The sequence below is a fragment of the Astatotilapia calliptera genome, chromosome 8, assembly GCF_964374335.1.
Source record: "Astatotilapia calliptera chromosome 8, fAstCal68.1, whole genome shotgun sequence".
NCBI lineage: Eukaryota > Metazoa > Chordata > Actinopteri > Cichliformes > Cichlidae > Astatotilapia > Astatotilapia calliptera.
The window spans coordinates 10,907,852-11,021,893 of NC_137429.1; the positions used below are offsets into that span (position 1 = coordinate 10,907,852).

The 114,042-nt window shown below is 38.3% G+C and overlaps 9 protein-coding genes and 1 long non-coding RNA gene across 14 annotated transcripts; 4 read left to right on the top strand and 6 right to left on the bottom strand.

The window, feature by feature from the left end:
* Positions 1 to 1,997: 1,997 nt before the first annotated feature.
* On the top strand, positions 1,998 to 2,784 carry LOC145430387 (uncharacterized). Its single transcript, XR_013910952.1, has 3 exons — positions 1,998 to 2,089; positions 2,380 to 2,418; positions 2,686 to 2,784. It is a non-coding gene; the product is annotated as an uncharacterized LOC145430387 (long non-coding RNA).
* Positions 2,785 to 6,579: 3,795 nt separating this feature from the next.
* LOC113028297 (uncharacterized) lies at positions 6,580 to 24,610 on the top strand. Of its 2 annotated transcripts, none has more exons than XM_080305438.1 (7): positions 6,580 to 6,791; positions 7,204 to 7,323; positions 8,311 to 8,411; positions 8,662 to 8,810; positions 9,675 to 9,903; positions 11,635 to 11,855; positions 23,173 to 24,610. In XM_080305438.1, exons 2-7 carry the CDS (start codon positions 7,205 to 7,207, stop codon positions 23,338 to 23,340), a joined length of 987 nt encoding a protein of 328 aa, XP_080161564.1. In that variant the 5' UTR covers positions 6,580 to 6,791; position 7,204; the 3' UTR covers positions 23,341 to 24,610. The 2 variants fall into 2 exon arrangements, with proteins under 2 accessions (XP_080161564.1, XP_080161563.1); XM_080305437.1 differs by having other exon boundaries at positions 6,581 to 6,791; positions 7,199 to 7,323.
* A 14,530-nt stretch (positions 24,611 to 39,140) lies between these two features.
* bub3 (BUB3 mitotic checkpoint protein) lies at positions 39,141 to 44,551 on the bottom strand. The gene is made up of 8 exons (XM_026178460.2): positions 44,379 to 44,551; positions 42,333 to 42,527; positions 42,173 to 42,242; positions 41,919 to 42,070; positions 41,250 to 41,408; positions 40,962 to 41,139; positions 40,505 to 40,721; positions 39,141 to 39,526 (listed from the first exon to the last, which is right to left on the bottom strand). Exons 2-8 carry the CDS (start codon positions 42,525 to 42,527, stop codon positions 39,517 to 39,519), a joined length of 981 nt encoding a protein of 326 aa, XP_026034245.1. The 5' UTR covers positions 44,379 to 44,551; the 3' UTR covers positions 39,141 to 39,516.
* Positions 44,552 to 45,623: 1,072 nt separating this feature from the next.
* On the bottom strand, positions 45,624 to 47,928 carry hmx3b (H6 family homeobox 3b). Its single transcript, XM_026178466.2, has 2 exons — positions 47,234 to 47,928; positions 45,624 to 46,953 (listed from the first exon to the last, which is right to left on the bottom strand). The coding sequence occupies exons 1-2, from the start codon at positions 47,511 to 47,513 to the stop codon at positions 46,361 to 46,363; spliced, it is 873 nt and encodes a 290-aa protein (XP_026034251.1). The 5' UTR covers positions 47,514 to 47,928; the 3' UTR covers positions 45,624 to 46,360.
* Positions 47,929 to 49,892: 1,964 nt separating this feature from the next.
* On the bottom strand, positions 49,893 to 56,654 carry acadsb (acyl-CoA dehydrogenase short/branched chain). 2 transcript variants are annotated; one of them, XM_026178461.2, is made up of 12 exons: positions 56,428 to 56,654; positions 55,377 to 55,483; positions 54,888 to 55,053; positions 54,699 to 54,799; positions 54,394 to 54,600; positions 52,442 to 52,612; positions 52,004 to 52,129; positions 51,824 to 51,916; positions 51,656 to 51,745; positions 51,415 to 51,552; positions 51,021 to 51,120; positions 49,893 to 50,498 (listed from the first exon to the last, which is right to left on the bottom strand). In XM_026178461.2, the coding sequence occupies exons 2-12, from the start codon at positions 55,407 to 55,409 to the stop codon at positions 50,422 to 50,424; spliced, it is 1,302 nt and encodes a 433-aa protein (XP_026034246.1). In that variant the 5' UTR covers positions 55,410 to 55,483; positions 56,428 to 56,654; the 3' UTR covers positions 49,893 to 50,421. The 2 variants fall into 2 exon arrangements, with proteins under 2 accessions (XP_026034246.1, XP_026034247.1); XM_026178462.2 differs by lacking the exon at positions 56,428 to 56,654 and having other exon boundaries at positions 55,303 to 55,440.
* Positions 55,966 to 59,232, top strand: LOC113028300 (zinc finger protein Pegasus-like). Of its 2 annotated transcripts, none has more exons than XM_026178465.2 (4): positions 55,966 to 56,072; positions 56,353 to 56,509; positions 56,601 to 56,789; positions 56,966 to 59,232. In XM_026178465.2, the coding sequence occupies exons 2-4, from the start codon at positions 56,374 to 56,376 to the stop codon at positions 57,892 to 57,894; spliced, it is 1,254 nt and encodes a 417-aa protein (XP_026034250.1). In that variant the 5' UTR covers positions 55,966 to 56,072; positions 56,353 to 56,373; the 3' UTR covers positions 57,895 to 59,232. The 2 variants fall into 2 exon arrangements, with proteins under 2 accessions (XP_026034250.1, XP_026034249.1); XM_026178464.2 differs by having other exon boundaries at positions 56,036 to 56,221.
* A 538-nt stretch (positions 59,233 to 59,770) lies between these two features.
* pstk (phosphoseryl-tRNA kinase) lies at positions 59,771 to 62,884 on the bottom strand. The gene is made up of 6 exons (XM_026177606.2): positions 62,538 to 62,884; positions 61,601 to 61,838; positions 61,316 to 61,517; positions 61,135 to 61,210; positions 60,259 to 60,352; positions 59,771 to 60,162 (listed from the first exon to the last, which is right to left on the bottom strand). The coding sequence occupies exons 1-6, from the start codon at positions 62,754 to 62,756 to the stop codon at positions 59,948 to 59,950; spliced, it is 1,044 nt and encodes a 347-aa protein (XP_026033391.2). The 5' UTR covers positions 62,757 to 62,884; the 3' UTR covers positions 59,771 to 59,947.
* Positions 62,885 to 64,311: 1,427 nt separating this feature from the next.
* Positions 64,312 to 73,673, bottom strand: adam9b (ADAM metallopeptidase domain 9b). The gene is made up of 22 exons (XM_026178467.2): positions 73,532 to 73,673; positions 73,127 to 73,233; positions 72,965 to 73,041; positions 72,807 to 72,885; positions 72,647 to 72,723; positions 72,236 to 72,428; positions 72,082 to 72,144; positions 71,756 to 71,827; positions 71,494 to 71,663; positions 71,274 to 71,364; positions 70,624 to 70,754; positions 69,951 to 70,122; positions 68,979 to 69,068; positions 68,672 to 68,867; positions 68,432 to 68,543; positions 67,449 to 67,629; positions 67,207 to 67,293; positions 67,009 to 67,114; positions 66,538 to 66,658; positions 66,350 to 66,449; positions 65,713 to 65,750; positions 64,312 to 65,585 (listed from the first exon to the last, which is right to left on the bottom strand). The coding sequence occupies exons 1-22, from the start codon at positions 73,599 to 73,601 to the stop codon at positions 65,462 to 65,464; spliced, it is 2,457 nt and encodes an 818-aa protein (XP_026034252.2). The 5' UTR covers positions 73,602 to 73,673; the 3' UTR covers positions 64,312 to 65,461.
* Positions 73,674 to 73,930: 257 nt separating this feature from the next.
* Positions 73,931 to 105,052, top strand: LOC113028304 (poly(ADP-ribose) glycohydrolase). Of its 2 annotated transcripts, none has more exons than XM_080305440.1 (17): positions 73,931 to 74,676; positions 81,417 to 81,505; positions 81,602 to 82,350; positions 82,625 to 82,747; positions 84,187 to 84,273; positions 84,517 to 84,591; positions 88,204 to 88,296; positions 88,876 to 89,030; positions 91,902 to 91,981; positions 92,067 to 92,127; positions 92,247 to 92,322; positions 93,448 to 93,595; positions 97,918 to 97,996; positions 98,774 to 98,882; positions 101,518 to 101,623; positions 102,801 to 102,929; positions 104,234 to 105,052. In XM_080305440.1, exons 2-17 carry the CDS (start codon positions 81,418 to 81,420, stop codon positions 104,407 to 104,409), a joined length of 2,334 nt encoding a protein of 777 aa, XP_080161566.1. In that variant the 5' UTR covers positions 73,931 to 74,676; position 81,417; the 3' UTR covers positions 104,410 to 105,052. The 2 variants fall into 2 exon arrangements, with proteins under 2 accessions (XP_080161566.1, XP_026034254.2); XM_026178469.2 differs by lacking the exon at positions 73,931 to 74,676 and adding an exon at positions 80,775 to 81,327.
* Positions 76,934 to 79,906, bottom strand: LOC113028384 (disintegrin and metalloproteinase domain-containing protein 9-like). The gene is made up of 6 exons (XM_080305441.1): positions 79,432 to 79,906; positions 78,567 to 78,697; positions 78,223 to 78,385; positions 77,946 to 78,035; positions 77,630 to 77,825; positions 76,934 to 77,499 (listed from the first exon to the last, which is right to left on the bottom strand). Exons 1-6 carry the CDS (start codon positions 79,444 to 79,446, stop codon positions 77,384 to 77,386), a joined length of 711 nt encoding a protein of 236 aa, XP_080161567.1. The 5' UTR covers positions 79,447 to 79,906; the 3' UTR covers positions 76,934 to 77,383.
* Positions 105,053 to 114,042: the final 8,990 nt, after the last annotated feature.

Genomic DNA, 114,042 nt, shown 5'->3' on the forward strand with positions numbered 1-114,042 from the left:
AGAGAGTCACTTGCAATCAGAAAGCCCCCATTTAATTACAACACACAGGAAATTACTGAGTGAATGGGTCAGGCGCTGATAAGAGGCTGAGCTCTGGGGATGATAGCTCCTGAAACCCGAGGAGCCCCAATCTCAAAGCCAAATTATCACAAAGGCCAAGTCTGGAAGCCTGACAATCTGATTGTACTGTCATCCAGATTCATAATTAATACATTTATCAAATTAATCGCTGAAAAGAGCCCCGGCCTTGTGAACAGTAAGCAGATTCATTGGCCACTGGCTCAGCTTACCACTAATAACAGTGTTGTCAGTGGAAATAGGCCCAGAGTGGGCCGATGACCCGGACTTCATGACAGACAAATTGCGCATCAGTGTAGAGATGATATGGGGAATTTAGGGAGTAAAAGAAAGAAAAAAATGTCATTGTTTGGTGACAACCACAATTGTACCCTTGTTTCATATTGTGAATGCCATGTTGGAGGAACATGAAAGGGATATTTACTGTTTGGATAGAGCTGAAAATATCTGCTGTTGTACCTGGTCTAACAAATCACTCATTAAAGGGACTTTCAATGTTACTACCACAGGCTGTAGTAGTGAAAAAGAATGATCTTTATTTTTAGAAATACAACTACCATAGAATTCGTACATGTTTAACAAGTGATTTGTGTGTTAAATAAGTAATTAAATAAGTGCACAAAATCACTTCAGAAAATGAAAAAGGTAAAACAGATTTATTATTTTTAAAAACAACTTTTTTTTAGGCTTTACAACAAAAGAAACTATAAGTAAAAAAACTAGTATTTTGTACTTATAAAACCAACTAAAACAAAATAAAATGTACAGAAATTGCCTTAATTTTTGGTTTTTGCCAACATGATTGTCAATATTTTAAACATTAGAATTTATAATGGCATTCAGATATGCATGTTGTATAAATTGCTATGTTTCTTCTAGTCTAATTTAAAAAAATTCCCTGACACATTCCAAAGTATTGTAAGAATTCATAATAATAATAATAATAATAATAATAATGATCCTAAAAGATAATAACAAATTGATTACATTTACTTTTCCCCCCTTATATAGTAATTTTCTACTCTGTGTACATAACACAGTTTATACAACTTGCCTCATTCATACAATCACTTAAAAAAAATACAAAAAAACCCCACAAGTGCTTTCTGTCTAACATTCTTGCCCATCTTCCCCAAGAATATTTGGCACACAGACTGCAGCGGACAAGTATCGAACCACCAACCTTCTGATTAGGAGGTTCCCTGGTCCTTCTGCAGATCCAGAGTGGGGTTGCTGTGGCTCTGTGGGTAATATTAAAAAATATTAAATTATAACTCCTGTAAACAGGCAATAAACACATACAACAGTGTTTCTTCAGAACAAAAACTAATGTTGTATCAGACATTAATAGAGTCTGATGCAATAATGAGTAAAAAGCATTTTTCAAACAAAGAACAAATTTATGTCTTCCCTGTGGTCGTTGTTTTGGTAAAAAAAAATTTGCTTTAGCTTTCCTTTTTTTTTTACTCACCTTGTTAGTTAACAGATGAAAGCATCCAACTACCTTCCTAAATGGTAGTGACAGCCTGACAGAAAACTAAATGTATTCCCCCCTTAGCAGAGTTCCAGTGATAATGCAAAGTGATTATTTGCATTGGCAAATGTGGACAGAAAAATAGTTCCTAATTTTTCTGAGTCACAGGGTCAAGTATGAAACCAAACACGCGTCATTTAGTTTATGTATACGTTAGAGAGGGCAAACATTTCTGCTGCTGACATCCTTATAGAAAAATAGCTTTACTGTGTTAACATTTTGGACGTTAGTGGTTCCCTGACTACAAATAGGATTAGTCACAACCCCAAAAACTGATCACAGACATCTTGTGTTGTCACCTTTAATAGAGTAGACCTTTTCTCTGCCGTGTCATCCCTGGTGCTATAGGGACTAATCACACATTGGTAACACATGGTAATTTAAAGCACTAATGAGAATACTGAAAAGCTGCTGGGTGAGCTCCTGGATTTCCATCTGGGCCCCTGAAAAGACCATAATCACTGGTCAACAACCCAGGTCATTTGAAACTGACGATATTGCTGTAATTACATGATAAATGTCTTTGTTAACGATACCTAAAAACACACAGATTTAGTATTTTTGTTGTTTTCTTCAGACTGTATACTATGGATACTGTGGATTTCTTAAATAGGGATTGCCTCCTAATTTACTTAGTCTTTTTTAGTTTTTATGAAATGTTTTCTTATAGAACATAATGAATCTGACAATAAGGGCATTGAGGAAAAATTTGTTTGAAATAGAATAATAATGCATTTGTACATTTTCTTATATTGCTGTTTCTCCAGAGAAATCGAGAAAACAACTGGAAAGTACTTCATCAGCAGGTGAGTTGCGCTCAACAACAAACGCATTCAGAAGTTTCAGTGTTTCAGTGCCGTGTTTCACAGGTTGAAACGTGACGTTGAGGACGAGGCAGTTTATTTCAGCTCATACTGATTTCGCCCTCTTTTCAAAACGAAAAGGAACAAGCGTTTCTTTTATGAAAAGACTGAAAGCTCAATTTGTCCTCTCTTGTTTACTCTGCGATAATGTTGTTTTGACATGTAGTCCTCAGCAGTGCTTATATAGTTGGTATTTATGCTGTCTATCAGGAGCTGGTTGAGGTCCTTTTCTGCACTGAGAGCCTGTCTGGTTCAGCTCTGGAGCCTGAATGGACCCACTCTTCACTGCCAACAACTGCAGCAGGCAGGTAGCAAAGGCTTTTCAGCAGGGCCAGCATGCATCACTCAACTTAGGTAGAGGGCTCTCTTCGTAATTGCCAACTATTACAATACGTGGCATGAGGGGTTCAACACTATTTTCAAACCTGATGAAATGGCATCAAGGCATCCTCTCACATCCAGTGATAATTGAACAATTAAACTTTAGCAGACAAATTACCTCTTCATAAAGCACAACTAATTATAACAGCAGGCCAGTCACAAAGAAGCTTATCCAGGGTCAGTCCTGGGGCTGATGTTCAGATTTTCATTATTAGATCAGGCTTAACTGTATTTATTGTATCAAATACATTTTTATTTGTCCATTTTGAGTTTCCTTTTTATGCAGTGCACCCCCAAAACAACTTTTTTTCAAGCATCCAGTCTGTTTCAGGGACCTAGGATATTTTCAGACCATTTATTTGAGACATCCAGCTGCAACCCCCCCTATTAAACATCTTGATTAGACAGGATTTAAATCACCCTATTTGATTGGGGCAGTTAAGCTCTTTATACTCTTCACTGTAAAATGCTAATTCTCTGTGAAACGAATGGACATGAATCCTCAGAGAGCATATGGAGAATCTCTCATATAAATAATTCACAGGAAATGAGTAAAAATTAGTGAGCAGAGCATCAGTGATGTTGCGCAGTCATTACTTCTGCAAATGAGGTATTTAATATGAAGGATTTAAAATGGAAATGTCATCAGTGTGAAAAATGACCTCCTTTTGCAGAGCAAGACACCTCATGTACACTGCAGCACAATACTAGCAATGTAAATGCATGAAATCCATACTACTAGCATTTTTTAGATTATGGTGTTTCCTTCTACTACTGCCACCAAGCCCTTTACACAATAGTAGCTAAGCCCCCAAGTGTGAACTCTGAGCCTAATTACCCTCACAAGGGGACCCGAAACTCCTCACGTGCACGCTGTGGAGCTCTTCAGGTGCATTAGGTGAAAATTATATTGACGCTAACAATGGTGGCTTCAGGATCCACTTCAAGGATGCAATAGACTTGAAGAGCACTCATATTTTAGTCCAGGACAAAAGGCAGAAGATAACAGTGCAGGTTCTGCAGCAGCAGTATCTGTAAACAGTTTCAAATTTATCTGCAAAATACTTCTTTTTGAAAATTTGATGAGCCTAAAAGAGCATCGAATGAATCAGTGTAAAGTTTGTGCCAGACAAACACACACTCATGTCAATATTTGACACCATAAACTCCTCCCTTGGCCAGTCACCGATGAGACTCAGAGATTATGAATTTGATATTAATGCCGACCGAAAAGGCCAAACTGGGAGCACGGAGCACATTTAATATCTAAACGTGGCTCCTCTCGCACACACAAGTCATTTGCAAGTTCCAATACAAGATGATTATATGTGTTGATACATCAAGGCAAGAGATGAAATTGATTGCAAATGTATCATAAGGTGGTGATTGTAGACAATATTAAACTTCACAAAGGAGCTTTTGTTCTCAAATTCCTGCGGCGGTTCAGCCAGTATCGCCTCTGCTTTAATTTAATATCTATTTATTTTACTCCATTGTACGGGTTTTATTGAGGTTGCGCCTGCTTTATCGCCCCGATCTAAACCAGAAGTGAAGGTCAGGAGAGGCAGAGTGCCTCTGTTTATTGGCTTCCATTGAGCCCATATGAGCTGATTTGGCTATCTGCTCTTTCATAGTATTTTGTGCTATCCGGATATTGTTTATCACCGCATTGAGATATTCACTGTGTATTTACTGCTGAATTAAATATTCTTCATCACTTTTGTAATATCCTCTCTGTAGGCTCATGCAGGATGTGAGAATCCTGTTGGATGTGCCAGCAAATCCTCGCTGACGATCTATGAATTCAGGAAGAAAAAACAGCGTGGAACATATATTTGTCATCTGTGTATGCTTTGAAAATGTTAAGTCACACTATTTTAGGCAGCTTCACTATGTTATTTTGAAGTCTGGACTTGGTAGCGTGAATATTAACCCATTAACCCAAAAGCACATTCATATTCATCAGCATGTCCAAGATGTTCCAGTGACCTCAGATACAGTGTAATGTAAAAAAAAAAAAAGCCCACTACTAACTGGACAAATCAAGGTTATTCGTGTATGCAAAGGTTTTGACACACATTTCATGTTTTGCCTCCAAGGAGCCAGACTTTCTTGTATTTTTTAACATGGTTTTGAGCAATAGTTCTGCAGGGGGGTTGCTGCTTTTTCACACATTTTCAGTCTTTAGTCATTCCCTTCAGTTGCTCCATTTACTGTTCACTGAAGCCTCATCAGAAATGGTCTTAGTGGAAGGATGGCTGTCAAGAAGCCATTCTTAAAGAAGGGAAGTGGATGAGATGTGCCAAATTATACAAAAACTGGACTGAAAATCAGTGGCAGCGGGTGTTATGAAGCGATGAATCTAAATTTAAAATTCATGTCGGTGTAAGCCATTTGTAAAGGTGGCTGTAGGTGGAGGTTCTTTCATGGTTTGGACCTGCATTTCATCATTTGATGGAATTATGAATGCAGAAAAGTAAAAGTATGATTAGATTTTGATCCATCATGCAATGCCATCTACAAAATGCCTGACAGCAGTTTCAGTCATGGATTGGCCTCATCAGAACCCGGACCTCAACAGATACCAGAACAAAGGCAGACAAGAGCCAAAGAAGACCAATGAATGTCCAATTGGTACCAGTTATCGAGCTGTTTTTCATACCATGGGAATGGAGTGATATTTTTCCTCCCAACACTATTTATTTCTATTATCTATTCCTTTTGAAATTTTATGAAAGAAAACAGAATGATCGTGATGTAAAATTTAAAGCTGCACATGAACAGTGAAATAGAAACATGGTTTCTGATTAGAAAGAAAATAATACTACATCAACCTTAATCTACATCTTGCCAGTTGTCTGATATTGCAGAACTGTCACAGGTGGATCTAGAAAGTTTTACATGGGGGGGCAAACGAGTGTGAAGAGGTATACACAGGGTGGCAGATACCTCTTCATTAAAGTATGTCAAAATCCCTTATGTGTAAATGGAATCAACAATATATACACAAAAACACTTTAAAACGATTCATTGTATCATGATCTCTTCTTAGAAAACGAATATTTTAGGTATAAATAAAACAAAAACATTTCCCCCAAATAAATACAAAACAAATACAGCAATAAAGGAATAAAAAAGACAACAAATGCAGGAAAAGAGCTTAAATTACTGTTTTATCTAAATCAAATGTCATCTATTTCTTTTAGGAGAGCTTAAGCTTAAAATAGGGGAAGGAGGGATAAATAAGGCTCTACAGCAGGGTGGGCAGTTGACCCCCTTCCCCCTCTGTAGTTCTGGAATAAGCTGTATGGTCACTGCAGCCTCGAGATTCTTGCATAATGTTACCTCTTGTTGGTTTTGGGGGGGTTATTTGTTCCTCCTTTAGGTCACGTGGAGGGGTGGGGGGCTGTTTTGCCCGTGTGTGTGAAGCAGATGGAGCTTGGTCTAATATTTTTCCTCTCCTAGACTCTGCTAATGTTCATTTTTCACTACGTCAGTCTCCAAATGCACCTACACTTGTTTACATTTACACACACATATCATTGTGTGGCTTTTTCATGTACCGACTTTGTACTTTTGCACAGTGTTATTGCGATTTACACAGCGGATGAAAGCAACAGTAATGGTTCCCTGAATGCATCATCATGCAAACGCTGCAGTGATGGCTGAGTGACGTCACTCCTCCGTGGGAGAAATCTGATGCTGCAGGTCTTGCACGTGGTCTGTTGTTTACTTCTTCCAGGAACAGTGGAAGTGCAGCCAGACAGGGGGAGGAGGGGGAGTCGGTAAAATTTTGAAATAGCTGTCCTGGATAGGGTTACCGTGGAGAGGGGGGAAAAGACGCGCAGGCTGACGTTAACGTCGGGAAAATGTCGAACTGAATTCTCTGATGTTTCCATCTTCAGAGGCTCCGTAAACAGCGCGATACCTGAACTGTACGTATTTGTTTGGCGTCAGCATGCCGCTTTGCTCTCGCTCTTTGTTCTCCTCTCTGAGGTTCGTTAAAGTTCAAGCGTCCAAAGACCGTCAACAATGCGGTTAAACCGAGTGTAGCTGTGAGCACGCCGTTAAACGCAAACAGTGCAAATGCTGGAGTGATAAAAGTTTGATTGGACTGAAAAAAGAGAAAAGAAAGGGGGACAAAAGTGTACACAAACATTCTGTTTTTACGACAACAAGGGTTTCGGTCTCCAGTTTACGAGTTAAGGGAAACATCTCCCGTTACATATAGACAAATCATTTACATTTCCTTACAATGGCGTTGTTTCTGTAAAAATACCCCAACAACTGGAATGCTTATGCTTTTCTTTATTCTCATTTTGTTTATGTGCTTATAATGAAGACTAGAATGTTTCAGCTTGGAAGTCTGCTGAGTCAGCTCCATCTAACCTCCAAAGCGTCAGAAGCTGCCCATGGCCAAATCCCAAAGCAGACACCGACAGTACCTGACTTTTTACAAAGCGTGATGTAAGTATTAGGTCAACTTAAACCTGCACTAACCTTAGTCGTACAGTTAGTGTGTGTCAAGTAAAGTACAGGGATACACTGGCAGTGGTAAACCCCCAGGGGCACAGTTTATTTGGGGGGGGGTCACTGGGCCCTAAATGGGGCTTAGAAATGATTGAAGTCCAGATCTGTCTTTTTCTTGATGCATCATATTAAAGGTGTAGCACCTGTACTCTAAGGAGCAGCGGAAGAGTCTACCCTTAAACTAGATCTTGGTCCCATTAGGTAAGAGTGTGGTGGAGAGGTGCTTTTCTACTTTATTTCAGCACAGAGTGCTTTATTGAGGCAGTAAAGTGAAGTGAGTTGCAATACAGTCCAAATCAGAAATTCTAAAAACTGTAAAGGAATTTTATTTTGTACAGCTTCCCTTTTTTTGTAGCAATATAGAAGATTTGTGTTCATAAAACAATGAAATAAAATAAAATAAGATACTTTAAATTTAAGAGACAGAATAATTCTGTAACATCTGAGAAAAAGTGGCTGTGGTCCTGCCTACCATTACAGGTAATGCATCAACCAAACCCCCAGCTAGCAGTATTGTGGGCAATAAAGCCCATAATCTTTGTTTTGTTTTTTTGGTTAAGTTGGGTAGAGTTGTCCCTTATAACAATCTTTGCCTGTAATTACTGTTCCCCTACCCATCACTGAAATCCATCCTCTGCCCATGCACTTCACTCTGAGCATTGCAGTGTCTTTCACCTCATTGTTCTTGTCCATCGCCTACAACCTGCAACCCTAACACTGGTGTCCACAACCTGTGACAGCACCCAACAGCATAATAGTGGAGATGGAGCAGCTTATGGTGATCTAATATAACCTCTATGGGGGTAGCATTGGTGGAGTTTAAAGGCAAAATGATAATTTATCACTATTCTGCTTGCAGCTTGTACCACTGTGCTCAAGTGGAATAACAAAAATATATATTTTTACCATTTACTTCCTCTGTAGGAAACTCACCGGGCTGAAAAAGGAATATGTTTTCTGTAATCTGCGTATCCCCGACCAGCTTCAGACAACCAAAGATGACATCAACCTTGTTATCCTTTCAGGTGGGTATCTGCTGAAGAAATGCATGGAATAATATGTGAAAATAATATGCATATGACATAGGGATGTAAGATTTAGCATCTCCATCTAAATGTTTAAGATTATTTAAGCGGACAACAGTTTTTGTAATCGTCTATTTTGCTGCATGCTACGAATTAAATGGCTTTAGGAAGGATAAGTTATATTCTAACAATAACACTAATATTATAAGACTAGTGACAAGGATTAATGTTTCTTGATCTCTTTGCTAAGGTCATGGGATCTTCTGCATAGATGTTAAACCCTGGAGAGGCACAGTGTCTGCTCACAACCAAAACTGGCATGTGCAAGTGAAAGAAGAGGACCAGAACTTTACCAATACGTGCATTGAGCAGATTGAAGATCCACTCAAAGCTATCATGGTAAAAATTTTTTTAAAAAAGACAAGTTTTATCTGAAATGTTGCAATGGCTCCATGAAAACCTAAATGTCAAACTGTCTGGCACACTTGAGTCCAAGGTCCAACCAATTGTCCAATACACTGTTTTCATCCAAACTGTGGTCGGGTTAAGAGATTCTGAGTCACTATAACAATTTATATGGAAATTTTAAATACAGAAGTGCTTCCTAAACTTCCTAAGTGGGCACTCTTCATTTGAAAGGCCATAATTGTATTCACGGTTTGAGGAGGGTGGGGGTGGGGGGTGGGAATGAAAGCAGGCAGGTGCCTAAACACAGCTGTCACCTTATGTGGCTGGGTCTGTTAGGAGTCATTCATTTCCATTTCTATAGATGCTCAAATTGGACTTGAAGCTTGACAGAACAGTTCAATGGCAAACACACACTGCAATATTGAAACGTGTTCTGCGTGAATTGGATCTATTAACTTCATTAATCTACACAAAACACGACAAATTTGAGGTTACATAATTTCTCTAAATGGGCCCTCTTTGAAATTTAAAAGTACAGTGTGTGATTCAGGTCATTGCAGGAGGAATGTTGAGACATCCTGTGAATGTGAGCGCATGCTAAACTTGATGAGTCTCAGCATTGTTCACGTAAATACTGGAACATTTAATAAGTTAATCGGCTGGCCTTTAAATTCGATAACTGCTGAACATTTTGCTACTTTTCTCCAGGTGTTTTATGCAAAGTGGATATCAGTGTTGGATGAAACAAATCATCTTTTTAACCAAAACGATCCAGGCGTCTGAAAAGGTTTTTATTACTTAGATACTAATAAAGAAAATGAAATAATAAGTATCTACCTAATGTCTGTCTCTTAGACTAAAACAGCAAACTTATGCAGTCATTTGAAGAGGAGTGGAGTGTCTGTGCGCCAAAGTCTCTTCTTCCCCAGAATCATCTTCCTCTCACCAGATTGTGAACTGGATAAGGAGCTGAGGAAGAAGAGGGAGCTGGTCTCCCACAGCCAAATAGAGGACTTCCTCAAATCTTTCAAGGAGGGCTATATTGCCTGGATATCAGATGCGGTGACGCCTTCCTGGATCTCTGGTGAATATGCATTAACACTTCGCTCAGTGTTCCAACACATTGCAAAAAGAACTGATCTATAATAACACGATATATGTCTGTTATTATGTCCTAAAACTTGTGAAAATATCCACTGCTGCCTAAAGTTCTGGTGGAATCAATCGAAAATTTACAGACACTCATCATGGGCATGAATGTCTTGGTAATTTGTACAGCATACATTTATCAATTTTTAATTTATTTAGGATTTTCTCTAATCCATACATGGCCAAAGTATCAATACAGGCCTAATATAAACATATACCCCCACTAATATTTGGTTAACTGTTCCTTAGTAAGTTCCACACCTTTGATTGCCATCAACAAGTGTCTTGCATAATTCTGCCTGGATATATGTTTAAATTCTATCGTCCCGATAACGATATAAATCACAAAAACATTTTCTGTAAATTCTGTGAATCTCGGGCAGCTCGACTTGCGGGAAGTGTTTCCAGCTGCCCGTCAGGTACCTGGAGTCGAGTGTTTTAACCGATGCATGAAACGATACATTTTTGGACATAAGTTGTAACAGCCGCTGTTTTCTTTGTGAGTATTTATTACACGGCGCACTGCGGGGAAAAGCCTGTTCTTACGTTTGAGTCTAAGGTTTATTTTTTAGCACCTGGCGGCTCTTTTTTGCTTCTCATCCCTAAATAATCTGCTCTTTCACGTGATTCAGTTTATTTTGAAAAGTCTCAACAGGATCTTGAGCTTTATTGTGAAAGGTTTATGTGGAACATAAACAAGCGGACACGCAATCCGTCCTTAGTGTGGTTATATTAAATATAAGAGAAAGAGAGAACTTTAAGAAAGTAATATAGCCACTACAGTGACCATCAAAACGGAGAAAAAATATTGCCGTAAACAGTTTATTTTGAGACACCACGAAACAAATGATAGCGTAAAGTTAAAGATAGACGTTTTTATATCGTCATCCGATATATATCGTTATATCGAACAGCCCTATCATCCACTTTGTGCAATACACGACTACCACTGGCAGCAAAACAGCCCTAGAGAGTGATGCTACCACCAACAGGATAGTGATGCTAGCATTCTAGCAATTTCTAATTCATGGCAGGCTTGGTGGTTCCTGAGTTGGTCCTGAGCATGGTAACCATTTTCTTCTCATTTGGCAAAGATGTCATACATTTGAATAACTTGTACTTTCATACAGTTGTTTGAGCTGATGGTCTTGGAATCTGCAGTTTACCAATCCCTCCAAGAGACCATCTCAACTTCTGTAACTTTATAGTGCTCCTTAGATCTTCACTGAGTTCCTTCTCCATTGTTCTACGTGTTGATCAATCCAACGAGAGCTGTCAAACATATCCTTTTTATGAGAAAGAGAAACTTAGTTGGCCTTGGCCTTGTCAAGTTAAAAGACATCGTATAATTTTTAGCACTACTTATTAAAATGTTGAAGTAAATGTATGTATAGATTTTAGCCTTTATTTATACTTTTGACCGTGTGTGGATTAGAGGCAATCCAAAATCAATTCACAATTGTGAACCCCTTGTTTTATGAAGATCTATGCTGTGCAATTATTCCAACCTGTAAACAGAACAGTTCAAAGAAATCATTTACGACCCAAATTACCATGACATTCATGGGGTTTTGTAAACTTCTGACTTAAATTTAGCAATAATTATGACTAAATTGGCAAAGGCTCATAAAAAGCCAGTTAAACTTGTGTTTTTCTTGACCTGCAGGTCATCTGTCGTACAGGCAGATGGAATCAGTGCGAGACGTCCTGAGGAGGGTGGGAACGTGGGATTTGGTGCGGCTGCACTGTGGCGAGCAGCTAAAAGGAGACTTCCAGAGCTGCCCGTATATCGCTCTCAACCGCCAGGAGACGGACACCCTCGAGTTTTCCAGTGTCAAGACCCTTTCTGCTGACTCGCTTTGGGCCCTGCTGGGACACGTTCCTCAGGTCAGTCCACTACTGTGGTTCTGATGAACCAGTCACAAACATAAACGCCATTTGTAACTTGGGATCGAATGCTTTGTCCAAATGATAATGTGAAGCATCACGCTCATCATGAACCAGCAGGTGGCAGTAGCACTTTATGACTGCCTCCATCAATTATCCTCTGTTGTTCTGGTAACTGGAAAAACACAGGTTTGATTTGTGCTGAAGACCCCCAAAACATGACACCAATTTCACAGTTATTTGAATGCAATTAGGATCATTTCTGTTTAGAAGTATGAGAAAATTACTGTATAAACACAGATGAAGTGATACAGTTTAGCAATTAAGATAAGAAAGTGAACCGTTTTTTTTTTTTGTTTTTTTTCACCACACCACAGAGAGCGGTCTAACTGAGTACAGTGTTCAGCATTTAGATATAAATTAATTTAAATTGTACTGGCCAATTTTCCAAACAAATGCTTTTTTCACAAAATGTAAATTTGGTTCTTTTTTTTTTTTTTTAAAACCAGTTCGACCACCTACACTCTTTCTCTCTCAGATCATTTTAATGGACACCCTGGGTGTTATTGAAGCGTTAGGGCAGGTATTTTGTTTGCATCACAGTAATTTGAGCTGATTAAAATTGATTTTATGTTTTGGGTTAATAAGCAGATTTCATTCAGACTCGGTAAATGTTGCCTCTCGGGATGCGATTGGCAAATCTTAGCAGTCACTAGAGCAATGACCGAAAAAGGTGGTTTATATAGAAGTTAAATTGCAATGATGATAGAACGTTAGATTCACACACAAAAAATGTCATTTCGTTACATTTTCTTTTCTTCCAAAAAGCAGGATCGAACCTTTAATTATTTTCACTTGGCAGTGGTGCCTCTTTTCTGCTTGTCAGTTAACTAAATGTTACCTCTTTAAAGACCAGCGAGTGCGACCCAGCTCAGCATCCATTACAGATTCACACCCACCCTCGAACACCCAGACACTCAGCCTGCGATGTCCATGCAAGCCTGCTCAGGCATTAGTTTGCCCCCACCACCACCCAGCACCCCAGACTGTATGTACTCTCCCCCCTCGCCTCCAGCTGCTGTGTATTTGATACATGACCCAGCAGTCATTAGACAGTCTCCAGTGGGCTCTTTTCTTGCCCAGGGGGACACAAAACATGACAAGAAAATATATTATTTTCAAAGAGATATTTGCAAATGGAGGCACAGTGATGCAAACCTCATCCTCATATTAAAAACAAAAAAAAAGGAAATTGGAGAATAGATGGTTAATATGCTTTTGTGAAATTGGTTTTATTTCTCTGATCGGTTTCTAGGTGTGTTGATGCAGTCCGCACCAGGGGAAATCGACTTTAATATTTGGAGGTTTTGCCCTTTTTAATTCACTGTGTCACCTACTTTGTCTTTAGGAGAGAAAAAAATGCTCTCTGCTCATGTGCAGCAGCTGCCAGGGGAAGTTTGGGGGGGCAGCAAAGAAACCTGATAGCTACCCCCATTTTCAGAGCCTACAAATAATGCATGCTTTTGATTTTTTTTTTTTTTTTAACTTGTAAACACAGGCTAGAAGATCTCCAACATGACCTACGATTTCTCTCGGGCATCTGTTAGGTTGCATGAAGTGGCACCAGATGCATTCAGAAAGCTGCCATGGAGGCAGTAGGTGTGTATTCTGTGAGCGCAGGCAATTACTCTGCAGAGAATGGGATGTCTACATGCACCAAAGTGGAGAATGATTGAGTGGAGTGGCTGTAATTTATTAATTATGGTCTATATTCTTAGACCACGGTTCTGGCTTCATTCAATTTGTATGGATTGAGGGGTAATTACGGTGTGTGTGTGTGTGTGTGTCTGTGTGTGTTAAGGAGAAAGAAAGAGCTGAAGATCTATTCATGTCATAATTTAAAGTGCAGGTTACTTGTGATATTCATCTTCATATTGTCCCCTCTTCTAATAAGGCCAGTTCATATAATGCAGTTTATTCAAGAGAAGACCCTGATTTAAAAAAAAAAAAAAAAGTTTCTGACTTGCAGTCAGCCTATACAGAGCATCTATTAATTGCAGAGCTGTGAAGCAACAATTAAGTTCTTTTGAGCGTAACTTGACTACACAGCCCCTCCTAGCTGATTAATAGAGGCAAAGCCGGTAGGTGAAAATCTGCAAATTCACAGACAACATCTTGGCTAACGGAGAATGGTACAAATAATCAGATCTCGGTTGCCGGAGATACATCTCGTCTCCCTGACGAGCTACAGATTCCACACAAATGTAGCTTGTTAATTTAACTCCACCATGACATTCCTCTCCATTTGGCCATCTCCCAGGCTGCACGCGTCACGGGCCTGTAATGGACAGCTGGTGCACTTGGTGCTTAGCACAGAAAAGGCAGAGAGGGTAGACATCAACTGCTTTGTGTGATAATGAATGGAGGCACACAAAAGGCCAGGAGCAGGCCATTTACAAAGCCTGCAAATTCTGCTGTCTAAATAGATAATATTGTCAGCCACTGTGTCTTTTGGGGTTTCTTTTACTGTAGTGAAAAAAACAGCATTCACCCCTTTGAGGTAAATATATGCCTTCCCCATTACTCTTACTTTCAAATATTTATGATAATCATTAGAAACCATATTCTATGTGTTCTGTGTGAGCATGGCTATAACTCCACTTATCAAAGGATCTGTTTCACTAAAAGAAAAAAAAAGAAAGAAGACAACTGTAGTTTTTTTTTCAGTTATGCAAAATTAAACAAAGCACACTTTAAAGTTGTGTCACTGAGACTACAATTTAGGCGCTAATTTCAGATTCATAGCTCACTTATTTCATTGCGTACCCAACAAGCCTGTAGGGACGCAGTGCGTAGGATGATATCTCCATTGTGGAAAAGTTTTCAAAGAAAAGTTTTTAGATAGATTTTTTTTCTAGAAAGAAAGATCTATTGGTTGCATTGCATTTCCCCAGCAGAGATGAAAATTATGTGGACACTACCATGATGTTCAGATTTCTGTAATTGGAGGATCGCTCTCGAAAGGAAACTGGAATTGGAAATAATTCGCGCCAAAGAGCGTGTAGGAAGCTACGGAGGAAAAATAACCATGCAATTACGCATGAGAAGAGTGCTGCAGAATCACAAGTGTCTGTAATGAACTAGTGAAGACACCGGCACTTATACAGTGGAAGGCAATGATAAAAGCTGCCTTGTAATAGCATGTGATTAAACTTAGTAAAAAAAAAGAAAAAAAAATCTATTTTTTCACTCGAGCACTGAACCGCAGTGAAGAGTCCCGTGGAGAGATTCTGCATCTGTCAATTTGAAGATGACTCAATGTGTTTCCTCCAAATTCATCACCCAGCATGCAGTTCCAGTCATTTTAGAGGGCTCTTCAAGTGCTCTTTTGTTAATTTAGTTAAACATGAAACGTTAGAGTTCATGTTTTACACATTCCTACTTAACACAGGTGGAGTTTGAGTTTCACTAAATTTGAATACATGTTTAAGATTAAGCTCCAAGCCATTATTATTCATTAGCAAATAATTTCCGTGAATGTGGAATGAGCCCGGGTTTGCAGGGCACTGTGGGTAATAATATCTGCTCTACTGCATGCATATATATAGAATATTGTTAATTTGTATACTTTGTCTAGAAAATACAGCGCGTGCATTAATAGGGTTTTGTAATATGGTTGCAGTAACAGGATTTTCTTTTTAAATATGTTAGCACCATTAATATGAAGTTCCATGCAGTGAACTGTATTTCAGGGCGATTCTTCACTCAGTTCAAATATCCGAATGTTCAGCTATGTAAAATGTTCACTTGAACATTTTCAACATTCAAATGTTGAATTGAAAGCATAATAAATATTGCATAGGTACATTTTAAAAAATTAGAAGATCGAAACTCTGTCTTTGATTCTTTTGCAAGATAAATAAAGAATTAGAACGAATTTTTTTCCCTTTTTTGTGCAGTTTTACAATTAAACAACAACAAAAATAAAGTATTTTGAAATGAAAATCATTAGCTATGTCCCTTACTATATGATTCTGTGATCACCTGTGAAACCATTATTGAATTGTTGCACAATCCTTTGTCATAGCACATTTAATAAGACCATGTAAGCTTCATAGATATCTTTTTTTTCCCCAGTTCTGTGACATTATCTAATTTGGCATTAAATGCTGGTTTTAGTATTTAAAATAAACTTTTCTGCGGTCATTGGCCAACATGTTCATTTTTATCTCTGTAGGCTCAGTTATTTGTTTTATGGATTCAGGATATTAGAGTGATCCCCGCAGCATAGGTGCTAAGATATGATCAATAGGGATTCATGAATAATGAAGAGGCCGAGTGGAGCAGAGGCACTTAATTACAGCTTCGAAAGCCATTCTCGTTAATTGAGGAGAATAAAGGTGCTGAAGTGGCTTAAACGGCAAAAACTGTAATTTTTTTAAATTATTAAAAAAAATTTTTTTGTCACTTTTCTTTTTTTAAATTACAGCAAGCCTCTACCTGAAAGCCAGATGGATCCAAGTTCTCACCTTTGTTTTCAAATAGATACATTTGTATTTTATATTTAGTTTATTTTTGTTCTCAGGCTTTCTTTGACCATTTGTGAGCAGACTCTCATTCTTTTAATGTAAATGCTAATATGCTGCATATCCAGACAGTGTGTGACTGCTGTGCACTGCAGATACAGTATATAATTGACAGCCCTGCCATCTGTTACAGTTATGTGAAATTATGGATAAACTAGTTAACAGACACTTTGGCCCATTGTCTGTTGTTTTGATAATCACCCTTAATAACGGACGGCATCAATATGGTCTTTAAACCTGATTTGGGAGTTAATGGAGTCAGATGGGGGCAGTCAGTGTATGCTCTGGGGGTAATGCTGTTAGAGATGTTCGTAAAGAGCAAATTAAATCAGTCATAGATTGTGCCCTCTCAAGTCAGCCAGACAACCAGACCTATTGAGGAGAAAAAGGAGGGGGATTCATATTTTAACCTCTCGCAGAAAATGCACTTATGTGGATGGAAATACAGTCAGAGCTGGGTGACTGCATGCAAATGGTTATTGCCCAGCCTAATGGCTTCCTGTTAGCTGAGGCAGGTTGGAAGGGGAGTCATATCTAATCGGAACTTAACCGGGCATTTTTTTAAAATATATATAATTTATTTATTTCTTTTTGTGGCCTCAGACGAGCACAGTGATTAACATGGACAGTAATGTCACCACCTCTATCTTAATGGATAGGGTTGGGAGTCAAATAGAAACTCGTGATATGATTCAGTACGTTACCCAAGATAACATTGGTATCACAGTACAGCCATTCCAAGATTCATATAAATGAAAGGAAAAAAAACAACAAAATACAGAATTTAAATGTTTAAATTAATTGATATTCACTTTATGTCTCTAGCTCTCTGATTTGCTCTGATACGTTTCATGGTATAGATTCAACAAGGTGCTGGAAACATTCCTCAGATGTTTTGATCCATATTGAAATGATAGCAGCACACAGTAGCTGCAGATTTTTCTGCTTGCACAACTATGATGCAAATCTTCTGTTCCACCATATCCCAAAGGTGCTCTATTGGACAAAGGTCTGGTGACTGTGCAGGCCCTTCAGTGAACTCACTGTAATGTTCAAGAAACTAGTTTGGGAGAGGTTTGTGACATGGTGCATCATCATTATGGAAGAAGTAACCATCAGAAGATGGGTCAGCAACAGTACTCGAGTAAGATGTGCCATTTAAATGATGCTCAGTTGATACTATGGGCTCAAAAAGGTATTCTCAAAAGAATATCCCCCAACCCATTATACTGCCACTGTCAGCCTGAATTGTAGATGGACTAATGCTTTCATTTTGCCAAATTCTAGCCCTCTATTCAAAGCTCTCTTTCCTAGCGGTTCATGTCCCGCTCATGAAGGATCTGGTGTTTTGCACGCCTTCCTCCACTTCTTCCTATCCAGAGCGTCTTCTGGTGTGACATTCGCAGCCTTCATATCATTTTTGATTCGGTCCATCCAGAGCTTTTTTTTTGGTCTTCCTCTTGGCCTGTTACCGGTCTAATCGTTGGGCTGTTTTAGCGATGGAGTTCTCATCGCTAGGGACTACGTGGCCGTACCATCGGAGCCTCGACTCTCGCATCTTGTCCGTGATTGCCACTTCCCATCGTTTCTTGACGTCTTCGTTCACTCATTCATCACTAACATTTTTCCAATCTTCTACTGCCCAGTTTTGGTGAGCCTGTGCAAACGGTAGCCTCAGTTTCCTGTCCTTAACTGATAGGAGTGACACCAGGTTGTGGTCTTCTGCTACTCTTACCCATTAGCTTTGAGGTTTTAAATGTTGTGTCATCAGAGATGTTCTTCTATGTGCTTTGATTGTAACAAGTGGTTATATGGCAGTCTGGCCATTCTCCCCTGATGTCTGGTATCAACACAGCCATTCCTGATGCCCGTTTTGACCATTTGCAGGTCATCTTGACCATGTCTACACGCTTAAATGCATTGCTGTAGTGTGACTGGCTGATTAGCTGTTTGCATTAATAAGCAGTTTAACAGGTGAATTTAACTCAGTGGGTGAATGTATTGTAGAGATAGAGATTGGACTCAGAATATGGGATGCTGTTTACATTTCTTTTCTTTTTTTTAATATCTTGTAACCTCAAAAAATTAGCAGGTAAAAACAAAATCTATTATGTATTAAATTAGAATAAAGCTGGCTTATTTAATTTAGCCGCTTCTATGGGGGGGGGGGGGGACGACACTTTTGGCTGATTGTTAATCAGATTCTGTTTTGTGTCTTAATGGAAAATCATTGAGTCAGATCATCAAGATCATGACTTGAGTTGAATCAAATTACCGCTGGTAGTCACTCACTCAACAGATTGTTAATATATTCACCTTCTGAGCCAAACCACACAGTGCTTACCTAATTGCCTTGCAAACCATTTTTGGTCCATTTCCATGACATTTGGCCCATCGACAAAGAGGTTTGGTGCACCAAAGGTGTGTTACTCAGTGTCCTCCCCCCCCCCTCTATCCGTGTCTAGTGAGACACGAAGTGGAACAAAGAGCCCGTCGTCTGAAGCTGGTGTGGCTTTACGCTCACTCAGAGTTCACCTGAAACACTGCACCATGGCTCCAGGTAACAGCCTCTGCTGACTGATACACCGCTGGGATTCTTTGACTTTATCAGGGGAAGAATCTGAACTTTGTGAATGGCAATACATGCAGGTGGTGACATGTCCCTACCCAATTACACAGTTCCTCGGATTTGTCATACCTGTCAGACCTTAATGACCAGTAAATACATTTATACAGAAATAATTCTGTAGTCACAATTAAACATCATTGATTCATGTTGGTTTTATTAGCAGAAGTGATTTAGGATGCCTGAACGGTCTTTAAAAGAACTAGCTCTGAATCTGTACCGTGGAGATCCCTGCAGATGGGAGATAAGGAAACCACTGGAGATGTCTATCAGCAATTTGCATGGAGAAGTTTTCAGAGAATGAGTTGTCTTGTTGAGTATAAGAGGTTAAAAGGTGAACAGTGAACCAGACATAGGATTTATGACTAGTAGCAGACGGTAAATAAGAAGAATGAGTTTGTCTTGTTGAAATGTGAGGAGTGATGTCATTCACATGGCTTCTGCGACACTGAAAGTGAGAGGGAGATCAGGGTAGACACCGTTAGGTGAGCTCTCAGCCCTTTGTGTGACACCCAGCCTTAGCCCCAAGGGTCTTGTTCTTTCCATGAAATGCACTATTTTGGCCTGCTGGTGCTTGAAGTAGCGATGGTTCCCTTACAATTGTGAACAAATCACAGAAAAACCTAATACCTAATTTTAGTGACTTTAAAGTGTTCGTTTTGGCTTATTGGAGAGTGTGTCGCCGTGACACGTTGCAATACATCTTAAGTGTCGGATAGAGATTGCACTTTAAATGACATTTTGGTTTCTATCAGCAGCTACTTTACTTTTTTTTCCTTCTGCTGCAAGTCAGATACAGCATGATCTTTTACTCTTTAACACACCCTCTCATTCACTTGAGGGATAACATGCAGTGACAGTTCCTGTACCTGGCACGTGGTCCGTGCTGAGCAACATCTGGCAGGCAGCTTGTCTAGACCACACAGAAACTTGTTTTGCTCTTTTGTATTTGAAATCTGTAGCTTACCTACTTGGTAACTATTGTTTGGCGGATGATGCCGCAGAAATGGACGATGATGAATTTAAATGGCTGTAAATTAAATTTGACACAATTCATCTCTACGCTAACATTCTCAGACAGGATTTATGTATACTCCAAAGCAACCACGGGCAGCAAATTAGCATGGTTGTTACTGTAAATATGTTTCTTAATATAATTTGCAGGATTGTTCTGCGGCGGGTTTTATAGCTTCCCTGCTTCAGTGTGGGTTTTATACTGTCTGCCTCTTGTGCACTACAAGTATGGAAGTACTCAACTTTGGCTCCATTAAATCAGCTAATTGCTGATTATGAACTATTGCGCTGCGCTGTGATTTGTTAGAATAATTCCTTTCTGATGTCTTTGTCTCGGTTTGTGTGCCTCTCTGCCACCAGCTGTCATTAAGCTATTTTTTCATGTATCCCAAATTAATAGACACTCACTCACTCTGAAGTGTCTGATGCTATTGTAGCAGAAGCCACATGGCATTTGGCCAAGGCTGCAATATAAGATGCAATTGTTTAGCTTTTTTTCATCTTTATCCCTGTTTTAATGCACAGTAATAAGTAAGTAAATGCTGGAAAGATGTGTGTCTGAAATCGCAGTGGCCTTTGTTGTAGATAATTAGGTTAGCAGCAAGAGTGTGCAGGTGTTGAGGGTGTACTGTGTGCTCATGTTGTGTTATCGACTTGCTCATATTCGTAGGCTGTCAGGGGTGTCGCACTTTCCATCAGCCCCAAAGCTCACCAACCTCTTCACTATTAAAATGATCACTTTCAATAGCAGACAAAGGAAAGAGGGAACATATCTAGTGCAGGGTATTTTCCCCACCTCTAATGCTTATCTGCCTTTTGATGTCGGCGTAATAAAAGGCCTATTGGGCTTTCACAATGACCTGCAAAATGGACAAGGGCCGATATACTGGGCTCTGACTGTCGCTACCATTAACTAAAAGGCCCAGACATTATGGAGAGCCGGGGATGAAAGTACATGGAAAAAAAAATAATAATTGAAAAATTGCCTAATGCTAAAGTGAAAGAAAATGGAACTGTGAAAAGGCACTGTAATATTCTGTTATCCCCGGTAAATGCAGCCAAACAAGAGATGCAGCAAGGCATTCTTTTTGAAATGGATGTGGTTCAATTACCTGCATGTCTAAATCTAGTTAAGGCTTCCATTGTCGGGCTCGAAACATAACAGGCAGTTTTTGTAGTGTTAAAGCGTATTATGCCCTACAACCTACATAGAATCAAGAGAGGTATGACTCCATTCAAGATGCGGAGGGAATTAAAATTCACAGTGAGACCGAGGTTAATTTATTATTTAGTCTGTTTCGGGCTACCGTTTGGATCACTGTTCTAACAGAGTTCGAGCTCAATATTCGAACAAGCTTGAAAAGAACGTTTCTATGTTTTAAGGAGTATTGAAGGATTAGCATCCAATAGAAGCAGAATCTGGTTTGTTTTACTGTGTAAAACAGTTGACCTAATTCAGACTAGACTAGGCCATGCAGACGGGCATTATATTGATGAACAAAACTAGCAGACTGGCAAATATTTTACTAGTTTTACCTTTTCTTATATAATTTATAATTTCTTTGATATTATGTATTATTTATATATTCAGTTATAAGACACACAAAACCCAACCTGTAAACCTTGAGTTTGATGTTTAAGTAAATGCCTTAATGTTGGTGTTGTCTGTGATAATCTAAAAAAAGAAAAACATGTGCCTTTACCCTGTAATTTAAAAAAAGATAGTAATATAGTGCATGTATTATTTTGTTTGGTCAATAATTTAAGATCCCAGTTGTAATACACATTGTACACATCTTACCTGAAATGTACCTGCCCACTGATCAGTTAACCTCAAACTGCTGACTTCATAGTAAATAACTGAACGTCTATATTTAAATCTGTTCTGTATATAATACATGAAAAATTAACAACTACAAAAAATGTCAAATTAAAAATACAGTTTTACAATTTATAACATTTTAAAATTTACATGGGGTCATGCAGTCTTGGTGGTCGTCAGGAACGCCTTCTACTTTACCATAATTAATCATCATCTGTTGAGCTATATGTCTGTGATATCCAAGAACTTTATTTCTAATTCCACATTCCATATTTAGAGGTAAGTCAGATACAGATTTCGGTATTATAATACATCTTTAAAAAAACAAAACATAGATGGTAATAATCGCTATATGCGTGTCAGTGTTGGCGCAAGGTTTCATTCAAGATTGGCCCAGCAGTTAAGGATGGGAGGAGATGGGGTGCATACAGATATATATGCATACGCTACAATTATTTTAGTAAGGTTTACATATTATAAATTGATTCTATAGTGTTGTGGTTTACACATTCAATTGCCAAGTCGCTGGTTTTATTCTAGCGCAAGACATAAATCCCTTTTTGGGTCGTGGCATCTGCCGTTAAAACTCATATGCAGAGACACCCATTGTAACAAGGAGCAGGTGAAAGTACCTTCATTCAACATTGTTATAAACTGATACAGTGATAACAAAAGAAACTGTAGATTTTCCAGCCATGAAAAACATCATTACCTGAAGTACTACTTTAGTACGTTGCAGGTGTGATGCATCTAAATATATACCAGTACCTTCTACTTCAGTTTTATAGAGAGCTTAAAAGACAACAGCTGAAAAACCTCATTCAAAATGCAATTCACTGCATCAGTAACTTAAAATCCAACAGTGGAACAGACTTTCTTTCTGAGTTATATGTTGTAGATGGTATTGGAAATTAAATTAATCTGGAAGTGACTTTATGATTCGGCTCTATACAAATTCATATAGTTATCATGTAGATCATCTTGATGTCTAAAAAAAACCTCCCAAGTATAGTTTATTTTTATCCTATTATTCCTTAGAATACCCACGAAGTATAATAGATTGCCAAATCTAGACTTCTGGGGAAAGTTGACCTCAAGGTAAACAAAGATGTTTACTTTCTACACCAATAAAATAAGTCATTTTTTCCACCGGGCAGAATGACTTTCTCCCCCCCACCCCACCACCACCACGTAGGTTGTATACACGGTCCTAAAACCAAGAAATATCCAACAAAATTTCTAATTATTTCTCTCTTTGGCACTTTGCAGGTAACCGTTAAAATGTATAAGCGTGGATCTAACAGCTGGCTGGGGAAGTCCCTGAATGCCACCACCACCATCCCCTCCAACACCTCTGTGATCTTCAGGATCAGCGGCGAAGAATCAGATGCTAAAATCCCAGCAAACGCCATTCACAGCATCACGCTCAGCATATGACTGTGTGGAGATAATACAAACAGGATTGCCATCGCAACATGGCACTGAAGAAGCAAGGGGAAGAAAAATTGCTTACTTGTGTGTAGCATTTTTTAAAAACTGAGTGCATTTTAACATGCAGTGATTGTACTTTGCAATATTGTAGGACTTCCAGATGTTTTTATGTGCGCATTTATCGGGGAAAAAAGGAAAAAGAAAAAAGGTCCCATTTGCCAATTTCCCTGATTCTCCTTAGTGACAATATTATGTTAATGTAGATGGTTTCAGACAATTAGCACGATTAGCTTTCTCTTGTTTTGAATTTCTAGAGCTGGCCCACACTTTACACTAGCCATTAATTAATCATTATGCAAGCTGATTGTGTCACACCGATTTAGGACTGAAGTGTTTAATGTGTTAATTGTGGCGGTTAAAAACCGGTGGCCTCTGGCACGTCGAGGGCCGAGGATGTAACTGCCTCTGTGGGTTTAATCGGAAGTTATTTACGGTCTGTTTAGACAGTGGAACTGTAAGGTGCTTTATTAATATGCTCCACCGCACGGAGGAGATGATAACTATTCAAGAGCACACAGGCACAGCAACCAGCACCATTCATAACTGTGTCTGAGTCACTTTCCATCAGTTGCCCAGGCTTCCACAGCTGCGCTAACAGCTAGCAATTGCATTTACTGGGCCTGGCAGTGGTCATAATGAAGTTATTCCCAACAGGATATCAGTGCCTTTAGCTAACAGCTCTCTCTGTTGATGGTATCTTTCTGTATGGCATGTCTACCTGAAACATCATTACACTGTACTCAAGCTACTCGCTTTTTCAAATGTCTGTTTACTGGTTTACCTGAGGGGTAGATCATCTGTAGTTTTAAAGCCATCACTCAGTTGTTTACATTGGTTGCTGCACATTTTTGAGACTGGTTGTTTTGTGGTTTGAGTCAACATTGCTTGAAATTATAGGTGTTTTCATGAATTTATTGCCTATACATATTTAAACCTACATAGTCCTCAGGAACTGTTTTCTCCAAAGCACTTGACAAACAATATTTGCAATATCAGATGGTCTGGTATGGGAAGGACTTCAAGGAAATATCTGATAAGTGGTGGGTGCATGCACGTTTTACTGTAATTTCATTATACATTGAACCATGCTTCTCAGTTGATTTATTCAGGCATGCTTGCTTGATTCATTGGTGTGTGGGGTTTTTAGGTCATTGAGTTATCAAGTGTTATCAAATGTTTGTACCACGTGTTGTTGTAATAAAGAGATGTGATTATTGGTTGGTTCAGTTAGTTATTTTTACCATTTTGGACTGAAGTGGCCTCAACCATCTCAGTCCTATTTTTGTTGTTGTTTGTTTGTTTTATTTCTGTAGTGTCGTTATTGAATCATCTTAGGATACAGCAGAATAACAGGAATGGTTTGGAATCAGCTGATGCAGCTCTATCTCTGTAGTTCTTAGATGTTATGCTGCAGCATTTTGGTTTAAATTCTGGTGTTTTAGAGTCCAAACTATCGTAATGTTCTTAATCATCCAAACGTAACAAATGCATATTAGTGTCTCTATTTCATGATTGTTGGTCACCACTGTTGTTACTTTGCTATGACGGAGTCGTGACATAAATAATTTGAAACTGTTTTTCAAATATTTAAGACGTAAAAGTGAGGTTTGCTGAAAGACTTGGAAAAAAAGTAGGGTTTTTAGGTAGATGTTTTTACTTATATTTAATATTGTACCTAATTGCTTCCCTAAAGCTATAAGGTATCTGTAATAGTGAACCCCATATACAAAGTCATTTGTCACTACTGGGCCACAAGGTTTCTTCAAAGCCTTATTAGTGAGATGGAGGGCATCCATCAACAGCTTACCCTGCTCTTTGAAAGCATGCAGCATGTCTCCAGCACAGTAAAAGACTGGAGATTAGGAATGGATGGCTGGCCACAGGGACAAAGAAAAGTCTGTTGGACAGCGCTGTGGTGACTGGGAGGGGAGGCTGAGCGGAAATGGACATGGAGATCAGACCAGAACATAGTGTGACAATGTAACAAGGTAAACTGATCCAGGCTGTAATTCCTCTAAAAAACTGAATCAATGAGGGTTCTGTTAAAATGGAAATTCTCCAGGATATCGAGTTTAGGTGAATCTGGAAGTACATAATCAGCTGTAAATTTACAGCTGTCCCTTGCTGTAGCTGTACGAATATGTCTGGTAACCTGCGGATGGGTGTTCTGAACATCTCATTGAACCAGAACATTCATGAATTGAACCTATCGTTTGAACCTACAGGTGTCCAACTTTGACCTCTCGTCATTCAATATGGTCCCAAGGGTGGCTAGGTCAGGTAGCTGGTTTGACATTTTCTTTGTACAAGACATGGAACTCTTGCAACTTAGAGATGAAGGCCTAATCCCTCTCAAATAACAGCGAACAAGCCGCTGTCTCAGCCACAACCATTGTGTTTCTACACCACAGTAACTGTACTCACATAGGTCAGTCAGTACTTGAGGACTTAACTGTTTTTCCTCTCCAAAATGTTTGCTGCACTCCCTTTCACCTGCAGTTTCCCACTAGAATGTCAGCACTGCGCAAATCCAACAAACAGTTTGACCCCATTATGTGAGCGGCACATCTTCTGTGATGTTGCTGCTTCAGCTCGACTAGCTCAAAGGTTCTGATCAGACCCAGGTCAATGCACTCTTTTTAACTGTAATATTTTCTGAGATGCAAGCCTGTTTCATCTGTAGAGGGCCCTAGAGATGAAATTGTGTTGTACTCAGAGCCTAACCCTACGTGATAACCCTGTGGTTTACTGTAAGTGGGGAAATGGGTAGGAATAACTCCTGGCTCTGGTTGTGCCCTAACATAAACACTCTGAACATCAAAATGCCTGAAATTGCCAGTGAATTTGTATTCAGCAGTTAACAATTCTCGACTTTACTCTGCATCTCTTATCTGCCTGTAATTACAGCGGCAATTTTGGTCCCGGTTTTGACACTTTAATGTATCCTGAACTCAAAAAAACTGGCAAAATCTTACACAATCACCAGAACAGGTCAGGTCACCCAAATTTGAAAATGCTGTTTTTCTTACTTAAATCTGGCATGTGTCCATTTTTGAGTTATCAACCACATGGGATTTGGCTAAATTCAGTGTAATTAGTGTAAAAGCTAATTCAATCTGTTCATGGAAAGGTGTTATGACAATGGGTGGGGTGGGGGAATAAATCCATATATTTTGAGAAATTTCACAAAAACAAAACTGATCAGAAACCCTACAAATATTAATCGAATTATTGCAAAAGCATTACCAATGTGTGAAATGGACAAACATTACAGAGTACTGTGTGCTAGTACTAAGATATCATAGTAGATAAGTAAAACCTTGTACCAGTTTAGTTCAATTAAATTTTATTTGTGTAGCACCAAGTTGTGACAACAGTCGCACATTGAAAGACCCTCCAAAATTAGAAACCATTAGACAGCGCTCTATGATGAAGTACTTAAAAGTGAAAGTGGGAAGGAAAAACGCACTGTTGGTACTTTCGTACCAACAGTTATTCCAGATTTTTTTGGTCATGGATCTTACAGACCAAAAAGCTTACATCCATCCATAAACTCACGCAGCTAAAAATCAATGGATACACATTTTAATCTCCAGTAAACATATTTCAATCTTTATACTAAAGAAATAATGGGGCCAGGATTTGTGAAGATGTAGAAAAATGAATAAGGAACAAAATTCTGCTTCCCAAAACTAAAAAAGAAACAATCGAAAGAGGTAAATCAGTTATGAATCATTGATTGAACTGACAGCTCAGAGATGTGGGTGACAAGAGGGTTGAAAAAGGCTTACAAGCAAACCACTGCTATACTTTAAAGTGTTGTGATGTAATTTTATTGCATGTGTGAATAGTAAATGCTTAAAATACTCACGTATAGCACAGTATCCATGAGGAAATCAAAAAATCATGAGCTGGGAATAATCCTGAAAAATATCAGCAAAAGCAAATAGTAGATATTCCCCCTGAGAACTTTCTTGGCATCTGTATTTTTATAAAACTGATGTATGAGAGGGTTAAGAGTGCTTAAGAGAATAATGTACTGGTGTAACACAGCGAAAAATCTTTGAATGCATTTTACTGCAGCATAAAGTGTAATTTTGGTGAAAATACAACTGCAAGCTACATTTTACAGGCTTTTATACAACTACTACAATGTGATGATAAAAGGAGACGAGCCGCCCCTCTAATGCCCACCAACCCCTATTCTGTCACCACTACTTTGCTGAACAGCAATAAAGCTTTCAGAGTGTGAAAGCAGCAGGACTCGTAAGAGATTAAACATTTTCCCGCCTCTTGCGGATGTTCGAAATTAAGTGTCATCGAAATTCTATTAAATGTTCAATTTAATGTTTAGTTTTTAACACATTTCAGTGTCCGGAAAAAAAAAAGAAAAGAAAAGAGGAAATAATCAAACAGTTGTGTATTTATGAATAAATAAATAACGCAGGCAGGAAGAGACAGGAGGCTGCAGAAATTAGCCAGTTTTGAAACAACTTTCAAAAGCACCACACTTGAACGAACCTACAGGACAACAAAAGACATACAGGAGTGAATAAAATAAAGCTTCCTTGCCAATTACTGTTGCGAATGCGGCCACGGTGGGGCTTTTTGTGCTTCACACAAGCAGTCTTTTCTCCCCTTATCCCCGGCTATTGAGAGGGATACATTAGCCTGGCAGGATGGATGTGGTGGAGAGGAGCAGAGCAGAGAATTCGCAGTCATACAGCTCACTTCACGCCCGGTATTACAGATCTCTTATGATTTCACTCACAGTGCTCGCACACGATGTGATTTTTCCAAGTTTTTTTCTGCTTCCTAAGACTTCCACACAAATCTGCTCACTGTGCTCTTTTATCTTAAACATTTGGGTACAAAAGAGATTTTAGTCTTGGAAGTCAGTCTACTTCATTAAAACACGGACATTTAAACGTTGCTGAAAAACTGTAACCTAAACAAGTAAACCACTTCGACACTGATATGCTTTATTATGCTGAATATGCTTTATTTTATTTATTTATTTTGTCGCAATCATACCTCTGGACCACCTCAGCTCTTTATTATTTATGACAATTCCAGCAGGCTCTTCAGAGTCACAGTTATGTGTGAGTAAATGCTGGGTTAATGCTGCGGATAACAGCATCCATCATGCAGTTTCATTAGCACTGTCCTCTGACCCCTTCCACATAATGTTGTGAAATGTGTCAGGTGCCAGATTATGGGGAGGCATGACGATCAATACAGAAATAAGAGAGACGCGTGCGATGTTTCTGGCCCAGCTGCAGAATAAACCTTCATCCAGCATTCTGCCGCCTGTCACAAATCTGAAAAACAAATGCACTTGCCCACGGCAAGAGCCATCAATAATAATATAATGTGTGGACAATGATGAATTAGAGCCAGACTTCTCAGTGCATTGCTGTTCTACACACAGAAACATTATTGGATGAATGAATTGATCTCTGTGTTCACATTAGTTTGCTTAATCTGTATTTGAGTCGATGGGACAACATACTGTTTCACTTCACCGAATTCAGAAAAGTTTATCATGTCCAATAATCAAAAGCTGTTTATGAAAGCATCTCCTTTTTTGTCTCATTGATTAGGCAGCATAATGCACCGCAATCACTAATCACTCAGACAAAATGCACTTAGAAAATGACAAATGTATTTTATATATAGGTAACAGGTTGGAGCTTAAACAGAGGGGCAATCAAATGTATTTCTCTATAACAATTACCGACGCTAACTTTGGACAAAGAACATGTTTAAAATAGGTCGTTGTGTTTAAACAAAGATGTAGTAACAGTTCAAATTCCCTTCAGTTTTTGTCACTGAACTGCTTGGGATCTGGGATGTTGCAGTATGATCACATCAACAGTTGCTGCAGGTTTGTTGGCTGCACATCTGTGATGCGAATCTTTCGTTCCACCACATCCCGGTGCTCTCTCTTCATGTTTAAGAAATAACTCTGAGATGATTCGACCAGAACTTTTTTCTAATGTTATGTTGTCCAATTTGGTGAACCCGTGTGTATTTTAGCCTCGGTTTCCATTTGGTTGCTGCTTCAAGGTATAACATGCTTTGGGTTCAGAGATGCTCTTCTGCATACTTCTTCATACTTCATACCTCTAACCTATGGCATCAACAAGGCATTCCCTGGAGATGGTTTAGGGGAAAGATCTCAGTAGATCAACTGTTTCTGAAATACTCAGACCAGGCCATCTGGCACCAACAACCATGCCATGTTCAAAGTTTCTTAAATCATAGTTTTTCCCTAATGATGCTTGTTTTCAACTTCAGCAGGTTGTTTGGCCATGTTCACATGCCTAATGCACTGAGTCATTGCCATGGGATTGGCTGATTAGATTTTTGACATAATGAGCAGTTGAACAATTGAACAGGTGTAACTAACAAAGTGGCATTTGAGTGCATATTATTTAGCACACTCCCCCTCTTTGAAGAGCTCACCCACTTAACTCGCATCCCAAGAAAATAGCTAACCCCAGATAAGGCAGCGTGATGTATCCCGAGATAACAGGACTGGGACATCTAAATAAAGGTGTGAAACAATCGCATGGAAAAGGTTATCAATTGACTTCAACCAAAATTAGGAACACTCGGTGCGGCAAGAATTAATAGCTATTAGTCTCAACACCCAAGGATAAGCAGAAGAGCATGATTGATATGATGGAACTGAGAGTTTGTTACACTTAACTTTTGCAAAACACAAATAAAACTAAATTGAAACTAAGGATTTTCAGAAAATAAAAACTAGACTAAACTAGCAAAGAATTGGTAAAAACTAATTACAACTGGCAAAAAATTGAAAATCTGGAGTCGAAACTAAATAAAAAATAAAACCTAATGAAAATGGCGAAACGTTTAAAACCCTGGTGCAGAGATTGGCAAATCTGACCAGGAACGTTATAAAATGGATTGTCAGAACAGTCAACGTTAAAGCCACATTTGACAGTCCATACTAGGATGGCATTGGACATCTTCGGGGCGGAGGAGGGTTGGTGTGACCAAGGTGTGGTTTGGCTTGTTGTATGTATATTTGAGATCATATGGCTCTGGATGGACCAGTTACCAGGGCATGGAAGGAGGACAGACTCATTAAAGGAGGAGAAGGCATTTCCTGGGATTGGAGATCCTCTGGGTGAGTGGTTGATTAAAAGCATGCATAAAATAGAAGTTATCTGTTGTTATTGATTGGTAATAGATTGATAATTGGCCACATTTACAGCTGTATTGACTTGTTGTGGACGTAGTCGACTTCAGGTTTAAACACTCTCATTAACAGGTTGAAAATAGTGACATTAAAGGAAGAGTATGCAGCACCACCCTGTCAGACGCCAGTGATGGTGGAGCTCACTGATGAATCAGGTGAGCTGGATTCATGGCTGATTCAAAACTAAGATCCCCCTGCTGTGGTCAGTAAGGGGAGAAAAGGGGGAAATAAAATCAAGAATAAAAGAGGCATTTATAAACGTTTAGGTGTCAAGTGAAACGGGACAAAAGGGGGTGTTTTACTGTTATTTTAATGTCAGCATTATTATTGTATGAGAATCATGCAACAAGCATTGCATCGATGATCATTTATTGAAGCTTTTGACCTTATACTAACATCTGTGTTCCTGTGATTGTTATAACCTCTGATGAATCTTCTATTTACAGGTGTTAGGATAATGATATAATTTTTCATTGCAGGTGTAACCATGATCATTTTTATACATATCGCGATTTGTTGCTCATTGTAGAGTTGTGCTCAAGTTAATAAGGGTTAAAAGCTACAGTCAGCGCGAATGTCTGACTGATCTATTGAGGGGAAAGGCTTCGAGCATAGAAGGCCGCACGCGCTTACATAACATTGATATCATGTTATTCTTTGTGATCTTTTCTTCAATTATGTCTTTAAGGTTAGTTTAAATAGTGGCAGTTAATTAAACGACATTTATTAAAATATTAAATACCTGAGTCAGAACGTTACACGCGGATCACCTTAAGAGTCTGGGAAACTTTGTAGCTGCCTAACTTTTTTTTTAATGTTCTAGCTCCGTTGATTTGACACATTGGAATGTGTCAAAAAAGGGGGGGAAGGTTGAGCTTTAACATCAAACAAGGATTATTTGAACAATTTATAACTTCATTTGTGTCTTTAATAATTTAGGAATGGTAAAGCTTAAGCTAATAGCGGTCCGAGAAGACGGACCTTTTAGAGAATCAGTGAAAAAGCATAAACTATCACTTTCATGTTTAATCATTACTCATTGAAATGAACTGAATAGCGCTTAGAAGATTTGTTAATTTCTTTGTCTTTTGTTAAAAAGAGGGGTTTCAATAATTTTCAGACACACCTTGCAAATGTGCTTATAACGAGTTGGCACTCGGCCTTTTGAAGGTCAGAAGCTTTGTTCGGCGTGACTGTCCGGACTGATAAAGTGTAGGAAACGCCTTGAGTGCAGAGGGCTAAATGCAAACACGCTTACACACACATAAGATATGATTAGAATAAGTCCCTGGGACATTCTGAATGTTTTAGACCAATTTTGAATCACTAGAAGGTCAGTAGATAACAACATTAGATTATTAGGGTTAGGAAGAGAGGTGTTTTGGTTTTCTGTCTCTTACAGAGAAAGGAACAGACACCAGACGAGGCCACAGAGATACGAGGGTCCTTCGCAGCAGAGACAGATACAGTGACTGCCGAGACACCAACTGGGTCCAAGGGTCATGGCGTTTGGGCTCCAGCTAGTCACTTCAAAAGGATGAATCCCATAAATACAGCAATAACCATGAAGGGGTTGATGGAAATCCGGAAACACCAGACCAACGAGGTTCGAGAGGCTCTTGGGCAAAAGGGGGACGCCTTCCTGTTCTTTTCTGGAGGATACACGGGAGACACAGGACCCGAGGATACACAGATCGTTGTTTGAAATAGGGGCAGAATAATCCCCTGATCTGTGTCACGACTGAAGGGTTGTCTAACCCCTGAGGTTGAAGTAAGAAGAACAGAGGATCACGCAACTGGACGACACTGGTAGCTGCAGCAATAAAATAAAGGTTAAGAGCTCTTCGGACAGAGGTTCTAGTCTACGTCTGAATGGTATAAGGGAACACCAAATAAAGCTGTGGGAGAACAGGGGAGTGTCATCTGGACCTGCTATCCTTGTAGTAATAGTTTGTCTTGCACCTGACTTGCGCAAACACAGAGGTCATCTTACATATGGTTTGCCCGTCAGGGGGACAAAGGACCTCAGGAGTGAGAAGAGATGAACCCGGCCACACTGGGCTACAGGGTGTTTGTGAGGTCATTATTCTAATGACCTCATCAGGGGGAATTGTTAGATTATAATATTATTTTATGCCATGTTATACCCCTAATTAAAGATGGTGAATTATTATGTAGTTTTAGTTTGCATTATTCTCCTGAATCAGAAGAAGCTGATAACTATTGCATTAGTTAAACTGATTTGCATTACATTAAACTGCTGACTTGTTGTGAATGAATGATATTGTTTTATGATGCATTATACTGCTGAGTTATAAGAAATCTAATTTGTCTGAGTAGAAGAGAACAGAGTGTGCTGGAGTTTTCTGCCCTATTTCAGCAGGAGCAGATAAACAGGGAGCCAAGGTCGTAGCTCAGGCGCTGTGTGAGAGAAAGCATGTGAATGTTTAGGCTTTGTATGATAAGGTGGACGCACCAGAGGCTATAAAAGTTTGAGCAATGCTCCACCATTTTGAGATTTTGAGGCTGTCTGCATCAGTGTCCATCTCCCACGCGTGTGTTCATTAAAATCATCGTTTGACTCAACCCGGCCGGACCAGTGTTGTTATTGTGGTTTTTTCTCTTGTCTCCATCCCCAATATTTTGAACCTTAACATTCTCATTGATTAGGCAGCATAATGCACCGCAATCACTAATCACTCAGACAAAATGCACTTAGAAAATGACAAATGTATTTTATATTCAATAACATCGATTTTTCCCCCCTTGCTTAGGTAACAGGTTGGAGCTTAAACAGAGGGGCAATCAAATGTATTTCTCTATAACAATTACCGACGCTAACTTTGGACAAAGAACATGTTTAAAATAGGTCGTTGTGTTTAAACAAAGATGTAGTAACAGTTCAAATTCCCTTCAGTTTTTGTCACTGAACTGCTTGGGATCTGGGATGTTGCAGTATGATCACATCAACAGTTGCTGCAGGTTTGTTGGCTGCACATCTGTGATGCGAATCTTTCGTTCCACCACATCCCGGTGCTCTCTCTTCATGTTTAAGAAATAACTCTGAGATGATTCAACCAGAACTTTTTTCTAATGTTATGTTGTCCAATTTGGTGAACCCGTGTGTATTTTAGCCTCGGTTTCCATTTGGTTGCTGCTTCAAGGTATAACATGCTTTGGGTTCAGAGATGCTCTTCTGCATACTTCTTCATACTTCATACCTCTAACCTATGGCATCAACAAGGCATTCCCTGGAGATGGTTTAGGGGAAAGATCTCAGTAGATCAACTGTTTCTGAAATACTCAGACCAGGCCATCTGGCACCAACAACCATGCCATGTTCAAAGTTTCTTAAATCATAGTTTTTCCCTAATGATGCTTGTTTTCAACTTCAGCAGGTTGTTTGGCCATGTTCACATGCCTAATGCACTGAGTCATTGCCATGGGATTGGCTGATTAGATTTTTGACATAATGAGCAGTTGAACAATTGAACAGGTGTAACTAACAAAGTGGCATTTGAGTGCATATTATTTAGCATCAGTACTGCCAAATATCGTAGTATAACTTGTAGTTTTTAAACAATACTATGGTCAACCTACATAAACGTCCACAGGTCCTTGTATAAACTAGTCAATATTACTGAATACAAAGAAAGCTAATACCAGAAAACAGCTCCAAGCAGCTTCATTTAAGTAGTTATGTTACTCTAGACCCATGAGATCCTCATGGCCCACAATGACAATAGCATTGGTATACATGTTCCTGTGATCAGTGTCTTGACCCAAATGTCACAGGGCATATACAAACACAAAAAGCAATAATAGTCCTAAGGGTTTTCATTTTCTTATAATGCAGGATTTAGACAAATAAATAAGAAGCAAATATAGATTGATAGTGAAAAGGAAATGGACTATATTGATTTGAACTGAAAATGAAGGCCACTGGCTACTGTGGCTTTTCCTTTCACCCATTGTGACCTGAGTGTTAATATAAATGCAAGTATTTAACCTTAAGCTATGCTGTATGATTGCATGGTAAGCCCAAGTTTAGCTGTGCCTTCTTCTATTTGACACTAACACTTAATTGTCTGATAATGGCTGTCTTGAAATTGTATTCTGCAAGGGATTTTGCCAATAACCTCTAATAAAGCAGGTTGAAATGGATACAAGGAGTAAGTTAAATCTTGGCCACACTCACCCAGAGGCACAGAGGAAACTTGAGCCTCAAAGATTTGGTGCATTAGTTCTGCTAAGCTAACCGTGAATGCTAATTGCAGGAAGGACAAACTGTAACCCCTGCCCTGTGGCCATGAACCCATTAAACAGCACAGAGAGTTCATAGGTATGGAGAGTGCACAAAGAGGTTTGCCTGAAAAGACCTGCAATCTGATTTCAGTTTAAATGGGGATACCTACTTACTGTTTTTCAAAGGTTCCCCGGGGATGTGCCCTCCCTGTATTTAAAGTAAGACTGCTTGTCACTCCAGAACTGACCGCAAATCATCTGTACAATGCAAAAGGTTCTGGAGTCTGTTGTGTGAGACAGAGAACTTGGGTGTCTCTCTACAGGACAGATCAGTTATGTCTAAGTGCTTGTGGTTTCACGCCCTGGAGGGTAACAACCCAGTCATGGTAACATATGACACCCTGTACATGGAAAAGGTGTTCTTTATGATCAGGAGCAATAAAGCATTGCCACTGAATCACCAACCTTAATTATTTAGATTGAACTTTCATTTAGGCATAGATTGCTAAAAACACGCCAGACAAAATACAAAACCATGCTAGTGATAAAACATTACCAGGAATGCTATTATGCACAACAGTATCCCAATTTACATTGATTGCATGCTAACGTTTGCTAATTAGCACCAAACGTAAATGTGTTTGCTCAAAACCAGATGCCGGACAAACCAGATTTATATTTGACATTTGATAAAGTATTTGTCCCTTTCATGATTTCTTAGTTTTTTCCATATTTCTCACACTTAAATGTTTTAAATCTTCAAATAAATGTTCATATTTGACAAAGGTAACTATAAAAAAATCTGCATTTTATTACTTTATGAAAAAGTCACAGCTACTTTCTGCCACTGAATGTGCCATCTGCATCTGCTAACCACTCTTCTAAAGAATAAGTGGTCAAATGGTCCATTTATGAGGCCTTGGACAGTTTACATTGATGGAAGATACACACAAGTGTAACTGATAACCTGGTAGCCGAACGTTCCACATATTAATGCTTAAGTTTGTTTACGCTGTTTGTGTAAAACACAGAAATACATTTATTATGCGATGCCCTTTATAGTGAAGTTAGTCTAAATGTAAAACCTAATAAGATGTGGTAGTGTGATTAACACATTAGTGGCTCAGTAATTTAAAACAGCATCAATTGAGTTTTTATACAAGTTTGTTACACTGGTATAATTTCTTTCAGTTTCTACAGTCTCCAAAGTAAAGATCATGGTCTTGTCCTCCCCAGATTTAGCATGCTGTGTCCACTTCATCCAAACTTCGGGGGAACGAAACCCAACCCTTTCACTCGGGCATGGCTGTGGCCTGCCTCGCTCCTATCTGCCCCTGCCCCAGGGAGGCTTTTAAAGGAACTTTGGTGGGCGAGACAACATCTTCTCAAGAGCAATGTAGTTACATTAGAGCGTAATTAGGCGATAAAGCTTAAGGCCATGTAACCCACTGCTAGGTGTCACACTCACAGCTATCCATCTCTTTTACAGGGCTGACAGGGGACAGGGGCACTCCTCTGGGAGCTGGACTATAGTAAATTAAAAATCTCTGGGCATGACAAGGGGGGGTCACAGATATTTGGTTTGACATTCCATTTTGGCTCATAAGCTTTGCGCTGGAGATTAGGTTAAATACAGTGCAGTCCAAATCTTTATTTAAATCATTTAAAAATATTTAGAGACCTTATAAAAATAAGGTCTTTAAAATTATAAAACTGGATTACATTTCTTTATTAAATTAAATGTATGAATGATATTTTAGAAAAATTACAAAATAAAATACTTTTTAACCTCACTGGTGGCATAGTGCTATGAAAAAGTACTTTCCCCATCCATATTTTTTTTTTTGCATGTTTTTCACATGTTTGAGATCATCAAATAAATTGTAATATTAGACAAAGATAACTAGAGTGAATGCAAAATGCTATTTTGAAATGATGGTTTCATTTATTAAGGGGAAAGACCTATCCAAAGCTACCTCACCCATGCCAAAAAGTAATTGCCCCATAAAACTAATAACTGCTTGTGCCTCTCTTGGCAGCAAAAACTGCAATCAAGCATTTGTGATAACTGACAATGAGCCTTTCACATCACTGTGGAAGAATTCTGACCTACTGACAATTTTTTTTTGATTCAGCCCATTGAAGGGTTTTCGAGCGTGAACCTTCTGTTTAAGGTCACACCAAAGCATCTCAGTTTTAGGGCTAGACTTTGACTAGGCCACTCCAAAACCTTCATTTTGGTTTTTTGAGCAGAGGTGAGTTTACCGGTGTGTTTTGGATCTTTGTCCTGCTGCATAAACCCAGGTGTGCTTGCGCTTTAGGGCACAAACTGATGACCAGACATTCTCCTTCAGGATCAAAGCAGCTCCAGACTATCACTCTATTGTAATTTTAAAATTTGTTTGATAATTTGTGTAACAAATATGCAAAAATAACTGAAAAAATGTTTGCCCAGGAAGAGGGCAAACATTTTTCATAGCACTGTAAAGTATTAAAGGAGGCTTTGTTAGGGTGTCAGTAAAACCTCGAACACTGAACCATAGTAGGTGTGCTGATATGGTTATGAAATCTTGTAATCAGTTTTCTTCCAGCATGAAATATAATTTATGCTCATTAAAAATTACCATAGTTTAATTTTTATCATTTAAAATTGTGATTTCACAATTAAAAGCTTGAAGAAACTGCATTATAGCATGGTGTCACTTTGTGTCTTTGTGGTCTACAGTAAGTAACAATGAAACGTAAGACAAACCAGAATGTGGTCAATATTTTCCTGATGCATCATGTGATTTCCCCATTTTCCCCCAGCTCACGAACGACGCAGGGCTATCATCAGCTTGATATAATATTAGAAACCAGTCTTGAGAGATAAGGTGTCTGCTGAAGGTCATCTGCGCCCTCTTGAGTGAACATAAGAGCCCTTTGTGGTTGGGTTAAATGCACCTGACAGGCTGTTGGAGGACAATCACCCATTTTAATTGTCATGTAACGGTTTCATGTAGAGCCAAAGTGTCTGCAACACTTCAGTGGTTGGAAATCAGAGCCCAGCCACACAACCACAGATGTGGTTATCTGAACATTTGCTAGAGGAAATAAATAAAAAAAAGACATTTGGAAGAACATGCTGATAGATAATCCAGCTATCTGCAACAATTTGTTAAATTATAGAGCTTAATACATCTTTTAATAAAAGGGTTGGAAAAATACTAACTGCCTTAATGCACCTTTCAAATAGACTGCTAAATTACTTTTTCCTGTGTAACACCTATCCAATATGGGTTTAATGAACACACTAAATTTCGCAATTTAGTAGAAGCCAAAAATGGCAGGAAACAAGGTAATTCACTACACCCATAATAACAAACCCCTGCCCATTCTCCCTCTATTTCCATGAATGCCATTTCATATTAAGCTGCAGTCCTAATCTAACGTCAAAGACAGACTCATTATCGACAATCACAGGAATTAGTTACATCATTTCACCAAAGTGGACTAATCATTTCCAGGATACTGCAGAAGCAGATAAAACCATTTGGGAAAAAAATAGGATCTCTTAAATAGAATAACTGACATCTATATCTTCTCTCATGCTTAGGCTGAAAGGGTTCAGAAACTGCATTAGATGCCATTGAAAATCTGCGGGAAAAAGACATCGCTTATATTTTTCCAGAGCTGCACTGTGCCAGTCGTATATTACCAAATACTGCATTACAAAAGCCTGTGTTGCATCTAATTCTGTCATCAGTGTAACAACTGGCACAGTCTATAGATAAATTCAGTGATAATAATACACTTTTAAAAAGTTTTAGCCCTCTGAAACATCACTGCTGTCATCTGCTAAAACAGCAGAATTAGCTCATTGTTTATAGGTTGGAAGTTACCATAAATCCACTACTAAGGGATATATCTATATCTGGGGAGAGAGAGAGAGACAGAGAGGGAGAGAGATGTATATACACACACACTTAAAAATGGATGATGAAAAAAAGGATGATTAAATAGGCTGGGTCATCAAGTTTAGTTGTTTTTTTCTCCCAATTTTCCCCAGTAATAAACCTGGATCTTGTTTAGGCCAAAGACCTCTGATGTCTATCAGCAGAGGTCACTGTCTGGGGGCAAGTGGAGCCCACAGCAAGATGAGTGGATCATCACTTTCCCTCAACACATCATCAAGAGAACAATCCTTATTGCCTTGACACATTCCTAGCATTTCTCCAGCTGTTGTTCATGCAGGTAGTATGTGACAAAGTATAAATTAACTTCATGATGGTCATATTTGAACATTTATTAAATTCCAAGTATCAAACTGTGAGCACTGAAAGACTGATCCACGAACAGCTGCAACTGTGCCTTGTTAAAATGTCAAAATACCAAAAAGACCAAGGGGAAAGAAAAGTCAAAAAGGTACAGTATATACAAAAATGATTTTAGTCGAGAAAGAACAAGACAAATACATAAAAGAATGAAATATTTAACACAGACCAGAAACGAGCAGAAAATGTAACAACTGTTACTTAAATTACAAATGCGGTTTGGGAATGGAAAGAAATGACAGGAAACGATATAGTAATGGTACACTGGATGCCAGCAGATAAATCCAATGTGATAAAGGCTTCAAAGGCAGAGGGAAGTCTTCCTCTGTGCACTTAGGTTGACCTGTAAACCAAAAAACACAAGAAGAGATTCAATTAACTTGAGCAATCACTGAATTGATACATGGAGACAAGTCATATCCCATTTGGTAACTACAGTTTTGTATCATTGCTTCTTTTCGAAGTTCTCGACAAAAGCCACTCACCTTTTAATTAAGTCGGTACTTTAAAATTACTTTTAACATCTGCTTATTGAGATTACAATCAGTCTTTCTACATCTAAAAGCTCCAATGAAAAAAAAAGCACATTTAAGGCATCCTGAGGTGAAGGAAAAGATAACCTTAAAGAGATTTGGATTTTTGGCCAGAGTCCCAGTATAGTCATGGCTATGATATACACCACAAAGATAAGCCTCAAAATGCCAGGTCGTGGTTACCAAACACATGACAAGAAACTGTTGAGCTCTGCAACCAGGTTCTAGGGACAAGTATGGCTGACGGTGAAAGAGACAATCTGGTATTTGAAAAGTATGTTGTGATGTTTATAGACTATTATGGATGTTTACCTGCCAGTACCTATTCAGCTTACTCAAATAAAGCTGAAAATGAACTCTAATAAAATCTATGATTTATTTCAAATTAGATATAGAGGGAAATATTAAGAATTCCTTTTAAAATACTTTAGGTCTGGATTGAAAAACAAGTCAAAAGAACACCTCAATTCTTTTGACTTTGACAAAACAGGGGTAGTATTTATAACAGGCCCACTTTAATGGACTGCCTCATGCTATATAGAAGGTTTATGTTTATTTGGTCACTGAGTAGATATTTATAACAGCCACAGATGTACAAAGTGAAAGGAGGACTTCAAGTTCTCATCTATCTTTCACTATCGGATATTGAAAAGTGGATGGACAGAGATAAAGATCAGCATATGCTGCAGCTCGACCTGCACATTGTAAACAGCACTGCTCAGAGATTCAGCGGTATGAAACTGCCATTCTGAGCAGTACTTTGCACAGCAGACAAGAGGAAGACTCACTTGGGCTTTGTCTCGGCATCTGTGACCTGGCGGATAAAGATGGCATCCTCTGGGTGGCTGATGTCTCCTTTCTCAAACATGTAGGAAGCGGCGATTGCAAGCATGGTGCCATCATTATTAAAGGCCAGTGATGCAATACTGGTTGGATACCGATGGAACTGACACAAACGCTTCTTGTTGAATGGATCCCAGATGTTCACAAAGCCATCTGAGCCACCTGGTAAAAGGAGAGGTTCAAGGTCAACCTCAAAAAGTTTTCGGCCTTGTTATTGCTGAGATATGGATCTATATTAACAAGAGTTCTGGATGCAACCTTGGCAGTTAAGAGGTGAAGGACAGAGAAAAATCTAAGATATTTTCTGTAGCTGACTCTTTTTGTATATACATATATAAGCTAAGACAGATCTAAGAATAAACAAATACCTGCTTTTGTCAAGTACTAACTAGCCAATCTTACCTGTGGCAAAGGTGTTATGAACACTGTGAAATGAGATGGCATTGACAGGATAAACATGCTCGATTCCTTCTTCCTTCAGCCTGTGGCACTTGAAAGCGTATTTCTTCTTCTGAACTTCCTGGCTTGGGTCCAGGTACTCTACAGCTACACGTCCCTCAATTGAACTCAAGACATACCCCTGGAGCCAAGACAGAAAATATGAGGTTAAAATTTGACTCTATATTATCAGGTTCTATTAAGAACAAATTATCAGCCAGGTTTTAACAGTCTTCATATTTTATAGTCTACCTGTTTGTTGGGGAAGGCTCTAATGCAGCGCGTCTGATACTTCAGACTGGACTCTCTTCTTTGCTGCACATATCCCATGTTTCTCAAATCCCACACCAGTACTCGTCGTCCTGCTGTGCCAACAATCAGCCTATCTCCAGCCACAGAGAGGGTATACACCTTTGACAAAGACAAGTTATGAGACAAGATGGCGACATCACTAGCAGTGCCAAAAATCATATGAAATGTATATGCATACAACATTACTTAACCACATGCAAACATATTAAACTTAACATCTTTTTCTTTGTTAACCATTATGGGAAAGTAAATGAATACAATTACAATGTCTAATGTAGGGAGCTTTCTAGAAAATATATTAATAGCTACATCACTGTGTACCAGTATTAGGAGTAAAGCCAAAATAAAATGTAAATAAAATCCATCAAAAAAATTTCCTGTTTTCATTAATAGTCTTATCAACTCATTCTCAATAACAACTGCTAAACCTGTAATGCCCTCCTGAGAATCCAAAATACTTTGTTGCTTTGAAAAAGGATGAATCTCCAAAAATGTCATGTTTTCTTTTTTAAACTTTAATAGCAATTCTAGTGATTTAGATCTGAAAACATGTATATAACAATCTTATAAACAATATGGTTAAGCTCAGTGGTGGCTCTACTGCTTTACCTTGTCTGGCTGAGTAAAGGTGCCAGCGTTGCAGGGCGTTCGTGGGTCCCACAGTCGAACTGATCTATCCCAGCTACCTGTTACCATGACATTAACTTCTGGGCAGTACTCTACACAACGAATGGCAGCATCATGTGTTCCAACAATTGTGTCTGTTTAAAGAGAAGAAACCAGCAGAATATAGATGAAAGCATTCCAACAAATATGTTTTACTACTGGAAGTTTTTAATCCACCTACCAGATTAGTAACATACCTTGGTCTGTGTTCAAATCATGCATTTTTAACTGTGCATCTAAACCTCCACTCCAAGAATGTGTTGGATCCTGAAAGTTAAAGGTTTATCATTTGAGCACACCAGACTTCAAGGCTATAACATAACAAGAAGAAACCTAAGCAGAAAATATGTGACCTACATAAAATGCACAATCCAGAACTGGAGCCGTGTGCTGGTACTTCATTCGCATGGTGTTGCCTCCCACGTCATAGAGACGGACAGTGCAGTCCCAAGAGGAAACCAGGAGAAACTGGGCTGTGCTGGGACTGAACTTGACAGCAGAGATGCCATCCTCTGGTCCCTGATTGAGCTTGTACTCGTTTGAGCCTGTCATCTGCAGCAGAGGAAAATGAGCAGGCGATTTCAACTTTAATAGTAATCAACCCTGCAAGGTGTTTTAATGCAACCTAACTGACATTTAGACTGGAATCACAACAGGACACAACAGAGGTCAAACATTATAAACTGGGCTGTTAATTTCGATCTAACTGCCCAGTTTTAAATACTGCTCCACTATGAACATCTATGACACTGTCAAAACACATATTTTATTCATTTCCTCATTCATTTGGAAAAAAATGTCTGTACAGAAATTTTTAACACTTTATTGGGCAAGGAGCTATATTTGGTAACTTAATAGCCAAAATTAGCACCCCAATGCTTCATATTGAAATTGTAGAGCCATGGATTCCTCCCAGTGAGTCAGCAAAGATCAGGTCATATATATATATATAGTTCCAGTTGTATAGTTGTGATAGAAGTTGACATAGGTGTTGTTTGTTTAGGATTTCTAGAAATTTGAGACGTGTGTGGCATAAAAACTGTAGCAACATATTTGATCATATGACCTGTTCACCTGAAACTGGTACAAGGGATGTCAAGTCCATTTTAGACATACACCGGATGTATCTAGCAAGCCATACTTGTGTTATGAAAAACAAACAAAATAAAAAACTATTATAAACGTAGGACAGCAGATGTCAATTGTATATTGAACCTTGCCACAAGTTTGTGTAATAACATAAAGTGATTCAGTGACAAATGTATTCCACTTGACATTTTCAGGCTATAAATAGAACCACAGATGCTATATTTAGTTCATTTTATAAGCATACATCCATGTATTTTTTACCGTGAGTCTTGTTACTGCTAAAATTGACTTAGTATTTCAATATATGCGATTAATTTATTTTGGACTGAATTACATGTAAGAGAAAATAAGTGGTACCACCACTAGTTATACCATTTTTTACAATTTCTGCATCACCGTTTTAGATTCATTTTAGGCTTCACTGTTAATGCGCACCTTCAAAGATGGCTGGATATTTATGTTCTCTCTTTTATTTTGCATTTGTGTAGTTGGAACTTTTTTTTTTAAGTACCATGCCGTATATAAACCCTAGATCCAGGTGGATACACATGCAGCGAAAAAACTTAAATTGTTGCTGAAAATGATAAATATTTAGTTACAATGTCTTATTGGAAATTATGTCACCTTACAGAAGCTTCAAGTATCATAAGGCCTGTGACAGAACAGGACTGCTGTTATCGTTGTGACAAATGCCAGTATTATTCAAGATAAAAATGTTTCCCTAAAATCTCTAAGTTTTTCCAGTACTTTATTTTATAGACACACTTTTTGGAAACATGTTTACCTAAGATGGGGAGAAGTCATTATACTGATTGTGATTTGCAACACAACGTGCTCCAATGACACTTCAGATTTGAAATTTTGAATTTCCACGTCTTTCAGTGATTCCCTTATAAAGGGTTACTATTACTTAGAAGTTATTAGTGGCTTCAGTGAAAACCAAACATGCGTTTTCATACACATTATAAAGCTACATAAATTCCCTGGTCGCAAACACAGCCTAACAGCAGTTGGTTAAAGGCTTTGTTGCTTGTTTTCAATGCAGCCCACCGACAGAATACCCGCCCCAAATAGTAGCTAGCAACCATATAAACTAAAATACATGTTTATATGCCTTTCTGTCAGTTGAATGACTGCGCTACTTGTGACTTTATAACCGCATTACTTTTTGTTCCACACTGACTGGACTCATTGTTCAGTTAAATCCAGGAATTACACCAAGCCCACTACTACTCTTGCCACTGGTGTTAGCTAATGCTAGCTCGAAAGGGCAAAAGCAACGAGCACAAATGTTAGTAGTTTCACTTCACTTACCGCTTCAGTCAGATGTCGTTCGGACGTGATCAGTTGGTTTATTTGCCAAGAGCGATTATTATACCTTTTTAGTTAACTATAAAAATATATGAATATACGAGAACACAATGTGGCTGCGTGAGGATAGCTCGCTACCGACGGTCCACAAGGCGCTGATTGGTTGAAAGAAATGTTCAAGTTCGCGCCTGCGATTTCATTGGCTGAGCTGATTTCTATGGTTATTTCCGTTGTCTCAATACAGAACACGTGACATGGGTCCCTTTTCTGTCTTACGCCGTATTTCTTCCTAGAGCCTACTTTCTAAGATGAATAGGCCTGATACCTATCTATCTATCTATCTATCTATCTATCTATCTATCTATCTATCTATCTATCTATCTATCTATCTATCTATCTATCTATCTATCTATCTATCTATCTATCTATCTATCTATCTATGCAAGCATTTATCTGTGGTTTTACTCTAAAATCATGAAGTTGTATAGCTCATATGTTAAATAAACAGGTAGCAGAAAAGCTGAGAGAAAAGTGAGCACATTTTGAAACAGGCACCTGTACAATGCGCCTTTTTTTGTTGTCCATTTTTTTGTTTTTGGCTTTTTGCTTTTGCTTTTTGAAGTTTGACTAGGAGTTTACCACATAAATTAACCACCATAAATCAACCATATTGAGGCACATGTAATGGTATATTTTAGTTTAAGCTGCTCTCAAGCGCTATTCAATAAGGAAAATAATAAAAAAGAATAATAAAATAAAGCATATAGTAACGTGATGACTTTATGAAAAATTAAGAAGGCCGGCTCTCAATCTTTCTGATTCATTTTGTAATTTAGGCTAGTACATTCTAATTTGTGTGGATATGTGACAGTTTTCTTCTTCTTCTAATTATAGGACATGTTTTCCGCAATACTTTTTCTTAATTATATAAAGCAAAAATTATATGATGAAAAGAGCTGACGCTGAGGCCTAAATGCTTCACAGAAACCCAACATTTGGTTCATCCAACGTTCCTATTATTTAGAATGCAGTTGTTTATTTTTCTAAGTGATCGGTATAAATATTGTTGCCACTCTAATGCTGATCCGTGTTTTATTTTCGATAGGCTCGAAAATAAAACACGGATCAGCATTAGAGGAAGCTTAAGAACCCTTAAGAACATACCCCTCACAAATGTTTGAAACCAAGAACGACATGACTTGAATAAACATTCGTGTTGCACACACCAAGGCTATATAAAAGGAAACATTTCTTGCTTGAATTAATTTTTACTGAGTGCGAGACCATATAATATACAGAATTTCAATAACAACATCAGAAGAAAACCATACACAAAAAACAGAGGCTTTTTTGGCTTTTTCATGGCTTTAAAATTACGCCAACCACTGCGTCAAAAAGACAAATGCCTGTATCATCTGCAGTTGTTTTTTTGGTGGTGGGGTGGGGGGGGGGGGGTCTTTTAAGAATGACATGATTGTCCTGACTATTACCAAGTGAGCTATAGGCCTATGGGAGACAAAGGCTGGCAGCCTAATTTAAAGCCAACAGTATTGCACAATATTGAAAAATATTAAAATATTTAATTCCACATTCAAACACTGACACAAATCTCTGTAAATTACATATAGACAGCCAACCCTGTTCAACTTAATACGTTCAAATATATGCACCCAAAATGGATCATAATAATTAAAAAGAAAAAAGAAAATAACCAGAAAATCCATTACTTTTGTTCCCCACACGCGTGGGAGCTGTAAAAGGGACCCTGTCTTGCTCAAGGACACTTTAGTAGAAGAAAGCATGATTACAAATAATAATAATAATAATAATAATAATAATAATAATAATAATAATAATAATAATAATAATAATAATAATAATAATAATAACTGTGTCCGTTCAATCTACAAAATATACAAAACAATTTTTTTTCAGTTAATCACTCTCATTTAAAAACATATGTACAATGCTTTATGACACAAATGTTAAACGGGTCTCAGCAGTGGGACTGGGTGAGAATAGTACATGTGGTGGGGGAAAGCCAGGAGTGCCTGGCCGCCCGGTGAGTTTGTAGCAGGGCCCCCGCTCGTTTCTGGGGCTCCATTCTCGTGGTAGAGTATGGGAACCCGCACAATCCTCTGTGCCGCCGCATGGCTCAGGTTGGCCGCCTCCAGCTCGGCGGCCAACTGCCTTTTCCACTTATTCCTCCGGTTCTGGAACCAGATTTTCACCTGCGTCTCGGTTAAGTGCAGAGACGCGGCTAGGCCTGCCCTCTCTGAGCTGCTCAGGTAGCGCTTAATGTCGAAAGTGGACTCCAGCTGAAAGACCTGACTTCTGGAAAACACGGTGCGCGTCTTCTTCTTCCGACAGGGCTTCTTCTCGGAGTCCAGCTCGTCGTTTTTTCTCCTCCAGTCGTCCTCCTGGTCTGTTTCTTTCTTTGGCTCCTCCGAGTCACTTTCATCCAGGGCGATGTCATCGTCGGCGCTTTCATCTTTGGCATCTTGATCACTTTTCTGGAGATCCGGAGAGCGCCTGTCCGGTGCCTGTGATGCTTCTCTTAAGCTGACCTTCTCAGACCCTGGAGAAAAACATTTTATTTTGTTAAAACCTATTCTTCAACGACAAACAATTCTGCAGTGAAAGCTATCCTACCTCTATTCTATTTTCCCCTTTATGTAATTGGTTTATTGTTGGGATACATTAAGTTTAATTTAGAGTTTAAAGTATTTAAAACGTTTTTATTAAGATTTACGTATCCATTCACGATGTTGAATACACCACAGCTTTTTCCGATAGAAGAACGTGAATTAATATTAAAACACTATACGTCCCTCGTCTAAAGCAAAACAATAATTTACCTCCAGTCCTAAAATGTGCTCCAAGCGTGTAGGGGTACCACCAGGTAGATGCTCTTTCCAGATATTGCGCGGATAGTCCAATTCTCTGTGCTGGCAGCTCAAATCGAGGAACAGACAAATCACCGAGCCGAGAAAAGAAACTGCCTTCCAAAACCCCCTTGTGCGAGCTGAGGATGCTTTTTGGCTTCGTGGGTTTGTCTTCAATATTCAGCAGGTTCTTTATGGAGAACGGCGAGTCTTTTGCAGGTTGGCGAGCCTCTTGAGTATCAGAGTCTGCCATCACCGTTTACTGTCCGACAGGGATCACCATCAAAAGCTGAAAAAAGATATTAAACAGATCTAAAGGATTCTCTGGCGTTAAAGTCCGAGCTAAAATAGTTCGCATAAGATGGAGGGAAAACTCAGAAAGTCGCGTAAAGCTGTGCCCAGCTTCCCCCCCACGAGAATGATCAGCGTGAGAGCGCAGAGATCACTGAGTCAGACTTGCTCCCGACCGTAGTGATGAAATAAAAATGCCATCCGAGTTAAAGCGTGCTCGGTCGCTGCTATTGGACAGGTACAATAGCAAATGGGATTTGAGATGAAACCGCGTGGGGGTCTGACAAGAATGGACTCCAAAGAAAAAGGCCGCGCGAGAGTTTTGGCTTCGGGCTCAGCAGTACGCACCCACTTGTCAACCAATTAGATAAAAGAGGAAAATGTATCAGGGTTATGAGGGGTGTGCGCGAGCCACAATTACCTGTCAGTAAATTGAATAAATGGTCCATTGATTAAATGGTCCAGCGAAATCAAGCAACTTAGCCTTATTAAACAAATTACGCATAGGATTTACGCACGAATGTAAGCTACGATATACAATAACAAAATGGCGAAGTATTATTCTTAACGCACAAAAAGATTCAGAAAATTGTTAAATATTTAGTCATTTAATGATTTTTGTCATTAAACGCGGACGCTGAACACTATGACGCACGATTTCGGCGTGCCACTATTCTGTTGCGTCCTGACGCGCGTGTGTTCGGCAGGAAAGCTGTTCGTTTCACCTGCACCGGAGCGCATTGACTTCGGTGTAATTTTATTAGCCAGGAAGCGCTACAGGCAGACATCAAATTGAATGTTTAACCATCGTGATAAAGTCTTTTCACATCAGCTTAGTACCAAAGCAGACAAACCCACAGGGGCAGCAGGTGATCTAATGCGCGAGGATGACAATAGGCCTGTTTCTGTCACACATACAACAGTGCTAGTACTTGAATTAAGCAAATTTCAATTGTGTACCTGAAGAGACATGTATAAGAGCTGTTTGGTCACATTTTATTTGTGCGTATGATGAACGAAAGAAAGACCAGGAAAGAAAATGAATTTATAAGTACACTGCTTTTCTGATCTCTATTTAGACTAAGAGCATATATCTCCAAAAACGGAAGAGATATCAACATTTTGCGTGTCTATTTGGTATAGGCATACGCAAAGAAAAAAAGAGACACTAAAAACATTTAAGATGCACCATTTAAACCAAAGTTGAAGCAAATGCAGAGAACTAATCAAACAAATTGAATTTGCTCAACCTGCAAATATGCAGCCTGTCCTTTTAGCTCGTGGAGCGCTCTCCAGCTCTAGAGGACAACACTGTGTTTTGTGAAAAGCTACTTGAATCCTTGCATAATTAGAGGTCTCATAGCTGTGTTAAAGATGGGGGCGGAGAAAGAGGCTAGATGAGCAGCATTTTGCCGATGCAAAGTGAAAAGCAAATAGCTGTGTTTTCATCAGATTATGTTCATTAAAGAGAGGGGGGAGGGTCCACGAGTCAGAGTGGATCAGAGGGGCAAACAAAGTACACTCAATCAGTGATGTAAATGCAGGCTTGATTTTCTGTTCTATCTTTATGTGATTAAAAAAAGACAGAAATTTAGGTTTAAAGAACAGGTGTTTGTATGCAATTACACTGCAGCCTAGCACGTTTGATTCTAACTTCTATCAGCAAAGTCCCAGCAGTAAATAACACTCAATTCATATTTAAATTCAAAGCTTTTGTTACAGATACAGTGGTGGTGTCAAGAATTATACTGATCGTTTAGAAACACACACATAATCCTAAATTTTTTATGAGGGCAAATACATTTCAGTCCCTTTCACTCTTCAAATGTATTATACAAATACATGAAATAAGAAGCAAAAGCAAATTTTAATATAAAATTATCTGCTACAAAAACATTAAGTTTCTGTATTAGGAAACGGTGTGACTAATGAAAATCATCAAATAGTATCCGTGTCTGTTTTAATTTTCCCCTCTCCATTATTTAAAAGTAATAAAAAATATCACCACATAATTATTTGTAAGAAGTCTTGGCTAAAAGTTTAAAAGCTGTTCAAACAATAGACCTTATTTTGCACAGCACATGTAGCCTGTGCAAATTTAATCAGTCACACCCACAAAATTATCAATGAGTCAATTATGCAAGGCGAGCTCTTTTCATCTGAAGCACCGGCATAATTAAATTGATATAAAATATCATTAGAGGTGACAAGCTGTTAAAAGACATGATAATTGACTGCCGCTTCTGTGAGCGGCTGTCACTCGGGAAAATGCTGCCATCTAGTGAGAGAACTTGGTATTAACCTGGACTCCTCAGCAAATACAAACAACCATACACTGCACTACAGCATACTTCACATTTAATAGTACTGACAGATCATTCTTTACAGATGACTTCCTAAAAGGATGTAGAATCATACAGAGAGAACACACACCTTTACATCACTGATCTCAGTAATCGCAAATCTTACGAAGGCACCAAAACATAATCCTAATCATCAGCTTTCAACAACTAACTCCCACATTGCAAATGTATGGATCATTTATGTTACTGTTACATTAATAATAATCCTAGAACAAATGTGGGGTGAAGGTTGTAAAGGTCTTAAAATGATATACAGTTTGTTACTCATTGTATTTGAATCGATGGAAAGCTCACTGAATACAAAAAGCAAAATAAACATCATTAAACCAGAGCAGCTTTATCTCTAAACCTGAAGAAACGTAACCAAAACACCAGTAACTATGAGCTGCTGCACGAGAACTAATCTATAGTAGTATGGTCTGGATCAATCCCATTATAATCACTGGGGGGGGAAATGCGGAGTGTAACATCGCAGAGTACAATCGTTTAGGCTTTGCTCATAGAGTTTCAAACATTGTACTCCTTATCAATGAACTTGGCCATAGTGGACAGCTGGATATTCGTCGTGCCCTCATAAATGGTACCTGCACAAAGAGAGAAAACAAAGCATTAGCACAGATTCCTGCCATACACAACAAAGTCCATTTTGTCAAACTCCTCTGCACACTACATGCATCCGCCGCTTTCACTAGCAGGAGACAAGGAGGCTTAGCGTGGAGCTAGGTCTGCCGGTGCTCCAGCCAGAGAGCTCGGGAGCCAAAGTGGCAGTGATGAAAGGAAAAGTAACATTTTGAAATGGCAGCTTCCTTGGCTGTGTGCTGGTATAATGGCACTCTGAGGGGTCAGACTGGAGAATTCCAGCAGAGTCCGATTACAGCCACTGCTATCGGGCCTTCTCTCTCCGCCCCACTCTGCTCCAATCACGAACATCTACACCTGACCCTCCTGTAGCACTCACAAGTTTCGTTCTTTTCACAGTAGGACTCCAGCCACAGTTACACTAAGTACACCTTATTTAAGCAGCAATCTCACTAACAGCATACAAACACAAGCCAATATTTGCAGAGTGATCCAGAGTCCAAGCACGTTTGTCGAGTTAGGCTCACCAATTTTACAGTCTCTGTAGTATTTTTCAATAGGGTAGTCTTTAGTGAAGCCTACTCCTCCCATCCACTCGATGCACTTTGATGTGGTAAGGGTGGCAACCTGAAGAAAGTAAATTATAAAAAGAGACAGAGAAAATAAAAAGACTTTTTGAGTTGAACTTGTAAAAATAATTACTAGCTGAGACAGCAGCAGAGATATCACAGAAATGATAGGATGTAACAGAACCTAAAAACTGCCATGGCTTCAGGAGAGTCTCAGCAACAACTTTTACTTCTTCTACCATTGGTTGCATGAAATCATGACACAAATAACGTTATGGCAACATACCTAAACAGGTCCAAAAATATCCTTATTCTGTCCTACAGTGTACTACCACAAAAACAGTAAGCTCACCTCTGCGCTGAAGTATTTAGCCATGCAGGCCTCTTTAATGAAAGTTCTTCCGGCTTCTTTCAGACGAGCAGCGTTGTACGTCAACAGCCGAGCGGCTTCAATCTGTGTTGCTACATGGGCAATTTGGTGCTGCATCCCCTGGAATATAAGGAGCACCAAAAGCAGCATCAGAATTTATTGAACCAAGCCTTATCACCACAAGGTGTTGTAAAAAATCCAAAGTCCAAATATGGATCGTGACCTGGAAGTCAAAGATACGTTTTCCAAACTGCACCCTCTGTCTGGTGTAAGGAACAGTGTGATCAAAGCAACCCTGTGCCAATCCAAGCATCTGAAACACACACAGAGTTAGAACACCGCCCTGCTGAATTTGACATTTTAACAGAGCAGATTTTGTGTTTTAATTTACCTGTGCTGCTATTCCAATCCTACCCTCATTCAACATCCCGATGGCATACTTATAGCCATGACCGATCTCTCCTAAAATGTTCTTCTCTGGCACCTAGAACAGAGAGCAGAGTTTAAAAAAAATCTATCTAACGCACTTGCCAGGCATTTCTCTGGTAACGTACATGATGTATGGTCGCACCTTGACATTGTCAAAGTTGAGCGGGCAGGTGGAGGAGGCCCGCAGTCCAAGCTTGTTCTCCTTCTTGCCAATTTCTAGCCCCTCGGTGTCCCGGTCCACGATGAAGCAGGTGATGCCTCTGTATCCCTGCCAAACAAAGATGACTTTGTATTTACCTTTCTGTCACAGGGGAACGCATTTAATCACCACAAAGCATCAATAGAACCTATAGAGGGTGGGTATTATAAAGTATAGTTTCACTTGATGTTTTTGTTAAATGAATTTGATAAAAAAAAATCCAGCATGTCTTGGTAATTTCCAAGATAAAGAAAAAAACGCAATCAATATATTGTTATTAGCTTATAAGCTCAGAAGCGACTGTTGAGAGGGGCCTTAAAAATCTAGGCTCAAAAAGAAATACTGCACACTCTGAGAATAGAAACATCAGCAGTTACTCACAGCAGAGAGATCCACATTGGCCATTACCAGGAAAACACCAGCATGCTCTGCATTACTGATCCACATCTTGGATCCATTGATTACATAATAGTCCTTGTGCTTTTCAGCACGCGTCTTCAGAGCAAAAGCATCGCTTCCCGACTCTGCTTCAGAGAGACAGAAGCTTCCAATCTGGTATAAATAATACAAAAATACTAATATAAAATACAAATAAACAAGGAACAAATATAGAGAAATTACACATACGGTTTCCAAAAAAGAACGGCATATATATATGTATATATATAAATAAAGCTCTTTGACTTAACAGCAGATTAAACCAGTACAAAGAACACAAATCACATGATGAATGATAAAACAAAGAATGTTTCCTTTTTTTTGATGATTTTTGGAATCAAATAGCAAATCTTTGGACTAATGAGGAGAAAGACCAACAGTGTACAAGCTCAAAAGCCAGAATTCGTGACAGTAAAGGGACACATAAATGCATATCGAAGGTGTCTTATTCAGTGGAAGGCCATGCTTATTTCATGATAAAAGGCAATTAATCACTATTGGTTATGGCCAAGTCCTGGAGAAGAGCATCTTTCAGTGCTCTTGAAGCAGATGAGCTGGAGCAGCAGAAGACCACACCAGGTTTCTCTTGTATAAACTAAGAACAGAAAACTGAGACCACAATTTATAAGGGCTCACATAAATTTGGCAATATTAAAATGTAAAATCACTGTCTGAGATATTTTCATATTACCCTTTAGGCCCCTTAGTAGCAATTAAGCATCATTTAAACACTTCAATTAAATAGTCTTGTTGCTGACCATGTCCACTCCTTTACTCAACTGCTGCTGTGAGCACTAAATAAATAAATAAAACTAAACAGAATTGAAAGCATGATCAGAAAACATTAATCAGTTGCACTTGACAACATTAACATTGAATTGATGTACCGTATTTCCCGGACTACAAAGCGCACCTAAATATTAGCCGCACAAGCTAAAATCAGGGGAAAATCCTGTTTTGTACATACATTAGCCGCACCTGACCAAAAGCCGCAGGTGTTTCAATGTTGACTTATCATATGTAAGAGAATATGCACAAAGGGAATTGTCAGGAAAGAGATGGCTGTTTGGAGACATCACTTTTATTAATATTTTGAAAAACAAGTTATGGGTACATATTTGCACATGTAGTACATAACAATAACCTACAGCACACCAGAACAATAGATTCGGCCTACCTTTTAGGCTCAGGTGCAGTGACACAGCTTTAACAAGAAGAAAAGTCAGTCATTCACCACCATCTTTCTCTTCTTCCGCACTAAAACCACCAAAGTCCTCTTCTCCAGTGTCGGATACAAACAGGCTCATGATGGCTTCGTCATCCACTCTTCTTCTCTCCTTCGTTGTCACTTTCAAAACCAAAGAAATCCTCATTGTCAGTGTCAGAGTCGAACACCCTCAGAAGGGCCGTGGCGGTGTCCTCCTCTCCATCATGCAGCAGTCCAGCCCTTCAAAATCCGTTGGTGATCGTGGATGTTTTCACACTTTTCCACGCTGTCAGAATCCACCGGTGGAGTTGGGCATAACTTGCTTTTTGGGCATAACTTGCAAGTTTATCGCCGCTCATCATCCATGACTCCCGCTGAACGCGTAGCGCTACTTTGAAGTTTGTTTTTCGCGCTACTTCGTACGGCACTACGTTGCCTGGCGGACGGACATGTGACTAACATACCACTCTTGAACCCCGATCCTTCCGCCAGGCAACGTAGTGCCGTACAACAGCGGAACACACAAAACAAATCGTCTTACGATATGACAAAAATCACGGACAATCCATAGAAAAGCCGCACCTGACTAAAAGCCGCAGGGTTCAAAGCTTGTGCAAAAAGTAGCGGCTTATAGCCCGACATTTACGGTACACTGTTTTTATTTCTTCCAGATTATCAAGCTGCTTACCATGTCTGTTGACAGTCGATTGAGGTACTTCTCTTTCTGAGCTGGGGTACCGAGTTTGACAAACAGCGTGTTGATCAGAGTGTTCTGGATGTCACATAGTACAGCCACAGAGGGATCCACCTTCGCCAGCTCCTCGATGACCAGAATAGAGGAGAAAAACGAGGAGCCAGTCCCGCCATATTCGGGGTCGATCTCAATGCCCATGAGCTGCAAAAATCAAATGAGTCACTAGAAGGGAAAAAAATGACACACTGGCGTACTTTTAATGACATATACGTTAATTCACGATTAAATTAGTTACGTACACCTTGTTCAAAGAGGGATTTGATCACTTCCTTATCCATCTGCGAATTCTCATCCATTTGTGACACAAGTGGGAAGATGCGCTCCTGTGCATATTTTTTCACTGTCAAGCAGCAATGCAGATATTTAGCGTTTTAAGAAACCCTGTCTCCAGCTGTGCACTACAACATGAAACAAGAGGTCCTGCTTACCTGCTTCCCTCATCATGCCTTCCTCCTCTGTGTATGTCTGAAGTGGAGGGAAAGAGGAGACCACCTCGGCGGGATGGTGTGAAGCCACATCTGGGACAGATCTGGAGGAAGTGCTCCTCCATCCTGCCTGGCATGCCCCCCATGGACGAGAGAGTTGTTTGAAAGACTGAAAAACAAACAGCAGTAGAAATATGTAACATCGCTTAGAAAATAATTAGTAATGAACACACAGTGTGACTGAGCATTACGCAGTAATCTCGGGCACGGTTGACCACTGTTTGAGGATTGAGTGTTGAAACTATTTTGGGATGAAACTAGTTTGAGCTTTAGCAAATATTAGCATCAGTTAGCTAAAAACGTCACGTAGGCAAGAGCCAGAGAGGTTACAAAATTCAATGATAAAAAAGGGTTATACCGTAGAAAAGATATTCAAATGAGCGCAGAAACTCTTCAAATGCAAATAATAATGACCTAAATATTCTGTATAACCTTTGAGAAAATCCTGACCAACGGGATAGCCATGATGTTTGTTATGAAACGTTCAGCAGCGTACGTCCACCAGAGGGCTCATTTCTATTTCTGCCTTCAGTGACCTCCTGTAAGAGTCAGACACGAGAAGTTACACTATGTAGGAGACTTTAATGGCAATACATTAATCATTAACATGTCCTTGTGGGATTATCGTTATGAGCAGGAGTGGAGAAAAAAACATAAATGGCAAGTGCTTCACTGTCTGTCCTGTTAATGTTGTGAATTTTTAACTTTTTGTATGTACTTATTAAATTAAGAAATCAAACGAAATATACAAACTTATGTCAGTGTCATATATGTGTCCTGTGCAAAAATATAGGGCCATTGTTGAAGACTTGTGAGAATGTGCGTGTGTTTCCATCTGTTTGTGCGTACTGAAACCCATGTGCGCGTATTCAGATCTCTGTGTGTGATCCGTGTGGTTCACGCAGTCAGATTTATACATATTAAAAAATATAATAAACATATATATATAAATATATATTAATGACAACCAGTTATATATTATAGATAGAGTGAGAGGGAGAAAGAGAACGACAGCCCCATACGAAAATAAACATAGGCTATGTTTTTCCGATAATAGAGAAGGCAACAGTTGCGTTTGGGTGGCCGCTAACATATCAGAAAAAACGGAAGCGATCGCATGTTCGCCAGGTAACAGCATGAGATGATAAACTGTCCCAACTCTGCTGTTAGCTCGAAGAAAAAGCGTTTGTTAGAGTTGTTACGGCAAAATATGGACCACAGTAACGATTGTGCTTAATTTGGGTGTTAAAATTTAAAATACAAGAGCTTAAATCTAGGTAATGTTAGCGCTGCTGCTAAAAGCAGTAGGCTAGTCATTAAGAACGCTAGCAGCAGTAGGTTAGCTGCTGTCAGAATACCAAAGCAGACTTGTAGTACATCGCCATCACATTTGAATCTTTTTCTTCAGGCTCAGCACACGAGAAGGAACATGGAGGAGATAAAGACCGAGCCCGTGGATTTTGTAAAGGAATTTCAAGAATACCTGACCCAGCAAACCCAGCATGTCAACATGATTTCAGGCTCCGTGTGTGGTGAAAAAGAGACAGCGGAGTCGTTTCAAGCCGGTGAGAAGGAAGCACACTAATATACAAACAACTGATTTACGTGTTTTCTAAGAAAAATCATATGTTGAAGTCATGCTGTGTTTGTTTGTAGTTGCCCCAAGGTGCGAGCAAAATGGTCTGGACCCCCCGTCTGTGGAGGTGAGACTGTCTGTGGAGGATGGGTCAGATGTGCAGATGGATGGCCTGGAGAGGACCTGCGATGGAAAGTATAAATGCAGCTACTGCAGCTATGCAAACAAGGGCATGGCTCGCTTAATAGAGCATATCCGCATCCACACAGGTCAGCGTTCCCACCATGTAAATATTCCCAATATACAGCTGATAAAGTGAAATACTGAAAAGCTTCACCTTGTCTAAACCTTGTCTAATAGACACTTCCCTACCTCTGTGCAAACCATCACAGTAAAATATGCTGGTTAATATCAGAGTTATAACTGCAATTATTTCCTTGCCCAGGAGAAAAGCCTCACCGCTGTCAGCTGTGCCCATTTGCATCTGCGTATGAGCGTCACTTGGAAGCCCACATGCGCTCACACACAGGAGAGAAGCCCTACAAGTGTGACCTCTGCGCCTTCCGATGCAGTGACCGCAGCAACCTGTCACACCATCGGCGACGCCGCCACAAGCTTTTGCCCACCAGGGTGGCACGCTCTCCTTTCTCCAACAAGAGAATGCTGAGCGCTTTGCAGAAGAGGACAGCTTCGCTGGGGTTCGGGCGGCGCCTCCTGATCAATCTCAACCCGGCCTCTGTGATGATGCCAAAATCGGATTTTCTGACTGACTTGTCTCACAAAATCCACCATTTAAACAGCAGCGAGTATAAGAACGCTCCCAGGGTAGATGAGAAGGAAAGTCGCAACAGGAGTGCTAATGGTTTGACTTTTAAAAACCCACTCGACCAGGTGTCTACACTAGCCGGTCAGTTGGCTGAGCTCCACCCTGAGTCTCAGACTCCCGTGTCCCCAGACAGGGAGTCAATAAAAGATGAGAAGCCCATCCTAATACATAATGTCTCCAGTGAACAGGTTGCAATGTGCTCAAATGGAGTGCAGATATCATCACTTAAAAAAGAATCTCCCACCTCACGCCACGAGAACTGTAGTCCTGCTCTGAGCCTTGGCTTTGAGAACAACATGAACGCTCTGACTGCGTGTGTTAGCAACAGCCAGTCGGGCACACCCGCCCCTGCCCTGACTATACCGGACCAGCAGGTCGTGTATAATTGCCAACATTGTGATATTCACTTTTCTGACAATATCCTCTACACTATTCACATGGGCTGCCACGGCTATGAACATCCATTCCAGTGCAACAGCTGTGGGCATAAATGCGCAGACAAATACGATTTTGCCTGCCATTTTGCCCGTGGCCAACATAAAAAGTGATTCCTGACAGCACAGACTTATATGGAGCCCTTGTTTTTATTATATTGGTTATATTTAGCAACTAAACATAGTGAGACTGTTTAACATTTCATGTTTTAAGTTGTTTTTTCATTTTACACTTCTACATCTGCACTATACTGTTGCCTTACTGCTTTTCTACCTTGATCCCTACTTTGGGCTTGTCGTATTAGTTGTGAACGTACAAAACCACAAATGACACTTTACAACACATCATAGTTTGTTGTGAGAGTTAGTTAATGCCTTGTGATATCTGTACTCCTTTGCTCATGCAACTTATTGGGTTTGGCATTAGACTGGGATGGGATTTGCAGTGTTTCATCACTTTGGAGTGAGTCATTAGGATTTCATTCAGCCTGTTGAGTAATCACATTTATAAAGGCAGCTATATACACTGATCAGCCAGAACATTGAAACCACTGACAGGCAAAATGAATAACAGTGATTATCTAGTTACAGTGCAATGAAATGGGCTTCTGTGGCCTGTCTACTAACTGGAAGGTTGGTTGGTTGATCCTCAAAGTATCCTTGGGTAAGCTACTGAACCCTCAAACTGCCCCCAAAGTATCAGTTGGAGTGTACGTGAGAATGTTACAAAGTGCTGTGTGAATGTGTGGTGTGATTGGGTGAATGAAGTCTTGCAGCTATACAAGTACCAGTTCATTTGCCAGTGTTCAGATGGGAAGATTTTGCATGTGGCACAATGTGTAGCACTCACGTGGCACATATTAGCACACCCATAACAAGCCCCACAGTGAATCACCCTGCTGCCAACATCCCAAAGGTGCTGTGTCCACACTGTGAATGCTTAGATCTCTGTTTTCCAGCAGGAAGGTGGGGCCCAATTCAATATTATGAGGGTGGTTTTAATGTTGTGGCTGTTGGGTGTGGGGCTTTTTAAAAAAAAATACAACACCAAAGCAGTATTAAGCACCAAACATTTCAAGCTCAACCAGCTTTGTATTCACAGTGGAGCCGTCGAGGTGCCATTCTCACCACCATTTGTAAATTGCTTGTATGCCTAATAATTATACACCAAAGTCTCAATCATGGTTAAATTAGCCAGACACATTCCTCAGTGGGAGTTGTAGTTCTAATATTTATTTATATGTAACCTCAGAGACTACAATTAGTAGGTTTTTTTTGTTTTGTTTTTTACAGTTGTATTATATCCCTTTTTAAAAAATATTTATATACTGTCTCAAGTAACTTTGTGTACATACAACTTTAAAATTAATTGTAGCCACTTACTGTCTGTATATTAGCCAATGCTGAGCCATATTAAAGATCCCATATAACCTGGGGTGGTTTATGATGCCAGCTGTCTGCCATCTATAATCCAGTTTGAGTTCCCTTCCCAGACGCCGCAACGCCCATTCACATTCTGGGCCATCTGACCTCAGGAAATCACATGATAGGGTTTCACAATGAGCTTACATGAAACCATGGCTGATTGTGACCTACACCCGTTTTCACACCTTGGCTCGTATGATTAGGTAGAGGATCAAAAGGGGGTCCATTGTCCCTCTTGGAGGGACACTCCCACAGGGCTTAAAATCTGGGACTCTCCACCATTTGACCCTAGAACTGAAGAAGCTTCTTGGATGAGAGGTGAAACATCTTCAAGAAACTTAAAGAAGTCCAGACGCTTTTCTTTCTAAGCTCTATAGATCCCATATAACCCCCATTATGTTACATGTAATGTGAACTAATGTTAGTGGCTTTTCGTTTGTGCAAATCTTGGACACATTAACTTGTTTGTACATGATAATGTTAGTATGGGCAGAAAATGTAATAATGATACTCTTAATTACACCACTGTACCATATCAGGAGAGAAGTCACGTAGACATCTGAAATCAGTTGAGGAGAATTTATTTTAAAAAATAAACATTTCATTCACAGTTGTAATAACCAAGTTATTACATTACAACCATTTACGAGTGTTTCACTTAGTAGCAGAAAAATAATTTTAAAAAAGCATTTTTAAATTCTTACATTTAATAAAATACAGTACATTGGCTATTCAGTCAAGCTTATTTGTCATTCATGATTCTAGACAAGATTTCTTTCAAGTCATCATTAAAAATTTCAGCTGCTCTCTTCGCTGCATGCTCTACGTTGATTTCTTCTCCTTGGATAAATGGCACTTCATGGAGGAAATGTTTCCCCAGGTTATGAAGAAACGTTGCTTTGGATTCACTCAGCTGAGCAGCCAAAGACCTCATGCGTTCAGGAGGTACTTTATTCTCTAAAATTAGGGAAAGACGAGTTGATCATTTAGCTAGGCTTCAAGTGGCAGCATGCTCTGGTAAACTTGAAATAATAAATATTATCCAAAGCTGACCTCTGGCAGTCTTCATGGCTTCAGAGATGAGGCGTCGACAGGCCTGGTCAGCCTGGTGGACAACACTATTGGCACATTTCAGACGATCAGCATCCTGCAAAATAGATGATGATATATGTGCAGGTGCATGTCTTAAGCCAATACCAATGTATATATGAAAACAGCAACATAGATTAAAAAAAAAATCAGTTATGCATGATGGTATTTCTCTGGCTTCTTGTATTTCCACTACTAATGATGCATTCTTATCTCAGTGCAAAACCGTCCTTTTAATATATTTCTAATTTTCCACTTATAATATGTAGTATTAAGGGACCTGTTATTACTATGTAATATCAAGACAAGACTACCTGCTAGTACTGTTGTTTATGATCATGAGTGAGTTGTTTTTTTTTTAAACAGTATGTGTTAATAATGAGTCATTGTTATTATTATTGCATGTTGATGATGATGGTAATAATTGTTATATCTTAACCCCTCCCCTTCATTTTTTTCCTTCTCTGTCTCCTTTCCCATCCCTCATCCATCCCCTTAACGGTAGCTTGGTGTAATGATGTTCCAAGATAGCTGACGGTTAAAACTTTCAGAGTTACATGGAAGAGGCTCTGGGTCACTTTCTTTACCACTGAGATAGACAAAAATCTATTTTACTCAACTGACAACCCACTTATAAACAGTCTCACTCCTTAGGGTCTGTGGGCTGTTTTAAAGGGGGGGTCATGCTTGAGGTTGGCCCCCTCTGATTAGGTACTGTTGATTTGAGGACTCTTGACGATGCGTTATTTCATACGTTAAACCTTTAGAAATGATAGAAATGATCTGCTTCTGTAGCTACATCACTAGCATGTGTCTCAAGTTTACTCTACAGTGACGCACCTTTTGTTCTTTGTTGTCTTCTCCCAGGCTTAGTGGGTTATTTAGTGCAGAGGAGATCAACTCCATCACCCTCTGGCTGAGGATAAGCCACATAGGAGAACACAGAGGCAACAAATTAAAGCCTGACTTATGAATTGACTTTGGTAATTAATCTTTATGGCTGCTCTTTCTGCTGCCTTACATGTCAGATTTGGACACAGTTCCTGTGCTGTTAAGTGTAATGCTGTTAATCTCCCATGAGTTCTTCTGAGGATTCGGAGACTCCAACCGCTTCATCATCTCCAGTATCACCTCAGTGGGAACGGGCTGAGACCTGCTCTGGTTTCTGCTGATGCATGATTCTAAATCACACTGTAGGTAGACCTGGCAGAAACCCAGCGAATCTGCAACATCAGAAGACGTTAACCTAATATTTGAAGAGCCGCATACGTTAAGTGGCATATTCAGTTGATAAGAGGGGTCTTACACTTCCTTGCAAGCTGACAAACTTCATATCTCATACTTGGATAGTAGAAGTTGTCGTCCAGTAGGAAGACGAGAGGTGGCTTCAGACCTTTAGGCCCCATCAGACCTTGAGTGCACTGTTCCCAGGCAGCAACACTGATCCCAGAGCTGCTTGGTGCCTCTGGCAGTATTTCTGACTTCTGCAAGAACTGCTCAATACAGTACAACACAGCTTGTCTGTGTGACTTCCATTCAGTGTGCTAGAGAGGAGAATCAGTTCTAAAATTACTAGGACATACTCAAGCTACTTATGATGTATGGAGACAATATGGATTTTAAAAACAATCTGCTGCAGAATAAAAGTACTTTGAATAATTAATACAGTCACATATCGTGTAGCAGAAGGTAACATTACAGGGAAATTAAGAAGCTTGTTGTTTATGTTGGCTCAAGACTTACAGCAGGTTGTTTACTAATGTTGGGTCAATCCCCAGCTCCTGGACTGTATATGATGAAGTGTCCTTGGACAAAATACTTATCCTCAAATATCCTATGATGCAAGTGCTAAAATTTACCATGGCCTAAACTATCTGATGTTTTATCTATGTCAATGTTTTACCCTTTCCTAAACTGGGAAAGGGTAAAACATTTGATGGAAAAGTGTAGTGAGAGTTACCTGAATTAGCCAAAAGACCCCAAAACAAATCTAACCTCTAATCTTCAAGCACTGAACACATGCAATTTACTTACATGGATGGGTACATTGACCTAACTTAGTGCTGTCAAAGAGCTAAATTTTTTATTTTTATTTTTACCTTTTCTGTTAATTAGCACCAAACTATGTTATTTAATGTAAAGCTGTACTATTTTGATTGCGTTCTCTAATAGTCATAATGCCCTACTATAGATAATATTACGCAGGATGGTTGGTTCACATTACATTTGAATCATGTCCTTACCATTTCTTGCAGGTTAACACCATCCTCGACCACTTTGGTTCGAAAAGCTTGCTCTGGGATCAGGTCATCGTATGGCACCACAGTGGCTCTCCATCCATGCTGTGCGGCGGTACTGAGAATCCGGCGGGCCAGGGTGGACTTCCCAGCAGCGGGTAGCCCGCAGAGGACACACAGACAGGCCGAAGCCCTGCTGACACTCACGGCCTCCTCAGTTGCCATGGGCTACGAAAGAGCAGCTTCACAACCTAGCTTCTACTACTTACAATTGTACTCTGTTTGCAGCCATGTTGGATATTAACTTCCTCATATTCTTCCGCGTGCCATTTCCTACCGACGTCCTTCAAAATAAAAGCACATAATATTGTAAACGACGTCTTGACCAACCTTGTGTTGTACAGTACTAAATAATATTGTAAATAAAGGATCTAAAGGATTGGAATATCCAAATAACTTTCAAATACAAAATACAACGACTAGTGACATAAAACGAATCGCAAATTGTTTTAATGACTTTTTTCTTGATGTTGGTCCTAGCTTGGCTAAAGAAATTGTAAAATCTGGGCACCCTCCTAAAACTATCAATGTAGCAAACTCAATGTTTATGAGGGGAGTAGATGAAGAGGAAATTATGGATGTAGTTACATCCTTTAACTCCAAGAAACCAAATGACTGTGATGGCATTGATATGGACTTAATTAAAGATATTATTGGATGTATTGTGAAACCATTTACCTACATTTGTAATCTGTCATTACAAAGTGGATTATTTTCAGATAAGATGAAAATCGCAAAGTTAGATCCAATGTATAAAGCTGGAGATAGCAAACTATCGGCCCATCTCTCTACAACTGCAGTTCTCTAAGATACTGAAAAAATATTTTACAATAGATTATATGACTTTATCACAAAAAAAACAATGTACTATATATAAAGCAAGTATGGATTTAGACCTAAAATGACCACAATGCATGCCTTAATGGAGTTTATAGATACAGTAACAACTGCTATTGAAAACAAAGAATATGCTGTCTGAGTTTTTTTTAGATTTAAAGAAAGCATTTGATACAGTTCATCGCAACCTTTTACATAACAAACTACATATGGGGTCAGAGGGGTGGCATTATCATGGGCTAACAGTTACCTTAAAAACCGTAAACAATTTACCCAAATAAATGCCATAAAGTCAGAATTGAAATCCGTTGTGTTCCAAAACTGATCCTTGGGGATCAGTTTTGGGGCTGCTGCTTTTCATATTGTACATTAATGAGATATGTGCAATTTCAACATCTTTGAAAATAATATTATATAATATAATACAAACTTACTGTGCTGTGGAAGTAACTTGGAACAACTTCTGAATGAACTAGAATATGAATTAAATAATCTGAAGACCTGGTTTGACCATAATAAATTAACATTGAACCTGAGTAAAGCAAAATTCATAATATTTGGGAAATGCACATATTCTACTAATAGTAAACTGACAATAAATAACAGTACCTGAAATAAAATTCCTTGGTGTGATAATACATCACAAACTATCCTGGATTCCAGACATTACTTATATCAAAGGCAAAATATCGAAGTCTCTGGCAAGGTTAAGGATCTCATAAATCAAACATCATTATATACTCTGTATTGTTCTATCATACTGCGGTACATGACATACTGTGTGGTTGTGTGGGGAAACAAGTACAAAACACACACCCATCCAATATACATTCTGCAGAAAAAGAGCAATAAGGATAACAAATGAAGCTACTTCAAGAGAACCTTCAAATCCACTTTTTATCAATGAAATCGATGAAATCAAGAAAAGTAAATCAATGCAAAAATTCACACATTAAGCAAGTGTTAAACACAGGGTGATTAGTTTATGTAAAAATGTAGTTTGTTGTTGTTTTGGTTTATGTGCTGAAAATGGTTTTATTTGTGTATGTTCAATGTGTTAGACTTGTACATAGTTAAACATATATGGATCAAATAATGTTGAATTCTGGAGATGGATTTGTAAGCAATGAAATTTGAAATAAGGGGGTAGGAACAGGAAAAGTGTAAACTTCATCCTACTCCTTTTCAAGCACACACATTATGTAGAAATATATATGAAAACTTGATGATTTTTAAGTTTTGTTTTTTCTCTCTTGTTATTTCAATTATATTTGCATGTTTGAAATAATATTCTATCATCTTTCAAAATATGTCAAAAATATCTGATGTGATGAAATGATTTCAAGTTAGTTTTGAGTCACATTCCTGTCACAAGGTAGAAGCCTCAAGAAGTTGTTATTGGCAAAGCCACTTTTATATACCCTTTATTTAAAAAACAAAAACAAAAGAGTAAAAAAGAGGCATAGTATTGAGGGCAACAGAAATTTCAAAATAAATAAATTGCAGTTCTATCAACACATCTTAAGTGGCCAAAATGGGCTGGATGCTGAAGCTTTATTTAGTTTTACATTTTATTTATTTTTTTTGCCATTTTGACTCTATGATTCTACACACAGTGTTTCTGTTTCTATTCTTAGTGTAGAAATAATTTAAAAGCCACAAGAATTTTTTACTCAGTTACAACGAAACAATCAAAGTCCATTTTTGATACCCTTCATTATTACATCGCACACATTATAACAATTGCATTTAACTGCAAGAAACATCAATAATATTTATTTTTTTAAAAGCACGATGATGTAAAATATAAAACTCTTTTTGAATTTTATTTGCATGTATCCCCAAATAGTAAAAAGACCTAATAAAACAGTCAGTAAACATTTACCAGCCTCATCCACTACCACATAATAACAGTCAATCTTACAAACAGCGTGCCTTTAATTAGTATTTTAAAATAGTCTCTTCATACAGTTTTGATCTGTAGCAAATTCATAACTTCAGAAAATAATTTAAATGATACTGTATGAAAGCAATTAGCTTGGTAGATGTTTCGGTTGGATTGGTCTGGGTACTCCAGGGCCTTGTACAGGAGGTGGTTGTTCAGGGGGGTCATGACTGTTTTCATCATCCCAGTAGTTCGTTTCTCCGTACTTGAAACTGACAGATTATGTTTAAAGTCAGAAACCAATCACACATGTTTGTTTGTGTACTGACAGCTTCAGTTTCCATTTATCTATGAGGGAAGTATGGATTTAGTTAAGTAAAAAAGTAAGTCCGTTCATACCCAGAAACTGGAGTTGAGGCAGCTGCTGGAAATGCAGGCTAGAATAAGAACAAGGCAAACACAACAATGAGCAACACTAAACATCTAACAGAGTTACCTTTCCTGTTTAGGGATTTGCATTTTCACTAGAAAATAAACAAACATTGCACTTCACGTCCTTCACACAAGTACACACTCTTTAAGTTTTAAGGTTTTACGCACAAGGATATGACATATTGCATGATGTCAGCCAAAATGCAGAAACAGTGTGTGAAAAATGAACTACACCCTGTGATCCAACAGCATCTAAAATCACTTTAAACAGCAATAACTTCATGTAATCATTTTCTCTATAAGTCTCACGTGACTGTGGACAATGTTGCTTCTGTTAATTGAGCTTTGCATGCACAGCTCTCTTAAAGTCCTGGTTTAAGTCTGGACTTTGACTGGGCCATTCTTTGACTTGGCTCCTTTATTTTTCAGAATGTTACAAATTTGCTTTGCAAAGTTTGGTCAACTTCTTCCTCTTGCATTTAAATCATTTTAGAACCTGTTAAGGACATTTGTAACATGCCCTAAGACGTAAAAGCCTTGGATCGACAGAGAGTGTACTTTCTTTTTACCATAACTATGAAGATAAGTGGATAAATATATTTACCCGGTTGGTGGGACGCTCAGGTGGAGGTATGGGTCTGGCACCCGTTTGAGCATTGCTGTTTGAGCCTGCATTTGTGTTTTTGGTCTGAGTCTTACGTAACCTGAAAAAGAAAAAAAAAATCAAAATGTACAACACCATATGAAAAACAAAACTATTAGTATGTACACTTAATTTGAGTTGAAGTTTACCTTTTGAGGCAAGGCTCTAAGGACTCTCTCCTAAAGATGTAAAGGAGCACCAAAATGAGAAGAACCAGAAGAGGAACCACCAAGAGGAAGAAGATCAGCAGGCCGTTTCTGAGGGAGTAGTCTTGTGCAAAAAAGAGATGTTTGTTCAGATGTGAATTAGGAACAATAGTGAAAATTTTATTGCACCAGGAGGGAACTTTCTAAAAGTTCTGCTTTTTATTAGATGAAAATTAATAGTGAACTATCACATTGTTTTTGATTCAGCAGACATACCCTGCATGTCGTTGGTAAAAATGAAAATTTTCCCATACAGATGATACAACAACAAATGCTACGGCAATAATGTCTCCACTAATGAGGGGATAACAGATGACTGTGTATCTAATGATGAATTCAGATGGTCATATTGCCACACATGTGGTATTAGGGGACTTATTTGTCATAAGTCATAACCGGTGAATTAAGACGTACCTATTTGAGCAGGGCCGCTGTCTATGCTGCCACCCCACCCTGACCTGTCACAGTAGGGTGGGCCCCAGCCATTTTCACAGTGGCAGTGACCTAGGTTGTTACAAACCTGAAATAAACATTAAAGAGTAAATATCCAGCAGGTCCTAAGTGGCTGGAATCTGAGTAAAGAAAGACAAAAAAAAAAAGAAGAAACTTTACCCCTCGGCCATTACAGGTGGTTTTTGCATCACAGATCAAGTTGGGCAGGAGAGCAGAGGCATTCACACACTGAAAGTTCACACAGGTCTAAAAGAAAAGTAATGTTACTTACTGCTGCAGTTAGATTGAGTCATTAGCAGTTTTTCCTTATGATGTTGACAGTATTTTTGTAAAAAAAAGTGATACCGTATTTGCATTAGTTGTTACATTTCTTTACTTTGTCATTAAAATAGTTTGCTCACCTTTCCTGTAGCACAGGGGCTGCCAGGGTTAACATAGGCTGGGTCCAGCACATCTGTGCCAAGGTTGAAGTCTGCATTAACACAAGTCTTCCCAGCAACTATTTTGATAGTGACTGTGGCACCAGGAGGAGGGTTATTCACATTCACGTTGGTGCACTGCACCTTTCCACACATGGTATTTCTGTGTAACAGAGTTAAATTAAGAAAATGAATCACAGTTGCAAATGACTTAAACACTGGATGAAAAAAAGGTAAATCTAATCATTAACTGAAATGCTACAATTGTATCTTATCACTCAGTTACTGCCATCAGATAAAGTAATGCTACTTTTTTTTCAAACACATTCACATATGCTTAATCGAATACATGCTGAATTTAGTGTACCAGCAAAGCTTCACATGCTCACGATGAGAGAGGAGATTCATGACATCATACTTATCAGCAATAGGTTGAAGTTAAAACCCAAGAACCACACTTTTATTTTAAAAACAAGTATAATCTACACTTCTGGTTTCTCATGTTTTTGTTCAATGAGTAAATATAATCTCACATTTAACATTTGGCAAGTAAAAGGAAACAAGTTTGTTCACAAATAATGTTGTTCCATAAGAAATCATGGCTAGATTTAAGTATCAAACCATAGTTAGGAAGGTGCTTATTTCAACCAAACATCTTTGAAAAGTGAACTCCAACAGGGGATCAAAAAATGGAAAATAAGAGGACTTAGAAAGTGCCAAATTATAAGAGTAAAATTGTCCATGTTTTCATTAGATATCATTAGATATAGCTATACATCATTGTACAAAAAGAGCAAAGTCTGAGGGGATGGGATTAAGATGGGAATTCTTCTCAGATTTGACCAACTTTATAAAAACAAAGTCGATGTTCAACATGACTAGCGCAGTACTTTTTCAACACATGTTATCTAAAATCCTTAAATTCATGAGATGATGAATTAATGACATCATTAGAGAGTACTTACGCTAAAGTACATTTGATGTAGTTTCCATTGCTGTTGGATCCACAGTTACCAAACCGATCTCCCTGAATATTTGCATCTTGGAAACAAATATCTGCTGCTTTTATTGCATTATCTGCCAAAAAGAGAAATAATATCCAGAAAAAAGAACAAGAAAAGTCTGAGAAGTCTTGCCTAGTGATCGTAACCACATTACTGAAAACTAAAAGCATGAAAAAAGTAATGAATTATTATTAGATGTACCTGGTGCAAACAGATGTCCGCACTGATAATCATATGTCTGGCAGCGTCCTTCATAGCAATACGCAGCATTGTTTTCACAGGGCAGACCATCCATGAGATAAAAGTCATTCGGACAGGATTCATTTCTTCCATTACAATATTCAGGAAGATCACAGGTATTGACAGAATTTCTGCATGGCGTTCCTGCAACTTTCAGCTAAAAAACAGAAGAGAGAAAAAAGTTAACTCACCCACATTTCCAAATGTTTTTTCTTGGTGCAAAAAGCACAATAATCAACCATAAAGCTAAATCCAACACATTTCAGACCTGACAGTTTTCACAACATGCTCCGTGAGCACATGCAGATCCGTGGGTAAATGTACATGTGGCAGCATTGCAGCACTTATTCGTACATTCCTGTATGAAACAGATGAAAAAAAGACAGTTATTAATTATTTAAACAAAAGATACAAAACTTCAACACCGCCAGAGCATTTTCACTCTCAGAGGCATGAAGCAGAAGTGTAATTGGGTAATTGTGCCGCAATAAGTGAAATTAATTTACAAAAAAGGTTGCAATTCTTTGCACATTGTATTTACTTTGTAAATGTCCGTTTCCATATTTAGACATCCTGATATGATATGATATCTAATATTCCCTCTTAAGACTTGATGCAATTTAACAGATAGTACTGTTAATTCAAATTTATAAGGCATGTAAGAAAAACCTTTACATGATTACCTATTGTTAATGCTTGTTATAAAGTATTATTTTCAGTGTGTTTGACTTTACAGTACTGAGCAAAAGACTTAAGCAACCCTTTATTTCATTATAGTTTGCAAGGAAACTGGAAAATAATTGCAGTGATTTACTGAAATTTGCAAACATACATGGAACTACAGTGTTTTTGTTTTTTTCATTTGCTGCAAATAGATTTTCAGGTCAGTCACTTCTCCCTCCCCCCCCCATCTGTCCAGTTTCCTCAAAGATTTGCACACCATACCAAACATGCCATGTTTTTTGGCTAATGGCTCTTTGGCAATCACCTTGATGGTGCAAAAATACAATTTATGATTGCTAAACTACGCTATTTTTGGTATTTCCTGAATATTCAAACATTTAAGTGAAGTAGCTTAAAAAATATAATAATAAAAGAATAATAAAAGAAATGACCTTTAGATGAACTCTTAGAAAGTCTGAAAAACTATTGTTCAATAAATAAATGGAAGCAAAATATAAAGAAATGAGGGTTGGTTCAAGACTTCTGCACAGTACTATATTTGACAGTAGTACTCTACCTGTGGTTTGCCACAATCACACTGCTCCCCTTGTTCCAGTAGGCCGTTGCCACACTCAGGATTGCTAATCACATTTGATGCAGCGGGCTGATTTCTCAGACACAGGCCTCCTCCTCTTAAAATCAGTGCTTCAAAATCTGCTTCACTGCACTGGCTAAAATTTGTGGCACCACTGCAAAATAACAGGATAAATCATTTATAGAAATATACAGTTGGACAGGCCTCATATAGATGTTTTTAAAAACCCTACTATAGTGAAAGGTTTCTGTTGTCAAATTCTAAATATCTATACTGATCTAAAACCTTTATATATCTTTCAGCACTGATGGTGCCATTCCAGATGTTAAAGCTGCCATTTCCATAGGCACTAACGCTCCTCTTCAGTTCAGCACCCAGGTTTCCGAAAAAGAATTTCAAATTTTGATTCGTACAACCACAGAACAGTTTTTCACTTTGGTTCAGTTCATTTGGAATGAGCTAGTGACGGCGTTTTCAGATAACGTTCGCATACAGCTAGACCTTTACTAGTGATTGGATTCATTGTTTCCTTAAATTTGACATATCGTCCCAAATTTTCAGAATTGGAATTGTAAGGAAGGTTAAAAAAAAAAAGACTTCTACGGAAAAAACAATAAATTAAACATTTTTTGAACATTAGTGAAAACTGTATTACCTGGCACCTCCTGACATGATGCAGCTTTTTCCATTACAGGCGCAGTTCGCAGAGTCATGATTCATGCCCAGGTTATGACCCATCTCATGAGCCACCACAGTGGAGACAAAAGCCAAATTGTTGTCGCTAAACTGTAAAAAACAAACACAGGACATTAAATGGTGACATTTTAACAAAATTTATGCCCAATTTGCAGCTCCTGAACTTGAAATGAGAGTTTAAATCAATGATATGATAAATCATTATTCGTGTATAGCCAGAAGAAAAAAAATGTAAATGAACTTAAAAGCATATATCAAATATATCTACAAAAAATATAATATTATATAGTACATATAGATTTCTATTAATATTAGAAATCAATTTATTGATGTAATCACTTTCTCAACTGCAATAGTAATAGCAATTGATACATGTTATACATTATGTTGTTGGACTAATAAGAAAAGCAGTTTCCAAAAAGACTTTGTAATAATACAAAGAAAGATGCATTGTCATGGTGGTGGAGTGCATTCAAGTATAACTTGTTTGACTAGAGTAGAATGTATTCAAAGCCTGCGAGAATAAGCTGCAGTTTTTATGAATAATGTATGATTGGTATCAGTTTCTGTGTGTCAGCTGGTGTTAGAAGTTAACAGAGATGAACTAACCACATTGATTCCTCCAGAACTTGAGGCAGAGCAGACTGTGCCCACAAAGGCCATACCTAATACACCTCCTGGATATGCCCCAGACTGACCACTAACAAATATGGAAAAAGGGGTAAATGTGTCAGAGAGCAGTTGATATTCTGATATTAAGCATTATTGATACAACATCTTGCTCAGAATAAATAAATAAACCAAAGGACAAAGACCACGTGTTACTTACACAATGAGTTGTCCAATGTCATGCCTGATTTTGGGTATCAGAAAAGTCTTCCTCCACTGAACAAAATTTCCCAACACATTTCCTGCACTGCCGTCCACACTAAAAGGATTACTATCCTTAAAAATCTCCAGGCCCACCAGGACAACTCGGATGTTCAGCTGCTTGTAGTACTACAGCAAAGAGGAAAAAAAATACCAGTGTTTTAGTACAGAATCTAGTTTAATTAGGCACGTTTTCTTTTACAAACTACTTAAAATCTCACCCCGTCCAGTAGATTAGCCATTTGCACCATCTCCTCTCTCACTGCTGTTGCATTGTTTTTCTTAAAAGTATACTGTCAACACAATTAATTTGTATTTAATGGCATTTACATTAACATGCTGCTCAATAGCTTTGGCACTATATTTTACAATATAAGCACTCCAGATTTTGTGGGAAAAGTTATTTTAAAAACTATTATATGCCTGGTGACACCAGGAGTAATATATTCATTTACTGCATCAGTTTACAAAAGCCTAGTCATTATTTCCATATCAGTGAGTTCATAGACACATATATATCTATCTACATATATATTTACACACTCACCCTGAGATTATCCACAACCAGCACCAACTCCACATAACTGGTCTGTGGTAAATTGCGTTTTCTCTGTTAAAGCAACAAAAACCCCAATGATTTTCATGTTGCATAACCTTTTAACACTGCAAATATATGTTGAAGTAACAAATGAGCATTTAACCCGCAGCAGAGAAGTCAGGGATTGGCCAGGCTCAAAGGGTTCGTGGCTCGGCACTGAAGTAGCCTCAGTAACGACTCCACAGGTGATGGGCTCGGTCTGAACGTCCTCCAAAAGGTAGAGAAGGTGGTCATTGGTGGTGGACTGTGGCACAGGCTCCAGGCCAAAGGCCTTATTTTCAAAGAAGATCACACCCCTACAGAAAAGCATTCAAGACATTCTAAGTGACAAACGCTCTAATTCTATTCAGGGGCTTGGCATGGCAATCCTGTAGCAGGTACTATGAGCTCAGGAAACTTAGATACTATTCCTCAAAAAGGTTAAAGCAAATCATTGGCCCTTATCGAGAGCATTTCCCAATAACCAGAATAACTGGAAAATAATTTGAATTGTTTTAAATAGGGATAGTCAAACCTGAGACCAGAGCACGTGCTCAGCGCTACCATTGAATCCTTATAGCCTTCCACCTCCCCGTGGTAATAACAATGTACCTGAAAAAAACAACAAAATGAAAACAGGTTTTAGAGTTAATGCTCAAGACCAGCCTTATAACTTAAGGTGTGTTTCAACGTACATGTTCTTTCGGATACGATGTGTTGTAGTTCCCGGCAGCGTCACGTGAATATTGAACAAAATTTGGGTGTAAGAAGTCTCTGAAAAGAAAAGATGTATATATATTTGTCTGCAGCATTAATATAAGCTTATAATGTCACTACAACCAAATTCACATACCTGTTCTTTTTTAGATGAATGACATGCTTTTGGTTGTTTATGTTGACTGCATATGACACTGTCTCATCTCCATATTTCTTAATATGTAAAGAGCATTTAAAAAAAAAGTTCATATTAAACCATCAGCTGAAAAGATAATTCAGTCAGGTATCAGGTACTCACATCTTTTAAATGATGTTGTCTGTTGATGCTCCTAGACCCTCTATGAATCGCTTGAGGATTTACAATGGAATACTTGGAAAGCTTTGATGTAAACCCCTGGAAAGCATCTGCAATGTAAATTCAACAAGATACTATAAAAATAGAGAAGTCACTCCATGATTATATAATGCTAGTCTTCAGGAAAAGAGACATTTAAGAATACACCCAAATTAAAATGACCAGAACAACATTTAAGCTTATTTTGCTGTACTTTCAGGAGCTAAATATGTCCTGATTAATCACACACAGCTTTTTTTTCTGGACTCCCCCCCCTTTTTTTTTTAAGAATGAAAAATTCCAAGTTTTCGTTGTATGTCCTTTAACATCGACAGCCTACGCATTTAGTCAAGCTCAGAGGAGTCTTACCTTTGTTATCGATCCCAGAAATAAAGGAAAAAACAAAAACAGTTATTAGGATGTGATTTTTGATGATCATTTTTGAAGTCTGTAGATTGCGTCCCGGTTAGGCCCACAGAGTGCCTGCGTTGTGTCTTTGCTTCCTGCTCCTTGTCAGGTGGCTAACGATGGGTGTGGCTTTGGACAGGTGAGCGCCTTAGAAAACCGGACTTTGTTGCAGTGACAATTCAAAGCGATTTGTCAGAGGATTTTTATATGAGAAGTTTTCTTTTAAGCGTTAAAGGTTATATTTCAGTCCTACCTTACAACTTTGTCCCAAATAACTTTTCTACCAAGAGACGCCTCCGTTTGTTTGTGTTGTTAATATAAAGATTGCAATCTTTTAACAATACTTGCTGAGTGGATATTTTCGATATATATTACGTCAGGGTTAAGATCTCGGAGGCTATTTGGAAGTCAGAAATTCGAGGAGCTTCTGGATAAACCAACTATAGCATATTAGTCTAGTGATGACATAGTATAGGCTACACACAGAAATTATCATTACGTTCTTTATTTAAACAGGTTGTATCACTGAGATCAAGATTTATTTTCCCCAAGAAATACCTGTGTACAAAAGACATTTACAGTCTAAGTTCAAAAAGTAGGCAGACAAAGCACATTATTCACGTTTACAAACTAGAAGGCATGAAAAAAAATAACTGCAGATGGATGTAATTATAACTTTTTTTTCTTTTTTTTTTAAAAAAAACAACCAGAATTTAGCTTCATATTTTTTTTATGAATTCATTAATATTTTATTTTTGGTAGCTCATTTCATTGGTCAAATCCATTCTTACCAAGTTCAGTGTGACAAGAAGTACAGCTAAAATGAGCTGTAATTAAATACCTTCCTGCCTCATTATCTTTGATCAGAATCAGGTGTTTCTCATTATCCTGCTTTGTCCACTTCCATTGATCACTTTGTATGTATTTAAGCCCACTTCTTGCTTTAGATTTTTGTTACATTATACTACTTTTGGCTACTTGAGCTGCCACTGGTTGAATTTCTGGATTCTGTTTGTATAATGGCCTTTTGGATCTTTGGCTTCACCTTAATAAAGTACCTTTTCAGTGTACTTTGAATCTGCATTCCAGACAACACCCAACCAAAGGTACACCTATTTATGACAACCAAGCATTCAAGTTTCGTCACCATGAAAAGTTTTACTATGTACCATTGGCTGCAAACTGGTTGTCTTTTAAAAGCAGACTTGAGATTTACAATGGCCAAATCAAAAGAAGATCCTTTGTGAACTGCATGAAAATATACATTACAATAATGACAGAAATAATAATAGTTACTTACACAGAATTTCAAGTCCAAAAAGCTGACCTGATAAACTCTAGTCTCAATTCTCCAGTCTCAGGTAGGTTTATTTGGATTTCAGCAAATAAAATGGCTCGCACTATGATGCTAAATGGGTGCAAGGCAGGGCAAAGGTGACAATAAGGAGCAAAGGGTCTGATTGATCCAGTGAAATGTCTCTCTGCCTTGACTTTGGAGTCTCTCAGTGCAGAGAAGTATGCTTAAGGTTTAGAAGACGGATAAGTAATTAGAAGTCAATGTTTCAAAGTATTGAGAAAAATTAAAGTGATTGTTCAGTTTGTTTGTGTCAGAGCTATTAACCGTTTCTATCATTGATCTCAATCCACTGACCTGTGTTATTTGTCTACAAAAGCTTTTAAAATAGTGACCCCTGCTGACGGTTTCATGACAAAACTGAACCACACATCCCTTCTCCTCTATTCTTCCAAACTGAACCTTTGGCTCATACATGGCTTTCCTGAACAGGTATTAATGAAAAAAAAAAAATACAAAGGAGAACATGAACCGGAACTGATAGTTTTTCTGCATTCCAACATTCCAGTTCTCCATACCAAACACTGACATTTAATTCAAGTGAAACCAGTTAGGCAGATCAGCTTGTGTATCTCCCTTTAAGGTAGATGTGAAATCAGTGAACATAAAGATATTATTGAAAGATACATTAAAAATATGAGTTTAATTTTAATTTAGTCAACTTCCCTTGCCCCTGCACTGATTACATTTTAAGCAAAAGCATCATTTCTTCCTTAAATAACAACAAAAAAGGCAGTGTTTCCTTTCTCTGTCGAGATGATTAAGATATTTACAGTGTGTCTCAAAATGTAGAGCGACACCAGAATGAGAAAGACCAGAGGATGAACCACCAACAGGAAGAAGACCAGGAGGCTGTTCCTGAAAGAGCAGTCTGTGGTAGAGAAAGTCTTATTACTTAATGGATTAGCAACGTATATCAATAACTTTTTGTTTTGTCATGTTTTTAAATCAGATTACCAAAAATCAGTGACTTTTAATAAATAGTAACAAGTAATAGTATCAGTGCCAGAGGCTATTAAGAGGTGCACAAATAGTTCACTTGTTGTGACCAAATTTAAACCAGATAAAGTTTTAGCTTTTTATCTGTGCAGGCATCAACTGTTAGATAGAACATGGATGATCACACATCATAACTTGATAATTATGTTATTTCTGATCCAACACGCATATAGTTAAACTGGGAAATTTACACAAAACAGTTTCACCAAATTGCCTAGATCAGAATAAGTTACCACAACCATGTCAGTGGAGGAACAGAACAATTTATTCAACAGTAATTTGAAATACTGTGTCTCTAATGATGAATTCAAAGGACTTTGTTAGCCCAACTCAGCATTGATGATCATAGGTCTATTCAAGTCCACCTACCTGAGCAGGACCACTGTCTATGCTGCCACCGTGCCCTGACTTGTCACAATTAGGTGGGGCCCAGCCATCTTCACAGTGGCAGTGCCCTTGATCATTACATACCTGAAATAAACATTAAAAAGAGAAAGTCTGACATGTCCTAAGTGTCTGTATGAAAAAAGAAAATGCAGTTTTACCCCTTGGCTATTGCAGGTGGTATTTGCATCACAGTCCAGGTTGGGCAGGAGAGCTGAGGCATTCACACACTGAAAGTCCAGACAGGCCTGAAAAAAAATTACTTACTGCTGCAGTTAAAATGAGTCATTAGAAGATTTTCCTTCTTATAGAAACACTATTGTCATAGAAAAAGTGAAATCACATTTGCATTACTTGTTACATTTCTTTCTGTTGTCATTAGCAACGAGAGTCTGCTCACCTTTCCTTTACCACAAGGGCTGCCAGGGTTAACATAGGCTGGATCTACCACATCGGTACCAAGGTTGAAGTCTGCATTAACACAAGTCTTCCCAGCAACTATTTTGATACTGACTGTGACACCAGGAGGAGGGTTATACACATCCACATTGGCGCACTGCACCTTTCCACACATGGCATTTCTGCATCAGGAAGTCAAAGAAACAATCAACAAACCTTTAAATGGTATGCCAAAGATGCCATTATTTTCTTTATTCTAATCAAAGGCTCTTTGTAATTGCACTTTTATTAAAAGTTTTCGCATTATCTCACTTGGACGGAAAGTATAGCTTATTTGAAAATTTTAATCTTGCCACAAAAAGTTTCAGCAAGCGCTGATGTGGGTTCACAATAAATGATTCAGGTAGCTAAAAGTAATCATGTAATATTTACGAACAGTGAACTTCATTAGTTGGCACTGTACACCTAGACAAGGTGCCAGTTTATCACATTGAGACAGACATTAGCTCATGCTCACATGCACATCTAGACCCAATTTAGAATCAACAGTTAACCTAATTGAGCTGTGGGAAATAAGCAGGATACCCAAGGGAGAACCAATGGAGGTACAGAGAGAGCAAACTACTTAAATTCACAACATGTTAAATTAATGATGTCTAATCATTAAAAGACAGTACTTACGCTAAAGTACATTTGATGTAGTTTCCATTGCTGTTGATTCCACAGCTACCAAACCGATCTCCCTGCATATTTGCATCTTGGAAACAAATATCTGCTGCTTTTATTGCATTATCTGCCAAAAAGAGAAATAATATCCAGATAAAAACAAGACAAATCTGAGAATTCTTATCTTGCCTAGTGATCGTAACCACATTACTGAAAACTAAAAGCATAAAAAAGTAATAAATTATTACTGGATCTACCTGGTGCGAACTGATGTCTGCACTGATAATCGTATGTCTGGCAGCGTCCTTCATAGCAGTACGCAGTATTGTTTTCACAGGGTAGGCCATCCATGAGATAGAAGTCATTTGGACAAAATTCATTTGTGCCATCACAATATTCAGGAAGATCACAGGTGTTAGCAGACTTTCTGCATGGTGTTCCCAAAGCCATGATCTTAAAAAAAAGAAAAAACGAAAAAAACCCAAAACTCAAATCAAACCTACTTTTATGTTTTTGGAATGCACAAGAAATGAAAAATTGCAACACAGAAGCAAAGTCCAACACATTTCAGACCTGACAGTTGTCACAACATGCTCCATGAGCACACATGGACCCACGAGTAAAGTTACATGTGGCAGCATCACAGCACTCATTCTTGCATTCCTGTATATAATAGATGGAAATAATTATTCTTACTTACACAGACAAAAAGATATGTCATGACGCAGATGTTTATGTGCACCCTAGTTAATAAAATGCGTAACATTTTAGATTTTGCACTGCACCAAGAATACAAATGATAACATTAGGTATTTTTTCCAGTGTGTGTGACCGTATCTTAAAGTAGTACCTCTGGTCTGCCACAGTCACACTGCTCCCCATTCTCCAGTAGGCCATTGCCACATTCAGTCACATATGATGCAGTGGGCTGATTTGTCAGACACACGCCTCCTCCTCTTGAAATCAGTGTTTCAAAGTCTGATGCACTGCACTGGCTAAAACTGGTGGCACCACTACAAAGTAATGGGATAATCCATTAATAGAAATATGCAATTGGATATGCCTCATATCCAATTACATAATTGCATAATAATAATTCATATGATTCCACTTGAAGGAATAATAAATGCTGAAAAATTAAGCATGTAGAAAACACAATAAATCACACTTTTTTATTTGTGGAAAATGTCTTACCTAGCACTTCCTGACATGATGCAACTTATTCCATTACAGAGACAGTTCACAGTGTCGTGATTCATGCCCAGGTTATGGCCCATCTCATGGGCCACCACAGTGGAGACAAAAGCCAAATTGTTGTCGTTGAACTGTAAAAAAACCCCCACCAGTATATTTAAATTGTGACATTTTAATAACAATTATGCCAAAATGTATATATGTCTGTGTATATATGTCTCTGTAAGCAATATGTATATATATATATATATATATATATATATATATATATATATATATATATATATATATATATATATATATATATATATATATATACATACATATATATAAATTGATACATTATTACATATCCAGTGGTATGTAGCCTATGTATTATCTCAGCAGGGCTGCTGTACATTGAATGGCCAGCACATATCAGGAAGCAAAGCAGAACATAAAACATGCAACGTGAGGGACTGTCAAAATAAGACAGGAACCAAACCACAGACATTCCAATTTACAGTAACATAGGGAAAATGTGAACAAACAATGAGAGCACACACACTTTGAAGACAGGACACAGAGGCTGGACAGAAAGAGGGGGAAAAAGCCGAGACTAGAACGGAAGACATGGGGCACAACTGTAGGGACAGACAGGGATACAATATAAGCAAAACAGAACAGAACTAGATAAGAAACAAAACTATAGATTGTTAATAAATAAATAAAAACAGGAAATGGGAAAACAACAAAAAACGCAAAAAAACTGGGACCAAAACGCAGGGATCCTAACACTGAAGGAGGAACTAGAAAGCTACTTCCAGTTATCAGGAGAAGGAGTACAAAACTAGCCTGACTCCAGATGAAGTAGAGTTGTTTATACCTGAGACCAGAGCATGTGCTAACTGCTACAAGTGAATTCTTATATCCTTCCACTTCTCCGTGGTAATAGCAATGCACCTGGGAAATGCAAAGAAAAAAACAGGTTTTAGAACTAGTCTTCAGATCCAGCCTTACAAATGAGTTTGAGCTTAAACTTACTTGATTTGCTGGATATGATGTGTCGTAGTTACCGGTGGCATCACGCAAATACTGAACAAAATTTGAGTGTAAGAAGTCTCTGAATGGAAGAGAAAAAAAAAATTATTCTAAAGCACAAAAAAGGAACTTACATTAATATCTGTGTGGCCTAATGCTGCACATACCTGTTCTTTTTCAGATGAAGGACATGCTTTTTATTGTCTATAGTGACTGCATATGACAAGGTCTCATCTCCATATTTCTAAATGTATACAAAAAATGTTAAATGTTCCATATTAGACCATCTGCTGAAAAGATGATTAGGTCAGGTATCAGGTACCCACCTCTTTTGAATGTCGTGGACTGTTAATGCTCCTAGACCATCTGTGAATCATCTGAGGATTTACAATGGAATACTTGGAAACCCCATGGAAAACATCTGGAAGGTAAATTCAGTAAGATACTATAAATACTGAGAAGTACTCACTTATAATCTCATTATCACTTATCAGTAAAAGGTCTTTTAAATGCCAACACTCAAAACACAATCAGATTTCTGCGATCCAATCCTTTTAAATGAGAAAGAATTAAGTATACACTATAGAGCAAACAAAGCTCTTAGTCAGAGTAATAATGAAAATACAAATGAACAACAATATGTAGCAATTGTCGTTATGAGTGTACAAAAGAAAAAGTTCAGCAGACAAACAACACAACATTTAGCCCATCTCAAATGTGATGTATCCAGGTCTCGTGCCTGTTGAGTCTACTGAGTGTCTTTTATGCTTAATTCGAGGCAAACCAAAGTAGGTCTACCTGTTTTTTGCTTGCTTGTAATAAGGAACCTCCTTTGACGGGAAAAACAGGTATGATAAATTTAGGCGGAAAATAACAGCAATTTAAAATATTTGTCATACAACAGGTATGCATTGGTGCACCTATTTAATTTTAATTATATGTGTGGACTTTTAAGACAGGTGTGTGTAGAGCTGTTGAATGGAATGAGCTCCCAAATACACCTCAAATATGTGAAACACTTACGTAACATGATAAAAATAACGATTTTCTCTGTTTCTATAAAACAATGCTGTAAACCACGACGGTAGTATCGTGTGATGGGTGTGATGCAACAAGAGCAGGTTAGACTTCCGGCCTTCGAAGGGCGCTTTCAAGTGATGTACGTTTGAGTTATCGCGTTTTTCTCGTAGACATCTTACGTCACTCTCACGGAAGTGTTTGTTGTTTTTAAAGTAAGCTAATAAACTGTAGCATCGCTTCAGTGAAGTAAAAAAGTACGGGTCTACGGTTTAACAATAACGAAAGGCTGGAAAAGTTTCTATGCTGTCCTTCGAGTCTCTTTCTAAGTAAAACGCTATCGATTAACACAGCAGCTGCTCAAGTTTTTTGGATCATTGTTGGCTCAAAAATAGTTAGCACGTAGGCTAACCAAAAAGATACGACTGCGTGAGTCGTTTGTAGATAGCCTATCAACTATCTGCTGAATGTGAAATGCAAACATATGTTTCCCTTTATTGCCATGCATTAAATTTTTAGTGTGATAACTAGTAAGTTAATGGGCTAATTTAGTAATTACGTTCATAACTAAAGCACTGGCATCTACTTTCTAAAAAGAGATTGCGTTATGTATGGCTGCGCACCATTTTTTAGGATTTGTTCATCTACTGAAAAAGGGACTGTATAAGAATCAAGTCTGTGCAAAAAACAGCATCTTATCTTTGGCGTCAGCTCAAGTTGTCCTGTAAGTGCACATGTACGGTGCAGTCTTCAAGTTTAAATTGAACCCGCACGGCACGGACATGTTTTATGTGTTGTTCTATTCTTTTGTAGAATGACTGCACTGACAGACTTAGAACCTTTAGCAAAACGACTAAAGGTGGGAACAAGTGCTCCATTGTCTTCTTCATCTTCTCGTGGAGGTATTTGTCTAAAAATATTTCCCCCCCTGCAGAGCATATTACTACATTGCAGTATCCCCCCTTTGTAAAATAAAAATTCTGTGTTTTATTTGTCAGGCTCACTTTCGAGTAGTCAGAGCGTCGGTGCTGCGACTTCAGATCAAGAAAGAATGGAAAATAAAACCGAGAGAAAGGTGGTAATAAGGCCAAAAACAAGTGGAGCAGGTGACTTAAGAGGTGTCAAAATGAAAGGTCGCCTTCAAAGAATTGGTCCAACACAGCAACAAAAGTTCAGAAATACTCTTGAAAGATGGTTGATCAAGCCAATGGAAACCTCGAGTACAGGAGATGTGTGCCAAACCCAAAATGATGAAGAAATGATGGATGATGATGGTTTTCAAAGCACCTCAGCTCAGTCTTTAGAGTCCAAAGAAGCTGAAATACTTTTTGTCACTGACACAGATGAAGAAACCCAGCCATTAACTCCAGCAGACTTAGATCAAGATCCTCCTGTATCACCAGCTGCCAAAGATTCTGCAGGGAGTGATCTTACACCAACATTGCTTCAAAGTGATGATGATTTAGAAACAACAAAAATGGACACATGCCCAGCAACCTCCGATGGTTCAGTCAAACTCAATTCTAAAATTACAGACTTCTTTTCGGGGGTGTCATCACCAGGTTTTCCTGGGAAACGACGCAGGTCAGAAAAGTCTCCAGAGAAACAAGATACAGAAAATAAACCTAACCCTTCTGAAGTCAGTTGGCTCGGGACACCAATAAATGAGCTAAAGAGGATGCCAGAATGTGGCAAACCACTTCCTCCACTGAAGAATGTTCCTGGCCATCACACCGTGATGATTAGGGTTTGATCAGTTCTCTTCTATTCAGATGACAGCACAGATATAGTAATATACCTAACAATTCAAGAAGTTAATGTTAAACCTAAAAATTCAAGAATTCAATATTAATTGAATTTGAAATTCACATGTGATTTTAAGAGATTTTGTTGTGATTTCATCTCAGTGTTTATCCTGAATATATAGAGTAGACATACTTGTATTATTAATCATGAGACTGTTTGGTTTGTGTACGTGGAATGTCCATACTAATGTCATTTATTTTGATTCCCATTAACAGACAGATCTTCTTCAAAAGGATAAAGTTCCTGTTCCATATCCCACTAGATTTCAGGATGCCTGGGATGATGTACATGTCAAGATGCCTTGTTCCAGCAGGAACTTATTTCCTATAGAAGATGAGGTAAAGGCTCAAGTGTTTAAAACTTATTTTCGATGTGAATTAAGAAATGCACATGAAGTTACAGGTTGAGGGCATAAATTCGCAAGTTCTACTTAAGTTGTTTAAGTTGTGGGTTATGTAATCAGTGCAGTCACATGATACACATTACTGAAGGCAACTATTTAATTATTTAAAGCATCTAAAGAGAACCATAATTAGATGGCAAAACTATGGATGATGAATGAATGTAAAAAAAACAAGATGTATGTAAAAAATAGTCATAGTAAATTAATAGTATGTGGAAAAGAGAATATTTAGGACAAATGTGCATGGTGCAATGTCCTATCTGATGAGGCAGTGATGCTTCATGCTCAAATAACTAATCACATAGTGTTTTGAGTGTCACGTCTTACTCGTATAGTGTCCTAACATAACAGTGACAGTGGATGCTAGAAGCTTCTCTGCACCAGTGCTACATAGGCCATCACTGTAAACTCTACCCAGTTTAGCCTTTGTTTACTGTCTGTAATAACCTTTGATAACATAAAGGTATCATAATTCAGTTAGTTTTTAAAGATTTCTTTATATTAAATCAAAAACTTTTATTAATAATAAACAACGTCAGGAACATTCCATGTACTTTGTGATTTAAAAAAAAATCTTGCATTAATTAAAATTTAATGCATAACCTTTAAATTTACTGTTCATCAAATGTCACGTGCTTAGGCCTTACCTTTGACCTCAGTATTATCTTTCTCTCCTGTCTTCTCTTTCATTCCTCTTTCTTGATTTCAGAGAGTAAAGCTGTCACACTTTAAGATTTTTCTTCTTCTAGGGAAATAGAGCAATTGATGCAGGTTGTGTTACAAACTGCACAGAGGGAGTTTGTATGTTTGCTGATATTTGTTGAGCTGCATTTAAAAATGAAGCATCTTAAACTCTGTTTATGGTTGCTCATGAATTGCTAAGTCCAAAAACTGCAACTTTACTTGCTTTAATGACATGAACACATGACAGGAATGAGAAGTAAAAAAAAAACAATGTGTGCAGTGTGCAGATGGGACCATGGGGTGGCGTTAATTTCTCGCTGATATCAGAGGTAAGCAGCACCAGGCTGCAACACAGAAAAAAAATCAACTCCTTTGATATTTTTGTGAATTCAATGGACTCTAAAATGTGGTTCACTAACTCATTAATGCTGCTCTGGATCCTGCCAGCTCACTTTAACTCCTGCTTGTTAGTTGCAATAGTTAGAACAGTTCTAAGTTTGTAACATTATAGCTGGCAAGATGTCAAAAAATAGCAAAGCGTATGGTGCTTATTCATCCAGGCTGGGGTTATTCCTTCAACAATAGCTGTAAAGATTCCTCACATCTCTGAAGTTATGAAGTACAACAAAACAACACAGTATTATTGTTTATACATAAAAAATCTCAGACCTGAAATGTATACTTCCACAGGAAACACAAGAACTGCAGAATAAAAGTCGGTGGGAGCTGATCAAGGAAACTTTAAACAAGACATTTACAAATCCTCATGAGCTGAAGGTACGTTTTGTCCCTTCATTGGCAAGACAGTACGTCTCCTCTAGTATGTCTCAGTTGTTGTTACCAGACTCTACCATAAGATGGCATGATTAACCCAGAAACCAAAATACTGTCACAGAATTTAAGTAAGCTGACACTTTAAAAATGCAGGGATGCATACATATGGAGTAATTGTGACTTGAAGTGATGTTTAAGATTAATTTTGATTATCAATCTTATATGTTTATTTTTGTGATATTACAGAATGCAATGTTGAAGTACAGTGCATCACATGCCAAGAAATGGGACTTCGCAGCGCTTCATTTGTATTGCACAAAGGTAAACAGCATAGCTATCAGAGTGTGATGATTAATAATTGTTGATTTTTTAATCGCGTTGAAAATATAGTGAATTAAGCATCTTTTGTTTGGAGCTGTCATCGAATTAATACTGACACAGAGGTCTGTAATCACACACAAGCACATCTTAAAGATGTCAAAAGATTAGCTGTAGTATAATAAAGTATTAAGTAGCTAAGTATTAACTGTCCAATCACGATGCTTAATTGCCAGCAGAAAGCACCGTGTTCATCTGTTAATTATTCTGCTATAAAAACACTATTAAAAAGCAGTATGAATCAGTATCAGTAGATAAGACTAATAACCAAATTTGCAGCTCCATAATTGCAAATACTATGAAGACATTACAGACACAACTTGTTTGAGGTTATTGATACTAAGAGAGATTTGTCTGGTTAAATCCTTGCCATCCACACCTGGACTTCATTAAAAGGATATTAAAATGATACAATTGTACCTTATAAAAACTTAAGATAATTGTTTTAACGGAGAATATAAGGTAATTCTAAATTATTCTAAAGTTCTCTTACTAATGTAAGGAAATCAAGTTTTGATAGATTCCCCTTGAAAACATTTGATTTGTTTTGCCCTTTTTCAGACTTTCCTTTTCCAGCATTACAGACATGAGAGTGAAAACATTGCTCATAATTATAGAGAATTTCACAGGTTTTAAGATGTTGTTTACATGATTTTTTTGGTACTGTCCCAAGCTAAGTAAAAGCACAAACAAAGATGAGCCTGAGTTGCATCATAATTTCCAGAGCACTGTTGGTTCACAGGTCTTTGCTCAGAGTTGTCAGCGTCTTCTCCGGCCTTGTTTGGAGCCCATCCATCATCTGTCTTAATGTGCTCTGTGTCATTCTGTGTAGAGAATCACAGAGGACTGTACTACAATCTGCCTCATGAAGGGGATGCGAATATTCCACTTGAAGCGATAGCTGTGTTTTTATGTTTAATATAAGTAGCACTGAGCCCGTAAGAGTAAGAAATACTCTTTTTTTTTCACGGTGAAGTATTGCTACATCACCATGTACTACATGGCATCAGCTATATGTTTCACCGATATCTCTTATGCCGCATGAAAAAGGACACGTAAACCTTTTTTCATCAATGTCATTATACCAAATGGGTTTCTGTTATTTTGCTGAGCAATAATGGATTTAACAGCGGGACAGAATCCTGCAGCCCTTTACAGGCAAAATGGGAGTCGAGAAAATATTTGGTCTTTAGTCAAAAGGTCACATTTAGTAACTTGTCAGAAATGAAAGTGGTTGAGTTTACATTCTCGGAAACTGATTTATTCCAGCCTTATGATGTTAAATAAATTGTATGGTGTATGTATGATATAATTTATGTTATAAAGGGAATTCTGTTAGCAAATTTTCAACATGTTAAGGCTGAGAAGCTTTAGCCATAGGCTAAGTATTATTGTTTCAGCTGGCTTTGGATTGTGTCATTTGTCAATTTGAATGACAAAGTTGTCTTATATCATACAAAAAAATACCAACTACCAATGAACATTTCATATAAAGTCACATTTTAGATGAGGCCCCTTGTAAAGTGTAGATAGAGACATCAAACATCTGCTTGTGTGCACATTTGACTGCTAAATTGTAAAAACAAAAATTGGTATAATTGAGGGTTATGTTTGATACCAGCTGATAACTAGTGACGTAAGTGTCACTGATGGGCACCGTACTTAACTCTTTTACTTTTGTGCCATATAGAATTTACTCAGAACTTTCATGTGTTACAAATCTGTGATTTTTATATCATTATTATTAAAGGGCTGAGGCCACCAGAGCCGAGCTCCACCTCCCGATAACGAAATCACTGCTTGTTAGAGCTCAGCTTTAGCTCCATCAGCATCACAAACTCGCATACAGAATTGCCCCTTAAACACAGTAAAGTTAGCCACAGTAGACTTATTATTACTTATTATTACAAATTCAGGAGATGCCAAGTGAATAAAAAGTAAAGAATTAAAAGACAGCTATTCCAGTTATTCTACTAATGGAAACACAGTTTCTTATATTAATCCTATAAGCTCTTTTAGATACAATATTTTATTGAATGATAATTCTATAATAAACAGAAAAAATAAGATTGCTTGTTTTTTAAATGCACAAATGACACAATAAATTTAAATAACTGTCAGTCTTCTGCTTTTTATAGTTTCAGTGGAACTAATTTCTACTAAAGGGTAATTCTCCCAGTTGAACCCAGAATTAACCCTGGAATAAGCCAATAGTCTTCATGTGTGTAAATGATCCAAGAGAGCAAGTAGAGTTTAGTATTTGTTGACATTTAATTAAAAATAAAAGCGTTTGCTTTACTTCCAATTGTGTGGAAAAGCGAACAGCGTAGAATAATGCACGCAGCTTTTCACCTCCTGACGTCTCCCGTGTTCCTTGCCACATTGTATGATTTGAGTGTCAGAGAAAAGGAGGGATTGAATAGCATGGAGTGACGGGCCAGGCAGTTTCATTGAATATTCATCTGAGGACGGATTCCTTATGAATAAGTGAACAGCTGTTGACAGAAAGCATCAGTTTTGTTCTCTTTCATCCGCCCAGTCAGTGCTGTATTTACAGTTAGGAGCATGTGTGTTTTACTTTTACATGGTCTCATGTCCGTGGACTTGGTTAAGCAGATTGCTTTAATTTGTAGACCTGTTGGGAAAACCTCTGGTTTCTTGCTGCTTACACCCCCACGTCTTGGTTGATTGCTTTGTCATTTCGGTGCGATGTACAGAGCAGTATGAGGTCATACAGAGAGTTAGTATAGCTGATTTGATGCACGTCTTCTTCTGATTTAAAGAGTTCAGCTTATACTGCCTCAGCTATTTCTACTGTCTCCTCCGTCAGCTGCCTTAATTTATAATGCCTGTAGGAGCAGTTTACGATGTCAGCTAGGTCATTACTTACAACACTGTTTAGTCAGGCTTCTTTTGCCATAATATAAATGTCCAAGGCTAAATCAACAGTAAAGGCTTCATGTGCTGGGAACACACTGTCCTTTCTATTTCAGACACTTGGTCATTTGCATCTCTTCCAAGAAGACTGTTTAATCAGTTGGCATGCAAGTGTAACCTTGATGAAATTGCTCTGTTATTGATCATTCTGACATTTTGTAGCCAATATGGATGTAAAAAAAAAAAGAATATATAATGTCTGTTATCTATACGATTCATAAATGTGGTGTAGTCATGGAGGATATGCTACTATGGGGTGATATTATTATTAACATAGATGACCTGTCCCACTTAGACTTGATGTATTTTTATAATATGTCACCACATCTTTCACATTCTCTTTTTAATTATCAGTATAAGAAGAGAACAGTTAGCTGTAACAGTCATTGAGCTCCCATAGATGTTTTACATCTGCATATTGTGGATTGGAATGCCCTTTGATTTTCTATAGTGCAGATATTTCAACAGTATTTGTTTCACCCTAAAAATTTTGATATGGATCATAGCTTGTGATTTTCTCTGTCTGTCTCAAACTAATCAGCCGAAACAGCTAATAATGTCACAGCTGATATTTGTGGCAAAGCAACAAATATAAACAGATCTCTGGTTCTCTCCAAGGTCCTGGAGCCTGATGCTGCTGAACATCTGTTTGAGTCCCTGCTGCCAGACATGGTGCAATTAGCGCTGAGAGCATCTGAGCTCTGTACCAAGGTAAATCTGTTGCTAACCAATGGAGACCGACATACTGGTCTTTAACATTATAGATCATTGCAGCACATTGATCAGAAAAGTCATATAATCCTGTAAAATCATAGTAAAAATTATGAGTTCAAAACACATAAGATGAGATGTTTTGATCATCTGGATCTTACATCGTGTAGTTAGTGTGTTTTTGCAGTAGGAAAAAAATTCATGCCCTAATTTGACCAAGCAGCCTATCATCTTGTTAAATATTACTTCACTGCATTGATTTTATTTCTACTGTGATTCATTTAAAAACTCAAACGGTCCCTCACAAGTAGGCACATTAGCCAAACAGATTTGTAAGGGAACATTATTCATGTAGCAAACTCCGCATTGTTCTTCCTTGCTTATACAAATTTATTTATAAAATCATAACTGTAAATCTCCCAGACATGAGGGTGTATGGACTTTGATTTAAATTAAAGGTTGATTTAGGAAGCACATAATGGTGCAAGATTATTAGGATTTTTTTCAGCGTCTAATTCAATAAATTGACAGAACAAATTATTTTGACCTTCCTCGGTTGTACCTATTTTCCTCTTCTAGCCAATACCCCTCCTCAAGGCAGGCATGAACCACTCCATCACCATGTCTCAGGAGCAGGTGGCATGTCTGCTCGCCAACGCCTTCTTCTGCACCTTCCCCCGACGGAACTCTAGAAAGGCCGAGTACTCCAACTACCCAGACATTAACTTTTTCAGGTAATCTGGTGATGTACTACTCTTTGACTCATGGTGCTAAACGTAACATGATGTTGTTCGGTAAAGTATGCATTCGGGACAACTAACTTCATTCACTATGCATGCTTTCCTTATTGTCACATGACATAATGCTGTTCTTTGTCAGGATTATCAATGTAGGTCTTCACTTGGAAAGTATGAAGCATGGCTTGAGGGAAACCAGGGCCCAGGATGTGCAAAAAGGGAATCTTGTAGTAAAACATTTTGAACATAGGAGTATCAGTGTTGGCTAATTGAGCCACGCAGCAAGCTCCTGGTAAATGCAAATCATCCATCAAGCCTATCATTGAACTTTTTTCATACATGGAAGAAGATAGATAATGGCGCATTTTCACATGGATTTTTTCTACTGAGTGAACACAGATGTCTCAGGAAATGTTTGTTCATGAAAATTTGCTTCAGAGATAGATGTAAAAGCATCATGGGAATTCATCAGTAAAATGTATGTGAGCTCAATTCAAGAATTTAGAGATATTACATAGTTTTGCATTTTCTTTGCATTTTGATTTTAACTTTCATTTCCTTTTTCTTTTTTGTTTTTAATGCAATCTAGTTCAGTTAGAGTCCAGAGTAGATTTTCTTGTTTCAGTTTAGTTTTTGCTGTTTGAAAATATTCAATTTTAGTTTTCAATGGTTTCATTGTTAATTTTTTGTCTTTTTGATTATTATTATTTGAAGGTGATTTGTCAGAGGAAAGATTTAGGAAATTGGTACAGCTATGAGAATAAAAACACAACTTACAGAGTCTCAATAAACACGCCCATCAGTGCCTCAACAGGCACTTTGTTAATACAATTTTACCAAACTAACAAATACTAGAAATATGGATGTTCCCTGCATTTTTTTAAGTTTTCTAAGTTAGGAAAATCATTAAAGTTATTCAATTAATTCTAATTAGGTCTAGTTTCTATTTTTATTTTTGTTATGTAAATTTTTACACACCCGCTTTTAGTTTTTGCTTTAGTTTCAGTTAACTATAATAATCTTTATAATAATCTTGCAAAGATTAAGTGACAAACTATGACCTAAATGACAGGTTGAACAGAAATGTGCTAGAGCCAACCCTGAAGGGAGTGTTTCTCTGAACGAACTGGTGCTGGTGCTTTCCGTTGAACATAAATTTACATTTATTCATCGAATTTGAACGATGCTACTGTTTGCTTTCTCTTGCACTTGAACGTTTCTCCAGTATGAGAATGTAAAAACAAGTGCATTCCATTCAAAAACACTGCATGCGACAAACATTAGGGTGTTTTCTTAATTCTGCAAACTTTCACTGTGGAGATTGTGTGGGCGGTGTAATGTAAATGAGTCTGCAGTTCACTGCAGAGTCATCTCTGTTGGCATCACATTGTAATTATCTAAATGGAAGAGGAAATTAGATTAACATTGACTCAGATGGCTGCTTGTGACAATAGAGAAGGCCGTTGGCTATTTTGCAAAAGGCAGTAAAGGAGTTCACTGGCATCTGAATTTCATTTATGTTGTGGTTGTGCTGTAATTTCAAAGAAACTGCAGCATCGTCCCCTTTTCTTCCTGCGCAAAAGTGTCCTAAATATCCTATGTGGTATGAGACAGAAAATTAAGTTTATTTCATTATTCAAAATCCTTAATACATTTTTATTTCACAGGAATACCCAGAGGGTTACTAAAGGAAAAACAAACACTCATTATCTGCGAATTTATTTATTTATTTTTATCTCAAAGCAGTCTTCTTATTTGCATTGAGATAAAAGTGACTATAAACACTATTATCTTTGAGGGTTTTTTTCCAGCATTGACTCTGCCATTCAACATGTTCTTCCTGAAACTGTATCTATTATTTTACCACAGAGTGCAGCTAAGTTTATTAGAAACCCAGCAGTTACACTAAATGTAGCTATATACACCCTTTTACTGAGTTGCATCATACCTTCTGTACATCAGTTGGAGGTAAATTTATGTTATATAATTATATATTAATACCGTATTCCCTAAAGACTGTATGGCGATCTGTTACTAAAAGGCTGCCTTATGTAGTAGCTACCTTATGTCTAAGACATTTTCCCCGGGGACTACATGAGGCATGATTGTTTCTCGAGTCCACGCTGACAAAGAGAAATGAGTGCTGGAACTGACTTCAATGAATGAGTTTCCCATCCCCTAAAGGGCTCTCAGTGCACTGAGCTTTTGTCATTATTTCATTTCCTTCACTTGGAATTTCTCTCTTTATATTGTGGCATGTGGGGTGAGCTGCAGGGTTTTTTAGAGTGTGCTTGAGTGGGAGATGGTGGGCTTAATGCTCAAAGTGTATTCAAACCCATCCACTGCGCCTCGCTGTTAGCAGCTTTGTGTGTATCTGTGCTATATTCCAGGGGGATTGCCTTTTTGCCTCCTGAGGACTCTGTTGCTTAAAAGGGACACGGGGCTTCTTAATGTATCCCCAAAGAGGGAGGCCTGTTTCCCTCTCTCTCTCCCTTTTTGAGTGAGTGCTGTGAAGTGGCACATGAGTATTGCTCTGTGATGGCAAGCCTGGGGCAACTCCGTTGTCGTAACAGCGAAGGAGCTCCTACATAACCGGCTACTGACTGAAAAGGGAACTGAGTGAGAGGTGAACTAATTCATATCAAACGTTAAAGCATGACTGAACTCACATGGCTAAAGTGGACATCCTGTGTCTCAATTTTTCTTGGTCCTAGCTGTGGCATTTTGATTGTGAGGGTTGGGCATTTGGTTGGGATGCTGTGTTAAACCAACTTTCTTAAGAAGTAAGCTTTTAATTTTTGTTTAAAAAACCGGATGTACAATATCAACAGTTATGTAATTAAATCCACGATTTGTTCTCATCTGCAGGCTTTTTGAGGGGTCCTCTGCAAAGAAGACTGAAAAGCTGAAAACCCTTATGTGCTATTTTAACAGTGTTACTGAGAAAAGTGAGTGGTCACATTTTCTTCATGTTAAAAATTTACTGCCACATAATTGTCTTGCCAGATAAAACATTTCCCTTGTTTTTTGCAGTGCCTACAGGTCTTGTAACATTCACCCGAAAAAGTCTGAATAAGCCACCAAATTGGAAAAGGTATAATAATATGATGTCAAAATAATATTATATGATGTATTCATTGGGCTGTTTGGAAACTAGCATGGATACATGTTCACATGTTCTTGATGTTGATTAAAAACTGGAAACTGTTTCAGCTCACAGACTCCACTCACGAAGCTCCACATCACCTGTGAAGGAACCATTGAAGATGATGGGTATGGAATGCTTCAGGTAAGAGAGAGTATGCGAGGAATGCACGAGTTGGAGAGACTTGAACCCATTGAATCTTTGCCCAAACGAGCTGTTTGTTGGAGTGTGCTTGGTTCCCATCCTCTTTCCCTTTACTGAGCCGCCTCATTCTAGAGTCTTCCACCCAGAATGCTTACTACTGCTGAAAAGGCCTTTGAGGGAGCATTTGATGTGTCGGAGGGAGTTTGCGCTGGGACTGGGGTCGAGGCCTCTGAGCCTCTTGTGCTCTCTGGGTCGACGATACTTCCTGTATACTGTCAGGATGGCCTGCTCTGGCTTTCACCTTTTGTTTGCCTCCAGTTGCCACAAACTGACAGTTGATGTGCACATATGAAAAGCTCCGGGGCACACTGCAACTTGGATTGATGGATGCTCCATGCTTTGTTGGGGGTGGGGGCTGTGGTGAGGTGTTGACAGCCTGTCAAAGCAGACTTTGGAGGCTGGCTCGCTGTCCCAGAGATGAGTGACCAGTTTAGGGAGATCTGCTCTCAAACTGCTGCTCATCCCTTTGCAGCTTCTTCCTGGGGTTGTGAGGGGTTTGGTCTGGTCTGTCTACAGGCCAATGAGCAACTGTCAGAGATGAAATTGTAAGATTATATGTTCCACATGGGTGCTTTCTGACGAAAACAATCAATTCACGTCTCTCTGAGCTGAATCAATGAGATGAACGTTTGTTCTGAATCACAAACTGACTGAAATAGCAGTATTTGTGACTGGAGAAATATGTTTATTTTCACCTGTAGGACTGCTCTCTTCATTTGAAATTTGCTACTGGCAGCCTCATACCTAAATGCCTCTCCTGGGAAGAGTTTATTTTGGCATGGAGGACAGATCTCTGAGTAATGCCAGCACCTTAGGGCACCTTTCCAATCAGCTTGTCAGGGATTCTGTCACAAACTGAATAAAAAGGGCAAAGACCATTTCATGAGGTGCTTTCTTCCTGTTTCCAAAGCTGTCCATTTTAACGTCAGACAGAATGTTAGCAGTTAGATATTTTCTTTTTATTTTCTAACATTTTCACATGTGACAAAACAATAGATGCTGCAAGAGTATTAATAATGTTTCATAATCTTTCCTTCATCATCAACCATCTGTCTTGATTTGCAGGTGGATTTTGCTAATCAGTTTGTGGGAGGAGGTGTCACCGGGTCTGGTCTGGTTCAAGAGGAAATACGTTTCCTTATTAACCCCGAGCTAATTGTTTCTCGTCTCTTCACTGAAGCACTGGATCATAATGAATGTCTGATTATCACAGGTAAGTGACAAACACTCTTTAACCTTGTTAAACAGTAGTTGTTACTAAAGGAATCCTATTCAATGATTCACAATTTAATCATATGATTCCGATCAAATCAATAACGCCATAGTCTCATTCTTCTACTTTTCTTCTACTTTGCTTTTTCGAATTTGACAGTAGAGAAATTGCATTGATTTCTAGTCAAACCCAGCATGGAGAACACATTGCACAGCTTCAGTTTACAGCTTTCTGACTCAGCATGGGGCTAAAGGATGTTTGTGGCAATTGTCCTGTTTTCTGTATCTGTCCTTGTCACCTGTTTTCTTTTGATTGGGTACACACGGTAAATTCTGGAGACAGACTATGCTGTTCTGATTGCGCTGTTGGGGCTTTCTGTTGAGTAATACTTCAGAAAGGAGTGTTTGCCACAAACAAGGCTGGAACAGGCCAGTAGACCCAGTAACAAGAGCATCCCTTAGGGAGCCCCAGCAGGAGGCTGATGGCACCTGTCTGCTTTGTGGCTTGATTGTGTTCGATGAAGACTTTAGACAACCAACCAAGATACAAACTAACAAAAAAACAAACAAAATAAACAAACCATACTCAAATTCTCAAATATAATGTGACAGTAAAGGCCGCTAGTGGAACCAAGTCACACTAGTGAGTATGGTTGATGTGCCTTCTGATAGAAGTAAACAGAAATAGATTAATTGGTTTCACTGTGCAAGTGACCCAAAGCATACTGCTAAAGCAACCAAAGCAGTTTTCAGGGCAAAGAAATTTGATATTCTTCAGTGGCCAAGTCATCTAATCTCCGCTCAATAGAGTGTGCTACTCAGTTATTAAAAGCTTTAAAGTGAATACAGAGAAACTCAGAAACAATCATCAACTTAAGTACGTTAGGGCAAAGATTTGGCAGACCATCTCAAGGAAGAAACAGCATGTGGTGATGTTCATGCGCTCTAACTTCAGGTAGTCATTGACAGAAAATTATTTTCATCCAAGTATTAAAGACAGTATTTAAAATTCTGTTAGTTTAGTCCATTTACCGTAGTTTTCAGGTCATAAGCCGCTACTTTTTCCCCACACTGTGAACACTGTGGCTTATACTGACGTGCGGCTAATGCATTTTTTTTTCATGCGGCCAAAAACATTTTGCCTGGTAACAGTAGACCAATAAAATTGATAAGTAGTATATATACAGTATATATTTTTAGCGGTTGTTAAGAGACGTTGTAATGTTGTTTGTGCACTGTTCCGTAAAAAAACCATAAGCAACGTAATTTGTGTGTTACCGATACGTACGTATACTTAAAGGTAGCCGTGTTACAGGCGCTGTTCGAGGGAAAAAAAGCATTTGCAGTATGTATTTTTGTATGTTACCATAACGTTTATGTTACCATGTTTATGTTACCTTACGGATTGAATTAAACGTTAAAAATCCTCACATGTAGTATTTCTGTGTAAATATCTCATATTACGAGTGAAACGCATACGGCTTAAAATCCGGTGCGGCCTGTACAAGTACAAAATTGATTTTCTTTCTAAAATTAGAGCATGTGGCTTTTAATCAGGTGCGCTCTGTAGTCCGGGAATTACGGTACTTTTGAGCCTCTGGCAGATGTCAGAGGTATGTAATGTAAATAATTCCTTTGCAGTTAATGTAATTCTTTTGTTAAACTATTAGAATTAAAGCTAAAAGTCTGCACTTTATTCACAGCTTGAATTTTTGATTTGACAAAAACAAAACAATTTGTCCTTGTCTAAATACTTATGGACTTGACTGTGTACCATTGATGTATATGTGTATTAAAAAAAATTTAAATTAACCAGATCTATCTCTCTTTGGCCCCACCGGACTTATTTATGCACCATTTATTTGAGTTATTTTATTTTGTATAACTGATAGAACATATAAGCTGCTGTAATTAATCCAGGTGTCTGCACAGGCCACATATTACACATTTTTGAAATCATGCTGAGTAAAATCACTATGAAGTACTCCAAATATCTACTATGTTTTTGCCTATTTCAGCTTGTTGTTTTGCATTGATTGCAATGTTTTGGTTAATCCACAACTCATTTCGATACCCTTAAGGGACAACAAACATCATGGATTACATTATATCATGTTTAAATAAAAACATCTTAAATTAAACGTCCTCCTTACATAGCACGTGCATTGGGTAAGAACAGGAAGTGAGGTCCTAGAGGCACCAGTCATACTGCAGCATAAGAGTTTCTCGCTCTCATAGAGTCACCTTGAGACTTCTTGCTGGCCGCCTTTCCCGCGTCTCTGCTTATGCCACTTAACTTTATTACTTGGGCCCAGAATTAATTATAGCTGGAAGACCTGACTCAGACCTGCTCTACTAATGGACTCTTCCATTCCATCATCTTTATTAAACCCGGGCTGTATCTCTTGTCCTCCACGGTAAAAGTCCAAGCCTTTGCTGCAATGTGGTCATGTGGTAAATCATGTTCCCTTGTGATACATTTTGGCATACAGTACTGAAGCTAATGGATCGTACTCCTGCACTGAAATTTGCAAAAGTGCCTTATCCTAATTGAATTTTCCTTGATTGCTAGATATCTGGCTGCCAGTGGGGCGGTCACAAGTATAAATAGTATCAAGGAGAACTCATATGAACCATATGAATGGTGGTGCTGACCAGAAAATGTGGTTCATGCTCGGTGCATGCAGGAGACAGTCATAGGGATTTTTCATTTTTATTTTTTCACAGTATTTTTTTTTTTTTTTTTTACAGCATCTACAATTTGAACATAATTAAAGCTATATTTTACCCATGTGCTATCCTCTTTCGTTCAAATGCAGAAGTAAAACTTGTTAAAATGAGATACACTGCTGACTTTCTAGTGTCTGGTCTTCCACAAGAATGTGAGACAATTTGTTTTGATGCATTTACACATGAATGGGACGACCTTCAGTGAATTACACCCGCTGTTTTTTAATACGACCTGTTCATTTATAAATAATTTCTAAGGAACAGACACATCTTCTTCTAGCCAAGATCGATCCTCTTCAATTCTTACTAGAATAAATTTTTAAATGGCAAATGGGTTGAATAAAAAGCAAAAGCGTAATCTGTTTTGCTCCTGAAGAATGTGCCATTCAAATGCAAAAATGTTTGAGAAAAGAAATCTTATTTGGAAAACCAGTAAAGGTCAGGTGTATGCATAGTGTATGCACACAAAACCATCTAGTACAACAGCTGTAATATCCCATCTTTAGATTAGATATCAACATCACGAAAGTATTTATTAAGTAGTAGCTTTATGGGTTTTTTTATTCAGTTATAGTGCTGGGTGCAAGTTGACATGTGTTTGCCATCAATAGCGTGACTGAAAAGTACCTTTGCATGTACCTCAGTCTTTTGCAGACCTTTTGACCCAAAGTATGCATCTCTAATTTCAAATGTGCCAATGGCACTGAAGCTCAAAAAACTTCATATGGGCACATAAGTCATGTAGAAGGTTTATTTTCTAGCGCTGTTAAACTACACGAGGTATGTCATTGTCTTACTCATTTTGCTTATTTAAAAAAATAGAGGCTGGTTAATTATTAATGATGTGTCTGTCAAGTGGAGTGCACCCTAGAGATTCCCCCATGTGTTACTAATAATAGCTGCTGACCAAGGCTTCTCTACTAATCGCTTGGTTTATTCACCTTGCAGCATGAAGCATCTCTGCAAGTGCTCTCAACAGCTAGGTACTAATGAGTGTTAATGAATGGGAAGTTAATCTGTGGCCCAATTATATTGACTGTCCTGTTGTCTACCCCCCTCTGCTCCCTCTTTACGGGTGTTGAGTGCTTCGCTGTGTGCTGGTGGTCAGTCATTGCTGCTTGCATCATTTCAAGAGGGGTAACAACTTGACCTTCTGTTTTTCAGCAATCGGATGCTCTTCGATCACTTTTAACCCCCTAAAAAGTACTTAGTGCAAAAAATTAGTAATAATTTGTTTTCTTTTTCTGTGTGCATGACTTGTTTTAACAATATTAATTTTCCTTGTGGTTTTAAGCATTGAGCTGGGTTTAGGAGCCAGTTGTTTGTGTTACACTAAAGTATAGTAACATGGGGTTTCAACTACTGATAGCATTTAGGTGGGAGCCCTAACAGAGTTTTTAAATGTCATTGCTTTTACCTATCAAAGATTTGTTATTCTGTATGTTAACACAATAAACTAACCCACATATTAGTTTTGAATCATGAAGAGAAAGATAAATAATCTTTAATTCTAAGTATGTGTAAATAAAATTGAGATTTATATGTTTATATGTTGCCTGCTTAAGTGTGCCTGAAGTTCCTGTTTGTTATTAGGAACGCAGCAGTACAGTAAATACACAGGATATGCACAGACCTACCAGTGGGGTGGCAGCCGTTTGGACACAACTCCAAGGTATCTGGTAATTTTACTTGGTTTAAGACCTTTAACATTTTAAAATAATAAATAAAAACTGTTGTAACTTTGTTAGATCTCCTTACATTGATTAGCTTGTCTTTTTCACCACCTTGGTCTAGAAATATCTTGTAAAATAGTCACACTAGTCAAACTGTAGCATGACCAAAATTACTGCCAGCGTGTGCAATGAACCTGTGAAATTGTTGCTTCTGAAATAGTTGCTATGTCAACACAGCCATAAAACCCAAATGAGATGGAATCAGTTTTTTATCAGGCTGAGACCAAGTTGCCAGTTACAAGCAATCTGTTTGTGATAATATGGCCATTCACTCTGATAAATCAGCAGATATTGCAAATCTGTTGCCATCTACATACATAGAAATTCACAATTACTAATTACTTTCAGAGTCCAGACAGAATTTTGTGAATCTGAAAGAAAAATTTATATATTTCTCATTAAATAGTGATGTGGTAGCTATGGAATTTAAGCTGCAATTATTAAAGGAGTTACTGAAGGAAACATGCAGTGGTAGATTCTTTCCTTGAAATGCATGCAAGCCACACACAAACTCAACCAAGGTTTCCACTGGCCAGCTGGCCCCACTCTGAGATCCCATTTAGAAAGGTTACCATATTTAGTACACATACGTTTTCCTTTAACTTTAAATCTCACAATGGATGGATTGCCTTGTCTTTTCTGACTCAGGGCAGCATTTTGTTCCACTAAAACATTTCAAAACCATTTCTTTGATTGAATTTTTATTTCATTTTCAGTGATGGCTGGCAGAGAAGATGCACTACGATTGTGGCCATCGATGCGCTGCAGTTCAGGAACTTTCTTGAACAATTTCAACCAGATCGACTCAACCGAGAACTTAACAAGGTTGTCTTTTACTTTTGTTTCACTCCTTATTTTGTGTTATTTTTTGCAGTTGTTTTTCTTCGCTCTGTATGTTACGATGAGTTGAGTAAAGTATTTGCCCAAAATTGTTGAAATTAGGACCATAAATCTCGGAGTTCGGTGTGGTCACTTATAGCTAGCTCCAAAAGTGAGTGAGTCCTCACAGACTTCATGGACAGCTTTGCAGCAGAAAGAATTATGTTTACAACTTCCTATGAAGAATTTTACCATAGCACACATCTTTAAAGGCCTAAATTTAGTATAATAAGGGATGTGGTCTCTTTGCATGCCAGGTTGGTTTTGTTGTAAGGCTGTCTCATATTAGCCAGTATTAACATCCCATTTATTATCATAGTGAATAATGGCTGCCCCTTCATACCTATTGTGTGCTGACTGTTAACTCGCCAGTTCTATCCTTGTAGTAGATTCACTCCGGTAAGCGTTAATGACTTTGTGCTTCATCTCTGTCATCTCCTCTGGCCCTGCACCGGCTACATGAGGAGAGAGAATAATTATCAGGTGTGCCTGCTCCACCCCTCCCTCCAATTCTTGAGTTTACTGTTGCTGGAATTTGACACTATATGAACTGAAATCAATTGAATTGAAACACATAGAACCCCACAGCCAAGCCACTGCAATACCCAGATGCAGTTAAAACAATAGCTAAACAACAGATAACTAAACTTCACAGATGTAATCCACAAACCAGTTGGTTATGTCATAGTAGGTGCAGCCATCTTTTATATCCAGTCTATAATTTGTCTTATGCTTCACACCTGTTTAGATAGAAAAAAAAAAAGAAAATTGTCATACATAGTGAGTGCTGCTGAAAATATACTTTTTCCCCCCCTTTTTAAGGGCAGCACTGTACGTTTTGATTTGGCAAATTTTTACACTGCATGCAGAGGGATATGTGTAGTAGCCTAGCCTGCCAAGTGACTTTGTTAACCACTACACTATAGAGCAGCTAGGTTTTAAAAAAATCTACTCTTAATTTCTAAATTCTCGGTTAATTTTTTACAAATTTGTATTCATGATGGTGAATCTGTAGGGAACTTCTATCACTGCCACTGAAGTAATTTCATTTTAGAATTTTGATTTGCATTGTTTTAATGGTCTGAAGCCATTTGGTTGCGAATGGGGAAAAAAAGTCTCATCACAAATGTCACCTGAGTTGATATTGACTTGTGTTTACTTTTCTCAGGCTAAATAGATGAATTATGACGTGCCATATGCATGTAATACGTACTGATAGATTGCTGTATTTGTAAAGAATAAACATAATCATATTCATTACACTGTCCATTAGGCCCAGCATGAATTCTAATGAGCATAATTAACCTTAGTGCAATTAATCACCGTTAGCACATTTGCATCATGTTAAAGACACAAAAAACAAAAACAAAAGTCCTTTGTTATGTGTAATCTTCCCATGGTTGTCATATCTATTTGTAATAGAAAATCAAGATGTTGATGTTGTCAGGTCTGCTGTCAGAAATCATGGAGGGGTTTGACAGCTCTGACAAGGATTTAAAAAATGGACCAACATGAAGATCAATCCCAGTTCGACTATTGTTCAGTTAACTGTCATATCTGCCCTTTCACAGGAAGAATTTATGACTGGTCAGTTGGAGGACGGGCACTTACAATTCGTTTTCAGTATACATCATTAATGTTAAGAGTCCCCTGCAGATATCTCATGTAACAACCTTTTGCAAATAATTTGCCATGTCACTTACAACCCACCCAACATGTGATTTCATATGTTTTTGGTTATAACACATGGGTTTAGTCAAACGAATCGATAACATTGAGTGAATAGCCATGAAGTGGAACAATGATGCTAAATGACATCGTGTTAAAAAGACATGTTCAGCCTAGTCAACCAAACCTTATTTTTCATGGCCTGTCAGCAGCATGATTGTTATTACAAAACAAATATTCAATTACTTTTTGTAGTCAAACCATTTCACTTACATCACAGCTGGACAATTACACTATTTTACCACTTCGTTAGGTGTACCATGCTTGTACTGGGTTTAACTGCCTCAGTTGGCCATGGCATAGATTCAACAAGGTTGTGGAAAAATTTATCAGAGACTTTGGTCCATGTTGACACAATAGTATCACAAAGTTGCTGTTTATTTTTTAGCTGTACATCCGTGATGTTAAGATCCCATTTAATCAAATCCCAATGTTGGCCTTTCGGACTAGGATCTGGTGACTGTGGATTTTGAAGAACAGTGAACTCATGGTCATGTTCAAGAGACCAGTTTGAGATTATTTGAGCTTCTTTACATGGCATGTTATCCTGCTGGAAGAAGCTATCAAAAGATGTGTATACTGTGATCAGAAATGGATGGACATGTACTCAGTATTGAACCCTACAGCCAAGCCACAAACCACATCCTGCCACTGCAATCCAGAAACACTGAGGTAGGCTGTGGTGTTGAAGCAATGCTCATTTGGGGCCAAAAAATATCCCCCATAAATTACAGGACCACCATCAGCAGCCTGAACCATTGATACAAGGCAAAATGAATCCGTCCTTTCGTGTTGCTTACAATATAATTACATTAAATGATTGCATTTCTAATTTTCTGCTGTCTTTGTGTAGGCTTACTGTGGCTTTGCATGCCCTGAAGAAAAAAGTCAGAACCTTTCAGCAGTTGCGACAGGAAACTGGGGCTGTGGGGTTTTCGGAGGTGACACACGTCTGAAAGGTAAGCACTGACGTAACACTGCCGTCAGAGGATCTCGTGGCGAAATGGGCTCCTGTAATCTTTGTGCACTTGGCAGTCTAATTGGAGTCTCTTCCTCGATATAACAGAATGTATTTTAGATAGAAAAGCTCCAGCAGATCAGTGTGAGCTCCATTTGTCTTCTGGGAATGCGTTCATTTACTTAAGGCCTGTTCGTTGGCTTCCTTCTATTGATCAAATGACAAAGTTAATATGTTTCATTAATAGAGAAATTGATCGCCTGCTTGAGTCCATCAATCTGTTGCAGCTTTCTGTCTGTGCCTTGTATCACTGTCACAGCAAAGGGAGCTCCTTTTTGCCAACAATTTGCAGTAATAGCTCTGCTTCTCACTTACTATCTGACTTGGAGACCTTGTGCTTACAAAGTATACATCCATCCATTTATTAATTAGCTGTAGCAAGGTACAGTCCGTTATAGGCACTATCACTACTGTCTGCTTAATGATGTGCCTCCAGGGAAGAGCTCTGTAATTCAGATGCTGTTCTCTGCCTCGATTTATTGTCTGTAGCATCGCATAGACCCCCTTTTTTTTAATTGCCGGATAATTTTTGAGAAAAGAGTTGAAAGGAGAAGGGGAGAGAAACAGCTGAAATGAAGAGATTCAGCTCAGAAATCCTGTGAAAATGTTGATTCAGTTTTGCTCATTAACTTGGCAGTGTACTAACATTCATTAATCAGTAGACACATTTCCGGTCTCTTAAAATATTCACAGCTCACCGGGGCCAGACCTGGACTCCCTTTGTAACTAATCCAGCATACTCAGTAGGGGTGAGACCAGTTCCCCAGATAACTTACCTTTTGCTGTAGGCTACAGAAGCTGATACTTCTCAGTTTTAAACAAAAGCTATTGGATGACTTTTCAGACCTCTGTTTTATTTGTCTTTGTTTTGTTTTTGCAACTGAATCTATGAACGTGTGTGGAAAACTCTTCAAAAGAATGTTCAAATTGTTTTTAGCTTCTATATTTTCCTTTCAAGCATTTGCTTGAATCCTTAATATACTTGAATACTCAGTTATTTTCCTTTCGAACTATAAATAACATTTTTTTTAAAGTCCAGTTTAGTTGATATACTGCATTGAAACATATTTTGTGTCACATACACTATTGAGGCTCATCACTGCCTTCTTTTCCTCCAGCTCTGCTCCAGATGCTGGCAGCTGCTGAGGCGGGCCGAGACGTAGCCTACTTCACCTTTGGTGACAGCCAGCTCATGACAGATGTCCACAACATGCACTCTTTCCTCATTCAGAAAAATATCAGTGTTGGTAAGGGGAACAGCCCAGGCATCATGCCAGCTTCTTGTTTTTATGAAACTTTTTGCACTTTTACATTCAACATTTTTAAATTGTCAAAGATGCAATTAAAGAAATAAAGTAAATACAGATAATATGTATTGAACACGCCACCAATTTTCTAAGTAAATATAAGTAATATAAGTTTTAAAGGTGCTATTGACATTAAATTCTCACCAGATGTCTGTAATAACCAATCCAGTCCATACATGCAAAGAAATCAAACCATAGATGTCCATAAATTATATGTAACAATGAGAAGTGACACAGAAATGGTACTGAACACGTGAAGAAAGGGAGGTGCGAAAAGGCATGGGAAGAGAGGACACCAGCTGACATCTATCAGTAATCAGAAAGCAATCCTGCCACTTTGTGCAAATTAATATCAACTGGTTTGGTTCCCAACCGATGGCCTATAAAAAGGTATCTCGTTACCATGGTGTCACACAAGAAACATTTCATGATGGGTAAAATCAGTGCGCTTTATCAAGACCTTTGCAGCCTTATTGTTGTAAAACATACTCATGACATTGGTTACCGAAGAATTTTTAAGCTACTGAATTTTCCAGTGAACACTGTTGGGGCCACAATCCAGAAGTGGAAAGAAGATAATTTCATCATAAACTGGCCATGACCAGGTGCTCCCCACAAGATTTCAGACAGAGGAGTGAAAATAATTATCAGAAGAATTGTTCAGGAACAATGGAGTTGACTGACTTGTGGAGAGCTACAAAAAGGAAGGATGAATGGAAAAACTGGGGATATTTTTGCTAAAAATCTGTTGCCATCTACCAAAAGACAATGGAAACATCCAAGGAAACTTTCAGTTGGTTTTGGAGAAAGCACATAAAGCTCTATGGAAAGCACTAAAGCTCAGAGTTCATAGAAGGGGCCCACGAAACCTTCAGGAGTTGAAGACTGTGTGAAAGAATGGCCGTGGCATGACAAGCTGTCATCACGATCAGGCTTTTGCATGTTCGATACTTTTTCTCGTGTCACTTCATTATGTAATATAATTATGTTACATCTATGGTTTGATTTCTTTGAATGTCTGGATTGGATGGGTTGTTGCCGACATCTGGTGAGAATTTCATTACAATAGCACCTTTCGAAACATATTTACTTAGAAAATTTTTATTATTTTTACCAGCTGTAATAATCCAATTATTTTTTGTTATGAGTTTTGGAAAATAATATGATCTCATGAACCATGAAATTTCCATCCTATATTTCAGTCTAATATGAAGATTAGACAATATCTCCTTGTCTTGTTACAGGAAAGGCGTATGATCTCTTGGGGCAGTATTACAGCTCAGAGTGCAAGAACTGCCTTGGTCGACGCCCTGACGTCAGCCTCTATTCCTTCATCTACCAGCAGGTCAACTCCTCCCTGGCGCCTGATGACTCCAACATGGGTTCAGCCAGACAACACGCACCCACTGACTGCCATTAAGGTTAGGTGGCTGATAAGTCACCGTGATTTGCCTTTAAAAAATGAACATTAAATGAATAAAATATTTTCAGTTCCTTTGCTTTTTTAACAAAATCTATTTTCTTTTGTTCATATGATGGTGGATGTACCAGATGTGGTTTTAACCACAGGCTGATAAAAATGATAATGAAGGTCTAGCATGCATACCCTTTAAAAAAGGCAGGGGGTGGTTAGTTATGGCCGCGTCTGGCACTGTACTCCAAGATGTGTTCATTTGGCTGTAGCTGGTAATACTGCAGTAGATTGAGCTTCAGTGTGACGCGATTGTGATTTTAATGGTGAAGCAAAGGTTGCCATCCATCTTCTCAGTTTGTCATGTTGCCTATTTTTTACACCAGCACATATCCAGCCTAATTGAATTGGCTGTCAGAAATCAAGTTAGAGGAAAAGAGTAATAAGAATTGTGTGTTGGAAAGCTTGCGGTCCCAGAAAAGTGGTTTGATTTAAAGAGCAGCCTATTTCTCAGCAATAATCGCTTAACTTCTGTGTTTATTTATTTGCAGGCATTGAAAATGGATCCATTCAGATTACATTGTTGTGGGTGTTTCTCTGTTTGTGATTGCAATTAAGATATTAAAAAATAAGTGTTTGCGTCTTCCATTCATTTCAATGTAAAACAGTTTTCTTTGCCTTTTTAATTTTTATATAACATCACTAGAATTAAAATAAATATTCTTGGCAAATTTTGTTTTTCAAAGAATTAAAAAAGGTTACATTAAAAATCAACAGCACAATTTAAATTGAGCCACAAATCTCATCTCTGACTTGATGAATGATGGTTCCTTGTCCCACAGATGTTATAGCAAAATGACTTTCTACACAGCCTTACCATTTATCTGTCCCCAACTATTGCTTCATCCTTTCCTTCACAGTTTAATAAGGTCACACCTTTTATATAAACTGCACATGACACCTCATTAAGTGAAGAGTAGATCATAGAGCATCCAGTCAGATCTGGGAGTCAGGTAGTGGGAATCTGTGTGATTCGTCTGCCTGTTATACAAAATGCAGCTTCTTTTGCGTCAAGAAGCTGGCTGACCGAAGTTTCTGCAGGTAGATCTTTGGCACAATGTGTTTAGCTTTCATGGATTTCCATGGGTCTTTATTACAATTATGTATTTAAGCCAATTTGTGTTAAATAAAAGCTGATTAACACCATTAGCAGTCTGACATTGATACAGTTTTATCCTTTAATGGTAACTAAAGCATGGGCTCAAGCTGTAATTGTGTACTTCAATGAAATAGATGATGTTTTATTTCACATTTGACCATCATTTATTCAAACACAAAAGTTGTTATCTTTCAATTTATAGATTGGCCAGTCTGCAGAGGTCTATATGCACTATTGTGCAAAAATCTAGAGCCCCCTGTCATTTCTTTATTTTGCTAGGAAAAGTGAGTTTGAAAGGCAATATTTGGTAGGACCACCTTATTTTTCAAAATCAGCCTGAACCCTTTTAGAAAAGTAGTCTTCAGGAATAGTTCTCCAGTCTTATTGAACCACATTTATGGCTCTTCTTTGCTTGTTGGCTGGCTTTAGTTCTGTTCTCTTCAAAATGACCCCACACTGATTCAATAATGCTGAGTACCAGGCTTTAAGGAGACTAATTCATGACTGATAGTGTTCCAGTGTTTTCTGTCCAGGTATGCTTAAACCGCATTGGGAGTGTGCTGGAGATGCATGGTGGATCAAAATCTATTGGTACCTTTCAGTATTTACAATTCCATTGAGTTTGACAAGATCCTCAAAACCTCAAAATTACCTTTGCAAACATTGCAATATTTCTGTTAATAGCTATTTGGGGCTAAATACTCATTTACAACTGGCATTTTTAATAAAGTCAACAAAAGAAAGGGCAACAAATTGTGTTTTTTGTGACACGTTGCTAGTAACAAAGCTCTACTGAGGATTCAGTACAATATAAAATTGGTTCTTTGCTAAGTTGTCTGTTGTGTGGAGACACAACACTGGTTTATCCCTTGAGTTAGGTGTCTTTTTCAGCTTCAAGGATGTATAGATGATTGCCAAGTTGTTCAATAAATGAAAATAAATTCTTCTGAAAATTGTCAGGTACAAAGACTGCACTGAAAATGAGTGAAAAAGCAGCAACTGTCCCAAGAAAGCCTGACTCATTTGTAAGTAAAACATAAATTACAATCTGCTCAAGAATTTTGCACAGTACTATATGATATTTTTTTTTGTTGAATGTTAATTTAGTTTTGTTTGCTGAATGGATTCATGGGAGCTTGTAAGTAAATGAGAGATATGTAGGTGCCTCTAAGCTTGGTGCTGTCTGCCTTTATAGAATCAGGGCCTGAAGCAGGGGGTCTCTCTTTGTACCTTGCTGGCTTCAAAAAAGCCTTTGGTGGCATCTCTCCAGAGGGGTTCCACCATAGACACACAGGGGTATCCTACTGGACTGATCCCTCTACAGTGAGCCTCATGTGTGTTTTCGACCTTTAGCCTGCCATCTGTCAGAAAGTCACAAACATGCCCTGTGTTTAGTCTTCTAAACATCTCTGTAATGCAGTCTGGTAATGAAAAGTCCTATTAATAATGGAGTTTCGAGATTGATCTCAGTATGGAGTGGGTCCTTTAAAGTAATTTTCTGTTGTGTATGCTTATATTCTGTTAGCTCTTCAGCTTGCTTCCACTGGTTATTTATTTTATAGTATGTAGAATATCTTTTGCTGTTTTAGACATCGAGCAAGACACTGTGTACATAAATTCAGTGATTAATCCTAATTAATATGGGAACCCACTTTTGCTTTAATGCTAAATTCTAAAAAAAAATTGTAAATGGATTGTGATGAAATTTAGTGCAGACAAATGTACACATCTCTAAAGCTAAATTACAAAAGATCGGCCCCTTTAGTGCTTCAAAGAGAAACAAAAGTTGGCATTGGAGTAAAAGGTGATTCTTTTGTAGCAGGCTGATCCAAATAAAAACCACTAGACTATTAAAAAAGCTTTTTGAGTAAATAAATTTGGACTTTGGAAAAAGGTTTCCTGTGCCACTTGGGGTATTTTTCCCCATGGTGACTGCACTGTTAACAAAGTAATTATTAACAAAGTTTCCAGCAGTGTACGTTTTTTCCAGGCTTTGCGCTAGGCTCCAAGTGCGGTACTCAGGAAGTTTATCATTGAAAAAGCTGTCCTCGAGAATCGTCTACCATATCCTGACCACCTGTCCAGTGGTGGCTGAACGGGATAAGAAGTGAATGAATGGATGGGTGGATGGTTATTATGTTTATTAATTAAGGCAGATGTGGCTCAGGAGTTAAATCATGTCACCTATTAAGGTTGGTGGTTTGATCCCTGTCTCCTCTAGTGTACATGTTGAAGTATCTTTGGGTAAGGTACTGAACCCCGAGTTGACCCGATACATCCATCACAATGTGATTGTGACATTAAATGTGCGTAGGCATCACAAAAGGCACTTGTGGAACTGTGTACGTGAATGGTTGGATGGGGCTTGTTTGCATCATTAGGAGGAAATTATCAGCAGTATGATAATAAAACAAACTCAAATTTAAGTTTATGTTTCATATGTTAAATAAGGCGAGTTAGCAGAAATAATTACACATGCACTGTAAAAATAGACTACATGGCGTACTAATGTAAAGCCATCTTATTTGATGATTATGACCGAATCATCAATGCAGCCCAGACAACAAAGACAACACATTAAACAGCCCATTAATAAATTCGTTTTGAAGTTTGAAAAATAAAAAAACATCCACTTGTGTTTTGTTTCCATCCAAGGGGGTCAGCTTGGATAATGTAGGGTGCTGTATTATAAATTGGGAGGCCTATTAAAATTAATTATAAGCTATTTACTTCATATTTCCTCATCATTTTTGATCATTAGTGGAAACTCCCTGTAGCATTTTGAGGAGTTATGCAAGGTTTTCTTGGCCACAGATTAAAGGTATTATCAGCTGAATATTGATATGTTTGATGAAACCCTGGGAGCTGCGGCTTGTATTTGTTTGGACTGAAGACATAAAACCAAAATAGGATTCGCTGTCACGAGCAGCCTTTTGCTAATTATTCATACTGTGTCCTTTTCCATGGTAAAGTCCTTATGGGGAAAAAAAAGGATGAATGTTGCAAATACACCTGGGGAATTGAGTTCTAATGGCATGCAGCTAATTTGCAAATGATTCTTATCTAGGAAAATAGGTTATGTTTTTTACAGTATTGGTAGTAGCATTGATGGTTAATATATGTAAAAATAGTCACTGCTAACACCGAAATAGACAGAACTAAGCGTACTAACCTAAAACTTCACCCAAGGTCAGCCTATGTAGAATCAAACTGGGGGATTTGTATGTCCTAATTTGTCTTCATTGTGCATATAAGCAGTTCATTTTAAAACTGAATGACTGAACTTTTAAAGAAATGACCTCTTTATAATTAAATATTTAGACATCAAAGAGCTCTGAGCGTGCTCTAATTAATCTCCGCGCTGCAGTTTTTATTGCACAATGTTCTTTAGCAAGATCTTTAACGCAGGTACATCCTATTAAAGTAGCTACATTGCTGGTGCGGGACACAGTCAGCTAAGTTTAGAGTGACCAGGTTGTCCCGCTTTATGTGCAGGACATTTTTGTCCCTTGTTGCACTTACTACGACAAAAGTCAAAGGTAAATGAGAAGAAATACGAGATGTGTCATTTAGGGATGCACTGGCAGAACAGCAGCTGAAATAAATTGTGCATTAGCTTCCATTTTGGTTTGTTTTATTTAATTAGAGAAAAGTGGGAAATTTTCTTACTGAAGTGTAATGCAGTGGTAGTTTGTTTGTTTTTATTTTTAAGTTTTTAAGTTTAGATATACACTTTATTACTTACACCTTGCAAATATTAGCTTGGACTCCAATCTAGTATTAGAAGACCTGTTAAAACGCCCTTTTAACAGGTCTTCCTCTTTAAAGGGATTTTTTCCTTCCCACTGTTACCAAGTGCTTGCTCAAAGGGGTTGTATAATTGTTGAGGTTTCCTCCGACTGTTGTAGTGATTTGCTGCTGCATGAACTGAATTGAACTGAATTAATAGCGTCACACAGTTGCTCCATAATCCATGATGGGAATCTCCAGTTTGACCAGATCCCAAAAGAACTCTACTGGATTCAGATCTGGTTACTCCATTTGAGTGCAGTGAACTCATTTTCATGTTCAAGAAACTGCTTTAAACCACTGATACAAGGCAGGATGGATTCACGATTTCATGTTGTTTATGCCAACATATCTGACCTGGCCTGAACGTTTTAGCAGAAACAAGTTATTAAACCAGACAACACTTTCTAATCTTTTATTGAGGTTTCTCACATGACACCATAGACATATTGCTTGATATTTTTCTGCCATATTGGACTTAATAAAACCACTAATTCCTCGACGTGGCTGACTCTCACTGGCACCAACAAACTTGTTATATTCAGAGTCACAAAAATCACCTTTCTGCCACATTCTGATGCTTACTTTGAACTTGAGCAGGTTATCTTGATCATTTCTAAATGTCAAAATGCACTGAGTTGTTTCCATGTGATATTTGTGTTAGAGAGCAGATGAACAAATATACCTAACAAATTTCAGACTGCTTTGCCCTTTAATCAGATTTGTGCCATCATGATTCACAGCTGTATCTGTAAATGCCCTCTCACACAGCTGTATCTGTGTGTGTGTGTGTGTGTGTGTGTGTGTGTGTGTGTGTGTGTGTGTTTGAACTCAGTGTGACCTAAATGTTTGACTACTTCTTCTGCGTCCTGTGTGGTGCCTCAGCAGTGGCATAGTTGCCATCGTTTGATGGTAATTTTGTCTCTCCTCCGGCTCTACACATGCTGAGATGGTTCCTCGTCCAAAGGCAGTTCCTTTGCTGCCCAGAAAATTTGCTTGCATTGTCTTTTATTTGGCCTAAACAGCCAGCAGCCAAAATAAATATGGGCTGTTGTATAGAGCGTGGAGGTAGTGGATAAATCCATTTAAACAGTTTTTATTTATTAGTGACAGCTTTCTATGACCATTTTTGTTTAAATGTTTACACAGCAATTGATCCAAAAGAAAAATCTATTTTAATTGATAGCCAGCAGTAATACCTAAACTGACTGCTCGTTCTGTAAGGTCAAGGAGTGAGTGAGTGAAATAATTTTTTGCTCCTTGTGTTATTTGATTGCCTATTTGTCACTGGAGTGTCATGTGATTGATACTGACTCGGCTTCAATGAAAGATGAAGGAAGGCCATCGCTTCTGGCATGCAGGAGTAGGAATATGTTGGCTTCAATTTGTGTTTTGCGAGCATTTCTTTTTTTTTAAACCTCATTAAAGACATTTGCTGTACAATCATTCCACACTGGAAAAAGAGCAGTTCTTCTGGCCATAATTGTATATGGGAGAAAATGCATGTGTTAGCTTCCTAGCATTTCTATTGAATTCAGTGTCAGAGTTCTTAAAAATCTGCTGGATAGGCCTTTGCAGAAGAAAGAGCACATTCAAATGTGAGTGTATAAAACTGAGAGAACCTGCAAAGTGCTGACCACTTAAAATTGCATGAACTGTTCATTAGTGCCCATGTTTGCTGATTTTCCATTTTTGCCATGCATTTGGATTCACTACATCAAATTTAACTCTCTAAATGCACCATGCAGGAAGTTGTCTTCTTCTTCTTTTTTTTTTTTTTTTAAGTTGTGCTGGTTTGCTTTCTGGAGTTTGTGTTTTTGAATGAAGTAGTTCCTCGGGCCTTTAATTGCACACTTGTTGCTCCACTCACCCGTGAGGTAGATAACACCATCTGTTCCATATCCGCACAAGACCAATCATAATTTCAGAAAGAGAAAAACATATTTCGTTCCCTGGCAAAAATTTCAAAGCAGTGAATCTTATTAGGGAATATGAAACACACCTTTAAAATAGGCTTTAAAAATATTTCAAATTACTGTATTATTTGAAAAAAGCCACACGTTCAAGTGAAATGTATTGATATACATGTCAGTGTTGATCTTCGGGTACTTTGGGCATGTTACCGCATCAGACAGATGTCTCTATCGGGGTTTCAAAGGTGCCGGAGGCAGATGCTTCCCAAACATTTCAAAGGAGACATTTTCCTGGCTTTTGGCCTTGATCATTTTCAGGATATGATTAGATTCCAACACACGGTCACTGGGGAGAAAACAAAGTAACAAAAATAAGTTTAAGTAGACTTTACTCACTAAGACGTAGATAATGAATCAAAATATGGTGGGTTCTAATTTAAACATGAGGATATGTTGCACTGCAAACTGAAGATCTTTACAGTTTTTCACTGTTTATCGGACAAACCTGCAGTTTTACATTTTTTCAATACTGAGATTAACTTTCAAACAGTTAAACATTCAATAGAAAGCCATAGCTGCAATTTTTCCTTCAACGTATCCCATAAAATGCTTGATATGTTGTTTTGTGCATGTATGTGATGGGTCTTTGACAGGGTGGGGACCATGGAGAATAGCACTGCGTGGTGACTCGAGGCAAGGACCCGTCACGTGTCGCAGGTTGACTCTGTTTCTGTCTGTCCGTTGAGTGAAGGGAGTTGTCTGAAAGCGCTTTCAGGGCTTTTCAGAGTAGCTTTGGCAGAGTGAACCCCAAGGCTCTGCTGTGCACTGGGCTTGTTACAAAACTGTCACTGTTAGGGTGGCAGCACACAATGCAGTGGTCCCTTTGCTGGATGTAGGACAAGAAATGCATAGCTGATTGTTAGTCACAGATAAATTAAGAAACCAAATGTAGTACTTGTCTTTGTTCCCACAGGGCGAGAGTTGAGGATTTCCTGGTTAAAATGTAATTTCCTGCTTGGCCTTTTTAAAGCCCCCCGGTCCTTTAGGAGACATATTTTTTTAATCAACACATAGTAAATGAAACATAATAACATCTAGCAGCTACCTCAGATAACTCAGGGGATTTATGGCTTCTAATTGAAAAAGACTATTTTATCTTTCCTCTCTGCTTAAGATTATTCATGACTGAGTTCTTAACATGAGGTTAATATGATATATTAAAGCGCATCACAAAAGAAAAAAAGTGGATAGATTTACAAATGTTGGCAGTTTTTTCTCGTTCTTTTTCATGCGACCATAATATAAAATCCTTTTTCTCTTATTTTTTCTTTGCATAGCTGTCAGTGTTGTAAAATTTTATGATGTTTGGCTTCTGTCTGGCATAAGCAACGGTGAATCTTTGCTAGCATATATTTCTGAGTCAGTCGCCTTATAGTTTATCTCAGTGTTGGGTAATTGTAAACTACAGACACAAAGCCTATTTGTTGTGCCTATCTGAGCTGTCTTGTAGGTCACTTCCCTTGACAAGTGTGGCTTGAGGAGCTATAAAGCAGCACTACCGTCATCCCTCAGCCCTGTCCTCTATTACATATGAACCTGTGGCTAAACTGACAAGCTTATTTACACCAGGACACATGTAGCCCAGATAACGCCATCGCTCCAGTGCCAAACACTGCAAGTTCACAAACACATCTTATTGACATATTCCTAAAAGGCGACAAAGAGATGGAGAGTGGGATCCCCATTTCAGTTCACCAGTCATTTAGTTTAGATACACTTCCTTCACGCATAAGTGAATGAGATCTTTTCCGCTGTTGCTGCTCAATTACCTGAGCACCCGTAAAAAGCCGCAGCTTCGGTCTTTGGAGTGAGATATTGTTGCGCTGCTTGTAGAAATCAGAGGATGATTTAAGATGAGCCCTTCTCTTGTGAGAGAGACTCGGCAAAGGGATTCTCTGTGTCACCAGATATTGCAAGCTGCAGCTGCTCATTTACCTCGGGACCATTACTTTGCGACGCTGACTCGCCTTCTCGGCACCTCCTTCATGTGCCTTCACGGCCCCGTGGAAGTAAATAGACACAAATGAGCCCAAGAATGTACAGGAAACACTTAAGCTGTATCTGTGAAAAGAGGTCACGCGGCATTATTTCACAGCTGTGCCGTCTGTAAAGTTTTTAATCTTATTTCTCATAAGAACTCTTCATGGTTGGATTAAGTTTATATCACAGGGAAGTCCCCTGTGAACTATGTTGCATAATGTGTTCGTTGATCACAGTATGTGCATTCCCTATGGTATTGTCTGTATTTCAGTTGTGATATTTGCTTTACCAGTAGGGGAAGAATGATAAACAAAAATCTAAATTCCTTTCTGCTAGTTAGGTTCGTGGATTAAAATAAAAACTACTTCTACCAACATTCCAGGTGTCAGGTAAATGTAGCTTTGTAAAGGCTGATGAAATTAGCTTATATCCACAGTACTTATTTTGCTGATTTGGATAGAAACTAATGGGAATGTATGGTCTTTGTTGATATAGCATAAACTATATTTATGATAAGGTCACACACAGAAACATCGGTAACAGTTCATCTTTCTTAATAGGAAAGATGAAAAAAAATAATTTAATAAACAACAATACCGGTACATGTTAAAATAACACTACAAAGTTTTTTTTCTTAGAATTCACCTTAAAATCTTTTTTCCTTCTCAAAATCTGGCCTTAATTATCTAATTTTGGTGATCTATGTGTGGTAGAGATATCTGGCTTTTCATGAATATAAGG

Excerpts from the sequence above, each read along its gene's own strand:
- bub3 (XM_026178460.2), bottom strand. The coding sequence starts at position 42,527 with ATGACAGGCTCAAACGAGTACAAGCTCAATCAGGGACCAGAGGATGGC. Across the intron at positions 42,243-42,332 it reads TTCTGGATTGTGCATTTTAT|GATCCAACACATTCTTGGAG; the intron begins GTAGGTCACATA and ends TTTAACTTTCAG. Across the intron at positions 42,071-42,172 it reads TGATTTGAACACAGACCAAG|ACACAATTGTTGGAACACAT; the intron begins GTATGTTACTAA and ends CTCTTTAAACAG.
- LOC113028304 (XM_026178469.2), top strand. The coding sequence starts at position 81,215 with ATGGCTGCGCACCATTTTTTAGGATTTGTTCATCTACTGAAAAAGGGA. Across the intron at positions 81,328-81,416 it reads GCGTCAGCTCAAGTTGTCCT|AATGACTGCACTGACAGACT; the intron begins GTAAGTGCACAT and ends ATTCTTTTGTAG. Across the intron at positions 84,592-88,203 it reads TTCATTTGTATTGCACAAAG|GTCCTGGAGCCTGATGCTGC; the intron begins GTAAACAGCATA and ends GTTCTCTCCAAG.
- LOC113028300 (XM_026178465.2), top strand. The coding sequence starts at position 56,374 with ATGGAGGAGATAAAGACCGAGCCCGTGGATTTTGTAAAGGAATTTCAA. Across the intron at positions 56,510-56,600 it reads AGCGGAGTCGTTTCAAGCCG|TTGCCCCAAGGTGCGAGCAA; the intron begins GTGAGAAGGAAG and ends GTTTGTTTGTAG. Across the intron at positions 56,790-56,965 it reads GCATATCCGCATCCACACAG|GAGAAAAGCCTCACCGCTGT; the intron begins GTCAGCGTTCCC and ends TTCCTTGCCCAG.
- LOC113028384 (XM_080305441.1), bottom strand. Across the intron at positions 78,386-78,566 it reads ATCATGTCAGGAAGTGCTAG|TGGTGCCACCAGTTTTAGCC; the intron begins GTAAGACATTTT and ends ATTACTTTGTAG. Across the intron at positions 78,036-78,222 it reads GTGACTGTGGCAGACCAGAG|GAATGCAAGAATGAGTGCTG; the intron begins GTACTACTTTAA and ends TATTATATACAG.
- adam9b (XM_026178467.2), bottom strand. The coding sequence starts at position 73,601 with ATGATCATCAAAAATCACATCCTAATAACTGTTTTTGTTTTTTCCTTT. Across the intron at positions 67,630-68,431 it reads TACATCAAATGTACTTTAGC|AAATACCATGTGTGGAAAGG; the intron begins GTAAGTACTCTC and ends TCTGTTACACAG. Across the intron at positions 65,751-66,349 it reads CTGAGCGTCCCACCAACCGG|CCTGCATTTCCAGCAGCTGC; the intron begins GTAAATATATTT and ends TTCTTATTCTAG.
- LOC113028297 (XM_080305438.1), top strand. The coding sequence starts at position 7,205 with ATGTTTCAGCTTGGAAGTCTGCTGAGTCAGCTCCATCTAACCTCCAAA. Across the intron at positions 8,811-9,674 it reads ATCCACTCAAAGCTATCATG|ACTAAAACAGCAAACTTATG; the intron begins GTAAAAATTTTT and ends TCTGTCTCTTAG. Across the intron at positions 9,904-11,634 it reads GACGCCTTCCTGGATCTCTG|GTCATCTGTCGTACAGGCAG; the intron begins GTGAATATGCAT and ends CTTGACCTGCAG.
- hmx3b (XM_026178466.2), bottom strand. The coding sequence starts at position 47,513 with ATGGCAGACTCTGATACTCAAGAGGCTCGCCAACCTGCAAAAGACTCG. Across the intron at positions 46,954-47,233 it reads AGCACATTTTAGGACTGGAG|GGTCTGAGAAGGTCAGCTTA; the intron begins GTAAATTATTGT and ends GTTTTTCTCCAG.
- acadsb (XM_026178461.2), bottom strand. The coding sequence starts at position 55,409 with ATGGCTATCCCGTTGGTCAGGATTTTCTCAAAG. Across the intron at positions 55,054-55,376 it reads TGGTCAGGATTTTCTCAAAG|TCTTTCAAACAACTCTCTCG; the intron begins GTTATACAGAAT and ends TTTGTTTTTCAG. Across the intron at positions 54,800-54,887 it reads AGGCATGATGAGGGAAGCAG|TGAAAAAATATGCACAGGAG; the intron begins GTAAGCAGGACC and ends GCTGCTTGACAG.
- pstk (XM_026177606.2), bottom strand. The coding sequence starts at position 62,756 with ATGGCAACTGAGGAGGCCGTGAGTGTCAGCAGGGCTTCGGCCTGTCTG. Across the intron at positions 60,353-61,134 it reads AAGACAACAAAGAACAAAAG|GATGCTGATCGTCTGAAATG; the intron begins GTGCGTCACTGT and ends TCTATTTTGCAG. Across the intron at positions 60,163-60,258 it reads AGCCATGAAGACTGCCAGAG|AGAATAAAGTACCTCCTGAA; the intron begins GTCAGCTTTGGA and ends CCCTAATTTTAG.